The sequence below is a fragment of the Poecilia reticulata genome, chromosome 11 (assembly GCF_904066995.2).
Source record: "Poecilia reticulata chromosome 11, P_reticulata-male-v2, whole genome shotgun sequence".
Classification (NCBI taxonomy): domain Eukaryota; kingdom Metazoa; phylum Chordata; class Actinopteri; order Cyprinodontiformes; family Poeciliidae; genus Poecilia; species Poecilia reticulata.
Window position 1 is genome coordinate 16,956,563 of NC_088840.1, and position 144,179 is coordinate 17,100,741.

The following is a 144,179-nucleotide window of genomic DNA, read 5'->3' on the forward strand; positions in this document are numbered from 1 at the left end:
GCTTCAAGCCTCTTTAAAAAACCTGGAGAGGGACTCAAAACTACAGGTTGAGAAGGTTGAGGCAGAAAAATGGCAAATAGTGTCTGTAATCACAGCACACCAAGCAAAGCTTGAAATGCAACAAAATGAAGTGAAGAAACTTGAGGTTGAGGTGCTCCGAAAGATTGACGAAATTGGCATGAAGAATAATGAGCTTTCGAAAGAAAAAGACAAGTCCAGAGTTCTTGAGGCCAGGGTAAAAGCTCTGGAAAAGCTTTTGAAGGAGGCAGAGAAGGAAAATAAAGCTCTTGAGAAGAAACTTCCCAGAACCCCAATGGAGGAAGCCATAGAGAAAACTAAACAAGAGTTTAGAGCAAGGATGGGTTTATCTTCATGCACATTAACTCAGGAAAAAAAGCAAAACAGGACACTAAAAGAACGTCTGAGGAAAAAAGAACAGGAGGTGAGCAAACTCATAGAGCAGCAGGCTGAAACCTCCAAGCTCTTAGCTTTACAGCAAAAGAAAGAGGCCCTGGCTGTGAAACCAACTTTAACCCACACAGAGTATGATTGGAGAGATCTTAAGAAAGAAAATAAATCCTTAAATTTACAGATGAACGTACTAAGCGAAACCAGGGAGAGAGATCAACAGCACATTAAAGAAGTCACTAACCAACTGCATAAGATGACAGAAATGTACATGAGAGAGAAGAAGCAACATGATAACTTGAAGGAAACCATAAAGAGGAAAGGGGCTAAGGTAGAAGGTGATATTGATCAAAGCAAAGTTGAAACACAACTTTGCTTTGATCAACTCAAACCTCTACCACCAATCAAGGGAAAAAAACTAGAGCTACCCAAAACAAAATCAATTGGCAATCGAAGAATTCTGGTTCTGCGGGAAGGAAAGATAGAGCCAGAATTCATTGAAGAAAACATCAAAACACAAGCAAAGCTGAAGCCAACACCTCCCAGCAAAAGGAAACCTGAAATGCGGCCTCTTACCTCTAAAGGCAGGAAGGTTTGCCCCACAGAAACCGACCAGAGACAAATGAGCAGTAGATAAGGGTATATGAGTTAAACCTGAGACCTGATTCCCTCTTCACATGGGTTCACCACCTGTGGGAGGGACAAAGGGGTGGGTTGCAATATCAAAAGGATGGCAGCTGAAGGTGGGGGACCTTGATGATCTGATCGTGAGCTACAGACGCTCCGGAATCAGAGTCTGGTCCTCATTCCCGGCAGTATCTCGGGCTCGTTTCCGGTGAGAGTTGGACTCCACCAAGGTTGCTTTGTCACTAATTCTGTTCAATACTTTTATTGACAGAATTTTTAGGCACAGCCAAGGTGTTGAGGGGATCCGATTTGGTGGCCTTAAGATCGCATCCTCTGCTTTTTGCAGAAGATGTGGTCCTACTGCCTTCATCAGGTCATGATCTACAGCTCTCACTGGAGCGATTCGCAGCCGAGTGCGAAGTGGCCGGGATGAAGATCAGTCCCTTCAAATCCAAGGTCATGGTCTTGAGCTGAAAAATCTGGTTAGGATGCCTCCTGGACGCCTCCCTGGTGAGTGAGGTGTTTCAGGCACGTCCCACCAGGAGACAGCCAAGGGGAAGACCCAGAACACGATGGAGAGACTATGTTTCTCCGCTGATCTGGGAAATCCTGGACCAAATGGCTTGGGAGAAGGAAATCTGGGCCTCCTTACTTAGGCTGCTACCCCTGCGATACGAAGCGGATGGAGAAGCGGAAGAAAGTGGATGGATGGATGGATGGACGGACGGACGGACGGATGGATGGACGGACGGACGAACGGACGGACGGACGGACGGACGGAACGAACGAAGGATGGATGGATGGACAGTTCCAATCATTAAATAATACTCCACCAACCCAGCTCCGGCATCTCCTGCGTCCACCTGAGCTCCGTCCACATCTTCTGCATCTGCATCTGCTCCAGCTCCGACCTCGTTTTCTGCATCTGCCTTGTGTCTGGTCACATCTCTAGCTGGAGCTCCAGCCACGCCTCTGCAGCCTTCAACCTTTGCTACAGCCTTTCCGTCATCTTCAGGACCAGCACCACTTCCAGTTACTGCTGCTGCGGACTTTGCGCCCCTCACCTCAACTAGTACTCTCCCTGAGTCCCCTAGTGCTTCCTCTGAGTCCTCACCTCTTAGTGCTTCCCTGAGTTTTGTAGTGCTCCCTCTGAGTTTCCTAGTGCTCCCCTTAGTCTCCTAGTGCTCCCCCTGAGTCTACTAGTGACTGAAGCCAACACCTCCCAGCAAAAGGAAGCCTGAAATGCGACCTTTTACATCTCAAGGCAGGAAGGTTTGTCCCACAGAAACCGACCGGAGAAAATTTTGCATTAGATAAGGGTATAGGGGTTAAACCCAAGACCTGATTCCCTCTTCACATGGGTTCACCAACTGTGGGAGGGACAAAAGGGGTGGGTTGCAGTATCAAAAGGATGGCAGCTGAGCCGGAAAATCTGGTTAGGATGCCTCCTGGACGCCTCCCTGGTGAGTGAGGTGTTTCAGATACGTCCCACCAGGAGACAGCCCAGGGGAAGACCCAGAACACGATGGAGGGACTATGTTTCTCTGCTGATCTGGGAACTCCTGGACCAAATGGCTGGGGAGAGGGAAATCTGGGCCTCCTTACTTAGGCTGCTACCCCTGCGATACGAAGCGGATGGAGAAGCGGAAGAAAATGGACGGACGGACGGACGGACGGAAGGAACGAAAGAAGAAAGGAACGAAAGAAGGACGGACGGACGGACGGAAGGAAGGCGTCTCCAGCGTATACCTCAGCTCCGTCCATGTCTTCTGCATCTGCATCTGCTCCAGCTCTGGCCACGTCTTCTGCATCTGCCTTGTCTCCGGTCACATCTCTATCTGGAGCTCCAGCCACGCCTCCAGTCACCGTTGCTACAGCCTTTCCGTCATCTTTGGGACCAGCACCACTTCCAGTCACTGCTGCTGCGGACTTTGGGCCCCTCGCCTCACCTCGTGCTCTGCCTGAGTCCCCTAGTGCTCCCTCTGAGTCCTCACCTCTTAGTGCTCCCCCTGAGTCTCCTAGTGCTCCCCCTGAGTCTCCTAGTGCTCACTCTGATTCTCCGAGTTTCCTAGTGCTCCCTCCAAGTCTCCTAGTTCTCTCTCTGAATCTTCACCCCCTAGTTCTCCCTCAGATTCTGCTAGTGCTCCCTCTGAGTCTTCTAAAGCTCCCTCTAGGAGACTCGGAGTGCTCCCTCTGAGTCTCCTAGTGCTCCCTCTGAGTCTCCTAGTGCTCCCTCTAAGTCTCCTAGTGCTCCCTCTGAGTCTCCTAGTGCTCCCTCTAAGTCTCCTAGTGCTCCCTCTGAGTCTCCTAGCGCTCCCTCTGAGTTTCCTAGAGCTCTCTCTGAGTTTCCACCTCCTAATGCTCTCAGGGAAATCCATCACTCATCTCCTACCTGGGTCTGCTGCGTTCTCTCTCACCACCATCACCCGCATTTCATGACACACACCCTTTAAATTAAATGTATAGGTTTTCTCCGAGTGCTCCGGTTTTTCCTTTTCGAAAAAAACTGATTAGGTTAATTGATCTCTTAAGCTTACTTCTGTGTCTCAATCACTGACTGTTCACAAATAATATGAACTTATGTATTTCAGATTCTTAATGTGTTTCTTTTTAGCACACACTCCTTAAATGGCCTCATACAATGTCTTCCAGCCCTAGTGTTTCTTTATTTTCTGTTTTCTTAGTTGTTTTAATTTTTAACTGGTCATAGAATATGACCAGTCTCTCTAAGCTGGAGCGTCTTCTTGTTAAAAGGAAGTTGTTTAAGTGTTTAGGCTATTTTGTCTCTTAATTTTACCTCTCTCACTCATAACTATTGGACATACAAAAAATCTGAACTGAATAAAACTTTCTTTCTAGCACATGCTCATTAATGGCCTCATACATTGTGCTCCAGCCCTCCATTTCTATTTGAAATAGGCTAAACAAAAAAGTGTGATTATATCACCAAACTGAACACAGCAACTGCATTTAATCATATTTTAAATTTTACTGATATTTATTGGTGTTTTGTGTAAAATACAGTGGTGAAAATAGAAAAAAATAATGTCCAATAATACGATCAGTTTTGTGAGTGTGTGTGTGTGTGTTGGGGTGGGCGGGTTACCACCAATGACTGAAAACTATTGAGACAAAAATACTTAAATTCTTATCGTGATGCATTTTTCACAATAAATGATAAACAATATGATAAATGTCCACCCCTAGGCTTTACTCACAGTGGCACATGTCCTGTACAAACATGAGCAGAAAGGCCACTCAGTGAGGAAGAAGCCATTCCTTCAAAAGATTCATAAAAAAGTAAGATTGCAATTTGCAAATGCACACAGGCAGTGGCATATGAGGTATCAGTAACATCTTGTCTTACATTGACTTCCTCCATACACTGTAAAAAGTCCCCTTTCAAAAACAAGAAAAAAAAGTACAAAAATAGGGTATAATTTTCTTAAAATAAGAAAAATTATCTGCCAACAGAACAAGAAAATTTATCTTGTCAAGATTTTCTAAAACAAGAAAAAATATCTGACCAAGATAAACCTACAAATATCTTAAAATTAGTGTATTTTTACTTAAAACAAGCCAGTTTTACTTATACGAGTAAGATATATTATCTTATTTTAAGAAACATTATCTCAAGTAAAGAAAATGTTGACACTGAATTTCTTGATATCAGCATATATATACCTAAAACTAGTTTATTTTTATTGTTGCATAGGATTAAAATATATATTTTGTCATAGCTTTACTCAAGGATCTTATGCTAAGGCAAAAATCCAAAAATTGATCCTGTGAATACTGGAACAAGAGATGTTATTGGCTTGCTGAAATGAAGACATAAGTTCAATTACTTTTAACATCTTTATTACGTTTAAGTTTCACATAAACACAATAAAACATGACTACTGGTCAGAATTTAAAGTCTGGATGGGCATCTAATTCTGAAACAATCCTGTAAAATGACAGAACAATGACGATCTGACACATCTGCTGCATTCATACGATGCCCTAAGAGTCAAGCAAACCAAATTGTCCAAAGCAAAAAAAAAAACCTTGGGATTAGATGTCAACAATAGAAGTTTCCTCTGCAATGAACTTCTTCCAATCAGCCATAGCCTTTTATATGTGGAAGTCTTGCCTCTGTTACAGACAGCATTCTCAAGATATCTGTCAGCAGCACAGAGAGGAGTGGCCACACACACATGCTGAAAGGTGTAGTACAGGGGTCCCCAAACTTTTTCCTGTGAGGGCCACATAACGTTTTCCTTCTCTGGTGGGGGGCCGGAGTCAGTTTGTAAGAGAAAAAGTGTGACAATTGCAGGAGTGCCTAAATGTAAATATATATTGTTTTCCAGAAAGCACAATCAAATAACCCTCTTTGGGTTCTTCACAGAATAAATCCAGCCACAACCCCAAAGTTGCTTTTTTGTTTTTTAATCAGTAAACATACATCTAAGCCTCAGATATCTCTGCCGGTTTTCCACAACGATGCAACTGCAGCAGCGGGGGGCGAACACCCAAAATTTGAGTCATAACAGGTCAATTGAATATCACATTTATTAGGGTTGAAAAAGAAAAAAGTTGCCAAGATTAGATTTAACTGAACTGATTACGGTAGTTTCTGAACGGTAACTGTAACAGTAAAAGTGCTGATCCTTCGTGTTGCTACTAGCATGTGCTAAATCAGTGGTCCCCAACCTGTTTATTACCGCGGACCGGTCAAGACTTGGACATTTTGTTGCGGCCCCGGGGGAGAGGGGAAGGGGAGATGAACAGTCAGATAAGGCTTCTGCTTGTTGGTGTTCCCATTAAATACTGAATATTCCCTATTTGGGTTGTCTTGGCCCTTTTATCGCAACCTGTGGGGTTTTCCCTGACTTCGAACGAGAATACAACTTGTTGAATGTGACGGGTAGCCAATCAAAAAGCGCAGTGACGTCAGAACAGAGGGGAATCCCAAACAGCTGACATCGCGCAACTGAGAGTCCGGTGGATATCGGAGATGATATGTGGAAATGTTTATTATTAAATCTAAAGGTCGTTATTATGTTTATTCAGTTAAAAATGCTAACTATAGAAAAACATATTCACCTCCAAATCATAGTGCAGCAAATAGAGCGGCTGCTCCCGTTGTCTTTCATCCACCGCCTTTTCTTTTTGTTACATTTTTTATCTCTTAAAATGACTCCACACTACACTTCTACATCTTCATCCGTGTTTGGTTATTCTAAATTCCCGCTATGTTAGGTGTATACTGGATTATCCTCTGGAATCGGGATGTTCGTGACTGGAATCGGTTCGTGTTACTCCTGCCTTGGACACACGAACAGATCGAACCTGTTGTACTATATCAGCTGTGGTCACAGAGGTTTGGAGAATCGGCCGACAATTCTTAAATCTTGCCATCTAAACCAGACTTAAGGCTCAAGAGCTCTACTCCTCTCCTCTTGACCACTGCCCAAACGCTCGGACTCTGGTCGCTATGGTAGCATTTATATATCCCATTGAAATAAGATACAGAAGCGCCACAAAAACGAACATTTTACTTTTGTGAAAATTTAAACTCAAGATAATGACTAACGGGAGCCCTGAGCTTGTTTCTCTGTAACAAGACGGTCCCATCTGGGAGTGATGACACCCGAAGTGTTGCTTATATGCACAGCCTGCTTGGTCTCCGCGTGGCAAAGCAGCTTGAAGCTTCATTGCCTCATTAGCAGCCGGTTACGCAGAGCGGCTTGTAATGTGGGACTCACCTACCGGTCCGGGATAAATCCATTCTGCTGTCTCTTCCCTGGGCCTTTTCCCCTTTGCAAAGAAACTTTCCAAAGACATCTGATCTGTTTCTTACTCATTTTGCTGCTTGTGGGCTCAGTGTTGGCACGCAAGTAACCAGACTTCCAATGATTCACTTCCTGCTAAAGAGCCCCCTGGTGGTTGAAGAAAAATCCACATATAAAAGGATTATAGTCCGGAAAATACGGTAAATGAAAAAAAAATCTGAATATTCTCAGGTATTGTTCAGGGGGCCGGACCAAATGTGGAGGCGGGCCGGATCCGGCCCGCGGGCCGTAGTTTGGGGACCCCTGGTGTAGTAGCTATGATGTGCATCACACTATCAGTCCTCCTTTTAGAAGAACAGGCAGGCATGGTTCCAATGGCCAGTAGAAAGTTGGTTTCACGATCACCACAGAGCTGAAAAGTGGTCTTGTTTGAAGTTGTTGGGTCATCTGCTAATTGGAGCACAGACAGAAAAACAATCACAAAACAAACCACGTTTTAGGGACTAATCAGTGTAATGATGAATCAGTATCATAAATTTCTTGCCTCAAGAATGTGAAGGACGGCGTCACTTGCAATTCCCCAAGTTTCTTGTAGATGGTGCAATACGTGATTGGAGATGTGTCTGGCATAGGCTTCACCGTGGCAACAGTTTGGTTTACTTGAAAAATAAAACAAGTCTTATTTTAGTTCATGTGCTCAATTACAATATTACATGAATTCAAGCTGGCAAGAAAGTCATTTTAATTCAATCAAACTAGCACTACTTAAATTCACCAATCAAAAATAGTGTTTAAAATATCCTGGTAACAGTGTGGAATATCTAACCTAGGCTTTTAGACTCATTGCATTTAAGTTTTTAAATTACAGCACATCAAACACCCTCAGTTAGTGAAATACTAGGTGGAATTGCCCTTTAACCATTTCCCGAATCAGAAGCTACGAATGAGAAGCCACCTTAGCTATGTTAAAAAACGGAAGCTACCAAGAACTCGTGTCGATATTATTTTTAAGCCACAGCTATTGTGGTAGCTCATATTCACAAGAGCGGGTCTTTAACCGCGGATGAAAATGGGCATTTCACGACATGCTAACTAGCTTCACAGTTAGCTTATCTTAGAAAGACAGATAACTTTAAACTTACCTCTGAGTACAGCAGCTGTAGGGTCTATACACATAAAAAAGTCCTCCATCTTTATCCATGTCCAACCGAGATTAGAAAATTTGCCAAAAGAAAATCTTATAAAAGTACAGTAGATAATAGCTTAGTTAGGCTGTTACAACTGAATCAACCGTTAATCAGCGCAGTTAAATGATCTCTGGCGTTGCGGTTAGTGATGTGCGGATTGATACTAAAATATCGATTCTTCCGATACCAGAACTTAATTCTTTAAAATCTATTGTCAGATCCAAGGATCAATACTTTCAACACTTTAGTAATTTGAGATAATGTGGATTAACAAGAGCACGTTAGAAAGTAACAAAATTATTGAGATCTTGCCTAAATGAAACGTTGTTAATGGGAACTACTTTTTCTTCCGCCTGCTAAGTATGTAATGTGTAAGATGTAATGCCCAAGCGCAGCGTGCTGCTGACGCTAACTCACTCAGAAATGAACATGTTGACAGATTATAAAAGAAGTGACACGGAGCTATTTCAGCTGTCATTTCATAGTAGTTTTAATAATTAAACAAGGATGTATTTAGTAGGGTTATTACTTTACTAATTTTCCTTTTTTTAGTTTGCAACTCCATTTTCACATGTTTGGTAAATTTCTGCTGAATTAAAATAGCTTATGATAAACGAGATTGTTGTCTCAATGTACTTCTGAGTTTAAAATGAGTGCATCAGAGTACATTGTGTTCTTTTTATGAAGCCAAGATATGGATTACATTTATTTTTTATTTAATTAAGAAACAAATTAACTGTCTTTGCACAAAGTATGGGATTCTGTATTGCCAATACCAGCTTAAATTTTACTCGGTATTGGATCGGAGAGAAAATCTGTTGTATTGAACATTAATACTATCTCACTGACATTTTGGGCGCTTTCCCATTTGGATTGTATGATGTCATAAAAGGGGTTACAAACATGATGAATAAAATATTGTTCGAACTAATATTAGTAACTTATAATGTAAGAATTTGAAATATAAACCAAAAGTTAAAATATTTATCATGACATTGAGCTAATCAATTATTGTTGAATCTCATTGTGTGGAATACCAGCCATTTCAAATCGCATATCAATAGAAATTTCATGACATGTCAATAAGAGGTCCCACATCTTGAATCAAGAAGATCAGATTAAGAAGGTCCATAGCAGATGGAAACATGCCAAGATTTATCTTGATATATAAACTGATATTGTCTCTGAAATTGTTGTGTCAACCGTTTAAATATTAAATTATAATTTCCAGTACACTCTGCCAACTTATACAAGAGTATAAGTCTTTTCTCCCCCTGTAAGTTTAACTGTACAACCTAAAAGTCTCGGATGCACATAATGAGATTTATTGGTTTCTAGTTGCAGCAGTGAAACAAAGGTGAAGGAGCATGAATGCAGAACTCCAGAGATTTAGAGCTTCAGTGGCTTTATTGATATTAAAGAATGCTTTCTGGCACCTCTACAGTGTCAGCGCTCCTAAAAGAAAGAGAACGTAGTTTTATAAAAATAACTCAAAGGAGTTTATTTTCAGAACTTAATCTCATCCATTCTTTATAGAAATATGAAAACTGTATTGCCTAGTGAGTTTGTTGTAGCTATAGAATATGTTCTGTGGAGTGTCTGATTTTTTATCTTAAAAATAAGAGGTTATACACTATCAGCTTTAATTTCATAGTAATTAGTTGGGTTTTTTTGTGATTCAGCTGAACTCGTTATTTTTCACTCCTTCAGATCAGCCCGATTTTTTCATCTTCACTCCTCCATTCAGTCTTTGTGGTCGTTTTCTCAGTCTTCGTCTCGTTGAGCCTAAAAAATTGTTTCCAGAAAGTTATTTGGCTTCTCCAGCTGCAAAGTTTGGTCAAACTTAAAAACACAAACTCTACCAAGAAAATATGCCATATATCCAATCAGAAGATTATTAGTGGCTAGAAAAAGTGTGTTTTAGATGTAAAAATGGCAAAAGTACACTTAATCGAATATTAATGGAGTTATACGTGTTAACCCTTGTGCGTGCGAGGACTGAGGCAAAAACGTAGAGGACTATGGAAAATGATACACGTTTTACGTGTATGGCTTCAGTTGGACCCCATTTTGACATACAAGGGTTAACTAGCCCAAAAAGTATTAATTTCACCTTGTGTGGACTGAATACTTGGTTATTGTTTTTGAAAACACTTGCAAATGTGCTAACTAAAAGTAAAAAATGAATTACATTCATGTCCAAGATGAATACATCTAGATTTGTGACCAAACCTTTAGATGCAGAATACAGTTATTTCCTTTACCATAATTAAGTTGCTCTTGAAAGTTGGAATCAGTGGCAGCTCTTGCATGATTTGCACCCTACATAAACTCGCCTACAAACAACCAAAATATCAGATATCATGTAAGCAAGCCTCCCTGTTCTTAGCAGCCAGTTGGTGCCATTCCCCATTAAAAACATTTTCACTGTACAACTCAGAACTGAATCATATTTTGTATCTTATTCTCATATAAACTTTTGCAACCACCCGTATGGCCCCTGTCAAATATATCTAGAATATGTACAGAATAAAAAAAATAATACTCCATAAAAATATCACTCTAACTTGACAATGTATAAAACTTTGCGTGATTCGTTAAAGGTTAATGACAGATCGTACAGTGAAAATGCAAGCGATCTTCACTAACACATCAGTGTGAAGGGCACAGCATGTCCTTAGGGTTCAAAATAATTACTGTGCAAAAGTTGTTTTCCAGCTGGTTTGATTGGATTTAATGGCAGCCAAGTAATTTCACAGTTTCACACTAGGTTAAAAGTTTCTTCCCTTCCCTCTGCTGACTAATTTAAGATGTGTCATAACCAAGTTGTGATGTCTTGTAAATCTTTTAAACTTGCTCTCAGAGGACTGTGCCTACTCAGTCCCCATCCATTATATCAAGGACACATAATCTAATTTACACACGCAGTGCAGAGAAGTGGCTAACAACAGACAGCGAATGCATTTAATGCTTCAGTCGGATCCGTCTAAGTCGAGTGTGTGTGTGATGTAGGGGGCGAAAAAAAAGTTTTATGGCAGCGAAAGGATCAATCTGTCTTAATGTTCAGGGATCCATCTTGTGTCCTTCGTTTGAAAATGCTCGGCCGAAAAACGTTTAGAGCTGGGAAATGTCAACACTTGTTCACTCTGTGCTGTTGCGGGTTTACCAAGCACAGAGTGAGTGTGTGTGTGTGTGTGTGTGTGTGTGTGTGTGTGTGTGTGTGTGTGTGTGTGTGTGTGTGTGTGTGTGTGTGTGTGTGTGTGTGTGTGTGTGTGTGTGTGTGTGTGTGTGTGTATGAGAGAAATAAATTTGTTGGTAAATGTCAAGAAGCTGGCGCTCTAAATGTTGGGCTGAGAAATGATCCACAGAGCACTGACGGGATCCGTTTGCTATAACATTTTAATATATCTGTTATGTTGATGTGTGTGTGTGTGTGTGTGTTGGTTTGTGTGAGTGAGGAAAAGCAAGGTCGGTCCAATTACATAGGAGCGGTGTTTCTCAAACTTTTTCAGACTGAGGACCACTTAACACATTTAACAAACGTAATCAGTCACCTAACCTGAAACTGCCCCACATCTTAATATATGATGCAACCTGAAATGAAAATATTAGTCTCCTAACTCAAGTATTGATATTTTCTTTGTTCATCCTAATGAGCAGAGTGGTACTGTTTGGTAAATGTGGCTGGCCACACCGAAGCAGAAACACAACTAAAGAAAAATAGACTTGAGTTAACAGGGGGAAACATCCCTTTCTGCACCATTAAATATATAAAAAAATATTTCTATCAATTGTATTTATTTATTTAATTTAATTTAATATTTTTTGATAAAATAAAAATAACAGTTTACTATTGACCTATAAGCAGAGCATCATTCATTATCAAGCAAAGTCATAAAAAGCAAAAAACTATTCTGACTAACTGGAGTGATTCCTACCGCGAACCGCTCAAAGGAATCTAGTGAACGACACGTTAACACTCAGCAGCTATGACTTAGCTTCTTCTGATCACATAATATTCCTGGAGTTGTTTTCTTTCCACTGGTATCTGCAACTTTTCTTTTGAGTCACTCGGTTTTAAGCCAGTTTTCTATCATTATTTATAACAATTCTTTGGTAAGCTAACTGTAACGTCGCACTTCGAGCTAACGTCACGACAAATAACGGTCGTTTACAAGCAGTACCCCGCGGACCACAAGGGGCGCCCGCGGACCACAGTTTGAGAAAGACTGCATTAGAGCCATCGTCCTTTAAGACGTGAAGAAATTTGTTGAGAATCACTTCTAACTTGACTCAACTTTGAGATGACGATGCACAGCAGTGGAGGGTTAACTTAGCTCCTAATTGGTTGTTCACTGAAATCTAACAGATTCTCATAATTAGCTGAAAGCCATCTTCATTACTTCCTACCTCCTAAATTTTTCTGTTTAGACCAACTCAGAACGACCCACAGTGTGTTCGAAGTAGTTAAAAATAATAAGCCGGTGTTGAGCGATAAGTAATTTACATTTTACTTCCAAGGACTCAGACTTTATTGTTATTTTTTATACTTAAACTGGTTTTCTGAAGGTCTTTCAAAGTTTTTCTTCGAACCTTGGGCTTCTTTTCTACTCATTTTTGAACCTTTACTAAAATACCAATCGATAAATACAGGGCAATCCCATAAAAAAAAGGCAGAAGGCTTGGGATTTAGAGGTGAATTTCAACTAGAAGATCCAGAAGATTCTCCCTCAAGAACTGCTTTTCCTTGAACTTGAATTTACTTTGGATGTTTGGCCATTGATAGTGTGTGGATCAATGCTTCCTCAGAGTCTGTGTGTGGGAGAAAGAAACTCCCTAACTCATACTGTAAGTCCATGGAAATGTGTAACTAACACATTTTAAAGGGATTTTGCAAAGGCAGACATCCATGCTCTTTTGCTCCTGGTGCAACAGGAACAGAAATAAGAGAGACGACAGCTTTGAATAAAAACCAAGTGTTATTGTCATGAACTCGTGACCCCTCCCCACCCCCCCCCTTTTCTTTTTGCAGTATTTACAATGTGATTATATTCACTATAAATGAGCAAATAAACACACATGCAGGAGTGGCGGGGAAAGCAAAATCACATCAAATTGACGCTTTGTCTTCAGAGACAGCTGTAAACAAGATGACCGTTGTCCTCATTTTCTGTGTATAGGGAAAACACATACAAATCTCGGTCATTTTGACCCGAGGACAACAGGAGGGTTAAGAAAATATTCTGAGTGTAACGTTCAGTACAAAGTTGCATTGACGCTTTTAAGTTTTCATGTCCGCTCTGTCAACAAAACAACAAGACAGAATAATTCATATATGTGGATCATTTTGCCTCTGTAAAATTAATTTCATACCTTTGTGGTTTTGGTTGGTAAACAATGTTTTTGGGTTCAAAATGAGGCTTTCTATCATGGGACATTTGGAAATATTTATTTTACAGCGAGGTCACCCAGAGTTCCTAATCTGTCATATTGTAAAAATACAAAAAAAAAGAGAAAATAGTTTTCCACATAACATGAAGGTATACATTGTAAAGGGTAATGTATTTGGTAATTAGGGATCAAAGCACCTGAAGAGACATAAAATTACAATAAAATCAATTTATTTCACAAGCATCAGGACAGTAACCAAAATCTAAACTTGTTCTTCTCTGAGCAGAGAGGTTACTATTACACTGACATGTCAGTGTGTCTGTGAGAGAGAGATCCAAAGCATTACAGCCATATCCATGACCACAGATTAAGTTATAAATAAGTGTCTGAAGCATGGGAATGTTTGATTGAACTGTCCAAACTTTGGAAAAGACATTACTTAAAATCCAATTTGCATCTGATACCATAGCATAACTTCTCAAAGTTTAAATTGACTTTCAGCTCAAATTTCTATTTAAAAGTTTCTATTTACGGCTGATTTAGATTAACACTGACAAAATATGCTGTTGTTGTAGACATGCGTGTGTGTAGTTAATTCCCAGTCCCACATCTAACAGATGGATTTACAGTAGCTGAGAATTTATAAAGATTTGTTTTCCTCCTACATAGCTTATTTATTATGTGAGATCATATGCAAACCAAAAACTGGAATGTAGTGAAATAACTTGGAGGGAATAGTACAAATATCAGACATTTTAAGATTTAAGGTGAAGTTAAAAACTGCTCTCTGTTTGAACTTCAGAGGAATCTTTTAATTTGACTCTTTATTAATTCAGCCACAACACAGATGTATTTTTTTATTGGTTTAGATCAGTGTTTTTCAACCTTTTTTGACCCAAGGTACATTATTTTAATTGAAAAAATCTCAAGACACACCACCAACCAAAAATGGAAACAAAGATACTCTGTAGCCGCCTCTATTCCATATATAGTCATTCTTATCAAAGTCTCTTGAATAGGAATCAAATAAACACAAAAATGCATTTTTATCACATTTTACATTGAAGAAATTGAAGAAAGACAAAGCTCTTCCTCCACAGCTCTCAGTCACTCTCTGGTTTTAGTTTTTATAGTAGCCAGACTAGAGAAGCTCACTTCACACAGATATGTTGTGGGAAATGGACCCATGTTCTTTCCAACCCAACTACTGCTGAGCTTCACTGTCTTTTCCATCACTCTCTTGCTAGATTCGATGCTCTCACCGCTGCCTGTAACATTCATGCATCTCTAATTCTCTTGTTGTAATGTAAAATGCTCTGTACCTACTGCCATCTAGTGGTAAGAAAATTACATGATTACGCCGCTACTACAACAAACACTTGAAGATGGCATTATTTGCAGACAATTCATTTTCAAAAATCTTTTAAAACCAATTACCGTATTTTTCGGACTATAGAGCGCACCATACTAGCACCCTCAATTAAAAAAATAAAATAAATAAAATAAAAACTGGAAGCTGCTCCCGGTTTTCCATAAGGACTCAGCAGAGGGCTGCGACCTAATAAATCAGCTGGACGCAGCACTCCGTCTCCAAAGCCGAACCATGGTTTCCTTCACACCGAGCTTAAATGCAGCGGCTCTATTTCCCTCCTGTAGTGCCAGATCGACAGCCCTCAACTTAAAAGCTGCATGATATGAGTCTGAAAACATTTCTCTGTCGTGCCTGCTGCTAGCATGTGCTTGCTCTAAATGAAAATTAGCCGTTCTTCTTTGATTTACAATTTTGACTTCTAATGATTCACTTCCTGCTAGAGAGCCCCCTGGTGGTTGAAGAAAAATCCACAGAAAAGCCACAGCGGGCTACAATCCGCATGGTTCAAAGTTTAGGAAAAAAGTAGCAGCTTATAGTCCGGAAAATACGGTACCATAGTGAAATTGAATAATTTCCACGGCACACCTGACGATCACTCACGGCACACTAGTGTGCCGCGGAACAGTGGTTGAAAAACACTGGTTTAGATCAATACATTTTTTTAAAATGATTTTTAAAAAATCATCAACTTTGTTATTTGCAACTCATACAATATGCTTGAAATCCGATCAAGTTTTTCACAGTGCCCTGTAAAAGTATTTTCATATTTTTAAACTTGTTTCTCATTTGAACCCTTTTTTAAAGGGATTTTATAATAGACTAACATAAAATAATGCATAGTTGTGAAGTGGAAGGAAAACTTTATATCTCCAATATTCACAAAAACCTTTCAACAGTAAATGGGCTGAAACAAGATCAGGTAATCTGGACAGAGTAGTTTCCAATTCACAGGCACACCCACTAGTGTAAGGACAAGAAAAAACAAAAATATATATTTATGCTTTTATTTTTTATCATGTCAGCTTTGATCATCCATACACTAGAAGGAAACAATCACGCTCAGTGTAACATTTTCATTCTATTGGCTGAGAGGTTGCCAGGCAACGGTACTTTTTTGTTCCAAGCTCAAGCAGAAAGTTTTGACAAAAGTTTTGAGCACAAGGAGAAAGGGTTGAGAAAGCACAATGAACAAGTATTACAAGTTTTTTGAGAAGAAAGACATGAAGTCCTGCGCTCAAACTGAAAATGTAAGCACAAGTATTTGAAGTTTTGAGAACAAATGACATGAAATCCTGCTTTCAGACTGAACATGTGTGCTCTCGAATTATAGTACATAGAAAAATAAATAGCTCATGTTAGACATTATGAAGTTTCTTTTATTATCATAAAAGTGACAATGCATGTTATGTTTGCCCATGGTTAAAACATAACAGCGTTCTTGAGGAAACACCCCAAAAGGAGCAGAAACAGTACAGTATTGACCCTTTGCACGCAACGTCACGCTCTCCAGAACTCCGCCCACTCCGTCATGACGGACGTCAAAACAACAGCCTGCTCCTTTAAAGCTAGTCTAACCCAGACGACTGCAACCTAATATCGCTTTTATTAAGTTGATTTCACTTTAAAACTTGTCACAGGGTGCTGCACAGACAAGGATGTAAACCAAACTTTTTATTTTACTGTATAACTTTTAATGAGGGAAGATGGCGACTGTGGATAGCAGCTAATGACTGTCGGTCCTCCAACCGTGTAACCGCGGATTTACAGTGAACACCTTTTCCAAGGTAAGAAGACTAACGTTCATATACTTTATAAGTAAGTATGATTAGAAAAATATTAATTATGGAGAAGGTACGCGGCTCAGTAAGCACGGATACAATGCTGCACCGTCATGTATGAAAAAACTGGTTAGCATCTCGTCTTCTGTACATTTTTAATGCTGCTCCGGTGTAAAGGGAAACACTGTTTATGGCATGGAATTAAGGCAAAGTCGGTAATTTGATCAACACGTGACGGGGGAGGAGGTATGGGTCAGTTTCTAAGATAGCTGCTTCAAGCTTTTGCTAATACCGCCGTTTATGAGCCGCAACCAGGTGTTACAGGTGTTGAGTGTTACGTTCACGGACAAATGAGCTTGTCTTGAACAAGTAGAAACCATGAATAATCTGGCAAAAACAACTTTGGAAAACAATTTCAGTCACTCTGTTCAATGGTGCCTCCAATGATGAAGTGAAGTAGGGTCCATATTCTGACCATTTTCAAATCCTTTGACAAGATCCCTGTGCCTTCTCTTCTACGTTATACATAGATGCTCTCAAACTAACTCATACCTCATCTTTGTCTCCCTCCTTCATTAGTCCTCTCTTACTCCCAACTTATCCCTTCATTACTCCCCAGTAAAACCGAGTAAATCACTTTGCGCTGCCTTTTTTGAGTCTAATCAGGTAAACCAAAGAGGTCTTTGGAAACCAAAGTGTTTTTAAAAGAAGCAGACCAAATTACACGCTGCCTCCACTCCTCTTTGACTTCCACCGCCAACCGCCACACTTTTGACATTCATTCACTTGATAATATCTGCCTATGTATGGAGGGCCCGCAATTCATTTGGTGTTAGTTTAGTCCGAGGAATCGGCAAACAGCGCAGAGAGATCAATTCACTTTGAGTGTAATGACTATTGATTCTGTAGGAGCACTGAGACAGAGCGGGAGCTGAATATGTTTAGATAAAATAATGCTTTGGTTTCTCACCCTGAAATGAGCTTTTTCTGCCGTTCATAGGCGCTTCAGAAGTATCTTGTTACACAAGTAATGATGCAGATGTGCAATATTTGTATAATTTTCCCAGAATGACAAGTCACAGAGAGGCAACAGGTGTCACAAATAGGAGTTTAGGATTCAGTTTAGATTTTTCGACCTTTTAAGGTTGTTTCGATGTTTTCCAGTTCAGTGGTAAGAAACTCTTGTCCTTGAGTGCAAAAGTAATTAACATTTCATTTGTGTTCCTGCTCCAACAAACCTGATTAAAAGGAATCCCTTTTGAAGCCTTCTGAATCATCATGATTCTGATTTGAAACATATTAAAACATGCAAGTCAGCGGCTCTTCAGGACCAAAACCACTCTTTTATGTAATTGTTTTGAAATAAAACCTGCACAATTTGTGTCTCCCTGAAAAAGCACTTTGACTTAACTTTTTCCTACTGTAGGTAAGATACTGACAACATATAATTACTTCACAGAGCCCCATTTCAGAAAATCAGAACTATCCCATTTTCTTGGCATGCTTTGTCTCCCATAATTTCAAGTACTCGTCATCTCAAACTGTTCTCTTGAACATGACAATGAGTTCGAAAGACTCCATTGGACCCAATTCTCACCAGATAGGGTTAGGGCTAGGTCATTTATTCATAAAGCAAAGTGTCATCAACATAAATATAAGTCATATTTTATATTAATATTGCCATAATAGAATAAACAGAAGAAGACTTATTCTGGAACTCTGAGAGACGCAAAATTAATTCTTGTTGGGTTTCCCTCCTCACCTTATCAAAGCCATCCTATAATGTCCAGATGTCTAGAAACATGGCTGGATTGTGAGAAATTAAATGAACAATAAATGTATGAAGGCCATTCCTTGTAGCACACAGAATTTTTCTCTGTCTGCAGTGTAGAAGTGAAGTTTTTCTCCTCCGCTGTGCTCGGTTTGCTGTCCTGCACAATGATTTTAACCTGGTGCAGGTACTGTGAGGATACCTCTGTGAGTGCAAGAAGGAATCATGACACAAAATCCAAAATCAGTTTTAATTTGAGCGAGTCTGGATCCTCAAGTTGTTTCTTTTTTACCAGTCAGGCGGCAAAAGTTGCAAAGTGCTTAAACCCCATGACCCGCTGCTTGTACTATTTCCTGTTCATCACTAATGAGGGCCAATATCTTCTTCCCTCTGACAAACCGCCAAATACATGTAGCATAAACTTGACTTGGTGGCAGCTATTCCATATAGATTTAATCCAAAAGATGAGCAGAACCAAATGCCAGCAAGGTGTGTCAGAAAAGATGACAAACTTGCAGCTTAAATAATGGAGCCACAGCTTACATTTTTCTAGGTGAAAAACAAACAAAAAAACATCATTCAGAACAAACAAAACCAAACCTGGACATTGTAATTTGAAAGAAAATGCAACACCCGATGCTGGCCTCAATGTTGCCTTAAAGTCTGTGTGATCTAAAGTTGTCTAACAGAAGCAGTTGAAAAAGTGACCATGGGACGTCCCAGATGTAACCAGAAGGAAGCACACCACAGGGGCCCGAGTTGAAAGGTGAGTCGAGTCTTTTTCTGCTGGTCTCCTTCCTCTGCTTTAGTTCTTCTGATGCATCATCACAGCCAAAGATTCCCTGGTGTGTAAAATGGCTCAAAGACCTTTCTGCTCTGTGAACAACCTCCCTATCCTCTGTCTCTTCTCTCTAATCGCATCCTTGTTTCTTGTTTCTCTTTGCTTCAATTTTTTTTAATTTTTTTTTATTACCTCTTACATTTGGGTTTGACTGAAGGCAAAATCTTCAGATTCACCTGTTCTTAAAACTGAGTATGAATCTTTATATGTGGCTCTGAATGTGTGTGTGTGTGTGTGTGTGTGTGTGTGTGTGTGTGTGTGTGTGTGTGTGTGTGTGTGTGTGTGTGTGTGTGCGCGTGTTTGTGTGTGCATGTGTGTGGCCCTGACGGACTTTGTTGGGTCATGAATCTTTTACCCTTACCAGTCAGCACAAATCCCCCTTCAGACGGACAAACACGTACAAAAAACAAGGAAGAAAAACAGCCGCCGGGGAGGTTTTTTCACTTTCTGTGATTCACTGTATGTTAACTTGAAAAAAAAAAAGAAAAAAGACAAACAGAGTGAAAGTGGTGAAGAGATAAAACATTGCAAAACAAGTGACAGGAGATAGAGGCATGACAGGGATGAGATGAGAAAGTGAAAAATTAAACGCGAAAATGCTGAGAGGCAAGAAAAACCTGCAGAGGGAGGAGAAGAACAGGAGGTATGAACGAGGGAGGGAAGAGGGAAAGCTGGACAGGAGAGGAAGGTGTGGGCTTATCTTACTGGCCAGGCCTTGGTAAGGTCACTGCAGACTAACTCAGGATGGAGAATGTACAGAACTAAGAGGGGAAATCACCTTACAGTATGACTCAGAGGAGAGGATGATTTGCAGAATAAAATAGGTTTTGGACAGGTTGGACATGTAAGAAGTAAATAATATAATTAAATAAACTGCAGGATGTATAAAAGAGGCTAATTTGAAGGTTGTGCTTTCGTTAAGCGTTAACATTTAAAACATTTGCATCGTTCTCTCTTTGTTTAATTCATTTATTTATTCATTATTCAATTGTTCTTGCATTTGTTGTTCCTGTTATAACCTGTGAAGTATTTCTGAAAGGGTCGGGTTATCAACTGTCAGTGACTGAGTTACATTTACAGCCAATAAACTTCACTCAGAAGATCTAAGTCTTCAGAAGAACTATTTTTACCTGTCATAAAATCAAACAGATGGGAGATTAGATCTTAAATAAAAAGAAAAAATGGCTCGGAGTCTCTTTCGTGTGTCAGAACAACATCAGCACCTGCAGTTTGTGGGGGTTGGATTATTGGTGACTCTGGTTCAATTTCTTTATTTAATTTTACAACGAAATATTACAACGAAAATCCAAATTACAAAATAAAGACATAATTGAATAAGGAGGATTTTAGCAAAGTAAAAAATTCACTGCAAACACACAAAATCTTACCAATTAATTTTGGTCTAATTTCTAGTGCAAATATCTTCATACACTTGAAATAAGACAAACTTAAAAACGGAAGCAACTTTTCAGCAAGATATGGAAGCTTGTTCCAAATAAATAAATCCTTATTATTGATGAAAAAGTAGTAGTTCAGATAAGTAGGCAGATAAATTAATTCATAACATGGGAAAAAAGTCTTGTTATAAGTGAAATAATCTGGCAATAGAACAAGTACATTTTCATCAATAATAAGGAATTATTGACTTAAAACCAGCTCCAATATCTTGCTGAACAGTTGCTTTTAAGTTAGTTTATCTTAATTCAAGTGTAATAAGACATTTGCTGTAGAAAGTAGATCAAAAGTTCTTGGTAAGATTTTGTGTTTTTGAAGTGTTTGCTGATACCTGATAAAATATTATTCTAGACCAGAAAATCCCAAAGGAGACTCAATGATAATCACTTTGTGGCTTTACAAAAACAAAACTCCCAGCAGTAGACAACATTTTAGCAGTAAAACCACTTTTAGCCCAAATACTGGCATCCTTATTTAAACCTTTTCTTTCCTTGACTTTTTAGTTTAAGTAGATCGGGATGCTTAGAAATACTTAATTAGATTTCCCGTGTGACCAGAAACATAAGCCCATTTTTTTAAATTTGGAGGAAGGAGAGTACATGTTGGATTAAGCTCTGCTGAGCTTGTCCACTTTTTCAATCAGACCAATGATTTTAAAAGTTTGTAAAAGCTGAAACTTTGACAAACAAGGCTGGACGAGGATCCAAATCGATCCTGCCACCACGCACAATGAGGAGGACGACAAAGGAGCCAAAAAAATAAAAATAAAAAGCTGCCAATTTTTCAGAGTTAAGATTATGCTTTTGCGCTAAAGAATTATGCGTCTTTCCCAGAGGAAACCGATATTTGGCTGCTTACAGGGACACCGAGACGTCTTCTTTATGATTCAAATAGTTTTTCATGTTTTGGTTTGTGTCATCTCCGCCCCACCTCCACCGGTCCCTGCTGTCACCGCTCACTGCAAACAGTAACGACTCCCCTCCTGTTCTCCGTCTAAACAAAGCAGAGAGAGAGATTTAGAGAGGGATAAAACTTCAAAATGATCCCGCAAACCTAATGGTTTTGCTTCAGAAGAAGAAGAGAAAAGTGCAAAAACTGTTCTGACAGCTTCACATGGGGGAGTCCTGAGTAAACAAACACTGATCCAAAAAGTGCTGATCCAGACTTCCTGGGCTCCCTCGATGCATCACTTCCCTCCTCTCTTCATCTGTTCATTAAGGTCAACCTGATTTTTTTTTTTCTCTCTTCTTTTTTTTTTGGTCAGAGTGGGGGGAGACAGTGATGAAGAGGAGGAAGATGAGCGCAGCGCAGGATGTAAGAGGATTTGGAGCTAATTAGGGGAGTAGGAGACGAGGGAAGAAACATGATAGAGGAAGACAGAAGGAGGGGAGGGAGGGCGGACGCTGGAAAAAAGAGGAAGTGGGCAGGTGAATTTGCTCGCCTAGCTCCCTCGTGTTTAATATCACTCTCCCACTCTTTTACCAGATCTTGTGCATTTATCCCCCCTCTCCATCTCCTTTTTTTCCCTCCACAGCCTTCATTCCTCTGCTCTTCCCTCCCCGGACTGATTTTCTCCGTTTCACACCTCTGCTAACGGAGGGGACCGGCCAGATGGATGCAGGTGTGTGTGAGAGTGTGCGTGTGTGTGTGAAGCAGGAAGTACTGCAGAGGCAGAAGAGCATGACTAATCCTCAAGACACACACACATGCACAGTGAGGTTGGCGGTTGCATGAATCCCATTTTGCCGGTGTTGTGCTGACCTGCCAGTGTACTTAGCTGCTGCCCAGGTAATTTTTCATTCAAATTGACCAGGTGCATAAAGATGGCAGCCTCTTGAAAAGGCAGTCTCAGCCCATCACCGTGATGCAATTCCAGCATTTTAAGCCAAAAGCGCAAAGCAGATGTGAATGCTGGCACTTTGTAGTACTCCACTTTAAAGTGTCCTTAGGATCTGGAAAATCACGTTCGTGTTAAATAAAAAACAAAACCCATCTTTCATTGTCGCTAGAAGAGACACAGGATACATGTGGAAGACGGTTTTGTGGTTGGATGACGACAAGATTGAAACTTCTTGGCTGACGTACAGAACGCTACGTGTGGCAGAAAACTAACTACATGGTAGGCTGTCACCTAAGGAGCATTGTCAGGATTAGAGGATTTATGTCCCACCAAAATCTAGAGAAACTCCTCCATGCGTTTTTCTTTTATCATGTTGATTTCTGCAATGGCGTCTTCACAGATCTGCCTAAAAAAAATCAAAACACCAGCTGCAGCTGATCCAGAACGCTGCTGCTGGCGTTCTGACTAAAACCAGGAAGTTAGAGCACATCGTCCCTACACTGGCTCCATGTAACTCAGAGAATACACTTTAAAATAGTGCTGTTGGCTTATAAATCACTGAACGGCTTAGCACCATAACACATTAAAGATTTGCTGTTGTTTTATCAACCTTCCAGAACCAAACATGGAGAAGCAGCATTCAGCTTTTGCAAACTTCCAGAAAACCGGAAAACAGCCGAAACACAGAGTTCCTTTAAATCCAGACTAGAAGCACACCTGTTTACATTTCAAAATATACTCCTGTATTTAAATGGCCTAGTCAAAGTCCAAACCAAAATCCAATTAAGAACCCATGCCACACTTCAAAATTAGTGATCACAAATGCTCCCCATCCAGTCTGACTGAGCTTCATCTTTGTTACAAAGACTGAAGTTGCAGAAACTTCTTTAAATGTTAGAGACAAACACCATAGATTTGCAACCGTAGTTCAATTCGAAAGTGATTCTTTTACATTTCTATTTACCGCATATAATTTTGTTCATTCAAATGAAATTCAAGCATCAACATGACAGAATTTGAAAGATATTAAATCTGTGTGCAGTAACGAAGTAGGATCAATGTTTCTTCTGCCGCATTTACGATGCCCAGGTCTGTGCTGACCGATCCAAATTTTTTCTGTGCTCATTTATAGGTTATTTATTGATTAATATATTGCATGTGATTGCTTGTTATTTATTTATTTGTTAGCCATTTTGAACTTATCACTCTTAGGTATATTTATATTTTACAAACTTTGCTTATTTGTTGCAAGCAACTCCATCTTCAGTAATAAATACAATTTCCCCTTGGGGATCAATAAAGTCTATTCGATTCTATTCAGTTTGGACCTACCTGCAGATATCCCAGAGTCGGAGCTCATCAGCAGGAGTTTGTAGGTTTAGTCAGGGTTTTGATACGCCTGCTGGGATGATTGCAGAGGTAAACAAAAGGTTTGTAATCGGATTGTTTGTGGCTGCTATTATCCAGCCTAATAGTTTAGCCTGGCTCAGCTCAGTTTGGTTCAGTTCAGTTTGGTTCATCGGCGTGAATCAGTGTTGTTGATGTTGCTTAACTCATCTAGTTGTGAAGTGTAGCAGAATCAATTACACGGCTAGATGCTCCCAATTAGACTGGGCTGATCAATGTCAGCCAAGATCGCTGCATAATCTCACTCTTTTATAAACACACACACAAGCGCGCACACACACTCGCTGCATAGATCATTTGATAATTAAATCAATCTGAACAACTAGAGCTCCACTAATGAAGCAATGATCTCAGATGAAATTTTTCTGAAATCATCGAGGGAAGGCATATCTGTGTGTGTGTGTGTGTGTGTGTGTGTGTGTGTGTGTGTGTGTGTGTGTGTGTGTGTGTGCGCGCTTGTCAAATGTGTTGCTTCAGCGCACAGTTTTTGTTTTGATTTTAATCTGCAATTTAGATATGTTAGCACTTTTTCTCATCAATTCCCACCTTTTTCGGAGCAGCGTGGGAGTCCGATTTGTTCAGAGCACCCTGGCGGATGAAGACGGGGGCTGGGAGAAACAATCGAGACGACATTTACTCGATGCACGAGGCATCTTCTCTACATGATGGTACTTTCTCCCCATGTTGCTCAGTAATAATTCAGTAAATTCCTCGTTGGGATCCAACAGAGTGAGAATTCAGCATGTTCACCTGCTAACTAAAAAGACCTCTGATGCAATAATGTCTTTTAGCAACGGGGACAGTCCAGATGATGAGGTCGGGGGCAATTAAGAGTAAACCTCCTCACAGCAGAGGAGAGATGACTCTCCATAATGACTGCTGACATGCGAGTTTGGAAAACTCATCTGGGAAAGCCAAATAAAGCCGTCTGATTGTTTCGGAGGAGCTTGTCTTGAAACTAATTAATCTACTCAGGGTGTTTAAAGTGACTTTAGATTAACTTGAAAGCCAAGCTCTCATTTACCACCCAATAAGCTCTGCACCGGTGGTCATGAGTTCTGGACTGAGGCCATGACTGGCTGTGGACTGCCAACTTCTCCTCCTCTGGAAAGTCTATGAAATCCTTCTCATTTTGATGAGGTCCAAAAATGAAGAAAGGGCTTGAAAAGAGCTGCTGTGAATTTGTACTAAAATTAGTTTGCTTGTGTTTGACCTGACAGGGAAAATCAGGACTTCCAGGAGGAGCTAAAGCATCAAGCCACACTAATTTGGACGACAATTCTGTGAAAAAAGGAGATTTCTCCTGCTTTTTGACTTGTTTTGTAACACTTAAATGTGTCAGTTTATAAAAAATTTAAAAAATCCAAGCTAAGGTAACTCTCTGGGAGGAAGTAATTAACTACCTTGTTAAATCATCAAATTATCGATCATTTAATATTTAAAAATTACATAATCAGACTCACCAAAATATTTCATGTCTAATGCTTAATGAATTTGACTCAACTTTGTGAATTTTCTGCATCCTTTTTTGGTCAGTGGTTTCAATTGTATTTATAATTATAATCTCAGCTCACTGCTTAAGTGGACATTTTAATATTTTACAAACAAAAATGCCAATCATTCAATAAGTAACAAAAAAAAAATCAACTTTCAAATTTTTCCAAATCACTTTATTTTAGTAAAAATCTTATGAAACTAACAAAAGGTGCAGGTGTGTGTCTGGTGAGTTTTTGGTTAAAACATGCTTGTTTCTCATTCAGTAGGTAGAAAATTCAGAAATTTTACTGAAGTAAGAGTAGAAATACTTCATAATAAAACAAGTTAAAGTAAAAACCACAGTAAAAGTACTCCTATACGTACATTAAAAAAAAAAAGAAAAGTTGATGTAATTGAATAAATGTAATTAGTTACAATCTAACTTGATATGAATGTCAAAATCTTCTTTTAAACAACAACCAAACTTCTGCTTAGGCTCTTTAACATCATTATTGATGCCCTTTCTAGTCTCAGGGTCAGATTAATTGGGAAGTCATCAAAAATACAAATATAAAAAAAGTGAAAGTGGTTTAAAATTAGTCTTAGTATAGGAATAACCAAGTTGGGGAAAATACTAGTTTAGGGTTCTTGTTCGAAAGTCGTGTTTAAAATTCCAGACTTTCTTTTGTCTGATGTAAAACCTGGAACAAGACGTATATTTTGCAGCGAGAATGTTCTCCCACAGTCTGCATTTTTCATATGCATGCACAAAAGAAAACAGAAAAGTCACGAACCTGGAAATAAACCAAAATTTTATATTCAATACCAGTCTCACAAAGTGACGTGTTGTTAAACCAATATAGACTCAAAGTTTAAGTTTATTCCTTCACAAAGAAAGACGGAGAGGAGATAATATTGTTTTATATTCTCCTTTTTGTTTCCTTTTGTCATAAATTGTGAAGCAAATGTTTTTAAATCATCGTCTTGCTTGACAATCCCAGAATGAAACTGACAAAATGACATTTCATGTCTAATGTTTCATGAATTTGACTCAACTTTGTGAATTTTTTCTGCATCTTTTTTGTCACTGGTTTCTGTTATATTTATTATAATCTCAACTCACCGCTTAATTTTATTTGGAAAGTAGAGACGAACATCCCTGAGTTTCTTAAAAAAAACACCTTGTGTGTGTATGAGTGTGTGTCTTAAATTTTAATCACCATCATCTGGATTTGCTTTCTTTAACATGCCGCTGTATCGGTGGGGGAAAAAAAAAAAAAATCCTGATTAATGACATGATCCATCACCCCAGCGATAAATTAATGACATGATTCATCACCACGGTGGTTTGATGGAAATAGAGCCATTAATTTTAGTGATCAGCTGACGGAGGGGTTGTGACGTTGGGGTGAAAGAGACAAGCGGGATCTAACACTGAGAAATGGAAAGGACAAAAAGAAAAACTGCTCAAGGAATATTTAACAGTGTGACAGTAACAGAGAATGAAACTGAAACCGAGGGAGCAGCGAAATGAAGGGAGGTGAAGAGACTGAGCACCAGAAGCTCATAATTGGGGATGTCAGTTTCTTCAAGGCTGCAGTTGGGATGTCACTTTGGTATCTTTTCTGCGGACACGATGGGACAGAAAGACGAAGACAGGAGTGGAGGAAATGTCATTTTTAACACCACACAGATTGAATGGACTTTCTGAGAGACACTCAAACCCATAAAAGCCAATTAAAGTGTATGCTGGATAAGGAAACGAGTAGTTGTGACCACGATCGGTGAAAATACAATGACATTTTTGAGAGAAATTTGAAAATGGATAACTGTAGGTTAGCTAAGTTCTGCCACTTTTCAAATGTTTTGCTTATTTATTAAAATCTTTTTCTGAGTGTTAAGTTCATAGATGTTGTTCCATATTTCAAACAATTGTAATCAAATGTTTTTAGTATTAGGAAAATACAATCCCAATGTCTTAAACAGGAACAGTGATTGTTTTTACGAGAACCTCTCTGTCTGCTGACCACCAACCGAAATGCAGGAAATATTTTACATTTGGGTTAAAATCTAGAGCAATTAAACTTTTGCTTAAGTCACAAATAAAAGGGAAATTGTACTTAATTTATCTGCTTCTCTTGTTTGTTGAAAACGCAAAATCACAAAGCAGATGTTTGTAAACCACAAATAAAATGAAGCAACTTCAGAAAAGTAAACAAATTTTTTCTCTGATATATAGCAGTTTAACAACCACCAGATACAAACAAAAAAGTAGTTAAAAGACGATTACTTAGCAATATTTGCTCTCTAATGCGATTTTATGAGCAGATTTGCTTTCATAGCTCTTACAGAGAGCAAACTTGCTTAAATTTGCATGTGAGTGATTGACTGATCAACTTTACATCTGTTATGAAACCTTGTTCTGTTATGTCAGCTGACAGGTGGTTCTCAGAAAACGAGTGGCTTTTGGTCTTTGTGCTGCTTTTGTGTGCAGATTTCATAAAGTGACATGCAGCTAAAGCCAGTTTGTTTGTTTTCACATTGTGTTTATGTTCTGTATCATCCCACCTGTCTGCTCTTCATAGATGCGTCTTCTGGTGGCGTCTGATGTATTCGTTGTCACGTGTTTCCTCCTGAAGCTCTGAGGCGTGTAGTGACTTTTTGCACGCAGTCTTTGATCAGCACGCAGATGTATGCTTGTGTGAGTGTTTAGATGATGCAACGCTGGTTTTTGTGCTCCAATAAACTCCATTAGCATGCTTAAGCTTTCGCAGGCATATTTGTGATCTAATTAGAGAACGGACACATACTGCTGAAACTGCCATCAGCTCTTTTTTTTTTTAATTATGCAGCTATAAGTTAATCAAGATCGTTGTAATATTCCTTTCATATTCTTGTATACACTTTCATTAAAATAGTTAAAGTTACAATAATTCTTAAACATTTAATTGCAATGATACATTACCACTGCTACTGTCACTATACTATAAACACAAATTATATAAAATAAAAATTCAGCATCACCAAATAATTATGGTAAATATGAAATATTTGGAAATTGGCATGTTCATTAAAAAGTAATACACTCTGGATGCAACCGTTACCATGGTTAATAATGATAATATTCTATATATATTATCTGTATAAGTTTCCATATACAGAAAAAGTAAAAAAATTTTATTGGACAACCGTTTTTATTTTTGTGGGACTCCTTGCACATCTTTAAACGCTTCGTTAGGGTCTAAATAGGGTTAGAGTGCGGGTTTTGATGTCTTTGATGTTCTTAATGTTTTTATCTTTACTTTTCATCTAGTTATTAACTTCTTTTTATTTCTCTTTCACACTGTCTATGTAAAGCCCCCCCGGAAATCGTCCCAGTTAAATGAATCTATCTAGGGGTGTGAGAATCTTTGTTAAATGACATCTTAACTAATACTCTGAGGTGTGAAAATCCTTGTTAAATGGCGTTTTAACTAAAACTCTGAGGTGTGAGACGTTTAACTGAAGTCCTACAAGGGGTGCAGGTTTTAATGTTTTTATCTTTTTTAACCTTTTTTCTTTTTCTTTAAAAAAATAAATTATCTTTGTCTTTCTAACTGTTTATTCACTGCCACATGCTGTTTTTATTTGTATTATCTAAAGCACTTTGAAATGCATTGCTGCTGAAATGTGCTATACAAATAAAATTCGATTGATTGATTCGTGGTTGATATGCAACATTTCCAGTTTTCTGAAACTTGCGCATAAGTTTTGCCACAGTGTCGTGTGTGATGCTCGTTCCATGTTTTCTGTTAAAGTTTCATGCAGCCTTGCGACGGCTTCCTGATCCAGCCGTCAGTATGACTTCAATTCTTTGCTCTTTTGTCAAACGCATCTTCTTGGGTATTTGAAATATAAAAAAAAATATGCATTTTATATTCTCCTATGTATGGAAACTTATGGCCCACCCTGTATATATAAAATTGTTAAAATAAGTAGACACTTTATTTCCTCTACTACTATCAGATCAACAATAACAGCTAATAAAAATATAATCACCATCGTCAACGTATTTGCTCTCCTGCTTTGCTCTGTATCACTTCTATTGCCTCCATTTTTTTCCATGTTCTTTACCTTCATCTTCTGTCTTTCTTACCACAGGGTTCATTTGCAGGAACAATTGTTGGACAGCAAACATTTCCCCAAAGTCAGACAGAGATCCTTGTTGGTTCATTTGCACCTGTACCTGGACAAACAACATATGCAGGTGAGTTTCTTTACTTGTCCATGTTTGCTCAGGAATGTGTACCAAATGGTGATTGTGTGCTCTGACCTACTTTGTCTGCTGTGCAGCAGAGGGAGCAGCATGTGCAACTGAGCAAAATGTGTATTTCCTTTAAAAAGCAACAGTCTAAACACACAGGGGGAGTGTGCTTTGTGCACAGACCTCCAGCACAAAATCGCTACACAGATCTGCTTATGTGATGAATGTTAAAGGAAATATATCCCCACTTCATTAAAGCAGTGCCTATTTGTCAAAAATAATACAAATGGACTTCTTTTAATTCGACTTCCCAGGTGGCCAGCTCCGCAGCAAGCTAATCACAATTTAAACAGCAGCTTGTTTTTTTAAAGATTTGCTGAAATTAAATCATCCTGGTTAATCAATCATGAAAAGCCAAGAAGTGCAAACAAACAGCAGACAGAGAACCATGTTAGATGAAATTAGTAAAGTGAAAATGTAATCTCTCAGTGCTGACATCCTAATAAATAAGTTGAACGGTTTTCAGGTAAGAAACAGCCATCATAGTTTAAGAAACGCTATTGGGAAAAGAAGTCATAAATCAGTTAAATTAACCCTGTCTTTGGACACTGTTTTTTTCTGTATAAAGCTAATTAGCAATAGCAATTTTAGTTTATGCGTACATATAAAACAGGGTAGACCAGGAAAAGTGTAATAATACATTTGAAAACACCAAAAAATATTCAATCTTTTCAAAGTACAGGCATATTACTACAGCAGATGTTTGGAAAAGCAGAAAAGGCTCCATCTTCCTTCTACCATGTTAATGCTAATGCTTGTCTGTGTTTCATTTAATTTTCAATTACATCTCCAGCAAAGCAAAATATTTTAAAAAATTTTGAGAAATTAAGAAGTGAACTTACTGCACAATATTTAGAAAGATGATATTAACGCGTCACAGAAGTGATCCAATAATAACCAACCAAGTAGTGAGTGCTGTAGTGCAGCACACTTATTAATATCCTACACTATGCAGACACTTTGTCTGCGCTCCTGATTCTCTCACCTCAGCATGCTGAATGTTTCAAGTTGAGGAATAAATCTTAAAATTTAAAATAAGAGACATGCAAATGATTAATAACAGGTTCCCATATTCAGAAATATATGCATCTTATCAAGTTTCCACCACCTGGGAAAAACATTATGACACTTCAGGGAGGCCACTAATATTTTAAGGCTCCTGAATGTTTAATGTCTGCTCAACAGTAACAGTTTCAAAATCTCTATAATGTGTTCATACAAGTAAATATGTGCACAACACTTATTTGAAGTTAAACATATGTTTAAATTTAACTGAAACCATCAGAGAAACTGCTGTGTCTGACCCTAAAGTAACATAAGAATAAATCTTGTTCACTTGACTTATGGTGAAACTGTGGTATTTGATTATGCATCAGAAAGTTACTTAGGTTGGCTTCTGTTAAACATAATTTCATTTGCAACACGCTTTAAATGAAGGAAACGTTGCCACAGAACATCGACGAACAACAAATTCTGTGTAAATAACTTTCAATGTTGAACAGCTTGTACTTGTCCTGAGGACCTAAAACCGCTTTACACGACATTCAGTGATTTATGCAACACATTCACACGTTGGTGGTGAGCTACATGGTAGCCACAACTGCCCTTAGGAGAGGCTGCCCTGCACCAGCTACGAGGCGAGCTCCTACCAACATGGCCACCGCGGCCCCAGATTGAAGAATTTTGTTTAAAACAAAAAATATGTTTGTGTGACAATGGAATATGCATAAGCTGTTACTTTCAGGTGAGAATTAACGTCTTTCTCCGAAACGACGTAATAGAAATTACATCTGCCTGTTAAAAACCTACAGATATGGACAGCTCTTCAAAAAAGACAAAAAAATAAAACATTTCCGTTGAACAAAATTTGGACAAGTTTGGACAGAGGAAGAAGAAATGCCAGAGGTGTTATAATCCTCTTGGAATTGATTGCTTTATTACATTAGGCTCTAATCCGTCTTTAAAATAAGGATTTCACAGTTTTGCTGTTTCCTCCGCTGCCTCAGAAACTTTGTTGTGCATTTGTGCCGCAGTGTGAGAAAGCCACTTTTGATTAAAGCAGCTGCTTCTGGCATAATCAGCATTGTGTGGATTTGTGGCTACAGGCTTTAAAGGCATCAACAGGACCGAAGTCCAAAATAATGAATGTCTTGGAAAGAAGTTTGCATGTTCATGCAGGTTCATTTTATTCATGTTTTCAATTTTATGGACGTCTTCACTTAATATCTTACGTTGTAATAGCAGGGAGACACGAGATGGATTACAGACAGATGAAGCAGCTATTTTCTAGTTTCCTATTTTCTTTTTTTGCATTAGTTCAAAATGCGGCAACATCTTGATGTTAATTTTCCAGTGGCCTCGATGTAATTAGCAGCATAATAAAACCACATCCACTTCTGAGAGACCGCAGCGACTGATACAGAGTCGGATGCAGTGTGGTGAAGTTTTGCAAGCAAATTTTTGAGTTAATGCTGCAGGCACAGCACCATTAGATTAACGTCAGTCACAGGAAAAGCTTTGGTTTTCTTGTTAAACAACAGACGAGAGGTGAGAAGTAAAGAGAGGAATCACAAGGTTGCAGGTGTTCATCTTGCTACTTTTATTGTTGGTGTTGAAAAAATGTGGCTGTAAGGTTTTGGGAAAGGCATTTTAGGAGGCTATCCATGATAATTGTTTATACCATTTAGCCCAACAGAAACTTTAGCTAAATGAAGTGGAATAATTAAATAAAACTTAAAATTGAACCGTTTAGCGTGACCGGTTTCGTTTCAGTAAGTTTGCCTTTGTGATTGCACATTAAAAGCTGAGCTGATCTGATTTGTTGATTCGATTTGGACCTCGAGTGTCTTCAGGCCGCAGAAATAAATCAGGAAGAACCTAAACGGGCCTAGATGGTTTACTAGTCGTTGACATGAATGTTGGTGTCACTGAACTAATTGTCTCAATAAAGATATGATGGAAGAATGTTGTAGTTTAAACTCCAGCTCATTAAGTGGGCAGACACCGCCTGCAGGAATATTGCACAGTTTTTCTGGCTGACTCTGCATGAACATGTTAGTTTTTTGAGAGAAAATGACCTTGTTTAGTTTTATAAATGCATTGTAAACAAGTTAGTGTTTTGAAACCAGTATTTCCGTCTCTGTAAATATGCAGTCACACATTCATAAACCTCACAGCTGCCTCCCTGTGTGGCTTATTTTTTACTTGGCTTGGAACAAATGAATAGCATGATAATTAACACCACAGACGTAAAATGACTTGCTGTGACAAAACTCTCACAATGTGCCAAAATTATAAAGCAGAACAAAAGTGTGATGGTAAAATTATGAGTGTAGACTGAGGTGGTTGTGGTTGGTTTCATAGCACCCAATACACACTGCTTCTCATGCGGTTTAGCTTCTGGGATGTTTCTGTGCAACTGAGAAGTGCAACTACTGTCTTTAAGCTTCAAACTTATATTATTGTCTTGTACTTTGTAATCTCTGACGTTGATTCAAACTTTAATATGCTACTTTTTAACTTGTAACTTATAATAATGCGGTGGTGTGGCCACATCTTCCTCAAAATAGAGATAGTATTCCTGGTTTAACTAAGGTTAAATAAATTAATATAATTTCATCGTTCCTACAATTAAGTGTAGCTGTTCCAAGCCATCCATCCATCCATCCATCCATCCATCCATCCATCCATCCATCCATCCATCCATCCATCCATCCATCCATCCATCCATCCATCCATCCATCCATCCATCCATCCATCCATCCATCCATCCATCCATCCATCCATCCATCCATCTTCTTTACACTCTTGTCCCTTTATGGGGTCGGGAGGGTTGCTGGTGCCTATCTCCAGCTAACGTTTCGGGCGAGAGGCGGGACAGGTCGCCAGTCTGTCGCAGTGTTCCAAGCTATTTGCAGCTAAATTACTAGGAACAATTATGTCTAGGATTATCAGCAATGAACTTCCTTCAATTCAGGATATACATGGAAGCTAACGTTGCTGCAGACCCCACACATTCTGTACACAAACATTTCCCTTCAGGTCAACACTTATACAAAAGTTTAAAATTCTTTCAAACTAGGCTGCACCATATAGAAAATCTACAGTCTTTCATTAAAACACAGCTCCACAAAGCACCGCTTAGATCACAGTAAAGATTAGCTCATTTTGTAGGATGCAGGCATTCAGGCTGTTGCTTATTGCACCAGAAAATATTTTTAGCAGGGCATCAAGATGTTCCGATTCGTTAAGGAAATAAAACTAACAGCTGATGTAACTTGTCAATCTTTGCTGTTGGGGAAGAAAATATCTTCATTTTTTTTTCTTTTAACTGCACAGACTAATATCTATCTGGTGTCTATGTTTACAATTAATCCAAAGCAGAAAGATATTAAACTTGATTAGTTGCCTGTTATATCATCGTAGCAGCATTTATCATCAGCATTGCATATTGGATGTGCGCTGAATATTGTGCAGCTCTAGTTTAAAGCCTCTTAAATTTTGCATCAAACAATTCCTACGGTTCAACGTAATAAGATCCCAGAGAAAGTGCAAGACTTTTCTGTGGCTGTATGCAGGATATTTATAAAGCAGCTTATTGCAGAAAGAGCATATGACTCGACTAAATAACCAGCTGATAGCAGCTAGCCACCGTAAAGAACAACGCACCAAAAATGTATTATTCTGCACAAAAATCTTTCAAACGCTACTAATAATTTTTGCTGTGTTTATTTTCTAGATTTTTAGCCTTGGACTGAAAAAAATAAGAATTTAATAAAATTATTTTTATGATTTTGTTAGAATCCATATTTCAATAAATCACATCACCCAGGTGAGCTGTGACCTTTCACTCCTGGTTGAGACTTAAGGCAGCAAACGAAACGTTACGCAGCAGACACACAAGTTTGTTTCACATGTTGAAAGAACGTTTTATAATACATAACATTACAACACAACACCTGCCTTGGTAACCTATAACAACCCTCATTCAACTTCCAAATTATCTTGAATCCCTAAAAGCCTAAGAGTTGAGAATTTTGATGGCCAGATGATGTTTGGTATCAAAAAACCTCCGTGTTTAAATCTGTGTTTGGCTGCTGGATTCGGCTTTTTGCTCCATTTCTTGAGCCGCATCTGTTTCTTTAAGAGATTTTAACTGCTTAACGCACGAGCCAAGATATCTCCCTGAAGATCCTTGCATTGATGATGATGATCAGTCTTCTTCACTCCACCTGTCAGTAGATGTTGTGATTTATCAGTAAACTGTATGTGGAAAAGCGAAATGCAGTTTGGAAGCATCAAGTGAAGCTTTAGAGTTCAAGGCACAGCAAACTGATTCAGATCAAAGTACAACGTTGTGGGAGAATTGTTGCTGAAGATTTACAGTTGTGTCCAACCTTCAATTTGATGAGGCTTGAGCTGTTTTGCTTTAAAAGGATTGGCGAGAAATGTCAATATCTACATATGCAGAACTAATACATACCCAAAAAAGTTTGTGACTCTAGAGTGACAAAATCAAGTGGGGTGAAAACTTTGGCAAAGTACTGTCCGCATTTCTTTCTTCTTTTTTTAAATCAACTTGGGCAGTTCAGTTCAGCTTTAGCTAAAGCAACATCTGCATGAGAGCCAAGATTTCTCCTAATGGAAATTTGCACTGATGATAACGATCAATCTTGTTCATTTCACCTGACAGTGTGGTTAATCGGCGCCTCTAAACAACTGTATTGTAAATATATATTTATATATATTTATACCTCTTAAACTAAAACAGGTTTTTAAAATGAGAAAGTAACCCACATGGTGACAACCAGATGTTTATTTCTCTCCTCTTCTTGTAAAAGTAACATTTTCTATATACTATGATTGATAAAAGTAGAGCAGAGTAACAATAATCCAACTGGAGTGTCCATATATGTGTGTGTGAGAATGGAGTCAAACAGACAGCAAATGGTTTTTCTTTAATAAACCGCCAGACCTTTTCTCGGATGATTCGTCCTAACTCGCAAACAGACAGCCGTGACTAAGATTAGCCTGAGGACAAACACAACAATGCACAGAGAAGAAGAAGAAGAAACGCCGAACATAGGAGAGGAGGGAGAAGGAGAGAGTGGACAAGCCATCAGAGACCCGTCGCTGTGTATTTCTTATCGTTACATCAGACGTCTCTCATGTCCAGCAGGGAGTTGTCTATTTCTAGATTTTTTTCCCCCCCCATATTTTTTACTCAAATGTTAACGCATGTTCTTTCAAGCTTATCAGTTTCCATACCAATTCTCACAGGTGTCAGCTTCTTCAAGTCTGTTTCTCCTAGATACACTCTCACCATCCATCACAGTCTCTGCCCTCATTTTTCTCTCCTCTAATACCCCGATATTATTTTCTGCTTGGTTTAATTTTCCGCCTGCAATCATTAGTCTTCCCAAAATAAGGCGGAAAAGCAAAGCTGTCATTTCTGTTTGCACTGGAGGTTTTTACATTTGTATTATTTTCTTAAAAATAGCATCAGACCCAAGTCCAAATTGCATCTGCTTTGTATTCCAATAATTTTGCGCCTTTCCCGTGTGTCAAAAAAAAAAACAACAAAAAAACTTTCTGGCATACTGACAACCTGTTGCAATCAAATGTGGAGTTAATGAGCAGCTTTGAAGATCATCAGATAATTTGAACCTAATATGCTTCAGTTTGTTTCTTTAAAAAAATGAAAGTTTTCTACAAAAAATACTTTCCAGGAATGTACTAAAGCATGTCTACTCTATAAAAGATGGAGATAAACGCAATTACAAGAAAATATGAGAAACGTATTCCTCAACAAAAACTCTGACCTGTTTGAAACAGGATTATGGGAAGAAGACGACGAGGACAGAAGATAGTTTATGACAAACATCTGGAGGAGTCAGCAGCCAGACCACTGTGCCAAACAAAAGGCGTTTATGAGGAAGTGTGAAATTTCTCAGGTAAGGCAATTATATGATTTACTGTTATTTGACTTTTTATGCACTCCTTAATGTGGTTTGTGGCTTAAACTAAAATAAAAAGCACAGGATCCTCCTGAAAGTTTACACTTTTGTCCTTCAGAAGTTTCTAGATATTGACCTTTGTTCTATATTTTACGTCTGTATGCATTAAAACGTCTATGTCCAGAGTCTTTGTTGCCTGTCACCCGCTGGCCGCTGGACAGGTCTAAAAAAAGAAAATACATTAAAAAACAAAGACAAGTCTCTGCACCAGCGGTCTGAAACACCTGGGCCCGGACTTGCACTGGACTGCAAATTGCTCAGCACAAAAAGTGGAAAACAAAAATCTTGAATAATAAGCATATAACAGGTGCGAATTCTTCAGTAATAACTCTGATGTCTGCATAAAATGCACCTGCAGGGATGGTGAGCAGCCATCATGCTTCGCTGTTTGCAGGATTTGACTGGAACTGCTCAGAGACGTAGAACCTCATGGCGAATGTCACTGAGGACAAACATGTGAATTAAATCACACTGAATGGCTTCCCTTAAGTATTTAATATTAGAACTCAACCTGATTTTGAGGGCATGAAATTATTAAATTGATGAGAAGAAGAATTTTCAGCAACAGGTCTGTGACTAAACCTGTTATTCCAAGACTCCTAGTTATGCAGTGACTATCACATCAAAATGCTTCTCATGTCTTTATGTGGAAAAAAAACAACATAATGTGTAAATCCACATCAACAGGAAAATATTTTTCTAATTTCCCATTAGAATGAAATGCTGGAGACTTCATGTCTACAAATGAGAAGTTTATACTGACATGTGGCTGGGTAAAATTGTTTGAAATTAGTAAATATTTAAGTGAAAATAAGCACAAATCTGCCTTACTGGAATGGCCTTTTTCCATGTCTTTCCTATCTTGAGTTGCGTCAAAATTTGGTAAACTTCCTCAGAGAAACGGGAAGTCTTGGATTGCTAATTGAATTGTCTGTATTCTGTTATGACTTCCTTTAAAGATGTGACATTCTGGTGTGAAAGGGAGTTATTTTGATTCGGGGTGTGCAGAGCTGAAAGCCTTGAGGCCTGACAGGATTACAACCACAGTTTCTCTGCCATGCACCTTTCTGACAGAGAAAACTCCAGAGTTGAGTCACAAGTGAAGTTCCTGTGACTCTATCTAAAAACAAGCAGCGTTTTTTTTCTCTCATCAGTTGTTTAATTGAGACATAATCCCAGCTGAAATTAAAAAGATGCCATGTGGAAACATACATGTTTGTCTGACTTACACCTCTTTCCTTACAATAACAACTGGCTGAGCATTTTCTCAAAGGACCTGGCAGTCTTTTCTACCTACTGTCTGGAAACTGGAGATTTTTAAAGACCTGAAGGGTCGTTCTGGTTGCTATGAAGTGGAAAAGTTTTCAGTGAGATTATGCGTCAATAATTAAAACTATTATTTTAAGGTATTTTACACATCCTCACCAGGGACCATTTTAGTATCAGAAGATTTGTGGGAAATAGATCTGTTGTTCCCTTCAGTGAGGGAATCATAGTTTCACCTCTGAATTTAACAAGGGGAATAAAGAGCTGAAGAGAACTGAAACTCGACTTTAACACTAAAGATTTAACAACATCAATAAGCCGAGTTATGTTAGTGCATCATAAACTGGTCAGACAGACTACGGCTGTATAGTTGATTAAAAACTCACATAACTGTTTCTGCCCTCTGATTATGTCTCTTATGCTTTTAAGATATTTATTTTTTTCTTGATTTTATTATTTTTCTTTCATCATTTTTATTTCTATTGTTCAGGTAAACAGTCACACGGATTTGAGTTGCTGCCATTTACGGACGAGTTGATAGTCTGTCTTAAAATGATGCTTATTTCAGATGATTCAATTTCTTAAGGGGAAAATGCTTAATCTAAATCAGTCTGGTCCGATGTGAAAGCACAATTCAGGCACATTGGAGAGGTTGTTGTCTTTGCTAGACATTTTTGTCCGGATAAAGCAAAAAACGGAATATATTTCCAAGGGAACAAATACCGTATTTTCCGGATTATAGAGCGCATCTCACGATAAGCCGCACCCACAACTTTAAAAAAATACAACAAAAAACTGGTATCTCCGCCGCTCCACAAGAAAATAAATCTGCTATTAAGGACCCAGCCCTGCATCTCCAACTATGGATTCGTTCATGCCGAGCTTGTGTGCAGCGGCTGTCGATCTGTACTATCAGATCGATATCCTTCAATTTAAAAGCTGCATCATATGAACTTCTTCGTGTTGTTTCCATGATGAAGGGGTATGAGTTTGAAAACATTTCTCAGTCATGCCTGCTGCTAGCATGTGCTTGTTCTAAATTAAAATGAGCACCTTCTTCTTTGATTTCTAATTTTGACTTCCAACGATTCACTTCCTGCTAAAGCGCCCCCTGGTGGTTGAAGAAAAATCCACAGAAAAGCCACACCGGCTATGAGCCGCATGGTTCAAAGCGTAGGAAAAAAGTAGCGGCCTATAATCCGAAATACGGTACTTTTAAAAATATATATATACTTTTTTGCCATTATTTTTTCGCTCTGAGCCTCACAGCTACACACGTCTACTTTACTCTTTTCAGACTGACAGTAAAAGGTTAATTTCCAGCCGTTTTCAGACTTGCATGGTAGCTGGCAGAGATGCTATACAGCCTACAGGCTAATGGTTTTCAGGTTAATGATCATCAATGAGAGAGAGGGCAACAACTGAGCACGACAGCACAAAATGTGCATTTTAATAAGAAGCTGTAGGCTTCACAGCTGTCAAAATACTTCATTTCTATGGGAGACAGTAAGTTATGTTCAGTAGAATCGGTGTGTGGCATCGCTTTCCTTATTAAGACGAATAAGTTTGGCCTTCTAGACTAAAACACAGAGGGAAAAGAACAATACTACTTAGGTGAAATAAATGAAACGCATTCTTTAGGATTTCCAATGCTGAATTAGAAGTTGAAGTTGTTGCCTATGAATTTAACTAAACGTTTTATTGCAGTGTGATCATAATTATGCTATTATATTTATAAAAAGACGTTCAAAATGCCTTTTTTTTTGTTGTTTCTCTACATCTTGAACATTTTCGTTTTTCTATTTACAAATAGAAAGAAGGAAGGTGATATGCAAATGTATCTACCCCCATTTGCTCTGATGCTATTAAATAAAATCCAGTGCGATTGAATAATAAAATAATCCACCTGTGTGTGATTTAATCTCAGCATAAACACCAGCTGCTCTGTGAGGGCGTCAGAGGTTTGTTAGAGAATATTATGGAGTGAGAAACATCATGGAGACCAAGAAAGGGCAGAGAGAAGGTTATAGAGTAGCTTAAAGGAGGATTAGGTTATAAAACAAAATCCCCAGATTTGAACTTCTCCCAGAGAAAAGGGAGAAGACGAACCAGGAAGCGCTATATAAGTAGACAGCCACACGGAGAGTAATAACCAGAGAAGTAGTCAAGGGGAACGTTTTAACTCTGCTACAGAGATCCACAGCTCAAGTGGAAGGACTTTTCGACAAGACAATTAGTTGTGCACTTCAGAAATCTGGTACTTATAAAAGAGTAGCAGGAAGAAAGTCATAAGAAATCCTGGTTCCAGTTAACCATGAGCCAAAATGCTCTGGTCAAATTAAATCAAAAGAAAAATGTCGGAGGATGATAAAGACTTGAGAGGAAGATAAAATAGATGATTTCTAATGACTGTTTCGTTTATTTTCTCAATTTGATGAACTTTTTTTAACCCAATTTTAGGATTTTTTTGTCACTTTTCGATAAATACAAATCCTCTGCATCATTATGCAGCAACATTGTACATGAGAGTGTGTGTGCGCGTGGGTGTGTGTGTGTTTTTAGGAAGTAAACCACTCTTGAATTTTGCTGTCGAGGTAAATTACACAACCCATTCTCTGCTCTCCAGAGACACAACCAATACTGTCACAAAAGCCTACCAAGCTTATTGCAGCAATAGCTTTATTGATCTGCACACACACACACGCACACACATACCTAAACTCACCTATGCATGCGTTGGTTAGGTACTCTGGAGACACAACACCTGCATGCAGCTACGCTATTCTCTGGGGCCCGGAAGGACACACTGTATGCAACCTGTGAAAATGCAGATGTAAGAAACAGCTTGTGCATGCACAGACACAAACACACACTTTGGATCATTAAGGACTTAGGTGTGTCCTGTAAGCAGTTTAGCTCCCTGGTGTACCGGTAATATAGAGCTGTGTCTGTGTGTGCGCGAGTGTCGTTGTGTCAGCTGTTTTGTTGCCTGTTAAGCCACAGTAACGGTTTCTTAGTCGGCTTGGGAACAGTTTGTTAGCCAGCTCAGGGACGAGGATGTGCTGAAAAATCACTATGCTGAGAAATGGTTAAAGGGAGAGCTCAGGTTTTACTCACTTTGTTCATTACTTATATTAGGCTTTGTAATTAGGCTGCTGTAATGCACTAAAATAACACAAAATAGTTTTGGATTTGTTTCTTTTCGAGCGTTATCGTCTTTTTACCTGAAGAAATCACTTCATCAAACTTTGTTCATTGGATCCCTTTTCACAGATATAACACAAAATACTCTGCAGATAAACATGACAAATTTTACTGGACGATAAATTGTCCCAGAGTTATTGATAAACGATAATATTGTAGCTAACAGCTAACTCCCTGTTAGCTACTATCCTGCATCACTTTTCCAATACATCTGAATGAAATGAATGGGTTGTTCCCTGGTCTCTGCATGACATGACAAGATGGATTTAGTTACTTGATTCTTATGTTGCAGCAGGGATGCATCTGAAAGTTGTAGGACTTTGTTGCACTAGGTTGTTATAAAATTGTATTACAAAACCCATGAGCAGCCATTTAAGCTTTCATCCTCACATTCTCCCTTTTTATCAGGAAACATCAATGTAAGATTTTCTTTAACAGCCTGACAGACGCATGTTTCATTCTCCTTCAGTCTCACAACAACCAGCGCGGCCGAGCCTTGGCAAAATTTAGATTTGTGCCGCTCCACTTGGTGCTCCACTGGGCCTCCAGGGTACATGTGATTCCTCTGTGCAGGCAGAGCTGTTGGTGGTGCGCTATTTATTTGCATCAAAAGTGTGGATTGTTTTGTTGAAGTTGCTTGGACTCAGCAGTGGCCAGAGATCTTGGTGCATATCAGTGGTTTTGCTTTTTGTTTTGACTTTGGTGGAGTAAATATAAAAATCCAGAAAACAAACCGTTGCATGAGATTTTGATGGAGATCCTGCTGTAAACCTTCTATAATCTGGCTGATTTGAAACATTTAACACTTTTAATCAGGTAAGCACAGTAATGAGTATCAAGTTTGTTTATTTCTGATGCCTGCACTAACTGCTTTTTTTTCCTAAATTACAGAAGTTTACTATGATATAAATGAAGGAAAAACGCTAAATAATGGATTAATATATGACATTAAATAATACTGTAATACTGTAGACTGCTTTTGCTTCCTTTTTTTTTTTTTTACAAATCAAGGTGAAAAAGGAGGTGTGAATGCATTTTAGGTGTAAAGTGTTGTAAGATGGTGAAAGGAGGAGAGAAGCTCTGCAGCATCTGGAATGGATTTCTCAAGGGAGTAATGGAGAGAAGCTAGAATCTGCAGCTACATCCCCTCGAGCCCTACTCTTAGTCACACACACACCTGTAGCAACACACCTGCACACACACACACACACACACACACACACACACAGACACAGGCACTCTGCTGATTTCGCACATATCACACACACACGCACACACACACACACACACACATGCGTCAGCCTGTCCAGCTCTTTTCTTTTCAACCTCCACAAGTTTGAGACTCAAATCAGTGGCGATCACCACTTAAAATGTCCTTTGTTGGGTTTTTCTTCCTATCAGCGTCGCGAAATTAGCTCTCTGGTAGACTCTGTTGCTTTTCGAAAGGCAACACGGAGATGGAATAATGAAAAATACCTGCTTGTGTTTGAGTACAATTCATTACGGTGATATTGATCTGCTCAGAGGAAAAGGCTCAGAGGCTGCTGTTGCTGCTGCTGCTGCTGCTGCTGCTGCTGCTACTGTTGCTGTTGTTTCCTTAAAGAGGCTGCAGCTGTGCTTTAATTTACGACGATTCATCACAAATTATGAGACAAAGAACAACCGAATGAGTCTGTTTGTCTGTTTGTATCTGGACATGTAATCATCATTTTTAGAGTGGTAGGCAGTAAAATCTACTAGATTCTCTGATTTCAAGCTAGTGGTGATTTTCTTTGCAACTATAAAAGTTACAACTTCCCATTCATGAAAACAATTGTGGCTTTATTCTTGGCCATTGAACAGTGGGCCAGATCTTCAGCTTTGTAAAATTGCTCTCTTAATTTTTTCCAGAGCTGTATATAAGTGGTAAACACAAACAGAACCACACAGGTTTTTCTGTTGGGTCTATTTGTGTTCTGTCCCTCTGGTTTGGGTCTGGTTCCTGTGTTGGAGCTGGATGGATGTTACTTCCTGCTTCACAGACAGACTACACTGTAAACGGGGAATCTTTTTGTTTTTTGAATATAAAGTAGTTTCTCTCAGCTGTTTGAATACGTCTCAGGGGGGATTTTGCAGTTTTTCAGCTTACCCACTTTGAACCTGTATAATCAAAAAGTAATAAAAAAATATGTTTTTTTTTCCTTCAACCATTTTAACTCAGACAAACAAATGTTAATGAAAAACAACCCCCCATGCACTGAATATCCACAGGAGGCTGTAAAGCTTGAGCTCGAGCACAGAGGAGACGCACACCTTTTCCGTGTTTCTTCATAAATCGGATTAATGCGCTCGCTGAGCTACAGGAAAACCCCTCAAAGTAACTGCATAATTATGCAAAAGAAGCCGACTGCACTCTCTGCTGAAAGCGAACGAGTGATTCTTCAAAATGAATCAACAGTTGTGGAGAGTTGTCGGTTAAATGAATGGAAATATGAATATGGATCAGCGTGCCGCCTTTTCTGCCCCATCAGCTTTTCTGCCTATTTTAAAGAGCCGTTGCAGCAACACAGACCTACTTTTTCCTCTTTATACTCTGATGCCTTTTGCATTTTTAGTGTGCCTTTTCAACGCACGTTAAAACTGCTCAGAGCAGGAAAAACCGCCTTATTGAAAGTACAAAGTCGTGTTGCCGAACATTCATCTCCACCTTGCAGCTTCACATCCTAAGAGAAACTCTGACAGTTTTTAAAAGGGAGCCAAATTTCTACCAAGTAAAACCAGAAGATGAACAGAGAAAAGAGTTAATGCTGCATCCTGCTGCCCAAGCACCAGAAATATTCACATTTTGGACTCATTTGTTTTCAGAGTTTGAGGTGTTATGGTGCGATTTTAGTGCATTAATAATTACAATAATCCCTACTTGATACATTTTAAAATATCTTCTTCACCTGCAATCATCAAACTGCTTTCTATCTTGAATTTCTCATGACTTTGTGATGTTTCACAGAAAACATGATGCGTCTAATATATGATTTAGATTTGCTTATCTTTGTTTATATATATTGTATATATATATATATATATATATATATATATATATTTATTTATTTATTTATTTTTTTTCAAAAATTAAATGCATTTTATTGTTGAGATGTGTCTTTAGTTGTGTTTACTATCTTTTACTCTTTAGGTCAAATAAATTTTGTGAGTTTTAGATTTTGAACCTAAATTTGTGAGTTTGTGAAAGATAAACTTGTGTTAACTTTCTATTAATTTTGTGAAACCTCCAAGAGTTTAATAAAACAGAGTTGTTATGTTAACACTAAGAAAAACTTAGAGAAGCAAAAGACATGAGTGGGAACTATTTCCCAGAATGCTTAGCAGCATGTTTTTGTATCCTGAGATGGAAGTGCGTTACATGGATCTGACTTTTGTGTTTTATTAATAATGTTTATTTAAATGCAAGTTGAGGATGATGCCATGTTCACACTGAATGTTTTTGAGCTGAGCTGTGATTTTTAATAAAAATTCATCATCAGATCAGAAATTTTGTTTGTGCAATTTGAAACAATAATTTAAATTATTCTGAGTAAAATAAGTATTTTAACTTGGCATTGTGAGTGAAAATAATAGAGAAATGCGGCTCTTTAACTATGTGAGGAAAGGTATTTTCTTGCAAATTGTGAAATAATTATTTTGTTTAAATTACAGCATTAAGTTAAAACTGACAATTCAAGATTAATGAACTTAAAAAATGATGTTTAAACAACTTGTCTCTTGTTAAATAAACTTTGTGAACTTTAATTTCTGAGTTAAAACCAAAACAATTTTCTTGTTGACTTGCATTGCGTTTTCCAGCTAGCAGGTGGACTTTCATTTTCTACTTAAAACACTCTCAAATGTTTTACAGTGTAACCGGTAGGTTCATCAACCACATGTGGCTAACATAAATTAATTCATATTTTGCTACCACCATCATGAAGCTACTCTATGCTATGGAAATGAACCAAAACATTTGAACAAAATTGTCAACATGCTTGTTCTGGCTGAACAAGCATGTTCAGCCAGAACAACCATGAAGCTACTCTATGCTATGGAAATGAACCAAAACATTTGAACAAAATTGTCAACATGCTTGTTCTGGCTGATTTTCACACCACAGTTTGTAAAAAAATACTATTAATTTCACCAAAAACAAACAAGAAAGGAATGAAGACATAATCTTGTGATGCAACATGTTTGAACACATTTTTTTCTTTCACTCAATTTCCCACAACTTTCAGCAATATCCTTGGAAACAGTCAACTTAAGAAAAAACACGTAAGAAAAGAGTTAAATTTTCATGCAAAACATGCCAAAAATGTATGAAACAAATGAAGCTTTATTTATTCTGTACTCAATCATCTCTGTTCCTTTTTTACGTAACTAAATCTTGATTCATTTTGTTTCTGAGGTCATCTGTGACTCTTGTACTGTCTCTCAGATGTAGGTCAGTTTATTTGGCTGAAGTTTCTTCAGAGTTTTTACTTTGCTGCATAGAAACAATGAAGTCTAGCTGCAGGCTGCTCTTCACACAAAGGTCAGAAGTCTCAAAAAAAACCTTTATATTTTCAGATTTCAGCAGCAGGCAGACATGTTCAAGCAGTAGTAGGGACAGTAAAAAAATATTTTACCACATAAAACATGGAGTTTGGACTCACATTTTTGTGTGTAATTGATTTATTTCATTTAAACACTCTGTGACAACAGTCAGTTGGAGATAATTTATGAATTGCAAGCATGTTCTAATAGCAAGTAGATTCGCAGCACAGTGTGGATGATGGAACAATGGAGGTTTTATCAGCTGAATAAATTGCAACTGACAAGTATAATTTATATATTTTTTGTGCATTTATCAGGGCTATTTCAGAGGCAGTTTAGATCCTAATAAGGTCTATTTTCTCAAAGCATGCAAATGCACACACAAACAATAAATTGTGTCAGCAACATACATCTTCATTACTGTCTAGTAATTTCTCTGTTCTTCTTCTCTGTGTCTTTGTTTTCCCTCGTGAATGGCAAGAAATCTCTCAGTATCAAGGCTCTTATTTAGAGTCATTAGGTCATATTTAGTCATAATGACTCGGAGATGCTCAGAGGATTGTTTAGTGAAAATTACTGTTAATCATGCTTGCGCTTGATTAATCTCACAAAGGGAGCGTTGCAAGAGACGGAGGTAACGCGTGGAAAAATGACAAATACGACTCTATTTCAGTTTTATTGCATTAAGTGAAATTTATGGCGACAATCTTTCCTGACTGATGTTGCGTTTGAAGGCAGCTAGTTTGTCTGTGGTTGTGTTTTTCCAGATGATTTACTAATATACTGGGAGAAAACACTCTGTCTGAATATTATAATATACTGGAGTTGAGAAACAAGCCCATCATTTTAAAATAATTGATGCTGATTGTCAATAAAAACATTTATTTCTACACTATCTTGGCTATTTGCTTAACCGAGTTCTTCACAATAGGAACTAATATCCATCAGCTGAACGTAACAGTAATACACAGAATACTTATGACTTCCACAAATACCATAAAATCCCACTAAGAAGAGTCTAGACTGAACTACCTCGCCCTTTCAATCAATAATGTTAGTAGCTGTTTTATTCTTTTTTAGTATTTGGCTATTACAATAAAAATCAATCAGAATATTAAAGGTTTCCTCTGAATCTTGGACAGACATTTTGGATGGTCTCCATTACTTGCGGCAAAGCGCAACTGGCAGCACATCACCACCAGAACCATTTCTACTGTTTCTGCTTGCCAAATTTTGGTGGTTTGTTGCCACAGATGAGCCATAGAAGCAGCTCATTGTGACCCAGGCATTAAGATGAGAATCTGGAGGACGGGTTGCCATGTTGGCCATCACGGCATTATGGCTGCTGGCCGCCACGGCTGCGGTCAAAATGATGTCATTACCGTATTTTCCACACTATAAGGTACAACGGGTTATAAGGCATACTGTCGATGAATTGTCTATTTTTGATCTTTTTTTTTTATGTATAAAGCAAATGGACTAAGTCAGTCAGTCTAAGCACAGTACATATTAATCTCCTGGTACCAGTGACGTGCGGTGAGGTTCATAGCTGGTGAGGCACCAACTTAATTATAATCGGATTTGCAAATCTAGACCCCCTGCATGTTATTGTTCACATAAGGAAATTTCGCGCATGCGTACAATGCTGAAGGGCAAAAAGACTATTCTTTAACATGTGATGCTTAGCTGCGCCGCCGCCGCAGAATAATTCCATTATCTCAATCAAACTTAGACACGTAGATATTATTAATTTTGTGCTGTGCTTAACAGCAAAGGGAGAAACCGTTAAAGTACAACTCAAAAACCACGTCTTTCTCGCTCTCTGTATCAGCGCAGTTACTGTATGGCTAACTCGCTGTTACTGTCTCATACTCTGCTGTTGTGGAGTCACAATATCTGGGTTCATGAGCGCCCCCAGTGATGAGGCACGAGAACTACCTGCCTCACCTCGAATCTGTTCTCTGCCGTTTCTGATCGCTCCTTAGCACACGAAACACGTTACATACACAGTTAGTGACAATAAAAACATAGTACATTAAATACATAAGCTAAATTATGGAAAATCAGTTCATACATTAAATGTTTTTAACCATTTTATTGGCGACGTACAGACAGGAGGAGCATAGAATGGCATGCGAGTGCAGTTAGCGAGAGGTTGTGCAAACCCAGGTGAGGCTCAGCTCGCTGCTGCCTCACCGGCTTTGCTTCTAAGCATTTGAATGGGAAAATGCAAAAATTGAGCGATTTTTAAGAAAAAAAATCATCAGATTTGGTTAAATTAAATGAAAAATAGGTACTTTATAGTACAAACCACAGGGTGAAAATATCTTTATAAATGAGTTTATTATTATATATTATTTTTCCATGATGACAGGTGAGGCCCTGCCTCCCCTGACCGCACGTCACTGCCTGATACGGTAGCCGTAATGTAACGAAAACATTATGACAGAACCGTGTACCACACAAAATCTCTTGAAGGTCAGTAAGCACAACCAGAATCAATCCATATTAATCCACTAGAGGGGGCTGTTTTCCTCCAGAACAGTACTGTATTTTCCGGACCATAGAGCGCACCTCACTATAAGTTGCACCTACAAAGATTTTTTTTTAAAAACTGGAAACGTACATATATAAGCCGCGCCGGGCTATAAATCGCTGGTATATCAGCCGCTCTCGATCTATACTGCCAGATCGATTGACTTCAACTTAAAAGCGGCATCATATGAACTTCTTCTTGTTGTTTTCATGATGAGGGTATGAGTTTGATAACATTTCTCCATCATACCTGTTGCTAGCATGTGCTTGTTCTCAATGAAAATCAGCACTTTCTTCTTTGATTTCCAATTTTAATTTCCAATGATTCACTGCCTAAAGAGCCCTCCCTGGTGGTTGAAGAAAAATCCACAGAAAAGCCAGCCATTTCAAAGCGTGGGAAAAACGTACCAGCTTATAGTCTGAAAAAATACGGTATATTAGACACTCAAGTCATTTTTAAGTGCACCTTTTAGTCCAGAAAGTACTGTAATCTTTACACCTATCAGTACTGCACCTTTAAACACATAAAGACCAACATGTACTGGGTGTCCATGGAATATGACTGGGGGAAATGCACACATCTCCAAATTGCTCATATAGGCTGTTAGCTGGAAGAAGGCAAGAAGTTGTTTTTGAGTTGCACAGTTTAATAATTCCCAAAATTTTTAATAATACATGCAATCAAATCCTATATTCCAGTAAGATTTTAAAGGCTTTGTGAAAATATAATCAAATTGTAAATATCTCATGTTTAAAATCATAATTGATTGAAAGAGCAAGGTAGTTCAGTCTAGAGTTTTGTCAACATGCTTCTTCTGGCTGATTTTCATTTCACAGTTATCATCTTGTTTGACTGGGGCTTAAAAGAATATTAATTTCACCAAAAACAAACAAGAAAGGAATGAAAACATAAGCGTGTGATGCAGCATGCACAACCGTTTAACACATATTTTTCTTCCACTCAATTTCCCACGACTTTCAGCAATATCCTCAGACACAGCAGTCTGGAAACAGCCAGCTTAAAAAAAAAAGAAGAAAAAAAAAACGCGTAAAAAGTACAACTTTGAAGCAAAACATGCCAATAATGTATGAAACATATCAAATGAAGCTTTGGTTATTCTTTACACATTCTAATGTGAGATCTCTGTTCCTTCTTGATCCATTCAGTTGCTGATGTCATCTGTAATGTCACAAATAACAAATATTAAAGAAGGAGGTATTAAGTGCCCTGCAGGCTGCATGATTGGAGTTTAGAGTTTGAATCCAGCTCTTGGATTTTGAATGTTCTCCTTTTTATGCATGAGTTCTCTCTGGGTACTCACAGACTGTTGGATTACTTGAAGGCTCTAAATTGTTCCTGGGTGTGTGTGAGCATGGCTGTGTGTTGCTTTGTGATGGCGACGTGTCCAGGATGCACCCTGCGTCTCATTTAGTGACTGCTAAAGATAGGCCACAGTTCCCCTGTGACCCCGCAAGGAAAAGCCGGTATGGAAGACGGATGGATGGTGTCTTTTTTCCGCAGTAGCAGATTTTATAGCAAAGCATGTTGATGTTAGGCCAACATATTCACATTTAGCTATGAGTATATGGAAACATTTTAAGATCAAATTTTATCATTGGCCAACGAAGAGATTCCAGTCACCAAGTCATTTCTGACATCTCCATTCAAAACATTGGATCTTTAAATACTCATTATGAAAAACATTTTGATAAATGTATCCAGACGTTTACATGCTATAAACATTGTTTAATTTTCAGCTGAACGCTAATGCTAGTATCACAACGGAAAAGTTGCTAAAATGCACAACTGCTACCTGGCTCCTTCAATTACTGAAACTTCAGCGACCGACTGCGGTAAAGTAATTATGCCGAAAATCCAAATCTCTAAATTGAGTTGCAGAGAGACAGAAATGCAGAACATGCCTGTCAGTCACTGGTTCTGATGAACAACTCAATCAGCCTCTCTGAGTTATTTATAGTCGCAGTTGTTGCTGGTGGGGCAGTAAAAAATGCATTTGCCTTTTTAAATATTCAGCTCACGCTGCGCTGAATGTTTTGACATCCAACTCCGAGTTGTTTAGCCTTCGAGACACATTAGAAAGACAGTTATTTGAAAGAAATCCCTGCATCCTCAGTTTATTAGTTTAATAAGTTAATTTAATGAAATTAAAAATTCTTTGGTTTTAGGGATGCCCCTAATTCACAGCCACAAATATTTTCATTTCATTAAAGTGAAATCTTGCATGTATTTTTCAGGGGCTCTTTACTTAGAGCACGATGATTATCTACCGGTTTGTTCTTGAGGGCAACATGGTAGATTATTTATTGGCAGTGCAGCTTCATGGCAGGAAGATTCTGGGTTTAAATTCCTGCTGCAGCCTTTTTCTGTGGAGTTTGGATGTTTTTCCAAGTGCATACTTGAACCTTATATGTTACCTGTAAATGTAAAGCACAGTCACCTGTCTGCGTGATGGATTGCTGCTTTTTTTTTTTTTTTTTGAAAGAGGTCCAACATGACCAAGAGTAGTTTCTCAGTCATTTAAAGAGAACATAGTATTTTAAATCCTGTCTTTTCACATTTAAGTAATTCATTTGGGGTTTATGTAAAGTGGAACTGAAATGCTTTAGTATGAATTTCTTGTTAAATGCCCCTCTTCTACCCCTAATCTTACCCTCCAGGTCACATACCACTCCCGTCCCATTCAGCCACTTTTGTAGTTTGATGGCAGAGATTCGATTGGCAGCACAAAAATGTTTTATTCCCAAATTTATTAACAGATGTCAACAGTGGAAAACGTGTCCACCCAGCCTGACATACAGTTCAAACTAGAATATAGTACAATTATATGAACGAATACAGCTTGTAAACAAGGCCTCAACATAGTTAACATCTTAGCTGGCGCTGCCATCATAGTTACTGAGTGCATTCGGATCATGTATTCCCCAAGACAAAAATTGCAAAAGCAATGCCAATTCAAAACATGCAGTACAGTTATGTCCCTTAGGAGCTAAAATGCTATGAAAACAAAGGCCAGGACATCATATCAACACAATAAATTAATGTTTAAAATAAAGTCTGCTACTGCTAATATAACTTTGGAGGAGGTGTACTTTTAGCTGGGCATAAAAAAAATGTTTCTAAATCATCTCCTTATCAATAAGATACAACGGTTATCAATAAAACATTGTTAGAAACTTGGACCCCAGAACCAATTAGATGTGTAATAAGCTTTGGTAGAATATTTACTGTTAACAAGCCCCACATGAAAGAGTAAAAGGTTTACAAGATCATTTTGTAAATGAGGGAAGAAAAGACAGCAGCATGAGGGTTGCTGTGTATAATCAGCAACAAAATAAAGTAATAAAGTAAGTAATTCACAGCAAATCAGACAATATATGTTTTACTCACCTGAATTAATTTAAAATTATAGAATTATTTACCCAAGCAACCCTGGATGAAAAAATACTCATGCTTTTCAAAAATGTTAAAATTGATGAGTGAAAATGCCAGATATGGCAGTAAATTGGAAGCCGTTCTGGAGCCCAACGAGGTTAACGCTGAGCTGCAAGAGGAAAAAGAGCCAGAATCCCCGTCACACTGACAACTGGAGGAGGACAGCTGGGGGCTGGCAGTGCAGACCCAACGAGACCCAACAATTCAAGAAATAATTAGGGAGGTGGCACTGACAGGTGTCCTCTTAGACACCCTACTTGACAGCGGTGCCCCTCCAGGCACATCAGTTTCTGAAGCCCCCGACACCGACAGTCAGCCCATACCGGGAGCATGGGGGACGAAAGCCCCCACCAGTAACCCAGGCACAGACTCACCAGTCGGTGAGGGGACATTTAGCATGCTGATAAGGGAGAATATTGCTTAATATGAACTGTATGTGAGCGTTTTCTACTTGTGGAGGTCAGTTTAGACTGTATAATGACATAGAAGATGAGGATTATCCAAACCAGGTTGGCTAACTTATTTTGGATCAAATCTAGATCAGGAATGCTCTTAAAGGGCCGGTTGTGCCAGAATGTATTGATAAAACCTGTTCACAAACTTAAAATATTCAATAAATTCTTAAAAATAAATAATACTTAACATCTTTTCAATCCCTCCAGGATTTTGTGATTTTTTGTGTGTGATTTTTTGCAATAAAAATCAAAGTGTTTGTGGTACTCATTTGAAAATATTTGTGCTTATTTATGGCAGTAAATGCGACTTTTTATTACTCGCTATATAGATCATGTACTAAAATCTGACATCAATGAAAGCTGAGGCAGTTGTTTAGTACAAGTAAGAAAGCTGTTGACCATTTTTGAGAAAAATCTGCAATAAACTTCAGATTTTTAGCACAATTTGTTGATTTCCATAATAATTCTCAAGAAACTGGAGAGACTAATTGATACAATTTGGCAGCAAGCAGATAAAAACCTGCATTGATTTGGTAACATTTTATTCAAGCAGACTTAATGTTTAGTCTTGAATCTGGACGGCCACATAAACAGCTATGGCTTTGGCACGTGATCTAAACAAAGAATCTTACTTGAATATAAATTTATGTCAGCAATGAAATTCAAATACTTAAATTCATGCACTCAGAGTGACACATTAGAACGCCAATTCGGCTTTGATGTAGCATCTAAACTAACTCTTGATTGGTTAAACTGCACAGCCGACCAATCAATGGATTTGACACACGGGAGGCGACGTTCTTCCTGCTGCGTTAATTTCCTGTAAAATTTCCTCAATGAGGCGACAGTCGCTTGTTCTCCTCCAATCAAGAAGCCAGCAAAATTTGTGCATGTGAAATTTGGAGCTGTAACACGCAGGCTAGAGACGCAACACACAAAAGTTGAAACTTGTTAAACTTTTGTCGTAGTTGACGTCGCTATCGTGTCCCGTGTGTTGGGTTTCACTTGAAGTGAAGGGAAACTTTTCCTCTTTCTTGCGTGTCGAACCTCCAACTCTAGTAGAGTTGAAATAAATTGGGAAAGAATTAGACTTACATTGTATAAATTAAGTACATACATATTTAATAAAACTGTATTATTTGTTTTAAATGACATTCGTTCCTGAAGAACTTCATTGTGATTTTTTATGTAGTTGTTTAGTGAATAGTGGACCATTTAGACCTCCTGGCAGAAGTTCTTGAATTAGAAAAAACAAGTTGGCAAATAAATTAGAGTAAGCCTCACAAACTGGTCTGTTTCTCAAGCAGCTATTGATCCAGGTGAGTCTGAAAGCCTCCTGTGTCTTTTAGAGTTTCTGACAAACTAATTCAGGCTGAATTGTGTGAAATGCACTGGAGAAATTAAAGAACATGATCCTCAAAGTGCTGCCTGCTCTGCTCAGTAAGATGGCTGAAGCTGGAGTATGATGGCGTCTTCAACTTCATCTCCACAGAGAGAAACGACCTGCAGAGGGTTCTAGGAGTTCATTTTGGCTTAATCAAAGTAACAGATCTGGTGTCACTCAGGACTCCTGATCTGGCTTTATTTGGTGCTGGAAAAAAGGGCAGAATATCTTCCAAAGTACTGGAATGTTCTCCTGGGTAGGGTTATTTAAAAAATGCAATTCAAGTGTCTTCCAAAAATACTCATAGCTTTAAGCTCATTTCACATTTTGTTGAATAGTAGCCAACTTTTATTGTGAATAAAAATTTGAAAAGTATGTTATGCATTTGCATTCAACTCCTTTGAATCAATAAGTCTTCATGTTTGTCTTTGCTGATGTTTATTCACATTTGCATTATTTGTACTAATTCATGGTCAAAATCTGGTCACTTTTTTACTACAAGTAGGGTAACTCTCCCTTAGACATGGGGTGAGAAGCTCGGTCATCTGGGAGGGACTCAGAGTGGAGCCGCTGCTCCTCCACGTCGAGAGGAGCCAGTTGAGGTGACTTGGGCATCTGGTCAGGAGGCCTCCTGGACGCCTCCCTGGTGAGGTGTTCATGTCCCACCGGGAGGAAGCCCTGGGCAGACCCAGGACACGCTGGAGGGATGATGTTTCTCGGCTGGCCTGGGAACGCCTTGGGATTTCCCTGGAAGAGCTGGAAGAAGTGGCTGGGGAGAGGGAAGTCTGGGCCTCCCTTCTTAGGCTGCGACGGAAGAAGATGGATGGATGGATAAATGGTTTGTTTTCAGTTTCTTTTTGCTCTGTTGAACTTTTCCCAACATGGTGAAAATCATAACATTTATTCTAAATATTTTTATTACAGTTATTTGCTCTACTTTCCCCTCTACGATCCGTTCCGACCAAAAGGTTTTTGGCACATCGTGTATATTCGCTGAAATGATGCTGCTTACTCTCGGTTGAACTTCCACCAACTCTCTCGGTGCCTCTAAGTCTAGTGTGCATGAATGTCATGAAGAAGCTGATAATCTGAGCACATCTGAACTTCTCTGTTCTTCTGCTTCTTCCTCAAGGGTCCAACGAGTCTGAGCATCTGCATCAGAGTCTTGAGGTACGAGATGCTGCTGTGCAAGGCCTGCTGCTGCATGTTGCAGCGCGTGGAGGAGATCGCTTTGTGTGCCGAGTTCCTGCAGCTCCCTGCGGAGGAGCGTGGTGATGTTATGGAAAAAGACGAGCTTGTATGAAAGAAGAGAAAGGTATATAAGATTATTCGGAGGTCGATTTCCTTTGCTCCTCAAGAGCAAGAGACGCACTTGGCAGCACTCTGTAGAGCAGCTCAGGTGGCACGCAAACTGTGTTGTACCTCAAGATGCTGATGCAGTTGTTTGAGCTCGAGTGCAGTAACTGGATTTAGATATTCATATATTAAGTATTTTTGGAAGGATGTTTCTCTGGCTGTGCTGTAAAGCCCCAGTTATAAAATAGGAAGAAGTCTGCTGAGTTTAAGGCTGCTTTAGTATCTGAAGTTTCAAGGTTGTGTTGCACTTTCCCCCATATGGATTTATCTGTGCACTCTCGTGTCACCAGGAGATAAGTGAAGCAACTGGACCTTATCTATCATAAACAGCAACAGGTGCAGGAGCAAGAATGCAGAGGGATATTTGTATCGGATTTTCATGAGGTTTATTTTCTTGAAAGCAGATAAAAGCGTGATTTTTATGCAGGAATCTTAGATTAGCTCAGTGGTCTGACGGTTTACAACTCCCCACAGGCAAACAAAACAAAGTCAGAGCTTATTTACCTGACTTCAAATACGCTGTGAAGCAAAACAACATCGTTTACACGGAAATATGATTTTGAAATGAGTTTATATTCGATTAGGTTCCACAAAACTGGTTCCATGCCTGGTTTTTTTTGGTGATGATCAACCCTTATCATATCACCCAGCTTCCTAATGTAACTTACATTTTCTTTGAATTGCACTTTGGTCAAACAACACAAGTCACGTCTGTCGTCCTCACAGGCTAACGTTAGTAGCTTCTGATTTGACAGCTGGAATCTTTGGATCAGATGTAAACTTCACTGGCTTTACGAACACCTGAAGGAGGTGTGAACTTATTTTACTTAAACCTATTTAGGAGTTTGCAAAGTGAGAAGCTGTTGAACAATATTTCCTCCAACAATGCAAAAGGGAGAAATTAAGCCAAGATGAAAACGTAAATGTATTTTACATTTGTATTATCTGATCTTTTCCTGGCCACATACAACTAGTAATTTAATAGATTAGTGGGGCTGTGGCTTCAGTTAGCTTCTCAAATGATTTCTGAGGCCCAACAAAACTAATTATCTGGCTTCTTATTTATTTAATAGATGACTCTCCTATTCATTTCTGTAAACAGTAACGTCACGGTTAACAGCATGCTGTCATCTGGTAGCTAATGTTTGGATAAAATAATGTTCCAATAGACAATTGGAAACGTATGTAATGCTACAACTATACCACCACACTTTGATTGTTTAAGTCTGTGATGGCAGAACCAAAACAACTTCCTGCAAAATGTAAGGCTTACACAGTAACCCAAATAAGGATGCAGGAAGATTTGAGAAGACAAACCAAGAACTGGACAAAATATTAAAAAGTATATATATATATATATATACACTGCTCAAAAAAATAAAGGGAACACTTAAACAACACAATATAACTCCAAGTAAATCAAACTTCTGTGAAATCAAACTGTCCACTTAGGAAGCAACACTGATTGATAACGGGGACCCTCGTCGGAGTTATATTGTGTTGTTTAAGTGTTCCCTTTATTTTTTTGAGCAGTATATATATATATATATATATATATATATATATATATATATATATATATATATATATATATATATAGTGTGCAATGGTGCAAAAGTAAAACTTCTTGTGAGGAAACGTCTCCTAAGACTATCTAATTCATGCATCCTGTCCACTGCCACAACTGCAACATTGCATAATTAATAAACAAAAGTTCCAGTTTTGTCCTGTCAGTCAAAATATTTTTACAAAAATCTGCGGCATCAGTAAAGTTAATTTCTGACAAATGTGGAGCAGGCCTTTCACTCTTGTGCCTTTTTGGTCAGCAGTGGTTTCATGTTTTTCCTGCCAGTCCTTTTGTTATGGTTGAGTCATGAATCCTGATCTTAACTGGAAAGTGACGCCTGCATGTTGTTCTGTTGTCACCTCCAGTGCTGATGCTCTCTGGGAGGAGTTGTGGCAGAAAAGTTATCATTTTCTTATTCATACTTCAAGTTCTTTCCATTGGGAAATCTTGTGTACTTTCTACAATATTCTAGCTACATATCATATCAATAGATAATTTCTATTGAATAGATTTTTGAATGCACAGGTCTGTGTGTAATTGCTTTTTCACATACAGTAGGGCCAGGTAGGCTTGGAAGGCACTTTTCATTAATAAAATTGTAATTGGAAACAGCTTTTACATTAACTCATGTTATCTTTGTCTGATAATATAATCTGGTTGATATAAAAAAAATAATTAAGTGTGATAAAAACGCTAAATAAAAATTTGCTGATTTTCTTTTGCAAATCATTAAATTTTGTGGCAGAAAAAAGCCTAAATAAATAATCGACTCAGCATTTTGATGCAGAATCAGTTACGATATTCAAGATTGCCCATCCATACTGATGCATCTTAAAAACATTTGTGCTTCTCCCACAAGGGAAAGTAATCAGCCATCGGCCTCAGAGATACATTTACTGGGAAGCTAGACATGTAAAAAAAACTAATAGAAAGAAACGGCGTTGTCAAATATAGAAACCTGCGCAGAAATGTGCTTTTAGTTGCTGCTGTCTCTTGACTTTCATGCTAATGTCAAGGACTGAATGTTCCACAATCTCCTTAAACTAAATTTGGACAAAACTTGGATTATTCAGGCAGAAGAAAAAGCCTAAATGACTTCAGTCTGTCCTTTTCTTTTATGCTGCTGCCTGCACTGCTTCCTTCTCTCTCCCCTTCTCTCTGGCTGTCTCTTAATCTCTCGTTTCCTCCATTTTCATCCCTCTTTTTGTCCTTTTTCTTTATCTCAAAGACAAAGCAGTGCTTGTTCATTTTTTGGAAAGAGTGACCTTGAGGCAACCGGTGGAGATTGGTCCCCATGTTAATCATTTTGTAGGGGAGTGTGTGGAGTATGACTGAGCACAAATGGAAGATGAATATTTGTTTTGGTAAACTGTAAAACACACGCTGTGAGGGATGCTTACCTTTTACTGAGACCACAGTTAAAACTCTACAGAAGTGAAAAGAAGAGGTAAAATTTTTTTTTTATATAATCAGTGTTTATTGCAGTTATTTTGCACCACTATATAAAAAAGACACTTAGATATTTCCATTTACACACTATCTCAGTCCAACTAAATGTTTTCTGATTTAGGTCAGGTACAGAAATCAATCCTCTTTGCTAAATACCAGAATAAGAGGAGATAGTCATTTAAATTTAGTTAGTATTTGATATAATACTAACTACTCAGCGTTTTGTGTTTCCTTCCTTCTCACAATAGTTTGCTGGAGTTTTGGCCCATTCCCCCTGACAGAAACTGAGTGTTACAATGCATTAAAATATAGACATTACACCTTGTGTCTCCTTCAAATCGCATAACTGTGACATTCTTCTAAATAGTTTTTAATTAATTAAAACTCTGAAAACTTATTCTAAGAGAAGTTTAGCAAATGTAAGAGCTAAGGAAGTTAATTTCTTCAAAAATGTCTTGAGTTAAGTTTCTCTTCTTGCTTGTAGCAGCTTCCAGGCGGAGCAGAGAGGAACATGTAGCAGCATTTCCCTGCAGATCCACAGTCACTACAACCTTCTTGTTCTGAAAGTTATTAATTTGTGAACAGCAGTGCAGGAGGAAGTCCGAATTCAGGAGCTCACCATTTCCTCTAATTTAATGTGAGGAGTTTTATCTGCTACCAAAAATGTCTATAACAACCGGAGGCTCATTTAATAAAGAAACAGATGCATATTTCTACAGCTGAAATGTGCATAAGTATTAATTTTTAATTCCTTTTCGAAAAAGAAAAGCAGCAGCCAAACAAGTCATCATACTTACTTAGCACTTTTCTAATTATACTCCCATGCCCTGTAGTGTTGACTTGAAGACTGGAGCACGGTTAGATGTAGGCAACTAAAAGCAGACTGTGGTTTGAGTTAATAAAAAAGCTTTAAAAGCTCCTGGACAACCTCATGTTCTTGTGAGTGAGTGTGTAGGTGAAATTATTCTAGAGGGAGAAGAGGGAGCCACTAACACAGCCCTCTTAGTCGTATAATGCCTTTCAAACTTTTAATGCATCGCCGTAGACAAAGCCATCGTCTAAGCAGTTACAACAACCGAATGACTAAATAGCATAATATAGTAATAGTGATGACTGAGGATTATCTTTCCTGGGAGGGGAAACTTTAAGGTTTTTAAACTTTTTCTGAGGAAAACAGAGCAGACAAAACGCTGATTTGTCCAGCCCCTTCAGGTCAAAGACTTCCCTAATTAGTATGACAGATACAGAACTACTTTAATCAGCCGCATGGACTTAATGAGCAAAACAATGCTTGAAAACACAATGCCTCGAAAATTAAAACCTTAATCAAGTGTTGGTATAGTGGAAAGTAGGGGGAAAAAAAGAGAGTTTAATCAGATCTTATTATGCAAATTGAACTCTTGGTGGGTTTTCTACTTTTGTTGGCAGTGAGACTTAATACGTCTGAATGTTTGAGCTCTACCTGACAGGAAGTCCAAGAGAAAGAAAGAAACCTCTAAACATGAAGAAAATTAAGCTTCGTAGCCTCAAATGTAATGCATTTTCACATGTGCATCGTTGGAGATTTTATTATACAAATACAGGCTGACAATCCCCAACCATGACCACACATAACTCTCAGCACACGCCGGGAACCCCCCCTGTGCACAAAGCACTGAGGTTTTAAAAAAATTATTAGCTAAAGTTACTTGGCTGATGGTCGATGCTCTAAAAGCCCTGTGCAATACAACTTTAATAGCATTGGCAACAGGGTATACACGCACTCTATCACTCACTCCCAGCCATTTTCTCCTCCCTTATTTGCAACGTCTGGTTTCTCTGTCTCTTCCACTTTATGTCTGTGCTGCTGCTTTGTCTGCATGCCTGCTCTGTAGCCGACGGCTAGCAGGAAGATATAGCTTCCTGCTCATAAAACCAGTTTAAAACACTCAACCAGTTATTGTTTTGTGTGAGCGACTGTCAGCGAAGTGATGAACGACGCAGAGTTAGTTCTTCTCTGACAGCTACATCATGACATTATCCTTGTTTGCCTTGTTCACGCTTGCGCTTGATAGTAGGTGTATATACATATTGTTTGATCTCTTCAGATTAAGTCAGACATACTGCGCCGTGTTTCCATAATTCCCATGTGCTTGCTTTCTGTGTGTGTGTGTGTGTGTGTGTGTGTGCGCGCGCGTGTGTGTGTGTGTGTGTGTGTGTGTGTGTGTGTGTGTGTGTGTGTGTGTGTGTGTGTGTGTGTGTGTGTGTGTGTGTGTGTGTGTGTGTGTGTGTGTGTGTGTGTGTGTGTGTGTGTGTGTGATTGTACCAAGAAAAGAGAATAGTGTTTGTGTGTAAGCAGCGCCTGGGGGCTTTGTTCTGTACTGGTGCAATAAAAGACACATTAAAGAAAGAGAGAGATTACAGAAAAAAACATTATCACACATAAATGTGTTTTTTTTTCCCTCTCGCTGATGGAAAAAATATATAAATCTGTGTGGGAGTAAGAAGCAACAGAGCAAGATTTCACATGATGCATCTGCCTGGAAGTCCAGCAAATGCAACGTATAGGAATCTGACATTTATTGTAAAGGCACTGAGGTGAACACGCGTTTTATATCGGGGTGAGGAGAAGAGGCTTTAAAGAGTTGTGATGCTATCCATAGAAACAGAAAAGGCCTGACGAAACCTGAGCTTTCTTCAGATGAAATGAACCAAGACCTCTGATTTATACAACAATTATTAACGAGTTTGAATGAATGCAACAATACACCTTATGGGGCGGCACTGGATCTTAACAAGACATGGACATGTTGAGGTTTTAGCCATTTTAGAAAACTGAGTCCCTTTGTTTTATTTTCAAAAATGGTTTCAAAAATCTGCCTGGATTGTTGGAGATGTTCAACTTATCCATCTTACTCAATTATTCATCCTTAAAGAACCAAGAAAAAAAAAATCCTGCTACCTTCAGTTCAGCTGCTTTGGAAACAAAAGTATATTTCTGGGAACAAAGCAGTGAGTTTATATATACACATTTTATATATATATATATATATATATATATATATATATATATATATATATATATATATATATATATATATATAAGCTGGGTAGCTTTTATATATTTTGACGCTCTTGAATTGCTACAAAATAAAGCTGTATTTCCTTCAGCCCACTGGCTGCAATGTTGACACGTTGAGATGCCATGAGACCTAAATTCTGAATATCATGGCATAGAGTGCATCCCAGTTTTCCATGTCTAGCATATAACCATTCATTTTAGTTTTTAAACTGGTTATATTGACCCTGTGTCCAGACAGAGGGATAATCTGTAGCCCAGCATCATGACATGTTTGTTCTGAAGATCCTGCAGCTTCCACTTCTCTTCCTAACATGGCGCCTCCTCACCCTAACTCTCATACTGATAGGAGGAACCACTGATAGGAGGAACCACAGGTTAAAGCTCATCTTCTGAAGTTGGGATATTTTTCTTACAACAGGTTCCAGAGGAATCACCTCAAACCAGATGTTGGACTGGATTATATTTCACTGTCATTTGTGAATGTTAGAGCCTCATTTTCAACAGTGGAGCAATAAAGGTTGAAAATGGTTATTATTTTGGAGAAAGTCTCATCAACATCATTATTTCCACTAAATAAGAGCCAAAAAAATTGTTTGATAAAGGAAAAGCCTCTCAGACTCTGAGCCCGACAGCACCAAACTATTTTTTTATACTAGACAATTCATTTAATTTCACACAATTATTGCGGTAGAAGCCATTTGTTTAAATACTTAATCAAACATATTTACCGTGTTTGATGTTTGTTATAAATGACGTAAACTCACAAAGAACGAGATAATTAGTCCAAGTTTGTTGTTTATTGAATGTTCAGAAACTACAGCGGCTGTAAAGCGCCAAGACAAAGGAAAACAAAGATGTCATTTAAACACACCCGTTACCATGGCAACCTTCTGCGCTCCACATGTCATTTAAACACACCCGTTACCATGGCAACCTCCTGCGCTCCACAAGCCGACCAGAGATTATGTTAAAAACATAACATTCAGTCCGTTACAATATTAGGTTTGCACGCTTGATATTTATTTTGTGATCATTAATAAGCCTCCCTGAACAAAGCAGTGGTTGATTAGTTAATTTTAAACTCCTGCTCTGCTCGTTATTTTAATAATGGAACCGAACGCACAGAATTGCGCAACACCTTGTTGAAACAATAATCACCGAGATTATTATTGTAGTTGGGTCATTAATTTGAACACGTTTTGTTGATTTTTGTTGTTGTTGTTCTTTAATAAAGTTACGAACGTTTTAAGCGAGTCAGAGGAGGGCGGGCGGGTCTCAGCTTCCTGGCTGCGTTCAGTTTATCACCTCATGCCGAGATCGACTCAAAACCTTCCACGATCGACATATTGCACCGCTGCTCTAGTAAAGCACGAACAGTTCAGAAACAATATGAAATGGGGAAAAAAGCTGTTTACTAACTGATTAAGTCGTGTTTTATATTGTTCTTGAAAAACCAATCAGCGACGGCTGATTAGTTGATGCACTAACGGCTCACAGTGAACCCATTGATTCTTTACAGCAGACAGCCACTCCCCTCTCTTGCAGGTACTGCGTACCCACGCTAAATCTTTTAGGGGTACGCAGTACCCTGCCGTACCCCCTTACTTTCACCCCTGCTGATAAGGGTAAGTACATGTAAATTGAACATCACGTCTTCATTGTGCTAAATTCTCCGTTGCATCAATCATTGACAAAAGATTATCAGGAAACCGATCCAGATGTGAGAACAAGTCATGCGTTTTGATGCTCATGTTGCTCCATAGTTCAGAAAGTTGATCTGATTGAGCAAAAACAATGAGATTTTTGGATTCAGCACATCAACATTACCCTAAAACTGTTGAAAAACCCCAGACAAAGTTAACTCATCAACAGATCAGCAAGTCTGAAAGAAAATACTCACTGACTATTAACTGTAAGCGACATAACTCTGACCAAAATTACACGTTTACATGGATTCAAGGGCCTGTATTTGTACAGCATTAGATAGATAGACAGATGATTGTTCAGTTGTTTTAGGAAAAATATGTGCAGCTCTGGAAAAAATGAAGAGCCCACTGCACTGAACCCCATTAAAAACCTCCTGGTTGTTCCACTGAATATTGATTTCTGAGCTGAGTTAAAACATTAGTATTGTTGTTTCTAAATTAATGTGAACTTGTTTGCTTTGCATCATTTGACATCTTTTTCATTTTTTTGACCATTTCTCTTTTACTGCAAATGAATACAAAATGTTTGCTTGTAACTTCAGAGACATCTTGTCAGTAGTTCATAGAATAAAAGAGCGATGTTCATTTTACTCAAACATAAACCTATAAGGAGTAAAATCAGAGAAACTGATCATTTTAAGTGGTCTCTTTGTTTGTTTTTTTCCAGAGCTGTATATTTCAGTTTTCTTGGCCCGTTCCTTAAAATCTCTGAGATTTAACTTTTGGTCGTGAGTAACCAGGATGAAGACAGACAGGTGAGATTGAACAGAGGAAGCTGGTGGGTTGAAGATGTGTGAGCTCAAAAAGGAAGAGCGCCGTGTTTGTGGTGAGAGCTGGAATCAATCCGCCTGTCATCCGTCTCAGCCTTACAGTGTGAGCCTTTAGATGTGATGAGCAGACAGTAGTCACCACTTAGGAAGGAGATTAAATCTATCCTCAGTGCATTTTGTTTTCCTCTTATACATGCAGGACTCCCTCTGTGCTGGTGTGTGAACTTTGCCTCCTCTTACTCAGGCTGTCAGTTCTACGGCTCCGGACTGACGCTTCTGATCTGCTACTGGACAAAAGTTACAGGAGGAGAGTTTTATTACTAACAAGGCCAAGGTTTTCACTAGAGCTGGGCGGATTGATCCAAAAAATGGATAATATTGATACCAAATGGATAAAAATCAATACTTTAGTTTCAGATTCTCCCTTGACAGAGTTTCTCAACTCTACCAAAAAAGATTCTGTTTTGATTCCTCGTTTGTCTTTGCATTTTGTTTATACAAGAAAAAAAAGCACAAAAATAGATTATTATGTTGTTATGCTATTAAAATATTTTTGCAGATGTTGCACCCTTAAAAACGCTCATAGATTTTAAACTTTATTAAACAAAATCCACGGTTCGAGCAGGCAGCGGGTGTAGCTTTCTCTTTACAGTACACAATCACGGGTCATGAACTTTCTACTCCCATCATGCATTGCGTCGCTCTTAAAGTGGCATTGTTATGACCGAAATCTGTGAAATAAAAAAACGAAATGATTCATAAATTCATAAACTAAATGAATTGTTCCAACCAAATACTAAATTAAATAGATGCTTAGCCACTCAGATCAATAATATACCAATTAATTGAACGTTATCATCTTCCTAACATATTTTCAGGGCTCTAAACAGACAACTCCAAACTTTGTCCAAATTCTGTCCTAGATTTTAACAAAAGATGTTCAAGGAAAAATCACAAAAAAACTTAAAGGTCAGAAGTTTGGTTTTATGTTAAACTTCAATAAAAAGTATCAGAATCGGTATCGGCGATACAGTTTCTATATTAACTTGGCATTGGAGCAATACCAAAATATGCAATATTGCACAATATTCCTTTCGTGATCACTGAATGGTTTTCCCCAAATTTATGAAAATGAACACCAAGTGAACAAAAGGGATTAAGACTGAGACAGTCGTAGTTAGTAAATAGTTTATTTACAGTTAAAAGCATATGTTTACAAACATTGCAAAACAATTAGAACCTTTTTTTGTCTCATTAAATCTAACTCAATCCTTCATGTTTCAGGTTTAATTGTGGTTTTCTACCAGGTGGTTTATCCTTGGTTACAATTTCCAGATGTCTGAAGGAGCCAGATGTGCAAATCAAACCCAAAATGCAAAGAAAAGCTAAATGTCCTGTCAAATTATTCATCCTTACCAACCACAAGTTGGCAGTGATGAGATAAAAATGCAAATAGTGATCATTCTTTTATGTTGAGGAGAAATCTCACATGCCTAACTGAGGCACGAGGGTGGCAGCATCATGCCGCAGGAGTGTTTTGCTGGCGCGCTTCATGAATAGACAGCATCATGTGGAAATATCAAAGCAACATCTCAAGATCTGAGCTGGAGGAGTTGAGGTGTACAACATATATGCTGTAACGTGGAACAAATTAGGTGGAAAGTAAGAATCAGTTTCACACAAATCAGAGCGAGAGGCTGATTTAATTACACGGCTTAGGAAAATCAAAGCAAACTATTGTGAGAAGCTCTTAAAAGGATCCTGTAAATGTTTGACTCAAATCGTTCTCTGAAAGAGAAACACTGAGGCAGCGTGAGTAAACTACTGAATTCAAAGAAAAGTAAGAAGAATAAAAGGATATGATGAGGTAAGACCCGAGTGGAAGAGTAACTAGTTACATTTACTCAATTACTTTCACTTGAGCAACTTTTTGGAAAAAATGTACTTTTAGGAGTATTTTTACTACGCTGTACTTTTTACTTGAGTAATTTTATAATGAAGTATTTCTACTCTTACTTGAGTAAAATTGTTGGATTTTCTACCCACTGAACGTAACACAAACATGTTTTAACCAAAAAGTTCAAAAGACACAGACACACCTGCAGTTTTTGTTGAAGTTTCATAAGTTTTTTATTGAAAGAATCTGATTTGGGAAACATTATCATGTTTTTCTGACATGAATTAGACATTTTTGACCTTAAAACAACAAAACTTCCACTTAACTTTATACTTTGGTCCATCTGATGATGTAATTTTTAAAAATGAAAAGATTGATCATTTGATCAGCTACTCGACTTTTTCCCAAATACTTTTTTACTCTTACTTGAGCAATTTATTGGACGTCTAGTAGTGCTACTCCTACTTGATTAAAACTTCTGTGTACTTTGCCCACCTCTGGTTAAGACTGATTTAATTTCAGTTACGACAAAGTGTATACAAAAATCCACTGACTGTTTTCATGGAAGCTGAAAATGTTTTGTTTTTGAGAAAAACAATTATTCAGTCACATTTTCTCACACATTTACGTTAGAAATTCCTTAAGATTCAAGCGTTTCACAGCTATGACTGGAGATGCACTGGGAACAATCTGCCCATAAAGTTTCATTGTCGACAATGTGTATCAGAGCAGAAACCAAACAGTGAAATGACAGAAATTGTCTGCAGACCTCTGAGACCAAAGAGTGACGAGGCAAAAATACAAGAATACAACAAAATGTAGCAGCACTGAACCGAAAAGCCCTCTGGTCTCCATTGTTCCTAAACAGAAGGAAACAAAGAGAGAAGTCAGGGAACAATGGCCAACAGCTTTTATCATCATCAACCAATAATTGATACTATCAGTAACAGTGGAATAAATAAAAATAAAAATGAGATGCAACTCCTGTCATTTCCATTATTTCTGTTTTTACTTCAGTTCCTTATTAGTTATGTTTATTTCTTGTGTCTTAGCTACTCTAGTTTTTATTATGTTTCTTATCACTTGTTATTTAGTTAGATTCATTTCCTGGTCCCCAGTGCGCTCTCCCTCGCCCCCTATGTCACTTCCTGTTTCTCCCTCTCCACACACCTGCAACCTGTCCGCTCATCAGCCCAGGTCTTTTGTTTAGCATTCAGCCTCCCAGTCCTTAAGCACCTCATTCTCAGTTACTCCTTGCTGGTTCCTCCAGTCTAATCCTGTTATCTCCTCCAAAACGCTGTTATATCCCAGTTGTCTTCAGTTCCTGGATTCCTGTTTTGGCTTGTATGTTTTGATCTTCATTTTTATTAAGCTATTTATCATCTAGGCCAATTGGGTCTTAATCAACACAACATGACAAACACACTGCTTGTACCTCAGAGATTGAGGAAGTTTCTGGGTTCATGAATTGAACCGTTTGGCCAACACATGCAAAAAAAAAGTGTTACAGATTTTTTAAAAGAAAACCTTCTCTATAATACTCTGGGTTATGAGAAACATTTTTTATTGACGCTTTGAACAAAATGATGAGGGCCTTCAGCCACTTGCCTTGATTTAAATCCAGCTGAACATCTCTTGAAAGACCAAAACGTGTCTGTCTATCAACACCCCAACGATCTCAGTTTGAAAGAATCAACAGAGAAAAAAGGCAGAAAAATATCCCAAGACAAGTTTGTAAGGCTGCAACAAAACAAAAATGAAGTAAATACTTTCCGAGTGCACTGTAAACTTCCCGTTTTTCCTTCTCTCAGCCGACTTGCTTGCAGGAAAAACGGGCTCCCATTCTGGCCGCTGTGCAACAGTCTCCCCTGACTACCAGGGAGGTCAAACCACTGTCACTCACACTGATGTGGAGAGAAAGATGGACAGGAGGATGGAAAAAGGAGAGTGAATATACACTAGGAGGTAAGCAGAGGAAGAGTGAAAAGAAAGGGCACACACGGACGGGAAGAGATGAGAATCCAAATGAATCTTCTTCACCCAACGGACAGCCTGTCAGGCTCTGTGTGCATGTATGTATGTGTGTGAGTGAGGGTGTGTGTCCCACCTTCTAATTGAAATGCGATGAGGTGTGAAACACCCCTTTAAAAGACCTATCACTATGTGTGAAGTGTGTGTGTGCTTTGTGTGTGTGTGTGTGTCGGGCATACCAACTCCTTTTCACTGCCGAAGAAATGTAAAGTGTGTGTGTGCGTGCGTGTGTGTGTGTGTGTGTGTGTTAAATGCAAATGTTTGAGCGTTTGAGCACGTCTGAAGGGGACATGTTTGTAGTAATTAAACTCATGCATGAGGGCAAAGTGAGCACACACATAAATATAAGAGTTTACATGTTTGTACACACAACGGTACAGACAGGAGTTACGTCCAGAGTGCAAGACTGAGTGCATGTTTGTGTGGAGGGAGTATAATTTCATTTTGCCGTCTCAGCCTCTTGTTAGGGAGCCATTTAGGGCTCAGGTTGAGTTTCCTCTGCATTTCCTGACACTTCTTTCCTCCTCTCTGACTTCCACCGTCCTTCTTCCGTCTCTGTCTCATTATTTCTCCTCCTTCTTCTTTGTCTTCAGTGAGTCTTTTCTCATTGTCTCCTCTTTGACCTTCTGCTCTGTTCGGTCTCAGCACAACACAATCTTGTACAAGCTAACCATCCAGCTGCCTTAGTGGATCAGAGTCCTTCGTAGATGCTCGTATGAACAGGTTGCTGCTCTAAAGCTCACTGCCTGTGGACAGAAAACAGCACAGGTTTCCACTCAAAAAGAAAACATCTTGGCTTTTTACTAAAGTTGTCTTGCAGCAGACACTGATATTTAGTTAGCAGATGGTTTTCTTTTGATAGATATACACTCACGGGCCACCTTGCTAGTACCGGGTTGGACCCTATTTTGCCTTCAGAACTGCCTTAATCCTTCATGGCAGAGATTCAACAAGATACTGGAGACTTTCCTCAGAGAGTTTGGTTCATATTGACATGATAGCATCAGTTGCTGCCGATTTGTCAGCTGCACATGATGCGAATCTCCCGTTTCACCACATCCCAAAGGTTTTCTATTGGACTGAGATCTGGTGACTTGTGGAGGCCAGTCGAGTTCAGTGGACTCAATAAATCAGTCTGAGATGATTGGCTCTTTATGACATGGTGCGTTTTTCTGCTGGAAGTAGCCATCAGAAGATGGTACCCTGTGGTCATGAAGGGAAGGACATGGTCAGCAACAATACTCAGATAGCGTTGACACGATGCTCAATTGGGACTAATGGACCCAAAGTGTGCCAGGAGAATATCCTCCACACCATTGGACCACCACCAGCCGGAAGTATAAATACAAGGCAGGATGAATCCATGCATTCATGTCGTTGATACCAAATTATGATCCTACCATCCGAACGTCGCAGCAAAAATCGAGACTCATCAGACCAGGCAACAATTTTCCAATCTTCTTTTGGTCAATTTTGGTGAGCCTGTGTGAATAGTAGCCTCAGTTTCCTGTTCTTACCTGACAGACGTGGCACCCGGTGTGGTCTTCTGCTGCTGTAGCCCAGCCGCCTCAAGGTTAGATGTGTTGTGCGTTCAGAGATGCTCTTCTACAAACCTCGGTCGTAACGTTTGGTCATCTGAGTTACTGTTGCCGTTCTATCAACTCAAACCAGTCTGGCCTCTGACCACTGGCATCAACAAGGCCTTTGCCCCCACAGAACTGCCGCTCACTGGATGTTTTCTCTTTTTCGGACCATTCTCTGGTTCTCTGGTGAAATTAAAAACCTGGTTATGGCTAAATCTGAGGGCTTTAATTTAAAAATGAAAATGAATTATTAAACACTAATTAACTAACTGGCCAATAACTCCAGCAAGGCCAGGTAGCAATTCTTTAAAAAGTAGACATTAAGCGTTTTTGCAGGGGCAGCTGCCCTTCTTCTGCTTTTGGCGACTGCAGTGCTTGAAACATGATTAGACGTGCATGTTTTCCAAGTGAATCCATGCACATCTAAGTACTTTAATGCTGCAGATGTTTGCATATAGGTGCTCACATGACCGAGTGTATAGGTGCTTATAAAAAGCACTCCATACACTGTGTTCTCTATCAGTTTGGTGATCCGTGATATTACACTCTAAGCTGATATACATATTCATCCTTTTGCACTCACACACAAACGCAGCCACACTGAAAGTCGCTTGCCCTCGAAGGTCCTATTAAAGTGGCACTGTGATACCATCAGGCATAAATATCCATATTTTTTATAAAGCACATTTATGTCGTGGTGTCTGTGAGGTAAACATGTCCAAAGGCAGGAGAACCAGACACAAATGACAGCAGGCTCGGCTGAAATGTTTTACATTAGAGGCTCTTAATGTCTACTGTTTAAAAACAAAGAATTATTGATGGTTTTAGACACAAAGTCAAAGCTGTTTGACTGCTCTAAAGTGCTGCGGTTTTATTATTATTATTCGTCCAGTTTATTATTGTAACAAATTAAAAGATTGATGTCTGATGTTTGTTTTGAAAATCATTCCTCTTCATTATTTGACCATTATTTTATCCCACAGTTTCAGTCTTTCATGAAAACTTAGCTGGAACTGTCATATCTACGTCCTTTCCCAGATCGTAGGTCTGAACCGAAGCTGTGGCTGGCTCGTTCAGTGCGTAGTAAAGTTCCAGTGTATCGTAGATTCATGAATAATTTAGTTTGGTAGGTATACAGGGACCGTATATGAACTATTTAAGCCTCCACCTACTTGAGGCTGGAAGGTCAGTCACCTCAGGAAAAGGAAATTAGCATATCTAAATACTTTTGGGCAATAAATAAAATATTTCTGAGAGTGGTATGCTCTACTTCTTTACATTATTTCCTATCTTTTGTCCTCCAACCATCAAAGATGAAAAATGAAGCCAAATAACATTAAATAATCATCTTGAATTCATACATATCTTGTGAGGAAATTACATGTCTCTTTTTTTTATTTTAAGTCTTGTTACTAACACCGAATATCATCCCTGTATGTTTCAACAAACTGTGAGCTGTTTGCAAAAGAGCAACTTTGACAGCACTTGCAAACTGTTACAGAAAATATTCCTTCTTGCTAAGACAGAAAAAATCCATCCATCCATTTTCTTACACCCTTGTCCCTTAGTGGGGTCAGGAGGTGCTGGTGCCTATTTCCAGCTAATGTTCCGGGCGAGAGGCGGGGTCACCCTGGACAGGTCGCCAGTCTGTCGCAGGGCAACCCAGAGACACACAACCATGCACACACACACTCACACCTAAGGGCAATTTGAAGAGGCCAATTAACCTAACAGTCATGTTTTTGGACTGTGGGAGGAAACCGGAGTACCCGGAGAAAACCCACGCATGCACAGGGAGAACATGCAAACTCCATGCAGAACGACCGGGGCCGGGAATCAAACCCAGAACCTTCTTGCTGCAAGGCAGCAGCTCTACCAACTGCGCCACTGTGCAGCCCAGCAGAAAAAATTATTATTAAAATTGAATATGTGGCTGTGAGGAAAGACCATATTCACACAGCTCACTGAGAGGAAGCAGATCAGGTTATAGCCTGCAACATCAGAAAAGAGTAGAGTAAGAAGCGTGGCTCATCTCTGAAATATTAATGTCTTAATGACCTTAAAATTCCTGACATATCAGATTCTGTTCAACAGCAATTCAGAAACCTTTGAAACAATCAATGAAAAGCCTTAACTTTAAATATTGGTTAACGTGTAAAACGCTGTAACCTTGAATCTCAAAATAAACCAAATACATGATGTAGTGTTGCATCCAAACTATTTCTGGTAGCTTTCCAATCTAAAACATTTAGTTTTGCAGGAGCGATTTTCTGATCGGTTAGTGTTGCAAAGAACAGGACTAAATCCAGAAATGCTGAATAACTCAAACTGATAACCCTCTGAGATGTGACTGTTTTTCTGCATCCTACAAATTGTTCCCACAAAGTTTTGGGCTTGTTTACAACCTCAATTTTTTAAAGTATCCCTGAAAGAAAACAAGGACTCTTTGTAAAGTTTTTACAGTTGTGGTCTAAAATCTCCATTTTAACCATCATGTATTATTACAACACACACACACGCACACACACACACACACACACGCACACGCACACACACACACACACACACACACACACACACATTGACAGTGGCTATTATTCCTGGAAAGCCTTTTTCAGGTCCACTGAATATTAGAATTAGTATCATTAAAGGGCCAGGCCAGCACATATAAAATCAATACTTTTAGCAGCAATAGGAGAAAATCAATCACCCTTTAATAGAAGACCATTTGTCTTTTGAGTTAAAGTAGTGGCAGATGGTAGCCATTAAGTATCAGGGATCTTCTGTGGCTCACGGTGAGCCGAGTGTTGAATCGCTGGAATCGAGAGAGGAAGCAACGTTGCACCCGAAGATCTAAACTTTTTCAGAAAACCAGCAAATTTACAGATTGTGATTCTGTCCAAAAGCAGAAAATATTACTGCTTCTGTTGTTAAAATAACTTCAGCAATTGTTTTTAACTATCATGATGATGTTAAAATAATTTCTAGTATGTTTTTAAATTCATTTGTATTTGCACAGACACTCAGAAAGTGAGTGAGAATGAAAGTTTAGTGTTTCTTTCTTTAGCCCAGACTTAGTGTCACATCAATGAATCTTCCAGATGAAAGTTCAAATCTCAAGTCATCAACACTCTTAAAGCCTTATTTAAGATATTTAATTTAAAAAAACAAAATAATATATGTTTAAAGCAGTTAAAAAAGAATATCGATTAAACGGTAACACTTAATTTGAAGTGTTAAGACTGACATGCCACTGTCATAAACATGGCGTAACATCTGTTATGAAGATTTAAAGACACTTTTAACGCAAAGTTTACACTTTTAATTGACCTTTTATGCAAATTTTGGGAGAACTTTGAATTAAAAGGGTCATTATTGACCAAATAATGCAAAATTTGCACTTTTAATGCAACTTTTAGTTCAACTTTGCATTAAAAGTGTCATTATTTACTGAATGGCACTTCATGACAACATTACAAACATTCATAAAGACTCGTTGAAGATATTCATGACAGATGTGACATCAGTCTTACGCACAGCCCTTCAAATTAAGTGTTTCTGAATAAACACCAAGTCAGAGTCATCATATATCATCACATATGGATGGAAAATCTCCATAAAGTTGGTTGCATTTGTATCTTTGGTTAGTGTACAGCACTTACAAGGCAGCATTAGGCAGAGGAGTTGGTTATTTTTAGAATGAAACATTAATAGTTAGACATGAATAATTTCTATCACCAGCAAATTAAAGCGCTGAGTTGTAAATGAAGCCAAAATGTTTGCATAATTTCAATTTATTACTTACATTTATTCAGAAATCTTTAACCTGTATCAGAAATTACTTGCATCTCTGTCCTAAATGTGATACCAGCTACATTTTTTCATTTGTTTGGCAAAGAGATAAGGATGCAAACTACACTACATGAACTGCAACAGATGTAAAAATGTTCCTGAATAAGAAATTAACTGAGACTTTGTCCTTAGTCGAGCTGCAAGAAAAAAGTTTTGTAAATGCGTTTCTCCAACAGAAGGTTATTTATCGTAATGAATGTTTCATTAAAGCTCAAATTAATAAATAGTTACGAAAACGCAAAAGTCCAAAACCAAAGTTTAAATGCTGGTTTTACTTCTTGTTTTGTGAAATATCTTTTGAACAAATCAAACCAGTAAGACGAGAAACAGACGGACGATCCAAACAAAGACTCAAACTAACACAAAAAGTAGATCCCAGATCTAAATCCTGTAAGAAAATATTTCAGGTGAACGACCAGGCGATAAGGAAGGGAACATGAAAACACCCAACACTCCAATTCTTTAAAGTAGCTTTTATTTAGGAAGTGAAACCAATTTTGAGTGTTTTCATTGTGCTTTACATCGCCACCGACCCAACTGGAGGTCCAAACGGACCTCAGAGGAAGAGCTTATAACAGGAAGCTTCAGTAAAAATAATCATCATCGTCTTCGTCGTCATCCTAACTGTACAGATCTGTAGAAATAGTCAGACTCCAAAGTCACATCAGTTCGTATGTACAAGGCCGTTAGCTGCAAAATAGATGCATTCTTGTTTGCTCTTACAAAAGGTGTTGTGTTGATGCTTTCAGAAATATTCCCAAAAATGGCACAGCATTCTGCAAACTGGAGGTGTCACTTTTCTTTTTTTTGTTGTTGAATGTTTTCTCGTGTTATTAAAGGACAGTACAGCCTGCGCGTTGCCACCATTATTTTGTTTTGTTTTTGTCTGTTTTTTTTTACATTTTCTTCATCACACTAGAAAAGGGAGGAGGAGGTTATTTCTACATACAAGGCATTTTCTACCTGAATCTAAACTCCTTCACTGTGCTACTACTTCTGACTCGAAAAGAGTCGTGAGATATAATTTGTAAGAGGAAGTGCTTTTATATAAGAATAGTTTAACTACCTTGTGGCTATAGTAGGCTACAGTAATTCATAGTAGAGTCTAAGTGTTCAGAGATGCTCTCTGGTGCTGAAATATTGACCGTGTTTGCTCTTTCTGTTGTTAAATTCAAACAGAAAGACACTAGCAAAGACATATTTCTGTCTACGGAGTCGCACACTTAAACGTTTAGACCTGAAAAAAGTCCAATCTCGAATCTGTTCAAAGACTCAGAGACCCTCAATCAGCACAAACCGACTGCGAAGCTGCTCTTTGTTGAACTCTTAACACAGCATCATGTTACAGTCACAAACTTTAATACACTTTACGGGAATTTTATCTTGTAAACAAACATTAGATTGGGCTTAACTGGAAGATAACTGGAGTCGAAAGAAAGATACATGCACTGTTTGTTTTTTTTAAAATAAAGAAACCTTGATAATTAGTGTAGGGATTTGTATTTTCTCGTCTTAAATCCAATACCACTAAATAAAGTGGGAAGTCACTTCATTAGCATACAGAATCCACCTATTTGTAATTTAATCTCAGTATAAATTACAGCTGCAAATTGATTAAAAAAGTACCAGATTAATCACAGTCTGGGATTAATGATTAATCACTATAACTTTGTAATCTTGAAATATAAACATGCACAAAGTTGCACAAGCCCAACTAGCCACAGTCTAACCTGTTAAAATGTAAGAAGTTATCTGATTGGTTTTTTAGCTGCAGAAAGCTGGTAATGTCTCCCACTACTTTACAGCAACTAAGGGAAACGTACGTCACTGCACACGTATACGAGGAGTAGAAACCTTGTTCAGGGGAAAACTGACAGAAAGAATCAGTGATGTCACCCTGGATAAATGCTCATATCACAAAACCTCCCCTGTCTGCACATTTTCAAAAAATCTTTTATTGTCTCAAACCAAACACGTCTGAAGATTCTCAGTTTTTATGTTCAAGAAAGTTTGCAGGAAGCCATTTTGTTTTTAATATCCTGTGGAACTTGTGCGCGGAGGCGACGGTCGCTTGTCCTCCTCCAGGCAAACCACTGGCGTAATTTGTTGTGCATGTGAAATGTGTAGCATGTGCACAGATGTGTGGGCTAGCGACACAACAAAAGAACCTTGAAAAATGTTTAAACTTTTGTTAAGCTTTCATCTTTCGTTGTCGTTTTTCACAACCCATGTGTAATGCTCTGCTGGAGAGAGGCTTCTAGGTCAAAATATCACTGATTAATCTTAAGTTTTGTATAATATGTGCTTTAACATTTTTATATTAATTTCAGTATGAATACAGTTGCTCTGTGAAGACCTCAGAGACTTTGCTTGAGGAGGCCGGTGAGCAGACAACAGTAGCACAGCAGTCAGGCCAGGGAGGATGTGATGGAGAAGCTTCATTCATGCAAAAATGGAAAGATGCCGGTACGTCCACAAACCTATCCAGACAAGGTCGAGCGCTAAAGCTAACGGACTGGAGGGAGACTTTTAGTCAGAGAAGCAGCCAAGAGGCCCACGGTGAGTCTGGAAGAGCTTCAGAGATCCACAGAGAATCTGTGGACAGGATATGTTTTAGTCGTAAACTTTATCTACCTTTAGAAAACCTGAAGAACTCCTGATGGTTTACCATGAGCAGCACAGGGTGACATCACACGTATAAAACAAGATAACCTGTTCATTTGACACTAAATTGGTCTTTTCTTAGCCTACTTGTCAACTATTATGTGTGACAGAAAACAAATAGTGCATCTCATGCCAATATCACAATAAACAGAGTGGATGTTAAGCATTTAAAGCAAACTGGTTATAGTTGGAAGACAGATCAGGGCAGCTCTTTAAGTAAACTTAATTACTAAGACTGCAAAAACAAAAACATCTTACCAAGTATTTTTTTTGTCTAGTTTCTAGTTCAAATATCTCAGTACAAATGAAATGAGACAAACGAGCTTGCATGACTTTTCAGTAAGATATGGCAGCTTATTTTAAGTCAATAATTCCTTAATATTGATGCAAAAGTTCCAGTTAAATTGGTTGATTATTTCACTTATGACAAGATATTTTCCCCATAAGTGAAATAATCTGCAATTGCAACAAATACTTTTTACCGACTTTAAAAAAGCTCTTATTTCTTGCTGAAAAATTACTCATAAGTTACTTTTGTCTTTTTCCAAGTGTGATAAGGTAACTAGAAACTGGACCAAAAAATACTTTGTAATATTTTTACTTCAGCAGATCAACAACCCTAAACACACAAAGTTTAGATCAAGGCTTATACCCATGTTACAATTACCCAAATCAAAATCGATCCACACAAAAAACAAGAATCTGTGGCAATACTTGAAAGTTGATGTTCATTTATATTCTCAGTTCGGTCAGATGAAGCTCCAGCTACTTTGCAAAGAAGAATTAAACGATATTTCAACATCTAGAAGTGTAAATGTGGTACAGATACGCCAAAAAGCAACTCTTTGGGGGGGGTTTCTAGCAAAATGTTTTTCGGTAACACTTTATTTCACGGGGTGAGCATAAGACTGACATGACGCTGTCATAAACATGAGATAACACCTGATGTGAAGATGAACGAGTCTTTATGAATGTTTATGACTGTTGTCATGAAGTGTCATTTGGTAAATAATGACACTTTTAATGCAAAGTTGCTTTAAAAGTTGCATTAAAAGTCCATTAAAAGTGCCAAATAATGACAATATAATGCAACGTTGGCACTTTTAATTGACTTTCAATTTAGAGCAACTTTGCATTAAAAGTGTCATTATTTACCGAATACCACTTCATGACAATAGTTATAGACATTTATAAAGACTCCTTCATGCTTATGACGGGGTCATGTCAGTCTTATTCACACCCCGTCAAATAAAGTTTTTCTACAAGCCATGTATTGAGTTCCTTCCACTTCATAACTTTGCATAAAATCCCAATAAAACACCAAAAAGCTGTGGTTGTAACCAGATACAGTGTGACAGAAGTTCAAGTTCATCCATGTTTCAGCACCAGAGATCTACCTTCTACTTTCTACAATATTTTAGAATATTAATACAAGGCAGGCAGTGCAAAAACCCAAGTAAAAAAAGACCCGGCTCAACTCAACCCAACCCAGAGCTCTCCAAATACAGGAGCTGAATCATTTCTGTGAATCCCAGCAGCATCTAGCAGCTTGTAGGAACACTAATGTAATCAAAAAGCTAGTGATCCCATCATCTAATTTTGACAAGCAGGCTTCGTAATGGAGAGTAAATACTTTTCGTTGCTGAGGTCTTATTGTAAATATTTAAAGAATCCCCAATTAGGAAAAAGTCCAGGAAAATTTCCCTGGAGTCACAACAGAAGCACAGTTCCTGTAAATTTAGAGCTCTTATCCCAACCCATCTATTATTCAACGCTTTGTTCGCTAACTCCCTGAAATTTAATTTCTTGCAACTATGTAGAATAAAAGTAGTTGAAGGTTTTAAAAAAAATTACAAGCAGTTATGACCAGCGCTTCTTTGAACATATCATGCATTATTGCTCAGTCGGATGTGAACGGAATATTGCCCGTGTCAGAAAAGCTGCTTCGTTTGCCTCTTATCTAAGCAGTTTGGCAAAAAATATATTTAAAAAAAATACTCATAAAATTGGCATAGTTTCTGTTATTTAGACAGCTTTTTTTTTGTTTTTGTTTTTTGTTTTTTTGCATGCAAAGGTTTTGGATACTTAAAGTGGCAAACATAAAAAAGATACTCAAAGTTTACAAAGTGTCAAATGCTTTGGCATATTTGTAACAAAGGCAAAATACTGCAATAAAGTGCAAAATAATACAAGATAAATAAATAAATAATTAAATAAATAAATAAACATGAAAAAAAAATTATTTTATAACACTGGAAAAGGTTTAACCTTATTAAAGGAATGACAGGCATTTTTAACGCCCACATTCCTTTTTAACAAAGACAAATAAATAATGAAAAAACATAAATATTAGATCATTTTGGAGCAGCCTGATGGCTCTGTTTGTGTTTTGTGCTAATATTTAACTAGTGGATCATTATACTATTATTCAGAAGCCAATTGGTGTTGAACATTAAAAAGAACTTCACGTTTTTTTCTGTCACTTCTATATTTTTCAATGCATTTTTAGGAAAAGTGGGTCTTACTTGTTTTCACAAGTCATTGTGGTTCAACGATTCACCATGGATGAAATCATGTTGAGGTGTAAGAGAACATTATAGATGCTGTGGCTCAATTAATGGACTTAAAGTTGTTCCTAGCAATTCACTTTAAAAAGTGAAACTCATATAATGTGTAGATGTATTACACAGAGAACAGTATACACTAATTTGTTTGTACATTTTGACTCCATACACCTCTGGCCATGGAAGCTACTGGAACACCTGAATACAAATGTTTTTTCTGAATATAGTGAATTTCAAATTCTCATTACTGCTCATTATGATGAGCCCGATTCGTCTCAAATTAAATCATTGTGCACAATTTTCTGCTAAATGTTTTCCTTCCACTCAGTTTTGGATGCTTGCAATATTCTGTGAACAATCGGCTTCTTGTGCAGTAACTTTTTCTGGCTTTTTCTCCATATGGAAGATGCCAATGATTGTCTGAAGTGTAATTATAAAGTCTGCCAGGATTTTTAAGGACAGAACTTACATTTCCCCATTAAAAATCACTTTTAGTTAATTATATGAGAAAGTGAAGTTTGGGTTTTCTTTCGCTTCATGTTATGATCATCAAAATGCTTCACATATATCACTCCATGTGTAATTAATCTACGTAATGTATGAGTTTCATTTTTGTTCGTATTTTCCACCGTAAAAAGCAGAACACTGGTTATTCTTCTGATTCCTTTGCGTTTTCTTGTAAGCTTCAGTTTCACTGAAGAGAAGACACGAGAATTATCCTTAGATTATGAATGTTTGTGTCTGAAAAAGCTGAAAATAATTTGCTCAGACGGTGGATTCTGTGCTTGATCACATAAACTCTGAGAAAAGACAGAGACGTGGAGGAGCAATTGTGCTTTTGTGTCGTTTCCTTGTTGGTAGAAAAACATCTGACGTGGATTGATAAGGACACAAATAGATCTCAAAGTATGATGCACTAGATGTGCTGTGCTTTAGTTTACCTCACTGGGGGATAAACCCTATCAGGTTCTCTCAAACTTTGTAATAAACCTTCAAATAAAAATAACTGAGAGGTTTGCGAAACGAGAAAAAAAAAACAACTCCTCCTTTGTTGGTTAATCTTTTGGAGTAAAGGAGAAGAAATCGGATGTAAATGAAGTAAATAAACCCTAGATGTGCTTTCAGAGAGTCTTATTCACTCAGTGAGCTCATTGGGGAAAAAGCCCCCTTAAAGCACGCAGACTCGTAGTGCTTGTTCAGGTAACTCTTGAGCGCAAACGTCTTGTTGCACCGCTTGCACTTGTAATGCTTGAAGGCTGAGTGAGTCTGCATGTGGGCACGCAGGTTCGACCGGTCGGCAAAGGCTTTCCCACAGTGCGCGCAGCCGAAGGGCTTCTCTCCGGTGTGCGAGCGCATGTGACCCTGCAGCAGCCACGGTCGGCTGAACGCTTTCCCGCACACGTCGCACTTGTGCTTGAGGTCGTGGGTGAGCAGGTGCATGGCCATGGCGGGCATGGAGACGTACACTTTCCCACACGTCGGGCACTTCTTGGCCATCTTGCTGTCGATGCTTCTGTGCGTCTGCTTGTGTCGGCTCAGGTTGGAGGACGTGGCGTAGGTTTTGCCGCACTCGCTGCATGTGTGCCTCTGGGTGGCCCCTCGTGGGTTTGCCGCTGCTTTTCTTCGTGACCGTCCATCCATGATGAAAAAGGCGTCTACTGAGTATCCTTCGCTCACGGCGGCATCTCCGTTAATGTACCCGCCGGCTGAGGACGAGACCTCAGACCTCGGACTGTCCGGCTGGTCCGAGTCCCCATGGATATCGCTGTGGATACCTGAATAGGTGTTGTTAATGTGGCCGTAGATGATTGACGAGTGGCTGGGAGAGGGCACTTTAGAGATGACTGAGGAATCACTTCCCACCACGTCTTCATAGGGATTCGGACTTAGATAATCACTGACGTAACCTAAGGAAACAACAAAACACATTAGTCATCATGGAGGGAGGGACGATCAGACATTAAAATCTGGGTTGTAATTCTTGTCAGGTATCCAACTCTTGTGCGTTTGGGTGTGAGAATCTGCTTTAGATGACCAAAAAATCCAACTGTAGAGCACCAAAACAAGATGTAGACTGCAAAAACACAAAATTATGAAGGGTTCTTTGGTCTAGTGTACACTTGAAATAAGACAAACTGGTTTTGATAACTAGGATCAGTTGAAATGGATGATTAGATTAAAATGACTTAAGATGACGTGCTCTGAATTGGTGCCACATAAATAAAAGGAATCAAATTAAAACTCAACTTTGCTGCTAATGACTGTTTACTTCTCCCTCAGTTTAAAATACTTGACTCAAACCTGGAGATGTTGCTTCAATATGTTCATATAATTTCCATTATGCTGTTTAATTTCTGAGGTGTATCAATCAGCAAAACAAACATGATACAACCAATTCCATAATTTACAGTTCCTACAGTGTTCTCAGGTTTTTAAGCCTCTATCATTTTTATCCAAATGTACCAAAGGTATGATCAAACATTCCACCTTTAGATTAATCAAACCAGAGCATACAACTCTGGAAAAACTTAAGAGCCCACTGCACCAAACCCCATTGAAAACATCCTGGTTATTCCACCAAATATTGATTTCTGAACTCTTTTTGAATTAAAACATTAGTATTGTTGTTTCTAAATGAATGACCATTTTTTATTTTCTGCAAATACTAAAGTTTTGCTTGGAATTTTGGAGACACCTTGTCAGTAGCTCATAGAATAAAAGAACAATGTTCATTTTACTCAAACATAAACCTATAAAGAGTAAAATCAGAGAAACTGATCATTTTAATTGTTCTCTTATTTTTTCCAGAGGTGTATATCCCCAAATATTCAGGTATTGTCACTAAATGTACTGACACTATAATCTAGATTTATGACAGTGATCTTTCAGCTTATATGCAAGTAAGGATTGATTTCACTGTGGATATTAATGCCTTAGCCAGTTTATTGATGATGTCTTTCAGTTTCGTTCTGGTGCTAATATGAACATTTTGCACACAAACCATGCTGTTTAAACTTTTGTGTAATTGTTTAAAACAATGGATGTGGCAAACCCGACTTTCCCTTCCAGATTGTTTGGCTTATTTCCACATCGAAGAAGTGTTTGACATGTTGGCTTTAACTTTGGCTACATTCACACTGCAGCCTGATGTGACACAATTCCGATTTGATATTTTTTTGCCGTGGTCGTTCACACTTCGTATTCTCCAGTGTGACCTGAAAGTGTCCCGCATGCGCAGTAGGGGGCGCATTAACGTCACCGTGCTCAGTGTTCTGCCAACAGTCATAAAAAGAAGAAGAGCTCAGTGTTTGCGGAAGTAAACATGGAAGCTAACGGTGGAGCTTAGCTTACACATTTGAAGTTGTTCTCCGACCGGAGCAGCACTTTAACAACTTAATAATCGTTATCATCCGTCATGGTTGTTATTTTTCTTCCCGCCTGGGCGTATCAGGACGCAGAATAGTGACGTTTGTCGAGTATCTGTGACGCGCACGATCGGATTCAGGTCACATTTGAAAAGATCGGATACGTATCGGGTATCCAAGCGGCCTGGGTCATATTCCAAAAAAATCTGATCTGTGTTGTTCAGACTGTTATAAAAACATCAGATACGAGTCGCATAAAGGCAAAAAATAAAATAAATCAGAATTTGGTCACTTCATGCTGCTTACGTTTATGTCCGGAAAAATCAGTTGACTGATTGTTTCCATTGATGTAAAAAATGCAACTCTGAATCTTCCAGGCAAAAAGTTTTATCTTTTCAAAGAAAAGTTTCACCAGCGATAAAAATAACTTCAGAAAAATGGCCTCACTTTATTGTAAGCTATATAGAAATAAGGATGAATTAAAACTTGTGCATAGACATGTGTGAGAGTGAACCACACTCAAATTAAACTCAGATCACTTCATTTATTATTAACAAAACACTGAGTTACAGCCTGGCATCTCTGCTACCTGATTTTAAACTGCGATCAGATGAGTTGTGCTTCAAGACCACATTTTGTCTTTTCTTTGTGCCTTTTCCTTTTGGGAAAGGACCAGGAGATGGAGAACCATGGAGTATTTATAGAGGGACTAAAATGCTTTTATGCCTTTTGCAGCACTGAGTAGACACTTTCCGACCTTCTGTAGGAAATCTTTATTTTTCATAGAAGGGTTCAGTGAGCACACTTGCTCCTCATCAGCTGCACCTTTCCTGACAGGTCCACCGCCACACACCGTCACACCCTGGGGCTGTCAGAGCTTCGGCTGTTGTAACGTAGACCATCTCTATTACAGCAGCTGGGAGGTCTAACGCTCAGTGGGCACGCCGATACTGACAGTCCTCCTCTTGAGCTAAACTGTAAGTACATCTGCCTGGAGATCCACGGATTCCTCCGGCCTTGCCCCGCATTTTTCTGCACAGCTCTTGACAAATCGGATCAATTATTTCTTAGTGAGTTTTGATGTCGGCTGCTTCATTATTTCTATTATTGGCTTCAGCTCAACAGGCTGAACTCGAACAGACGCAAAGAGAGAGACTGGTCGCTAATAACCCACAGCCACAACTCCTGTGGATCTGCCGATCAATAGCTCTCCATTTCAATTAGCACTCTGTGGGCATTAAGACACAGACAGCAGAGGAGATACTGTTGCTGGTAATATAATTTCATGATGCAGTTCTGAGAAAAGCTCAGATGTTGATCGATAACACGACCTGGAGAAGGGAGACGAATGGGAGAGAGAAAGAAATAAAAAAGAAATAAAGAAAGGATTTTACACTTTTTATGGTAATTGTGGTTGTGTGTTTTGGCAGGGTTGCACTCTGCTCTTTCTAATTTAACATTTTAAATGTAATTAAGTAACAACAGAAAGATGGAGGAAAGAATGGTGAGGTGTGGTGGAAAGACTGAAAATCATGAATCATAAATATTCTATCACTGCACTCACAGCATGTGTGTGTGTGTGTTTCCTGTTTTATAGAGCATGAGTAAAGTTTTTGAAACGTGATCATGTGTTTCTTTTTGAGCTTTATTTAATTAGGTATGTCATCTAAGAAAAGCTCCTGGCTTGAACTGACATCCTTTTAGCATCTCCTCTACAGGGAAATTGGCCTTAAGCCTATTTTGTTTGTTTTGTTTCATTTATTCATCTATTTATTTTCATTTTTACTTTGTAGCTTAGGCATATAGTGTGATGCATCTGGTTACCCTAAAGTGTTGAAACAGAAAAAACTTTTAATAAATATGTAAAAAAAAAAATAAAAAGAAATTGTGAACAAACACTACATATTAGCAAGTCAATGCTAATGCCTAAAGCTAATTTATTTGACTTTCTCATTTTGCTTGCCAGCTGTTGCTAAAATTAACAGCTAACCAGCAAGTAAGACTATTCAGAATTGTTCAATATGCTAATGCAAACATTAGCATATTGATGCTACTAAACCAAATTAGTGTAATGCGGGCTAATTCTAGCATTAGCATGCTAGCGGGCTAATTCTAGCATTAGCATGCTAATGTTAGCAAACTGATAATACTACACTAAACTAATGTAATGTATCCTAATGCTAATATTAGCACCCATTACCATGTGTGCTAATGCTAATATTCACATTAGCACACATTACATTAGTGTAGTATTAAATTTGTTTAGTGTAAGTAATTTAATTTATTTTACTGTAGCATTAAATTTCCTAACATTAGCATACTAATTCTAATGTTAGCAAATTAGTGTAGCATTAAATTTGCTAACATTAGCATACTAATGCTAATGTTAGCAAATTGATAATTCTACACTAAACTAATGTAATGTGGGCTAATTCTAATGTCAAAACCCATTTAGCTTAAAAGGTGGTATTGTTAAATATGTTAAGGTTTACATTTCTATGCTAATTCTTAGGTCCACAACTGATTAGTGTCATGTTCATAACAGATGTTTATTCTAAGTTAATGTTTGCAGGCTAATGCTCATGCTAACAGCTTTCTAAGTTAGAAATATTTCAGTGTTGTTGAGCATACAAAGGCTTAGTATGCTAATACTCCACAACTATAGTGTGATTTTTATAGTCTTTAAAAGAGACTTGTAACACTTTTCACAAACAGAAATATGTCTTTTTCTGCCAACAGAGCTTCTCTTTAATGTATATTACAGATTTCCTATGAGTGTTACAGAAGAGAAGATCAAGTGTGGGTTCACAGAGAAATGTTTAATCATCATGTACTCCAGTGCAGATGCCAGCAATGAGCATAAAAATGACTCATTTTGGCAGCAGCTGGCGCATCCAGGATAGACCACAAGAGACCCAAATGATGGCAGTCAGTGAAAATGGTACAATGATGTCACCAGAGGATGGCTCATAGATATACTGGACAGTATTAACACCGCTTGGTAGTTTGTTAGACGTTACATTTTGTTTGGCTTTTATGTCAAACTCTTTGTAACACATGGCGGTTCTGTATGTTTACCAAACTGTTTGCATTTGACCTGTTTAACATGTTTTCACAACCAGAGTAGATACGGCTACAGTCCATGCTCGTGTGTCTAATAACTGTATTTGACTATTACAATTATTAGCCACTGTAATAAGTGTAAAGTAACACTTATTACAGTGTAATAAGCTACTAGGATAACTACTTTATCCAAGTAGTTCAGTGTCTGAACTGCTAGGATAAAAAGGTTGGCTATTTACCTAGAAAATGTTAAGTTATGCTGTTTTTCCACACTGCAGAATGCCTGAGAAAATGTGCTGTCATCAAGAGAAATTATGACAAACGTAAAACTTGACTTCTCCCTGTTACTCAGTTTTTATGTAAAAGATTATGCAACCGCTGCTTTTGTTTCCTCCGTATCAAAACCCTGTCTCTTTCTGTTTGTCTTTATCTCCAACCGTGTCTCCTCTGTATTCATTTCAAAGTACCTTAGCAGCATTAGAGCTGAAAGCAATTTTAAATGCTTATTAAAGATTAAATACCCATCCCAAAGATGAGTGTTTCCTCTTATATGTGTGCTTAAAGTGCAAAGAATTAGAAAGGGAAAGAAAATAAAAGGATGACATAGAAAATGAGAAAAAAGGGAGGGGAAAAAAAAAAAGCTGCAAGCCACAATTTATTTTTTGATCCAAACCAACAGCGACTGATGCACACTTGTGTGCTTTGGACACTTGTAGGTCACTGTGTGTGTGTGTGTGCACATGTGTGTGAGTTTGATGCTGTGCACTCAGCTGTGCAAGCTGGCTGGGAAATGTGCCGAGTTGACAGAAACACAGTGATGCGAGTGTGTGCTTCTGTGCGAGCAACAAGCTGCAGTTGCTTCTTCGCTCGACATCTTGTTATATTTATAACGGTGGATAATTTCTGGAGTCTTTACGCGTTCGCCTTAAAGCCTCTGTTGCCGTCGCAGGTTTCTGCTCTCCGCCTCGCCGTCTGAGCGCCTGAGATCTCTTCATCTTACATTTGACCTTGCTACAATGTGAACCTAACCAGGCTGCACGAACACAATTACATGCCGGTGGTGGAACAAAACTCAGTCAGCCCTTTCAAACTGCGGTTATTTCCCCACTAGAGGGCAGAAAAGAGCTGACGGAGACGAAACCAAAGCACAAAATAGCCCCATAAAGGGATTTAACAAACGATTGGCTGTTATTTTCATCCCAGTAAAGACTCATTTGTTCACTCACCGATGTTCGCTTCCTATCTGGCCTATTCTTTCTCAGTTTGACATATGGTGCTGCTTATCAGACCTTGTGTGCTGGAAACAGCTGCCTGCTCAGTGGCATAATAAATCAGCAGAGGGCTCCGCCACAAAAGATGGTCCAAGTCATTTCTATGTATCACAATGCCTCAAAACATTCTTCTAACTACTTCTTTTTGGTGTTTGCTAAGCAGTTTTACTCTTGTGCTTTTTTTTACAAGTTTCCTACCACGAATCAACCTTAAATAATGGCTTTTAAACATATTTGGACCCAACATCAGGAAAGGAATCAGTGTGAAACCCATATTTTTTGTTTCTTACAACATTATTCATTTAAAATTAACAAATATATATATATATTTTTTTACTTTCTAAGGGATGATTTCTTGATTTTGACAAATGTTTGCACTTTCATTTCATACAACTGGCACTGATGTGGTTTCACTGGACAGGTTTGACTCATTTCTCTCTTCATATTTCCCATTTTCCCTGATATTTTTGCTCGGCGTTGAAGAGATTTGTCAGTCTTTCCTCCTGCATTGCATTTAGCCTGCAGAGTATCCAGGATTATGCAGCGTGTGGGAACCATTCGCAGTCAAAGGGGATGTGGAAAATAAAACCGAAATCTTGGGAAAACACTTCCAGGGGTCTGGATGACCATTATGTGAGGAAGATAATAGGTAGCAGAACAACAATGCCTGCACACTGGTGACATAATCTATTAACAGAATCATTTTAATACAGTTTACTGCAAATATCTCGCTGTGATTATGTTTTTCTACTTAGCTAAACATAATATACACTCTTTTGTCTACACAATTTGCACTTGCAGTCTTAAATATACTATAGAGGCTTAATGAGAGAGAATCAGAAACACGTTTAAGTCTTTACAAGTGGCTCATTTTTCAGCCTGTTCTGTAAAAATATTTAAATCTGCACACATTGCTTATGCCTCTGGCTGACTCCGCAAACAGGGACACTTTTTTTCCCCACAAAGACTCTGTGAGTACACCAAAGTGTGAAATGTGTGAATTTTCCCATAAAAAGGCAAATCAGTCCGCAGCTCACAGGAGGAGGGATTGTTACGAAGTCGATCACTAGATGCAATCGCCTGAGCTCGGTTAGATAGTTCAGCTCTCAATGCACTTTGCAGGAAAACCAGGCCCAATTTATTTCAAATTACACAGCAACGTTGAATAAATCAACCAAATACAAAAACAATCCATTAGATTGAATAAGATGCAGTCCAATCTGATCCTAAAGATACTCTAATTCAGATTATAATCTCAAACATTAGTCAGTTGCATGAAGTTATTGTCAAAACTTCTTATCTGTTAGCATTTGACTTTGTCTTGTGTTGGATTGATTAGTTTAAATATTTCTGGATCTGTGCTTTGAGCTGAAATAACGTGTTTCGTATCGAACTGAGTTTGAATATTACAAATTGAAGCCATGCTGGCGCAGCAACGACCCAGAAATGATCCACAGCAGAGACCAACCACCTGGAATGCACTTAGTTTTGCTTGCATGTAACTTTTCTCCCCCCCCTCATCTGCAGATGTTAGGCATGCATTTCTCTGTGCACGTCTAAAAATACATACAAGGGGGGAAAAAAATCTCCATGGGAAGTGGGGGGATTTTTTTTCCCCCATTTATGTTTACCCTGAGGACATACCTTTGAGAATTGTGACCTCAACAAGGTCAACTTGATTTATTTACCCGATAGCCTTAAAATGCATACCTTAACCTCCAACAGCAAACAGTGATCTATAAATACTTTACGTTTCACTGACTTGAATTTCATGTATATTTTGTGCTTAGACCCAGGTTTCCTACTCCCTCCATGACTAACGCTTTAGATCTGGGAGTGAAAAGTGGCTGTTGTGTGTGTGTGTGCGTGTGCGCGTGCGTGTGTGTGTGTGTGTGTGTGTGTGTGTGCGTGTGCGCGTGCGTGTGTGTGTGTGTGTGTGTGTGAGACTAACCTTTGTCATGATTGTGGAACCGCAGCCTGAGCTCCTCTCTCCGGCTGTAGGAGGTCTCCAGTTCAGCAGCGGAGAAGTCGTCCAGTTTGACTTTCTTCACTAGGAAAGACCGAGGCATGGTGGGACAGTCGCTGCTCCTGCGCTCATACGATTAACACACACTTTTCTTCTCTTCCCTAATCCTCTTAAGTCTGCACCCAGTGATGGGAATCAGCTGATTTTTTCGCATATAATTTAATCTCTTGGCTTCCTATAGCGTCGAATTCAAAAGTAGAGACATGATCTTTAGTGTTTCTCCTGTGCTTATTTGTTTTCAGCAACAACAACAACAACAACAACAAAAAAAGCTGTTTTATAGTTACAACTTAGCTCTGGAAGAGCAGTGGAGCTTTAGTAGGTCGTAAAGGAAAATATAAATGTCCGTTTTCTCCAGTTTGTTTGCTTTATGTTGCAGATTTAACTCCGTGCAGGTTTCAGCACCGGACAGCTCCTCTCCTCCTGTCCGATCCGCTCCGGCTGAGTCAGAGTCACAGACTGGCGAGGAAAAGCAAGCTGAAGATCCAAAGCGTGTGTCAGCCAGTGAGGTTTATGTCTCTCAAAACCAAAAATGAACAAAAGCAGAGCGCGAGCGGCGAGTTGTGACTGTTTGCAGAGTGACGGAAAAAAAATTAGATTAAAAGGTTTCACAAAGAAAGCGGCCGAGTCCACAAAAATGTCTCAAAACCTTCGTGGGGTTTTAACTTCTCAGATGGCATCGCAGCTCCTTGTGAAATATTGCTTTTTACTGCTGGAAGAGCAGAAACAGAACAGAGTATCGGATCGCTCCTCTCTCTCTGCCTTCCTTCCTTTCTCGTTACGTTTTTCTCCTTGTCGGAGCTGCAGCTCTCTCTGACGCCTGAGACCAGCTGTTGCGGCTTTAAAGGACGAGAGAGAGAGAGAGAGAGAGAGAGAGAGAGAGAGAGAGAGAGAGAGAGAGAGAGAGAGAGAGAGAGAGAGAGAGAGAGAGAGAGAGAGAGAGAGAGAGAGAGAGAGAGAGAGAGAGAGAGAGAGAGAGAGAGAGAGAGAGAGAGAGAGAGAGAGAGAGAGAGAGAGAGAGAGAGAGAGAGAGAGAGAGAGAGAGAGAGAGAGAGAGAGATAGAGAGAGATTATTTCTCTCCATCAAAGAAAAATAAGAGCATCTTGTCTTCTGGGACCAGCAGCGGTGGAAGTCGAGGAGTTGGTTTAATTAGACACCTTTAGTTTCTCACTCGCGCTGGTTTTTTATTAAAGCCAAACTAAAAAGTGGAGGTACATCTTTTGGTCAAACAAGCATTTTTTTTTAAAAAGTGTCGAGTGTTTTACATATTAAGTGTAAGTTAATAGCGATGGAGTCGGTGTGATGTGATCATAAATAGCTTTGCTAGCTTCATAAACACTGCGCTAATTCCTGCAATATCTCCCCTTAACAGTAGAGGGCGCTACTAAGCATGTAACGCCGTTAAGCTAATATCTATTTGGGGATCTGTTCTTTTTTATAAATGTTTTTTTTTTTTTTTTCGCAAAATGAATAATCTGTGTTAGGACTGAAGTGGAAGGTGAATCTTTAGGCAATATTCCCAAAACTTCCCAAAATGCAATTGTTAAACAGAAAAAGTAGCTGCAAGAGAATCCTTTCTTGCACAAAAAATGTTAGTGTTTCACTTTTTAAAAATAGTTTTTGAAGCTCTTATACAGCTGCAAAAACCTTGAAGCCTTATATATATATACTGCTCAAAAAATAAAGGGAACACTTAAGTGTTCACTTAAGTGTTCCTTGAAACTTTGAAACTTTTTTTTATGGTCCAAATCCAAAGTCAGGCCTTAGTTTTATATTATTCACATAAAAGATCATCACAACCTCCAACAAACATCTCTAGAAAACAAAGGTTGGTGTTATTGGCAGAAACAGACATATTTATTGGTGTATAAATGGAAGAATATACTGTGAATCCATAAAGTGATGAACCAACCAGAAGAGGACCGACAACTGAGCCTTGAGGAACTCCATGAATAGTGCTGATTTCTCTCACTTTAGCTATATTTACATGTTTGACATTTAATTTAGACCAAAAATGAAGGTAAGTGCTGTATAAGTAAGCAAGTGAACTGATGCGTAGATAAATGAATTTGCCACACTACTACTGCTTTTTTGTTCAAACCCAAGACTTTCTTACTACAACGCCACAAAGCTAACAACCTCGCCAGTATGCAACCCACTGTCACAAATTGAACTTCTTGTGAGACAAAACGTAGGTCAACCAATAACTCCCTTCTTCACAAGTCGAATCCCCTGCAGCTCTGCAGTGAGAATAATCCAATAAGTGGTCACTGTAACTCGGATGAAGGTGTTTTATCAAATGATCTTTATCGGATATACACAGGCGATGTGAGCAGACTCTGCGGGGCACGATGTTCATTCGTGAGTGTGCTGTAGGGAAGGGAAGCAGTGCAGTGACGAAGCACTAATTTGGAGTTTAAACTCACACACGCACGCACACACACACACACACACACACACAGAGTCACACAAAGCCGGCAGTGCAGATGATGAGGTGTGATGTAATTCAGTGACGTCTGTATTTATGTAAGTCTTGTTCAGAGAGGTCTTTGTGTTATGAGTTAATTGATAGATGCTTGGGAATTTATCTGTTTTGTAACTTACAAGTGTAACTTCATTTGTATGTTAATGCTTTGCAGTGAGGATGCTTCCTGTTAGCTCTCTGGAGGATGGTGTTTAATTTAATTCATACTCACAGCACAGTATGTGTCTGAACATGTAATCTGATGCTGTAAAACGCTCCGAACGTGAACAGAATTTGATCAATCGGATTCCGTGTTTCCAGGGCAATCCAGTTAAACTGGGCCTTATTATTTGATTGAACTGGTTATTTTGAGAACTAAACAGTTTGAGGGTTAATATTTATCGTCCTAAAAAGCTTTGAGACAAATAAAAAAATGATAATTATGTTCGTAATGTTTTAATATTCGAGCTGTCTGTTTTAACAAGCCTTTGTTTGTTTTAGCAAATGTGCAAAAATGCAACATTTTTACTATTCAAACAACAAAGCCCTCTGGTGGCCAAAAAACTGATGGCTTTTCAGTGAGGAACAGAATAAAAACATAAAATTGCTGTAGCGATAGAAACAGTGAAAGAGTAATTGGTCACAGATTAAAAAAATACTGTTACATGTGAATTTAAATCATCCAATTTGGCTTAAAACAATTCTGGAAAATGATGCTTAATTTCACTTAAAACTATCGCTTCAAGTTAAATGCACTCTTGTAAAACAGAGCTGGATTAAGATGAACTATGTTAAACTCAATTGAACTGTTCTGTTCTGATCTAAACTAAAGTGAACTGAACTCAACGGAAATGAACTAAAACTGACATTAACTTGATTGAAATAAAAATGAACTGAAATCAGTTTAATTCAATTGAATTGAACTTAGCTGATCCGAACACTGATTGAATCAAACCGAATGAAATTATGAACTCAACTAGACTGGGTTAGTTTGTGCTAAGTTGAATGAAACTGATTCAACTTATTGAAACAAAACAAGACTGAACACGTAAATTGAATTCAACTAACCTGAATTAATTAAAGAGCAGTGAGCTGAAGTCATCTAAACTGAAGTGAAGTTTGTTGAAAGGAGACCGAGATGGTAAAAGTGTAAAGCTTCAGCATTTTTGATTTTACCTTAGATAGAGTGAACTGTTAAAAGTGACACTTTTATCCCTGTAAACGAATAATTACTGCAGTGGAAAGAGTGACTGAATTTGTTGAACCTTTATAACTCATAATAAGGTAACAATTAGACATTTAATTTCACAAATAAATCATAAAGGTCAAATACTGTACAAACTGACACATGTGGTGCTTATCAGAAAGTCTTAAAAACAGAAATATAGATGTTTTTCCTTCCTTCCTCTTTCCTGTTTTGGTGGAAACCAAATAAACATTACTGAGTCAGGTTCATGTTGCCACTTAGTTTACTGGATTGTATAACAGGAGGATGTGCCACCAAGATCTGCCACAAACGACATTTAAAATGGGCCACTGCAATGTCAAATCCACAGAAAATACACATCATTATGTGCAGTGAAACTTTAAGCTCTGGGGCTAATGCAGCAATGTCAGGACACTGAATTTACAGTGAAATAATGATGAATTTAGGATGCAATTTAGGCAACAAATGACATTTGAAATCTAAAGGTGACATAATTGATAGTAAGATCTAGTTACTTAATATGTTTTCTAAGATATTGCTGTGTTTGTTTTGCTTCCAATTTGTCCAAAATCAGATTCAGCACAGCTTAGAGTCCACTTGTGCATCATGTTTAGTGTTTTACTTTCAAGGAAGGATGTCAAACCAATGACAAAAAATACAATAAAATACCTTAGTGGCGTTTTTGTGTCCATCAACGACCGTTCTGTTTGAAAGCTGCTGAAATGTCTGATTATTTTCCATGCTAGCCACGAGCGCCGCCACACTGCTGAGCTCAGCGAAATAAAAAAACGCTCGTGCGTGCGTGTGAACGTGCAGACTGTGGAGACATGTGGAGACTGGAGACTCATTAGCATAATAATAGACTTGGATGCATGTAGACAGGCAGGCGGTGTGCGAGCATGTGTCGGTGTGTGTGTGTGTGTGTGTGTGCGCGCGAGTCCTGTCAAGAAAACACAATTGGAGGGTTCTTGTTGACTTTTCATTGCTCTGTCATCTAAAGACCTATTTAAATGACAGGGTTTAAAATAAAACCCCTTTCAAATAGACGGGTTTTACATTTAAAGCAATATCCAGATGAAAGGGTTTGTAAACAAAAAGTGACAAACAGAGAGATACTGGCCAGGGGGAAGGAGAGAAAGCAGAAGGAGGGAACAAAGCAGAGAGAGGAAATGTACAGAAAACCTCTGATGGAGGACAAATGGAAGGTCAGATGGGTTTAGGTGTGCAAAGAGATGGAGAGAGACGGCTCAGATAAGTGGTTAAACGCTGTGATGGATCGCCCTCACTATCACTTCACCCACTTCAGAAATGTGTCGTTATTGTTTTGGTAGCTACAGATGTACTGCTCTTTATTTTAAAACTTAATGGTAGCATGCAAAAGCTAACAAACAGTGTAAGGCTCTATATATTAGAGTAACTGGTTGTTTTATTCCCCTTCCATCAATCTTGTGCACACAAATCTGATTAGCTCTTATCACTTGTCTACAATACGAATGCCACCAAACTCAAAAACATTTTGGGAATAGTTATTTGCAAGTCCATCCATTTTCTTACACCCTTGTCCCTTAGTGGGGTCAGGAGGGTTGCTGGTGCCCATCTCCAGCTAACATTCTGGGCGAGAGGCAGGGTCATCCTGGACAGGTCGCCAGTCTGTCGCAGGGCAACACAGAGACACACAGGACAAACAACCATGAACATACACACATTCACACCTATGGAGAATTTGGAGAGACGTGACAGTCATGTTTTTGGGGGGAAACCCATGCATGCACAGGGAGAACTTGCAAACTCCATACAGAGAGACCGGGGCCAGGAATTGAACCCAGAACCTTCTTGCTGCAAGGCAACAGCTCTACCAACTGCACCACTGTGCAGCCCTATTTGCAAGTCAAATTCAAAATATTTGCTCTGATCTTGAGCAGTGTTTCCTCAGCAAGTGTGTAGCCTGAGTCTTCAGACTGTGTTCACATTGCAGCCTGAAGTGACCCAATTCCGATTTTTTTTTTTTTTTTTGCCAAATCAGAACTTTTTATTTATTTATTTTTGGTTTTGTTTTGTTTTTTGCCGTGACCGTTCACACTTCCAAATATATGCGTCTTGTATGTGATCTGTATGTGAAAGTGTCCCGCATGCGCAGTAGAGGGCGCAACAACGTCAGCGTTCTCAGTGTTTTGCCAACCGCCATAAAAAGAAGAGCTCAGTGTTTGCGGACGTAAACATGGAAGCTAACGGTGGAGCTTAGCTTACATACATTTGAAGCTGTTGTCCGACCGGAGCAGCATATTTACAACTTAGTCCTCGTTATTGTCCGCCATGGTTGTTGTTATTCTCCCGCTTGCGCGTATCAGGACGCAGAATAGTGACGTTTGTCGAGTATCAATGACGTTCAGGTTGGATGAATACAACATGGCCGTTAGGTCACATTTGAATTGGATGCGTAGTGACCTGGGTCTCATTCAAAAAGAATCCGACCTGTGTTATTCAGACTGTCATAAAAATATCAAATCAAGTCGCATTATATTACAAAAATCGGAATTGGGTCACTTCAGGCTGCTGCATTGTGAACGCAGCCTTAGATTTACCTTTCCAAGATTTTGGAAAATTTCTTACCTAAGTGTTAATGATTAATATATTTGCTTCTCTGTTTTTATCCATTTGAACACAATCTATATAAACGTCACAATCTAAATATATCAGTTTACGTTTCAGACAGTTCAAGAAAAAGTCTTTGTTAGTTACCACTGCCTTTCTTGATGCAACCACAGAGATGCTCCCTTTAATCGTCGGGGAATATTCTCAAGGGGCCAAAAGAAAAGATAGTCATGGTAGCAAAATGAAAAAGGAACAACAAACAAGAATAAACTATGTTTCTTTTTTTTGTCCTTGAAATAATATTTCAAGCTTTCAAAAAATCTGCAAATTACACAACATGTAAGTGGAAAGATAACTGGCGAAACCACTCACCAAAGTAAAGCAATTCAGTGTAATATTAGTGTAACAACATGCAACACAATTATAGTTTATTACTGTTACAGTGTTGGGATGACACGCCTCTTTAGTGTCACTTGTGGAGTGGCGGATTTGGGTGGTGGGAGGCTTTTTGAGGAACGGGTCCAGAAATTGATGTTCTCATTATCAAGGAACACTTTTCTCAGTCTCAAAAAGAAACCTTACTGGATGGTGTGGGGCTTTCATCCTGACCTCTGAACAACGTCTCAGGGCCTTGTGGGAGTTTTATTCTGTGTTTAATGGATCTGAAGACACGTTCGGTCTCTTTAGTTGGAGTGTTTTGTGAATCTGGATTATCTGGGTTGTTTTAAGGCGATTCAGATCTTGTATACTCAAACCGAGCTGTATTTCGTCAGCACTACCCCTGCTCTGAGCCTGGGTGCAGCGTTCATTGGCAGCATCGTGGAGAGGAGAGTGTCTGGTTTGGGTTTTTGCAGATTATGTGGTTCTATTGGTGTCTTCAGCGTGCAATGAATCAGTTCACAGCTTAATGTGAACTAGCAGAGATGAGAGTCAGCTCTTCTAACACTGAGGTCCAGGAAAAAGTGATTTTATACGAAATACCTACATAAAATAAACAGTAAACCAGAACAGGCTGCACAGTTGGTAGAGCTGTTGCCTTGCAGCATGAAGGTTCTGTGTTCGATTCCCAGCCCCGGTCTTTCTGCATGGAGTTTGCATGTTCTCCCTGTGCATGCGTGTGTTTTCTCCGGGTACTCCGGTTTCCTCCCACAGTTCAAAAACATGACTGTCAGGTTAACTGGCGTCTCCAAATTGTCCCTAGGTGTGAGTGTGTGTGTGCATGGTTGTTTGTCCCGTGTGTCTCTGTGTTGCCCTGCAACAGACTGGCGACCTGTCCAGGGTGACCCCGCCTCTCGCCCGGAACGTTAGTTGGAGATGGACACCAGCACCTCCTGACCCCACTGAGGGACAAGAGTGTAAAGAAAATAAATGGATGGATGGATGGATGGATGGATGGATGGATGGATGGATGGATGGATGGATGGATGGATGGATGGATGGATGGATGGATGGATGGATGGATGGATGGATGGATGGATGGATGGATGTTCTGCAGCTCTTATATGATTTATTTAGAGTAAAATTAACAACAACATGAAAACTGAACAGTGTCTTGGGAGAGAATCTGAAAAAAATATTGAAACAGGGTGCGGTAAGTGTCTGTATCAGGTTTTCTGTCTGGGTTGACTAGACTTGGTTTCAGAGGAAGCTTTGCTCCATCGACAGTAGAAGATTGTTGAAGAGCAAAAATGAGGCACTTCAGGAAGCTCACATATCTTGAAATGCCACCTCTTGCCTCTACTAATTTCCGCCATCAGTAGTTGTATTTCCATTAACCTTAAAATAGTGCAATTTTAAAATAAATACGCTTAATGTAAACACAACAATTTCCCAAAAACTTTTTTTCTTTTTTTTTTTTTATTAAAAAAAGTTTAATAAATGAGGTTTTTTTTGGTCATATTGAAATTGGTTTCTTTTGCAAAGCTGCAATGGAAAAACATTTTTTCACATCGTACAACTCATGGTCAACAACCGAATGCTGCCACTGGCGCAAACCAAGAAGAAGACAGGAAGTAGTTAGAGCATGATGGTGCTGCATTTTTTATTTTTTTTATTTTTTTATTTATCGTGTGAACACACTTATCCACATGACTTTAATTGCATTTCTTTGTTTTTAGAAACGCTGCTATTGCAAAATTGTTGTTTGTTTTTTTTGACATCAGTGAAATATTGACAAAGTTTTGCACACATTTGTAAAAGAAATACAACAAACGCAAAACCTGCAGGAGGGACAATATCCCTTCTTAGCTTGGGATTGTATTCATGGCTTTAAATAAACCGAAGCTGAATTTGGATCAACCAGAATGAGATGTTTGTATTTATCCACTGGTAAATCTGAGATACACAGAAGACAATGTATGGATTACCAAAGGTTTAGGTGTCCTCTGTTGTCTTTGCATTTTTTTTTCCAACGATATTTTTTAATGGAGAGCTGCAAGATGTTACTAGGGATTTTGCTAAATTTATCAAAATGTTCTTCCTGTAATGTGGAGTTGTTCTCTTGGTTACGCTTGAGGTTCAAGCATTGAAACAGCCAAAGTTCAGGAAATCTGGAGACCCAATTTAGAAAATCACAATAAATATATCATTGGTGTTTCATGCCCTGCAAAAAGCATTGGACTGTAAACAATAGGAGGCTTGATAATTACTGTAAAAGCGACCTGCATGTGGTCAGACGCAATAAAACCAAAACACAGATGAAAAGACCTGAACACCTCTGGTAAAGCCATCATGTCCGTGTCATCAGGACACATATACGGCTCTGCGTGTGTGCTATGAATATGTATGTTGTATGTATAAGATGTGACCCTGGGCATTAATATGTATTGGGTGGTAATGAGGCGAATTGACAGATCAGATGGTCCCTTCTTTAACTGGTCACATGTGGCTCATTAGGGTAGGGCCACACGGAGCACCTGATACCCCCAAAATGACTGCTGCACCCCGAGAATTATTATAGGTGATTTATGGTTAGTTTCTGCAAATCAAACAATTTAACAGGAAATAGATGAATTGACAGAAGATCAATATACAAACTATTCATGTCTCATTAGGTGGTAAAAACAGCTGATACCCTCATGAGAAAAGCCTGTCTGTCCCGGTTGGAAAACAGTAAATAACATAACAAAACAGAAGTTAAAACCAGGTTAAGATCGACTCTGAACACAAGAGTTATAAAAAAAAATGTACACCTGTGCCTCCTGAATCGTTTTAAGTACAGAGCTGCCTCTAAACCATCACATACGGAGAAATTAAATTACCTTTATTTAAAAAATAATGTGATAGAGTTGCGGATTCCACACATCCAATAAAACTGCAATTTCTCGACGATAAAACCCCAATCCAATCCAAATCCCAGAAATATTCCTCTGCTAGTATTAAACTGGAAATCACATTAGTCATGATGAATCTCAATGCTTGATTTGAAAACTAATCCAGGGGAGATCTCTAACTCGATGGGCTTCGTTGGAGGAATATTTCATTTTTCATTGAAACTTTTAAAGAAATGTTTACCTGCCTCTCTAAATAACAGCATGAGGAAAATACAGATAGAGCTCATATTTGGTAAATTATGTCGTCCCTTTAAAAAGTCCATCCAAATCAAAAACAAACTATTTTATAGACATTATAAATTGCCTTGAAAAGTATTCATACCCCTTGACCTTTTTCAAGTGCAGACACAATTTTCTGTAGGTATTTTATTGAAATTTCTTGCATAATTAAGTGGAAGTTAAATCATACACAGTGCTCAAACATTTATACAAATGAAATCTGGAAAGTGTGGCATGCATTTGTTTTCAGCTCCCCTGAGTAAACAGTTTGATACTTTGTATTTTCACCTTTCAAAGCCTCTTCACCAGCTTTACACATCTGGAAATGTTTTTGGCTCAAGCTCAATCAGATTGGATGGACAGCATCTGTGAACATGAATAATTGAATTCTGTGACAAATTCTCTCTTGGATTTAGGACTTTGACTGAGCCACTCTAAGCTTCTATCTGATTGGACATAACCATTCAGGTGTTCCTGTGGCTGTAGGTTTAGTTTTTTCTAAGGTTGTTCTTTAATTAACTCCATACGTCATCCTCTCAACTCTGATCAGTTTCCCTCTGTTTATTAATCACTAAATGTGCTTAAATATTATGTTATCTATCAAATCAATGCAGTTTTTGTCTTTTTACTGCCATGTTATATCAGTCAGTCCCTCCAGTTTCTTGAGAATTATTATGGAAATTCATGTAAAATCAACAAATCCCCACACTTTTTTACACTAATACATAATTGAGAGCTTATTCCAGATCTTTCTCAAAAATTCTTGAAAACTTTTTTAATCGTACTAAACCGCTGCCTCAACTTTGACTGATGTCAGATTATAGTCCATAATCTACACAGCGAGTAATAAAAAGTCACGTTTACCGACATAAATAAGCGCAAATATTTCCAAATTAGTACCGCATTTTTTCCAAATTAGTATCAAAGTAACACTTTGACTTTTTATTGCAAAAATCACAAAAAGAATCACAGAATCCTGGAGGGACTGAAGAGATGCTCAATAATATTATTTAATTTTAAGAATTCATTTACATTTTAACAGTTTGTGATCGTATTTTATCAATACATTCTGGCACAACCAGCCCTTTAAGAGCATTCATGATCATGATTTGGCCCAAAACGAAAATGAGTTTGACACCCCTGGATTAGATGTATATATTTTTTTGAAGAGCATTATAAATGTTGTACGAGTGAATCTCCTTAATGGGAAATACTGTAATAATAACAGTCATAGAAAGAAAATAAACCGCCTCTAAAACAAAATTTTAAACTTTATTGGGACTTTAAAGGAAGCTTTGGGTTTTTCTACAGTTTCTTTTTGTACTGATTAGATTTTCTGATGTCGTTTTTTTCTCAATGATCATTAAGCATGAAGACATTTGCTGATCCTGAAACTCTTTCAAGATGGAATTAAACTTTATATAGACAATAAGAAACAGCTAAAATTGCTTTTAACGTTTAAGCTCAGCTCGTATTTAAAAAACCAAGGCTGTGCCAACACATGTACAATGTAGGCCGACATATATCCAGGCAGGTTTATGAGTCATTAATTCAAACACAGAGGGCTTATTAACCCGTCTGCGCTCACAGCTGTGGCACACCTGATACCCTCAATGGGCCCCAGACACCTTTTACCACACGTTCAATTTCCTGTTTATGCTCCCAACCTGTGATAAAATGCTTAAGAAATGCTTTTACGTCTTTCAACTCTGGTACGTTCGCCAGATAAATGTCACCTCACATTACGAAAGCATTCAGATGTGTTTTCATATGTAGATAAATGTCTATTACGTTCATTATTAGCAATATTTCAAATGAGAGCTTGAGTTTTAAATGCTCGTACTGCCTTTTTTTATATAGTGCTTCAACATCATTGCCGCTTTTGCTGAACAGTGGGGAGCACTTAATTACAAACCATTACTTACAGAGACCCTAAAACTGTACATCTGAAAAGGGATTTTGCAGTATGTAAACACAAAATCAGCTTCATTTCAGCTTCCATTCACATCTCAGTGAGAATTAAGGCTTTTTCCATCGCATTGAATTAGTTTCCAACTGATTGATGCCAATTTCATGCTAGTATTGATGCATAAATTTAATGCAGTTTCAAATTGTGTTTGTTTATTCGCTAATTGGATCTAACACAACCGGCAGGAGCACCGGTGATCCATTTACCCTCCCCACTGTGCGAATTAAAACGTCTTCAAAGTGAGTCCGTCAGGTTCAGTCTGCTTCTTTACTTCAGATTTCAAAGGAAATAAGACGATAGGTGAAAATGTGCTCAAATTAAAGTTGATCAGTGTTTTTCATGAAAATTCGTCTAACCTTGATACTAATAACCAATAAATTTGTAATTTTCTTAGAATGAGATGTTTCCTGTTATATTTGGCAAAGTTTCTTTATTTATTTTAAAGGAACAAAGCCAACATACACATTCAACACATGTGCTTCAGTACATCATGTAAATATGCCTCATTTAGCCATACAGGCTAATTTCCATCTTCAGTCGCTGGCAGGTTGATGGGGTAAAGCAAGATTAAAACTATAACTCACAGCAATTCTTTAATCACAAAATAATGAATGAAAAGTTGCATAAGCAAAAATTAGAAACACACATTTCACATGTGACAGAGGCTGATCTACATATCATCACAGATTTGATTAGTTGCCAATCAAAGTTTGGTGGATTAACTCCAAACTTTGTTATATTTCCTAATCCAGTTGGCACATTAATCCAAGCATAAACATCTAACAACCCAAATGCACCTTTTCTGTGTCGTTTCATCTGTTTGCAACACTCACGGACAAATTGCCACTTTGGTTGATAAATGTATTAAACCACCAAGGAGACAAGTAAATTATTTCCTCATTATGAACCATCTTGCTTAGTTAAAACTCTGCAGTGATTTTTTTACCCAACATTTTTAGAGCTTGTATTTCTTTATGTGATTCCTGTCATTGATTCCTGTCATTCATGTAAATTTCTTAAGCTTCTGCGTCTAAAACATGGATGATGTGTTTGAAATTCATCGAGTTTAATTTACATCTGTAATGTTAAAACATGTGTTTTAAAAATTGTGAGATATTTTTTGTATAATCCCAAAGACTTTGGGATTGGTTTTTCAGTTATTTTGTCTATGATTATTTGGTAATCCAGTGTTTCCACTTTGTGGTTTCTTTTATTCATATTACAAATGTTCATGTGTTGAACGTTTACAAAACTACTGATTGATTTATGACTACTAAAAGCTGTAGGTTCACCAGTAATAACTTCAATATTCGAAGCACTTCACCAGATAATAATCTGGAAAACAGACTTCCAAGTGCCTCCTTGTGGGAAGTGCTGTAACCATGCCATGAACGTCTTTGAATCTGTCACTTCTCTAAAATGCTAAACAGGAGAATTGCTCTGTAATGTTTGCAAAAACCTGAATTGAAGTTTCATGCAGTTGTCTTGCAGACCAGGTCTCAGCTGTGTTTGTGTGATGAAGAGCAGAAATCCGACACAGTTCAGGTCGTCTTTAACAATTTGGCCACCCCTTCGGAAGGATGAAAACATCGCACACAAAGCTGTTATTAAGAACATCTCCTATTTTGTGCAACAACTCAGCTGAGAGAAGAGATTCATGGGGGTTAATTGGGTCTAGGGACACACACACACACATTGGTGTAACCACACACAAGCAGAGACAGCACCAAATCCTCTTAGCTTTATAATGAAGGAAGTGAAGATGGGTAGAGAAGAAGAGATGAAGAGGAAAACATGCTGAAAGAGGAGACTGGGAATGAGGAGGAAAGAAACTAACAGATGCAGGTCAAGATAAAAGGATAAACACTGGAAGAGAAAAAGGGAGCATTGCAGAGAAATCAGACGCAAAGGAAAAGTTGAGGGCGGTGACAGTCAGGAGTGGACTGTAAAATAACAATGCCTTGTTGCCATGGAAAGGAAATTTTTTTCAGCTAGGAAGTAACCTGCTTCTTAAACCTCGTGCACTCTCTTGTTAAGCTGTTTTTGTGTTTGTGAGAGCAGCAGTTGTGGCATTCCCTTAATGAAACACTCCAGGCACACGTCTCGTTTTGTGCCATTTCAGGCTCTTCCCTTCAGATTGTAATATTTATTAGTGTTTTCACTCCTTGATGGGAGGAGATTCTGTCTATGTTTTCTAGAATAGTTTACATTCTCAGCTTTGCATGTATGTTGGATTGAAATTTATTCATTTACTATTCAGAGGTACAGTCACTGTTTTTGGTTGTAATGATTTTCCAGCAGTTTGGGCTAAAGATGCTAACGTCTGGTCTGATTTGGCTGATGTGGTCAGATGCAACCACCAGGGGGAGACTAGCGTTTTCGCTATAGTGAAAAGCACCGGAACCGGAACTTCTTCCTCTGATAATAATACACGAGCTCCCTTTACACAAAACAAGAAAAGTGGAAGACTTAGCCAAGCCAAGCCAAGTTTATTTATATAGCACTTTAAAACAGTTCCACTGACCAAAGTGCTGTACAGCCACAGAATTAAAACAAGTGAAATAAAAATTAAAAGCACACTAACACCAAAAATACAATCACTTAAAATGAAGACACACAATGCAATACAAGAACATACCCAAATATGCAGTCATAATAAATATCACAATAATCTAAAAAAAGCAATAAAAGTAACTAAAAGTAACAGCAGCTCAAACTGAATCAAAGGCCAGCCGAAAAAGGTGAGTCTTAAGAGCAGATTTAAAAGTTGCCAGAGAAGTGGCCTGTTTTACCGACATTGGCAAAGAGTTCCAAAGTTTAGGAGCTGCCACAGCAAACGCCCTATCCCCTCTGAGCTTCCTCAAAGTCCTCGGCACCTCCAGGTACAGTTGACTCGCTGATCTGAGAGCTCGGGAAGGGCAGTGTACATGTAGCAGCTCAGAAAGGTAGGAGGGGGCAAGGCCATTTAAAGATTTAAAAACAAATAAAAGAATTTTAAAATGGACTCTAAAATGGACAGGTAACCAGTGCAGAGAGGATAAAATAGGGGTAACATGTTCTCTCTTCCGCGATCCAGTTAAAAGCCGTGCAGCAGCATTCTGGACCAGCTGAAGACGAGACAGAGAGGACTGGCTTACACCAACGTATAAGGAATTGCAATAATCCAAACTTAGGCCTTTGTGAATGAGTGAATACCATGACTGAAAAATTATTTGCTGCTGCAGTTGACAGGCTCAGAAAATCTCCAAGAAGCGGAGAAGGTATATTTCCAGTAGCAAAAGTGTAGAGCTACCGTGTAAAAGCACTAATTTCATAAGTAACTACTGTGAAAACCTACCTTTCCAAACATCGGGCTTCCTGAAAACAGTTGTTCTTTGCAATTATTACCATTTAAATTTTTTGTTATTTGGTGTATCAGTAAAAATACATTAGACAAAAAAGCAGAGACAAGTATTAAATTGAATAGAGCAGGTTAGATACCCAGAAGTGTGAAGCTAAGTTATATAAATCCTAAATACTGGAGCATGAAATGAAACCAGATAGTGACATGCTTGTTTCTGTTTTGCAGTGTAAACCCAACAGCTTATTGAATAGTAGAGGTAAAAAAAAATTGAAGTTTGTTGAGATTTTCTCACAAACCTTGAATCTTAATATGTAAAATATGTGCTTTTGTGGCCTTAGGGGATCTGAGGCAAAATGCTTAAATCAGGTCAGGTCATATCATCAGCTCATGCACATACAGCCATGCATGCTAATTCAGAATATCATTAATTTATTTTAGCAGAAACGTTTGTCAACAAAAAGATCCAATCTAAGCCATACACCAGATGTGAAAATATGATTTGAAAAGCACCAAATCACAGCAGTGCATACAGCCAGCTATTTTCATTATGAGTTCTTTCAATAAAGATGAAAAAACAACTTTTATTTTTAACACGCTGGTGTTCAAATGATGCTTAAAGCTTATTTAAAAGTTCATAACTAGATTTATATATTCTTTTGGACCATTCAGCCTCAACCACAGTGCAGATTTTCCTTAAATGTTGCCATTGTTACTATTTGCTATAGCTTGTTAGTGATATGAATATTATTGTTTACCTTCTATGTTGTATTTATATCATTTAAGTTGGGCTATGTATATTTAGGGATGATAAATGTTAATTCCTTGAAGGAAATGTATTGCTACTCCTTATTGTTGCTGACAAATGCAAACATAAAGCAAGAAAAAAAATGTAATTAAAAGGCATTAAAATGGTGGGTGTGGCCAGCATCTATCTTCCACACTTTCCAATATGATAAGCTATGAAATCTTATTTTATTCATTTTATTTATAATGGAATAGAATTACATTTTATTGTCATTGCACATGTCAAATACAAAGTAAAGTAAGTATACTGTAAGTATACTTAAGTATACTGAATAGTCTGTATATTTATAGTCTATGAAATTAAAGTTGGTCTGTATATTTATATTCTATGAACAGCAGTAAATTATCTATACAGTGTATTTCATTCACTCAATAATAAATACTAATAGTATTATTCATTTATTTCAAACAAATGATAAAAAGAAAAAAAGAAAAACAAATTATCATGTTCAATTGACATGCAATTTTACATTATGTGTTTGAAAAGGAACAGACACAAGATACAAGAATTCAGGGTTTCCCCCAGTGTATCATAAGCCTGGCGGGCCACCAGGCTTTATTTGAGCCTCCACCAGGCTAAGCATTGCTTTTTCTTTTTTAAGTTTTTGTTAAATGTTTGCATGTTTTAAGACTTTTAGTTGGTGTTCAGGTGTTAGTCTTCCAATCTTTCGCTAACACATAATTATCTGGTAATATTTTTAAATTTCCTGTCAACATTAAACATTTTTTAACTCAAAAACATGACGGGCTGCCCTCTTTTCTGGGAAAACCTTGAAAACCTTATGACTTCCTGCCCCTCTCACACTCATCAACCTACAAACATTAAATCTCCAGACACCAGATAAACTTAATTTATTTCTACACTGTATCACACTTAAATCTCACATTCTCATCCTTAAATGTACAATTACTTATAGATTTTAATATCATCAATAGCATATTTGGTCTTACAACATATTTCCCAGTAACCTCCTTTTAAACAGTTTTGTATGTAACAACTGAAAGAAATCCTGGATAAAAAGGATCAGAAAGAAGTGTAAATTTATAATGTCTGCCCACTAAAAGGAAATATTTGCATATACATCTAAGGCTGACCAACTCGGGCTGTACTCATTAAATTAATGAAAACATTCCTTACAAGGACAAATCCACAAAAGTATCGTGTCATATTTTAAAAGTTATTCGTTGTTTAATGTGATTACAGTTCATCTAAAAAACATTGCAATGCAGCATTTTTCATGCAAATGCTGGGAAAGTAGCTAACCTTCCTACAGAGAGAGATTTAGCGCGGATGATGGAGCTGTGTTATATTCTGTCGTTGTCAATGTCAATTTATTTACAGAGAGCTTTAATCTGATACGAAACACACTGGGAGGGTTATTGCACAGGAATTTCTTGGTCAGCTAAGACACTAAACGAATCAGAGGAGAATATTATATATAGAAGTTCGGCTCTGATGCCTTCGCGCGGGCTATTCCCTCTCGCTCGCTCCTTCCCTCGTGTCCTGTGAGCCTCTCTCTGCCTCTGAGTAATACTGCTGATTTCTTTGTCACAGAGTTGCAGAGTCACGCAGTTATTCTATTGAGTTATGCTGCTTCCACTTTCAGCTGCAACAACTTTCAGTTTGCAGAAACGACGATAGGCAGAAAAATCAAAAAGTCCAAATCAACTTTTTTCCACTCACAAAAAAAAAGCCACCGATAAAAACATAAAAAGGACAATATCAGTTCGCTTTCATCGCTATTTTTATCATCTTTTATTTAATTTAGAGCTATATGATGATTATTTCTCCTTAAAAAGTATTTCATTAACCTCATGTCAAACTATAATCACGTTAGTGATGTTTTTCACCGAGATACTGTGTGTTTTGCTCATTTCTCCTCCTATTATTCACCATATCACTGTTTGATGGAGGAATAGACTCCCTAAATAGACAGACTCACTCCATCTGTGTTCATGTGCTTGAGTTATAGGACGCAGGGGGAACAAAGGATTTCCATGACACAAGGGGCCCAGGATGGCACTAAAGACGGGGGTGTTGAGGGTGGACGAGGATAAATTAGAAAAACGTTAGCCCAGCGGAGCCATCGACAGCTAGAGAGGAGTCAAAAACAAAAGAAAAAAGGAGGGTTTAGAGGATAAACGGGGAAGAAATGAGAGAGAAGTTTCAGAAAGACATGCTTTAATGGTTTTAGAGTTGAGTACTTTTTTTTTTAGATTTAGTTTCGGTTCTTTTTTAGCTCCAGACTCATTCGACTTCGTCTGAAAGCTCACAGGGAGTCTGGTTCAGTCAGCTTAGCTGTGCCCAGTTAATGGGAGGCTTTGCTGAAGTTGGTGAGGACCAGTTAACTGAATTATGGGCTTAAAAAGTGAACCCAAGCAACCAAAGTCATTCTGACCTTTTGATCCATGACAGTTCCCAACTCTCGCCTAATTTTGTGAAGCACGTATGGTTTCAGTACAGCGACTCAGCACTGATATTCAGCTCTGGAAAAACTGTAGAGCCCACTGCATGAACTCCATTGAAAACCTCCTGGTTATTCCACCAAATACTGATTTTTGAACGCGAGTTAAAACATTAGTTTTGTTGTTTCTAAATGAATAAGAACTTGTTTTCTGTGCATTATTTAATGTCTGAAAGCAATGCATCTTTTTTCATTTTCTGTAAATAAATACATTTTTGCTTGTATTTTCAGAGACATGTTGTTCATAGAATAAAAGAGCAATGTTCATTTTACTCAAACATAAACCTATAAAAAGTAAAATCAGAGAAACTGATCATTTTAAGTGGTCTCTTCATTTTTTCAAGAGCTGAGAGTTTTGCTTACATATTCCAGCCTTTTCTTCACTTTAATGTGAAATCGGTTAAACTTAAACTTTAAGATAAACCAAACAAGAACTGGCTTAGTAGTGGATGAGAAAAATGTTTTTTTTTAAATGTCATTTGTTGACTCTTTATTTAGTTAAAGGTTTTTTTTACTGTCAGCTGTAAGTATAATATGTGGAGCGTTTCCATGCTGTCACGCTTTTCTACAAAATGCTTTATAAAATCTGGTTTGATGGCTGATTATCAGTGCACTCCCAGACGTCTGTTGTTCCTCCAACAATAGACTACTACCACCAGCACGTCTCCATTGTGTGTGTGTGTGTGTGTGTGTGTGTGTGTGTGTGTGTGTGTGTGTGTGTGTGTGTGTGTGTGTGTGTGTGTTAATCATGCCTCTCTTATCAGCGACCGTCAGACCTAGAGAGACGCTGATGTGCTCCCTGCTGATAGCTGCACACACAGAGGTCTCTCCCTTCCCCCCCTCAGGGTTATTCAATAGAGAACTAATAGACCTCATCCCAGAAAATAAAAGCAGAAGATCATTACCAGGCAAGAACGACTGCTCGGTGAAACAATAACTAGCAAGCATCTGATGAGACACCAGCCTCTTGACGGACAGTTGCTAGGAGAAAAAAACTCAAAATGAAAACGGTCCCTTTACAAAAAACGTCACGAATTTGACAATTACTGCACTGAGAGTATTTAAAAGAACATATAAAAAAATAGAACATAAGATTTTAATCTTTGACAAACTTTCTAACATTTCTTCTAATCCTTTATTTTTCTTCTTTCATATTGTCCAGATTATTACGAAAATATGGAATCAAGTCCTCCAGTAATCATACCCATTGAACCTTTCTACTCTTTATCACATGTACAGATGTACTAACTGGTATGTTTTAGTCTGAGTGGATGAATTATAACTCACATTTTCTTTCAGAATAACAATCTGAAACATGTTGCAAACATTTGTATATATCCACTAAGTTAATATTTTGCAGATCCAGTGGATGTAGTTAAAGCTTTGAGTCTTTTTAAGGAATGTCTCAACCAGCCTGGCGCATCTAGAGACATTAATATTTATGCATTCTTTCATTCAAATTATTTTAAGACTACAATAATACTTGAATATATTTTGGTCCATGTTGTTCTGGCTTTGTGGTAACATTTTAAATCCACCTCACTCCAGTGTTTTGCTGACTTTAACTTTGAGTCCTAAGTTTCAAATCTCCACCTGGATATTTCTGCTTATTTTAATTGTACGCAGTTCTTTAAATGTCCTATGAGTAAATATATTTGCCCTTTTATGCATAACAACTAAAACTTTCAATATCTAGCAGTTATTTTCGCAACTTGTGTCTATTAAAAGAGCGCCCTTCAGATTAATTTCACTATGACGGGAGTGAAATTACCATAGTAATCTGAGATTGGCTGGAAAGCGCAACGTCTTTCAGAAACCATTGGAAATTTTCAAATGGAGCAAAATGTGGCGGAGTCACGGTACTGCAAATGTGGCTGGATCGTCACTGACACGTTCAGCCCAGAAGGGTTAAAATTATTTCCTCCAGGCTTGTTCTGTATTTTACATCATTCATTTTCCATCAACCAACCAGCTTCTTTGAAATCCCCACAGAATGATGCTGCCACCACCATGCTTCCGAGTGTGGAAGGTGGGTTAAAGGGAATGTGCAATGCTTTGTGTTCTCATCCGACCTGAATAGCCTGTCTCCTGCATAACCTGTAGCAAATGTTGTTTCTTATTACATCCTTTCTACAATTGAACAATTCTATCACTCTTCCAGAGAGGTCATATTTTTTAGATACTCTCACCTGAGCTGTGGATATCTGCAGCTCCTCCAGAGTCAGGCTAATAAGCTGCCTCTCTAATTATTCCTTATCTTGTCCTGTCTGAAGGTTTAGATGGATCTGTGTTCCTACAGTTGTGCTCTTTCCATTTTTCAAATGATGGATTGAACAAAGTTCAAAGCTTTAGAAATTGTTTGCAACCTAAGCGATATTTAAAGTTTGCCTACATTGAGTTTAGGAATATTATGAGAGTTAAAAATATCAAAAAAAGGTCCAGATGTTTTGAAAAATCTGGAAAACAGTTCCTCCAGATCACTTTGAAAGCTTACCAGTGACTAGTTGATCACTCAAGCCCTTTGCACAGAAAGTATTTAGAAAAGATTTGTAGCATCATGTGATTTTTTTTTTCACCTATTAGAGGTCAGACATGGCCTCCATCCCATGTTTGAAACATGTCACTGTTTGGAATGACTCTAATTTCAGCTTTGACGTTGAGAGGAAGACACACAGAGATGAGGTGAAAGGATAAAATCAATCATTAGAGACTATTCAGACGGTCTCTGTGGTGGCAATGGAAAGGCTCTTAACCTGCTGACACACACACACTCCAACACTCATGGAAAAGAGAAAGGGAGCTGTAATGAACAGTCAAGGGAGTCCATAGCCCCTTCTGTTCACATTTTGACTCTTGATTGGGCGAGACCTTTGACCACAGAGGTCAAAAGGTCCAAATTATGACCTCAAGACAGCCCAGTGCGCCTGTGTGTGTGTGTGTGTGTGTGTGTGTGTGTGTGTGTGTGTGTGTGTGTGTGTGTGTGTGTGTGTGTGTGTGTGTGTGTGTGTGTGTGTGTGTGTGTGTGTGTGTGTGTGTGTTTATGTGGAACAATGAACTGACATGAAAAGGTAATTCCAGATGCTGTCTTAAATATTTTGATTGATAATTTTAATAGCCACACACTGATGGGAGTTCACTTTAAATTTTTATGAATGAAGATCTTTCCAAATCGCAGGTCGGCGGCGGATGAACTCGGAGTGTTTGAATGTGTGGGAACTCCAGTCTGCAGATGACAGCTCATTAACAGAGGGAGATTTGACCGCCAACACCAATCACTCTCCTTCTTCCTCTCTTTCTTTCTCTCCCATCCCCCCTTCAAGCTCTGCAGCAACAAGGTCAAACACAGAGGTGGAGCAGGAAGGTATGACACAGAACATACATTACACAGATAGAGCTGGGATGGAAAGCGTTTTCTCTTTTAGTTTAAGACACGGTAAAAACGTTTTTGTCTTTTCGAGGTTCTAAAGTTATTTAAATCTGTGCAAAACCCACAAGAGAAAACTCAAAACTTAACGCACTTTTCTCACTTCTTTGGAGTCAAACGTTCCAGACTAAAGTCATCAGGTGTGACTTTACTATACACATGTATAGCAACGCAATGCCAAGGCAACAAGACATCACTAACACCCATAGAGAAGCAATTGTGACAGCCCATAAATCTGGGAAGGGTTATAAGGTAATTCCCAAACAAGTTAAAGTCCATCATCATTCTACAGAGAGAGAGAACGTCCACAAGGGGAAGCATTTATGGGGGCAGCTTGTCTTCCCAGCAGTGGATGTCCTGGAAAATTCAGCCCAAGGTCAGATTATACAATAAACACACAGAAACTACAAAGAAAGGAAATCCAAAATCCTCAGTTATCATGTTGAAAGTTGAAGTTTATGACAATGCACAAAGAAAAAGATAGAAAAAGTGTGTTTTGTTTGGAAGGGTCCCCAATAGAAAGACACCTCTGTACAAAGCTAACGTAGCAACTCAAGTTGGCTTTGCAAAGTTGCATCTGATTAAAGCAGGTGATTTCTAGAACAAAGACCTTTACACAACACCATGTTTGATGAAAATGCAACAGCATATCAGCTGTTAAGCATGATGATGGTCTGTAATTATTGTAACTTTCTTGGCAGCCACAGGACCGATGCACCTTGTAGTCATTGAGCGGACCAAAAGCTTTTTTTGTCAAATGTGAGTTTCTGTTTGACTTCCATTGTTTCATACAAACTGGGTCAACAACTGGAACAATGTTCCCCAAAAATATCAGCAAATCTATCTACCACAGTATGGCTGATAAAGGAAATAATCAAAGGGCTCTGAAGGGGCGATCAGAGTCTAAAATGTTTCAGCTGGACCTGAAACATTCAGTTTTGTCAACAACAAAACACTTTTCCTTTCCACCAGCCATTGTACAGCGCATACAGCTGCAAAACCAACAGACCAAACATCCTGGAACTCGACTTGGGTTGCTAGGTAACAGGCTGGGGTTTCCTGGGGTTGCCAGGCAACGGCAGTGCCTGCTGATTTCTGACATAACAATACGGAGGTTTTTGAAACGGCTCATTTTCCAGACACCAAAAAAAACATTAACATTTGATGCTTGGGTTGTTTTTAGAAGATGTAGAAGCCCAAATGGAAGTATAAAAGAGTGCAAAATTATAATTTTTTTTAATGTATATAAAAATAAAGTTTGAAATGTGTGTAGAACACACAATTGATGTTCAAATAAAATAATTTTATCCTGACACATAAACCCTAGAAAGAATTTTTTGTTTGTTTTATAGTGACTGTATTGCACCTGCCCACCACTACAGTGACTAGAAAGCCTATAAATTCTCAGAGTTTTGGTCCCTATAGTTAGATTTAAGAAGTTCATACTGAGATTGTATTTATTTTGTTGACTCTCTTGTTTTTCCCAAGCCTCATCAGCAGTTTTTGGGACTTGACAGAGAAAAGTACAAAAAGGGAAAATAATTTTAAATACTCCAGCTGAAGGAGAAAGAAAAATGCATTATTGCTATGTTTTATCTCTATTCATTATGGGTTTTTTAAAGGATTTTCTTGCCTCTAGTTGCCTTCATTTGACAGTTAGTGGACAGGAAAATAGATTACATTGAGATAAATTCTCTTTTATTTCAAAATCAGATTGTGGCCGTATAATGAGTTGGACTGAACCAACAGAGGAATGAAGTAATGTATGACTAAAATTCTGCATTAAATTTGAGATTTATTTTTACCTGCAAGTTAAGGAAACTGAAAAAGAGACTTTGAAAACTTGTGAAACTGCAAATAATACAGAAACAAATTTTTTCTTATCTCACCTTGCTCTTACAAAAACATCCAGTGTTGTTCAGCTTTTAATAATCTAGTTAAAGGTCTTATTGGTAGCCATTATTCCATCTCTTTTGTTCCCTGTACCAGAACAGCCCCACAGCATGATGCTACCACCATCATGCTTACCAACTGGTGTAGTAATCTTCACACCAGTTGACAAGTGGTTAGGTTTCACTCTGAGGTTTGAAAGTCTTACATTGACTTATCCGGCTAATCATTGCGGCCAAATAGCTAAATCTTTGTCTCATCAGGTCGTAGTTTCTTTCTTCTATTATCCTCGTTTGTTCTTGCAAGCCAACCAGCTTTCTTCTGAGAGTGGCACTTGTAAATACTGAGTTTCACCATTTCAATATATTTCTGGCCATGTCATTTAACTACAACACAAAACTTTAATATGTTTGACCAATTTTTATGTGCTATAAAGGATTGTATGCGTTTTGTGGATGTTGTCGAAGGAGATTGAACTTTTTCATCTCTTCTAATATTTTTGCTTACACTGGAACATTTACATTAATGCTTAGCATGCAGCATCCTGTTGGAGTTATTGTTCAAAATGTCACTAAAATTGGAGCAAATGGTCATTTCTACATCGAAAAACAGCCTCGTTTCTCTCAGTTGTATGTGATGCATGTAATTGGGCTCACTGCTTGTTTAGGTTTTCATGAGTTTGCTTAAAACCACACAAAAATCATTCAAATCTGTTTGCTCTGTGGAGAGCAAACGGAGGTCAGATGATGCTCTGATATAAAAATCACGCCTGTTGGTGAGGATTTTATTATCTGACACACACCTGAGACAATGTGGGGGGAAAAATTCAAAGCAATCAGATAAAAACAGCTTATCACCCTTCCTTCCATTACTTTTTGCAAACGTGACAGTAATTGTGGGGTGCAGAGGCACATGTCACTGCTGGGATCACTACCTGCTGAGAGAATAAAAAAAGATGACAAAGGAGAGAGATAAAGCAGGAGAAATGACAGACCAAACTGCATTCAAGCACCAAATAAATTCTTTAAGATCTAGTAGTCTAGTAAAAACTAAATCAAATGAGGTAGGAATGTTTATTAATTGAAAGAATAGACAGATGGGAATATGATGGGAAGTTAGATTGATGGAAAGAGGTAAAGAAATGGGCCAAGCAGGGATCAGCCTCACACTGAGATCACAGACATGCAGCGCTGTCATCCAATCTCTTATTTCTTACCTCCGTCTGTTTACCTTCATCTCTCTATCTTAACCCCAATTTCTGTCTGATTTTCTTTAACCAATCTGCATTTCTGTCTCTGCTTGTATGTGAGGCAGATATGAAAGGGAAAAACAGAGAGATTGGGTTACAAAAGTCAGACAGTTGGAGCAGAAAGACGGGAGGGGAAATCCAAGCCAACAGGTTTTGGTTTGGGTCAGTGTAGACTCTACACTGTAGAGTCTTTTTCTCTCAAATTTTATGCAACCTTTTGACAAACTCTTATGACATCCTGCTTAATCAAATACTTTCAATATATTGGATTTGACCTTTGAGATACAAAGGTAGACATGGTAAACTAACGTTAGTGAGATAATTTTTTGAAAAATCGGTTTTCACAACCAAGCTCGTTGTTTAGGTTTTGTCTGTTTACATAAAAACTGCCAGAAGCTTTTTTGCAAGACCCTCAAAGATTTTGTCAATAATCTTTTTTTTTTTTTACCTAAGAATCCAGAAAGCTTAAACATAAACTTTGAAAAAACGAATTTTTGTATGGATTGGTAATGTGCTTATCTGTAAACAAGATGTTGGCTTTTATTCAGTGGAATGATTACATTATATGGACATTTAGCAATGAGATAGATAGTCATCATTATGGCTAAACTGATAGACTGTTGACAGGTTTGGAAATTAAATTGGTGTCTCTGAGATCTCAAGAATATGCTTTTGGAAACAATTGTTGGTTGGCCAGTATATAACACTGGTCAACAACCTAAACATTGTCTGTTTTAGGGTAATTTTGATGTACTATTTCAAAAAATCACATTGTTTTTGCTCAATCAGGTCAACTTTCTGAACTATGGAGCAACATGAGCATCAAAATGCATGACTTGTTCTCACATGTGGATCGGTTTCCTGAGGATCTGGGATCAATGATTGATGAGGCGGAGAATTTAGCACAATGAAGATGTAAATTCAATTTACATGTACTTACCCTTATCAGTGTCTATTATTCAATTTATAAAAAATCCAAGTTTGGAACATTTAATTAATACACTCTGTTGGAAAACATTTTTTTTTTTCCTAAAACCTTTTTTGGATAGAAATATTAACTGAAATGAACTGACAATGTCACCAAAATGTAATCGATTTAGTCAGAAGATCGGATTTCTCCAAGTCAAATTAGAATAGAAACTTGACCTGATTGAGAAAAATGGATGTCGGTTTTGGATTCAGTGGTGCAAAATAGTTGGAAAAACAGACAACTTCCAAAAAAATACTCCCAGAAACTTTAATTTCAATAAACTGAAATTGAAAACTTAGAAATGTAGGTCAAAGAGAGGACAGAATAAAGTCAAAATGTAGTTGCATTATTTATTTTTTGTTCCATCATCAGATACGTTGTAGTTACTTATTTTGGTGTAAAGTTCTTGCAGACAGTGGAGGCCTTGTCAACTTAAACCAGTAAAGTTTTCAAGAGGAAACCCTTGAATCTTATAAATTTGATTCCCTTTTGACTCAAAACTGGGAAACTGGAGCATTAAAATATTAGTATGTATGTAATTAATCAATTTAATGTGTTTCACTTAAAGTACTGAGTTACTGAAATAAATTATTAATACTGTAATCTATTACAGTAAGGAAGGAGAGACACAGCCACCTAAACAATACACAGTGAAAAAGCAGACAATTCGATCACAAGGATGGTGAAAATTAGTCTTTTCCTTCTTCTTTTTTAAGATAGTATTAAACTCTTGCGTTATTTATTACACCGGAGTGTAAAACAAATCAAACACTGTTGTGAATTTGACCTAAAAAAATCATAATACAAATATTATTCGGCAAGATACCAACAGCTTGCACCTGTGAACACAGAAAATCATTTCAGGGCCTTATTGCAGCAGTTTTAAGCTTCAGTCCAACAGATGGCTTTATGGGCTGGTTTGCCAACTGTCTACTTGAAAGAAAATGGAAGGAGTTAATCTAATTTCCCTGCAGGAATTAAACACTATTTCCATCCTGGTGGTCCCCCTGAGTGATAAATTGTCCAAATTTAGATTACAGCAAATCTCCTGACACAGGACCTCCTCAAAAAACCAAAGCATCCTTTTTGTTTTTTTCTGTGATGTAGTTTGGTTTAAGGTTTGTCTCTTTTCTTCTGCACCGCTTTTTAAATGAGAGTTTTCTGTTTGTACATGGATTAGTGGATTTAATAAGGTGTGTATAAGACTGACATGACACTGTCATAACCATGATACAACACATGAAGTCTTTTTAAATGTTGTCATGAAGTGTCATTCTGAAAATAATGACAGTTTGAATACAAAACTGCACTAAATGTTGCATTAAAAAGCAATTAAAAGTGTCAACTTTGCATTATTCTGTAAATAATGACATTTTAATGCAAAGTTCCATTAAAACTTACATTACAAGTCAAAAGGGAGATTATTTACAGCAGGGTGTCAAACTCATTTTTGTTTTGGGCCAGATCAAGATCATTAATGCTCTTAAAGGGCCAGTTGTGCCAGAATGTATTGATAAAACCTGCTCACAAACTTAAAATATCAACAAATTCTTAGAATAAAATATTGTTGAACATCTTTTCAGTCCCTTCAGGATTTTGTGATACTTTTTGTTGTTTTTTGTTGTTGTTTTTTTTGGCAATAAGTGTTGGTGGTACTAATTTAGATATATTTACAATATTTGCACTTATTTGTGACAGTAACTGCGACTTTTTATTACACTCTGTATAGATTATCTACTGTAATCTGACACCATTTTGACAATTTTTGAGAAAAATCTTCAATAAGCTCCCAATTATATCTTGGCGCAAAAAAAAGTGGGAATTTGTTGATTTTGCGTGAATTTCCATAATAATTCTCAAGAAATTACAGGGACTGATTGATATAATTTGGCAGTAAACAGATAAAAACTGCATTGATTTGATTGATAACATATTTAAGCACATTTAGTGTTTAGTCTAGAATCTAGATGCATATAAAGATATGGCGGGCCGTATTTAGCCCACGGGCCTCGAGTTTGACGCATGTGATTTACAGAATGATACTCATTTATGAAGACTCCTTCATATTCATGACAGGTTTTATGTCATGTTTATTATATCTTCAAATAAAGTGTTACCAAAATGCTTTACAATACTTGTGTTGTGGTGGATGATGTTTATGCCATCAGTCTAGTAGATTTATTGTTAATGACTCTGCTTCTAAGCAGAAGTCATCAGAAAAACATGAAATTTAAGCCTCTATATTGGTGATGGGGTGAACTCAGATATGCTCTGGAGAGCATAGTTTGGTCTGCTTGCAAAATCTGGAGCAAAAAGGCGCCACAAATCAATACAAAATAGTTCTGCCTTGTGATCATTTTTCTCATGTGATGGAACATTTCTATCAAGAAACGAATGGCCGCTTATGGCCTCATCAACGGAGTACAAAAGGTCATTTGATGGTTTGGTGATTAGGAAAATTGTCTACATCATGTGTTTTGGGTTGGGGGTTTTTAGAACGTATATCTTATTTTCAACAAGAAAAGGTTTTGAACTAAAAGATTGCTCTCCATAATCATAGCCATAAATGGGGGAATAAGTGAATGTCTGTGTGAAAAATGGTTTTCTGTCTTTTTACAGGAGTTTCACAGAGTTGTAGAAAGAGTAACTCCACTGGTACTCCATGTATAAAAGCTGCAGAGTTCTGCTGGCCCTTATTAAAGTCCAAGTGTACAGTTCCTTACATGGGTTTGCTCTTTATCCTGCCAAACTGTTGTGAAAACCCAACTACCCTGCAAAATCTTAAAATAAAAGCAGTTAGTTGTGACAGAATAGACATTAGAAATAATTACACCCCACCCATTTTCTTATTTAAATTGAAGACTTCTGTTTGACTGTATAAATTATTTTTAAGCTGTACTTCTCTTATTCGGCTGTAGTTACAGCAGTTCGCCACCAGTAGGCGCATAGAACGGCTATTGAGCGGAGGAGCTAATGGTCGCTCTTCTCCGTGTTGCTAACAGATAAATATAAATTAGACCTGCTATCTATATTAACTGTCTTGTGTAGAAGAAATGAGCTAAGGTGAAATAACCTAATATTTGAGCAAACATTATGAATGAGTAATTGTTTGAGCCAGAGTGTATTTACTCAGCAAGCCGATGGCAATTCAACGGCAGTAACGGCTGATCGGCGGAGGAGCTAACTGTCGCTCTTGGCTGTGTTAGCAGTTGTCAACAACAACAAAAAAACCTGCTAAATTACACTGATTAGTTATTAACTGGGCAACATGGTCCTTAATGTAGCATCCAAAGAAAAAGTTTCTAGGTACGTAGTAACATCCAATTATTGATTACATGACTTGTGTGATGCGTGAAGCGCTACCATTGCAATTTTGCGAAATACACAAATTTATTTACAACTGAAAAACCATCTAAAAAAAACATTTATGATTTTTTTTTTTCTTCAAAATTGACCTATTTCTATTAAGCAAATTTACATTTGTAATTCCAATTTGTGCAACTCTATTGTCAATGGAAAAGCAGCTACAGTTAAGATGAATGAGCTGCTCCTTCTCAGAAAAGCACATTTTTAATGTCACTTGTATTACCCGCTTTAAGTTTGGGGTGCAATTTACTGTTTATCAGGTAATCTGCAGATATTGCTTTGGTAAATCGCTTCAATATTCACGTCAATCAGTGCAATTTCCTCCGACATGATGGAAACTGCTTCTTTTTGTGTGATTGAGCAAATTCTGAGGGGCAGAAAAGACAACTAGAAATCATGATAACAGGAAAGAACAAACGCACACTCAGACATATACATAAAGAGAGAGGGAATGAGAAGTATAATCATCTCCAATCAAGATGTTTTTGATTTACTGCTTGATTTGTCTCTCCCATCAGCACCTGGCTCTTGTCACAGTGGGACACTGAGGCTCAGAGGTAGCAGAGGCAGACGTTGATGCATCATTATCTTTTCAGCATCTACACACACAAACATTTCCTCTTTTGAAGTAATAGTACTGGCACACAGACACAAGGTTCCTCTCGATGTTTCCTGGTCACTGGCTCTAAAGTCAAACAAATTGCTTCTGTTGTAATTCTGCAGCCGCAATAGAAGTTTTATTTTCAGGGATATTTTAGTTTTTTCAGGTAGATTTTTAGTGTTTAAAAACACATACAGAATTATTTTTTGTTGAAATGCTCTCCTAAGTATAAACCTTCAAATAAAATATTCATCAATGCATTGATTGTCTTCTGCTTGTCAGATATCTGGAAGCAAAACTAACAAAACTGATTTGAAATCCAGAGTTTTCTCTTTCTGGTATCCCAAACTATTCCCAGGCCAGAAGGTGACACGATCTCTCCAGTGACTTTGTTGGTCATTTCTGGGTCTCTTCCCAGTAGTATTTAACCAGAAAATAATGTAAAACGAAGCCACCAGAAGACTCACTGATCAGATGCTGAAACGCTTCAGCAGACAGACGTAAAATAAGAACTTTACTCGTTGGCTCAGCTCTTTCCAGGACCAAATTAATATCCAACTTACAGAACATTTTCAGGAACCAAGGTCTTTAATTTGCTACTCTCTATGTTTTCACTCCTGGAACTAAAGCTAAATCAGAGTAAAGGGGTTTCTACCTGCAACATTTCCCTAGTAAGGAGGTCGATGTTTTTGGATGGACCCAGATATAAAGGTGGAGAGTTTTAGTGAAATGAAGGAAAGAGTATTTCCTACTGATTAAATGTCCACGTTTGTACTCCACAATTGACGTTTTCTGTTCATTTTAAGCTACATGATTGGAGGTCTGTATTTTCGTTTGCAAATAAACTTAGCAACCCATGCTGAATAACAGCTATACAAAGATTGTGTTCATAAACTTGATAAAACCTGCATAGAATCAAATTAATAAAAAAGCGAAATACACAAATTTTGATACAACCAGAAAACCACTTCATGCTTTTTTAATTGAAAAACAAGAGTTTTTAATTGTTTCCATTAGGCTAATTTATTTATGTAATTCCAATTTTAAGCTATTTAAAGGTCAATCGAAACAACAACAAATAGTAAAGCGCTAGTCAGAGACTTTTTAAGAACTTTTAGCTGGAAAGGTAGAAATACTTGACCGTATTCCTATTCTGAGAGACAAGCTTGAAGAAATGTCAAGTCCTTGGCTTTAATTAGTAAAAATATGTGAAGTATTTTTTATTAGGAATATCTTCGGCTAAAGCTGATTTTAATTCCATTTCAGAGCTAAAACCTATGAAGTTGTCACCATTTATGTCATGAATTGTTTTCCTAAAGAATCACTTCCAAGACAAATATAATGTAAAAAGATTGTTTAATGAAATTTGAATAATTTTACCTTTATGTTAGGTCACCTGTGTTAAACTCAAGGCCCTGGGGCCAAATCTGGCACACCGTAGCTTTGTATGTGGCCCTCTAGTCTCCAAATTACGTCAATAAGTTTATCCAGTTTGTCAACAAATCCACAAAAATCACACAAAATCAACACATTCCCACAGTTGTTCTGATATTTAATGCAAATTTTTCTAAAAATTGGCCAAAAAGATTTGGTTTAAGTAACTGCTGCCTCAGCCTTATTTGATGTCAAGTTATAGTCCATGACCTATATGGCGAGCGATAAAAAGCCATGTTTAGCATCATACATTAGCACAAATATCATAAAAATTCCTTACAAATATTGATTTATATATATATTTTTTTACTTAAGTGAAGGATTTAAGCGCAAGTTCCACAACTAAAAAATTCATGCATATTGTTTTTATGAACATTTTTATCAAATTTGGCTGCAAAATGTAGCTAAAATAAAATTTTGACCAGAGTTGCCCTAAAAGCAGCAACCAACTCAACCTGGTGGCAGCAACCAGCTAAAGGCATCAGAAGGGATTCCCCCAATATGTGTGATCGTGTCTGCAGCCTTATGTTAATCAATGCCGTTAATGTAGCAATGAATTAGTAGTTTAGATGTCACGGGATGCTTAACACAGCTGATCCTTACCAGACATCCACGCACACACACTCAGCCCACAGGACCCCTGGGGACCACAAGCAGACATTGTATAGGAGGCTAATTATCGCAAATTGCTAAAGTAGTGGAGAGGGTGTGCGTGTGCGCACGAAGTCACAGCTGCTCCCGGTGTCAAGCCATTGATAGATGAGAGATAGAGAGAGTGTTCATTTACTGCTCGGGGACACACACACCCACGCACACACACACACCTGACTGCTCATTTATTGGTCTAACAGATTGGTCTTTTGTTGCACGGTCGCCGGCTCACGCTGGCGGTTCTGCAGAAGTTCAGAATACAACGCTCTGGGGAAAATGCACCCTGTTGTCAAGCGTAAATGCGGTAAACGCGACCGCCAGGACTCCTATGAAATTTGTGGTCATAATTAGGAAATAACAGTCATAATAAGACGGCGGCATGACAATGAACAGACGCAGGGCAGAGTGCGGGGAAGTGTGATGGATGGGATGATATGATTGCCTTCAGCTCTGACAGCAAGAACTCCCTTTGCAGTCACAGCAGCTCTGTGTTTATGAGGAAATTCTCACATTGTGCAAAAGTTTCTTTGGGTAACAGTGGCCAAACTTTTAATCTCTCTGCATCTTTTAAGGTATAACAATAGGGATAGTTTGAATGCAGTCTTCAAAGATTTTGTACTCAGAAGCTACACAAGGGAATATTCTCCCATTTCCATGTTGATGAGTGCAAAGTTAAAGGGTGAATACATTTAGCACAAACAAATATTCACAAATACATCTCCATTCTTTCTAAATCCCATTAGGGATCAGGGTTATTTGTTGGAAAAATGTTGGACTCGTCTCATCAGGCTGGGACTCGAACCTGTGACAAGGACTAAGGCCTCCCTGCATGGGTTGTGTTTTACCCCTTTGCCACCACTGCAGCCCATTCGCCAACTTCACAGAATTACTAATTACATCAAATATTTGAAATGCATAATATATACAAAAACATTTTGTTTAATGAAATATAAAATAAAGATAAATTCATTCTCAACCTTCACCGTCGTTTGCTGGTGTCGCTTGTGCATCAGATTTAAAGAAAAAAGAAAACATTGTTAGTTGACTGTAGCTTAGCTTAAGATAAAATGATACATGGAGGCTTGTTCTGATGTTCTGCTATGTGGATGCACTCCTGTTCATGAAAACGCCAGGATTATCTCTTTATCGTGAGTTAGATTAGATCGCGTCAAACTTGAGGCGCGGGGGCCAAATCCGGCCCAACACAGCTTTTTACATGGCCCTCTAGACTCTAAAGGTATACATAAATAGAACCGTCACAATAATGGTGTACTTAAATATTATTTTATCAATCAATTCAACACAGTTTGTATCTTTTTACTATCAAATTGCGTCAATTAGTCCCTCCAATTTCTTGCGAATTATCATGGAAATTCACTCAAAATCAACAAATTTGCACTTTTTCACATTGATGCATAATTGTGAGTTTATTGCAGATTTTTTGCAAAAATGGTGAAAAACATTGGATCAAAGTGATGGTTTACTACCACCTGCAGGTGGCAGTATTTCTTATTTCTACTAAATGTTACAATCCATAAGGATATGGCGAGCAATAAAAAGTTGCTTTTATTATAATGCATAGAAACACATGATGGGTATTTTTCTCGAACCTTCATTAAAAGAACCACAGACAACGTATATGAATTTTATGACGAAGCTTTTGCAAAAGGAGAAGACTCAGCAAATTGCTCCTCCAAGCCGTTCACTGAGCGTTCTGAAGACCTTTGGTTACAGCTCGTCTTTTATTATCAAGCAGAGACAGGGAGGACAGCTAAAGAAGACAACAGAGATAATTTATGACTGCACACAGGCAGTTTCTAAAATAGGGAGTATTCCGGTTGATAAGAAGGCACCTGTGGAAACGTAATTTAAGGTCTGAGAAACACACAGTTAACTGTTTCACATGAAGACACAGGCAGATGGGGCCTCCAGATCACACAGAAGAAAGAGAACACTTTAAACTGAACATTAGACTGAATATGAACTAAAGTAATAACAAAATGATAATACCAAAAAATCTCTAACAACACATATTTCTAAGTTACCACCATAAACACTGTTTTATTGCTAAAAACCACAAAAACAAACAAAAATCATGGAGGGACTGAACAGATGTTCAGTATTGTTTAATCTTAAGAACTTAATATTTTAACAGTTTAACGGGTTTCATCAATACTTTCTGGCACAAGCGGTCCTTTAAAGAACATTCATGATCTTGATTTGGCCCAAAAGGAAAATGAATTTGACACCCATAAAGAAATCAGAAAAGGAAAAAGAAAAATACATGCAGTAAAAACAAACAACGATCAAAAACTTACTTTTTCTAAATTAATTCAGCTCGAGTAGAATGAACTGTAGAGACTTTTCATACACAAATTTGAAGTAACTTACTAAAAGTGAGCTGATGGACACCAATGTGATGAAGACTGATTTCAGATCCACCAAGCCTTTGTTCTCCAGTGGAACAATGCAGTTCACCCGACGTCCATCCATCCTCCTCATTCCAGCGTCCCTCCATCTTCTGATATTGATGACAGGGCCACAGCCTGAAAGGCACCAGCTCATCTGCTTTAAATTACCTCTGATCCGCACACACACCTGCACCGGCTCCACGGCAGCTGTTTGCGTGGGCGAAAGCCGAAGTAGGGGTGAGGGCCTCTGGGATCGGTGTCGGGGGAACGCCCCTGACCCCGGCCGTACAGAAAAACGCCACATACACACACACCGTAGCAGGGTGAGAGCAACAGAGGTGTGAAATGAGCTGTAAGGCAGAGGGGATATTAAGCTGCCACATGTGTTCTGTTTACCATTCTCTAATTAACCCCCAGGCTGTCTTATAGACTCCACACTCACACACGCGCGCTGATGCTATCTTGCCAGGAATAAACTGGCACTGAACATCATCAAAGCTGATGTTGTTGCACTTGTTTAAACTGGAAACACAGGAGAATCTGAATGCACACAGAGAGCCATCAAGGATGGGTTTGAACCTCCGGGTTTGATTTCTTTACCAGTCAGATGCTGCTCAAGTGGAACGCTTCACATCGATTCCCACTTTCTGAATCAGAGTCGGACTTTGGTTCAGAAGGTGGGAATCGATGTGAAGCAGTCCACTGTCTCTCCACAACCATACTGGGTTTGTTCTTGGTGGCCAGGACCAAGACTAAAAGGCTTTTCACATCTAAAAGGTTTTTTTTTTTTTACATTAAAATGTGTAAAAAACCTTAAAATACATTACTACAACTCAATATTCTCACACTTAAAAATGGAGAAATGTGCAGAGGGGAAAAAAACTCAAATTACTGTAAAAACACAAAATTTTACCAAGTATTTTTGGTCTAGTTTGTAGTAGAAATATCTTGCAATAAACTAAACTAACTTAAAAGTTACTTTTCAGCAAGATATAGATACTTGTTTTAAGTAAATAATCCCTTAATATTGATGAAAAAGTTTGTTTTATTGGCAGATAAATTGACTTATAAGATGGGAAAAATGTCTTGTTATAAGTGAAATAATCTGCCAGTGAAACTAGTATGTTTTCATCAATATTGAGGAATTATTGACTTAAAACGAGCCTCTATATCTTGCTGAAAGGTTACTTTTAAGTTGGTACACCTGAAATGAGATGAACTAAAATATTTCCACTAGAAACTAGACCAGAAATACTTGGTAAGATGTGTTTTTACAGTGATAATATATTTTAAAAAGGCTACAATGAAGTAGCTACTTTTCCGAACTTTCCAAAAAGTATCAAAATTGGTTTAGTTCGCAAAACCGCAATGAAAACAGTTTTTTGCATCATTCAAGTCACATGATCAACAACCAAATGTTGCCACTGGTGCAAACCACGAAGAAAACGACAGGAAGTAGTTGGAGGACGACGACGCAGCATGTGTTTTTAATGACTCACCACGCAAACAAACTTATTTACATGTGATTTTAAGTGAGTTTCTTATTTAATAGAAACACCACAACTGAGATTTTTTTTTCCCTATATTAGCAGAATACTGACAAGGTTTTGTGCACAATTGTAATGAAAACACAGATTTCTGGTATTTCTACACTGTTAGTGAGGCAAACTTAAGAGTTTTCTTTCAAATTAAGAGCTAAAAACAAAGGTAAAAACATCTAGCAACTGTAAAAATTGAAACTTTGATATTCTGAAAGTTGATTCGAGATCATTTAAAACCCAAAAACAATGACAAAGCAAGTTTTACCCACATCCGGTCTGAGTTACTGTCGTATCAGCTGTTAGATGAGATGTCTGCGTGTGTGAGTGTTAATACAATCAACTGCCAAGAGAAATGCACTGACCTTCTAACAGAGTAAATGAAGAGAAAAGAAGAGGGCAGACGCTCATTGTGTTGTGTTTGGAAAATGCCTGTTAATAGAATGGTTAGTGTCACACAAACCAGCGCAGAGAGAAGAGAGCAAGTCTAATTAAAAAGAGCCCAGCAGAGAGGAATCTGATAGCTGTAGTTCGGCCCGAAGGAGGGGAAAAACGAGATCATTCAGCGGAACAGAGATGAAAAGACAAAGAAAAGTTGAGAAAAGACAGAATACCTAAGAGATGAACTTGTATCACAGAAACAGATGATCAGGAGTTGATGGTTGGAATTTTATCTGCGATATTTTTTGCCATTTTTGACATGTCACAATCTCCAAATGTGTCAGTTTTCAAAATGTTTTAACCCTGATTGTAACGTCTAAACTATGCGTATACAGCCAGAAGAAAGTTTTCAAAAGCCTGGATACATACAATTATTTATGTTTCAAGTTGGGATGAAAGAAGCATTAAATGTCTATCGACTATTTTAAGTAATTAGACCATAACAATGCCATCGCTAACAACAAGCTAGCCCATGTTATTTCTATGTGCTTGGATCTACTTGTAAATAATTAATTTAGCTTCTGTAAACCCAAATTCATGCTGGCATTGCACATTAATGTTGAGTCATACTGCATTACTACAATGTAGGTCAACCATTCACAGCGATTTACAGAAACCCCATTAATGACATGGTGTCTTATGTCATATTTTACTTAACATATGAATGCTTGTCTTTCTAAGTAGCTGTCTAATAAAATATCTGAAAATACTATTTAAACGATGCGATCCTCGCGGCCGCTGCAAACTCTGGCATTGTTAGTTTCCACACTTCCTGTATTTTAGCCGTAGATTGTTGATCCACTTTTCTCCTCTTTTTTTCTGTACATTTTTTTTTTTTTCTTTTCTCAAAATTAACTCCCTTGTGACCAGCTACCTTCGAAATACAAAAATTTCGTTTGTCTTTCTCTCTATTAGAACGGTAGGAGCAACCGTACATGACTCAGACTTTAGGCATTTTGAAGCTGGATAAACAGAAGTAAACAGGCTGCATTTACTTCCTGCCCTCCATCTGCATTGCGTGACGTCGGTACCACGTCATCTGCAACCCAACAATTGTCTCCAGAAACTTTCTTGCTCAGCTATTTAAAGTTGGGACAGTTGGGTTTTGCAGCACCTTTTTGTCAACAGTGTTATGATAAAATAGACAGAGCAATAAGAGATAGTCCAGAATGTCTCCTTTGTTTTGACCACACACAAATACCATTAAATGGACTCTCAAAGTTTAGCCAGCAACACAGATAACTGACAGGAAAGAGTAATTTGTGTTACTGTGATAACTAACAGTAAAGGACACAAAGTGAATTATATTATAAGCCCAACAAAGGCCAAGTACACACACTCACACACACACACTGACGCGGTCTTTGTCTAGTTTCCACCGTCTTAACTCTCACATGTAATTAGCCTCACTCTCTCTGTCCGTCGCAGATACCGATAGCACACAGGAAGGGGTCAGTGTGTGTGTGTGTGTTGGTACGTGTGTGGGGGGGGTCAGAGTGTCTCAAGGGACAGGTTATGACAAATAAGATTAATGTGTCGCCTATTTCCAGACTGGTGCACTGGCCTTACACACACACACACACACTCACACACGCGTCACATAAAACACATACATGCCTCCCTGATAGCTTTTTCTCTCAGGAGAGGGTCCATATGGGGACTGGAGCAGGGTGGGAGGGTGTGTGTGTGTTCATGTCTGCGCACCACACCAGGACGTCACCTCAGTGTCCTTTTCTTTGTTGTCGTCTCAGCGGCTCCGTGTTTCAGGATGTAGATCAGAATCCTGTTTCTGCTCCATCGTGGCTTTGAAGAATTTGACACTTTTCTGTCTTAATTTACACTTTTCTTCTTTAAACAAAGAAATATCATCTTTAATACGTCACATGTGGAGGCCAGATAGAGGTCATATGTCCTTATTCCATCCATACATTCAAAAACGGTCGATAAAAAACGGTCAATATGCGTTCTGATTTTACACACAAAAACGATTTAACCATTTTTTCTTTCAACTTTCTACTGATGTGTGGGGGTTTTTTTCCAAATGATGAGACTGGAAACCAAGAATTTGGACGACCAGTTAGAGAAACCGACTGGCTGTCAAGCCCATGGGAAAGTGGATGAGATGAAAACCAAACTGAGGGACGGTTGCCTAGAAATGCAGAAATGAACACTGAAGAAGGAAAACGGGACACGAAAAGGATTTTACTAACCAAAACCTAAAACTTTCCAGTAGGAGATCAACCTAAGAAATACAGCCAGAGCTACAATAAAATGGTTTAGAGTCAAATAAATGTTCGTTTATGCTGCCCATCCAATTTAACTGAGTTTGAGCTGTAGACAAATGTAAAAATGTATCCGTCCTTTAATTGTAACAAAAAATGCAATAGGTTTGAATATGAACACATTTCAGAATCCAGATATTTTGTAAATAGTTTTGAAGACCATTACTTTCTACTCTGCGTTGGTCTAGTAGACAAAAACTTGCTTTTAGTTTGTGTGTTTTAAGGTTGCAAAGTGAGCACTGGACCTTTCTGCTACACCAAAACAATTAGAATTAAATAAACACTGCATGCAGTCGCACAGTTGACTCCAGAGACGGAGTGTTAAGCTTTTAAACCCTTTTTCTTGCAGACACATTTTAAATTGCCAGCCACACGACTCTCACTGCCTACAGACTGCTGGGGAATTATTTAAACTGCTGGCAGATGTAGATGTATGGGACGCCAGCAACGCGCCTCTTGGTTATTGAAACATTAGACTCAGCGTGAGGCTAATAGAGGAGGAATCTGGGCTGAGCTGTTGATTTGTTTAAGCATTTCTCCCGCTGAAAAATCTGCTGCTAAAGTTTTTTCAGTGTTTCTCCACACAGAGACAGATTCCCGGCGAGTTCCAGAGCCGCATTAATGCTTCCACTCAGTGAAGATGAGAGCGATCGTTCATCAGCATTATGTTGGCGTTTGATCCACCTCGTGTCAAATGCTGCAATCCACTGTAACAGTTTGAGGGGAAGAAACTCGCATGCAAGGTTTTCTTTTTCTGGAAGAAATAAACACCCGGTTCTCCGGACACAAAGTGTTAAAACGGATCCAAAATGCAGAATAGTAAGAATTATGTAGTGCTGTTTGCGATGCTTACATTTTAATATCAAGCAGACTCATCCTCCAGTAAGGTGTGTGCATCTGTTTAATTGTTATTGTTTGTTAAAAACACATTTACACAAAATAAAAAAGCAAGGTTATTCAGTTAAAACGGATGGTTGGAATTACCATAGCAAAACTTATTTGTATTTAAAATTGTAAGTTAAATACTCACCAGGATTAGTCTGATTTAGATGTAATTTATTTCACATTTATTTGTAATAAGAAATTAGTTGAACTAACTTAATTGAATTGCTTCAATTGGTAGCAAGTAATTTAATTAAGTTTATCCAACTTAATTTATTAAGTTGACTAACTCAATATATTATGATCATCTAACTCACATGCGTCAAACTTGAGGCCCGTGGGCCAAATACGGCCCACCAAATCTTTATATGTGGCCTTAGTGTAGACTAAACACTAAATGTGCTTAAATGTCATGTTATCTATCAAATTGATGCGGTTTTTATCCGTTTACTGCCAAATTAAATCAATCAGTGCCTGCAGTTTCTTGGGAATTATTATGGCAATTCACGCAAAATCAACAAATCCCCGCACTTTTTTTTGCAGATTTTTCTCAAAAATTGTCAAAATGATGTCAGATTACAGTAGATAATCTATACAGAGAGTAATAAAAAGTCATTTACTGTCAAAAATAAGTGCAAATATTGTTAATATTTCCAAATTAGCACCACAAACGCTTTTATTGCAAAAAAAAAAACACAAAAAGTATCACAAAATCCTGGAGGGACTGAAAAGATGTTCAATAATATTCTTTACTTCTAAGAATTTGTTGGTATTTTAGCAGTTTGTTAGCAAGTTTTATCAATATATTCTGGCACAACTGGTCCTTCAAGAGCATTAATGATCTTGATCTGGCCCAAAACGAAAATGAGTTTGACACCCCTGATCTAACTCAATTCATTAAGTTTTTATCTTTTTTTTTTTTTTTTAACTGAATTCAAGTTGGTTTAATTTGACAAATTTAAGTCAATCTTATTCAAATCATTTAGTTTATTTCAAATAAAGGAGGAAATTAATGAAGGATCTCCTTTTTTACCAGGGTTTTTAGGCTCTGGCAGCTTTTATTTGTGAGTTAGACAGGAAAGTGAGTGATGACAGAGGGGACGACATGCAGTAAAGGTCATCAGGCCGGAATCGAACTCAGGTCTCCTGAGTTGTGCTCTACCGCTACGCCACCACGGCACATCGGATGAGGCAGGATCTGTCCCTGATGAGGCTTCTCGGCACCACGTCAGACATGGCGTTGAGCTTAATTGTTTCATGTTTGAGCGTGCACTCAGAGGTTTACTCTAAAAATACACTTTTTAGAGCGCAGCTTTAGCTTTTTCTGGGAAATCCGTAACATCCGGTTTAGCTTGTGATGTCCCTCAGGGATCACTTCTCGGATTCTCCCTTTTATCGATGTGCAGCTCTCACACAAGTTTACGGTCTATCAAAGCAGAGCATGGTGCCAGGATTCCCTTGGATGCGGAGAAGATGTTAATGGGACTAAATGTTTAAATTGTAACTTTGAAGACTTTTGTCCTTTTTCAGAAACGTTGGAGTTGTCATAAACAACACTTTAACCTTTAACAAAGAGATAAATGCTGTTTATATGAAATTATTGAGCTGCACATCATGGGTTTGATTTCAAAGTTGCACATGCAGAGTAAACCTCTAGTGACTTGAGTCTGGGTTTAATTTTTAAAATCAGTTTCTTGTATTTTGTGTGTTAAAGTGGTTTCAGTTCTTGCATGTGTGTGCAAGCTTTTGTTCCTGCCTGTATGTGAACAACTTTGTCAGGCCCAGGGGTAAAATGTTTTCCCCTAATCACCCGCTGTGTATTTTTCTCCCCAAGATCTGAGCCTGTGCCCCCTGCTGGGGCCACGACTTCAACTTGTGTCCTCCCAGCATGTGGAAGCTGCAGAAATTCAGAGAGGCACACCAAGTGGGAGCTAAGAAACGCCCCAAAGGGATTGAAAAGAGTTGCAATAGGGCTGAAAAGCGTATATTTTAGATATTGTTGTAACTTTGTTTAGTATTAACTTGTTAGCAGCTTAAGTTTTGAGAGTTGACCTGCTGGAAGAGAAGAAGAACAGGAAAAAGTAGTTGGGGAAAATAACTAAAAATGGCTGAGAAAAGAGGAATAAGGGCAGATAACACGCTTAGAGCTAAATGAAAATAATTCTGTGAGCTAATTGGATTAATAAGAAGCAAAATTAATGCTCTGTAATAAGGAATATGTGCGTTTGTGTGCGCCTCTGCAAGACCAGCTGATGCAAAGAATAAGCAGCGATATTTGAAGGAGCAGGGAAGGAAAGAAAGAGAAACCCTCAGGGGGAGCAGAGAAAAGACGTCCCTCTTCTATCCCGGTCTGAAAGTAATTGGTCCAGGATTAGAAGAGATTATAAATAAAAAACAAGAGAAAAATATACAAAGCTCACCACAGGTCTGGTTTCCATAGCAATGTTGTGCTGTGCAACAGTGCAAAAGCAACAGGGAGAGAAAATAAAACCAGTTGCTGCCGTGATCAGCAGAAGGTCACAGTAACAAAACAATCGTACACTCGGGGGGACGATGAAGCTCGTTTCAGAAAATTAACCTGTGGCATTCACAGCTTTTGTTACAGCTTGTTGACAACAAGCAGCAAGATGTTTGGACAGCTTGATGTAACAGTGGCTGTGTTTGTATCACAAATGTGCACAAATTGTTGTCTATGTTCTGTTAGCGTCAGAAAAAACACAATTTCGCATTTGCGGTGTTTCCAGTAAATGGGAAATTAAGTTAAAATCACGCGTTAATAAACGTAGCATCATTAAAAACAATGACAGCGATGGGCGTAAACAGTTACATGAGGTTATATCCATAATTCAGCCGTGGCTCTAGCGCTCATCAGACGTCAGAGGAAACGTTGGTGTTTCAACATGTTTTCTGAACTCTCATGGAGCCAGCTGCACTTTGTTCCAAAAACACAAAACCAAACCATCATCATCCTCCTACTTCCTGTCATCTTCTTCGTCATCTTCAGCAGTAGTAACATTCAGCTGCTGATCACGTGACTTACGATGTGTAAAATGTGTTTGCATTACAGTTTTGCAAAATATGTTTATTTTGATACGACTGAAAAAAAAATCCTAGCTCAAAAACTGTTTGTACGAAAATATGATTTTAGTTTAATTTGGTTTCAATTAATCAAATTTAGCTTTTTAATTTCAATTTGCACAGTTCTATGGTTAATGGAAACACAGCTAATGAGAACTAAATCAGCCAGGCCAGATATATTAGATCATTTTTAAACCAGAAAATGAAGACGGTGTGGCTGCTCTGCCACATTCACATCCATTTACATCCCTTTTACTATTCACTCCGATGCTCCATTTGGATTCAGGAAGCCGACTTTAACCAGTCTAGACGCCTAAATACTGACACAGTATTTAGGAAAGTCTCCAGACTCGCATTTTCAGATATATATGAAAACAGAACTTTTCAAAATGCCTTGCAGCTTTCAGAGTAGGAATCGGATTTAATTGGTTTGCCTTAATTACAAAAAACAGTCAGCAGTGGGGAAAACTTATTGTGCACAGCAGCATACAGAAAAATGTCTGCAAGATTTTATTTGAACTAAGAAAAACAAAAAAAGAGAGACTGGTTAGGACAGACATAAAACACCCTGAAGTCATCACACAAGATGGAAAAGGAAAGAAAACTGTAAAGCCTCAATCATTGCAGAGACGTCTTCTTGTTTCAACATCTGCTGTTAATTAAAAACAGGTTTTCTTCTTACAAAAGCAGCTGATGCTCTGATCATAGTTTCGCTTACGGCTTCCCTTCCAGCTCAGTTTATACATTACAGCACTTGTACAAAAGCTCTAACTTTTCAGATGTTTTCTTTTTTTACTTTTCCCCTTTCGGTGTCATTCAGCTGCCTTATCTTTGAGCTCGACTTCAACGCTTCAAGCTTTCCTTTCCATCAGTCTTCATTGATCAAACTGAGATATCTCTGTTTCCCCCCTGTTTCATATCTTGACAGCAAGCATTAGATGTTTAAATTTTCTGAACTTTTTGATAAGTGGATGTTTTTTTTTTCACGATCCGAGTCAAAGGGAATCTTTGGTTGATAGGTTGAGTTATAATTTTATGCTGTTCAGTTCATTAGGGGCCACTTTCTGGTTTGAGGATCTTTTCTTGTGGCCCAACTGGTGGAAGCTTAATGGCTCCGGACTGCTAATGATCTTTGTGAGCTTTAATGAGCGAATCCTCGTTGAAATTAGACGCATGCATCCCTGTGGTCACTCTCAGCCCATCCAGATGATAATCACACCGCGTTTAAACGCCAGAAAAACACGGAAGCAGATAAATATCCCTGTTGCTCTGAAATTAAAGCTCCTTCACACCTTAGAAGGCTTTTTGCTTTTAAACAATTTGATTCATAATGGATCAATAATGAAGGCATTTCAGCGAAGGCCTCTGCTTCTCTGCAGAGCGAGGTAAAATATTGAAGAACCTGCTTTTAGGAAGATTTGTCTGGGTGAAGGAATTGTTTTTAACCCATTTATTAACTCTCAAGGATGTGCATATTTTTCCAAAAGCGCCGTCGTCACGACAATGAAATGCAGCTTACAGGAAGAACAGCAGCTGTGGTGTTTGGCAAAGCGTGGCATTTTGGTGATTTTAATTTAAAAAAAAACTAAAAACATTTTCTGTACTGGAATGAGGTGCAGGACGAGGAGCATGAACGTAGACAAAGGTAACGAAATAAAACAAAAGTCAAAGCGTCAAATGAAAGGATTTGAGAAGGAACCAAAAAAATCTGGAGCGCCAATACTGAGACAGAGAAACCAGATAAACCAACCAGGAGAAACGTGATTCAGCTGTGGCAAGAAGAACTAAGGGAGGAGACTAATTACCAGGAACTGAAACTAAACTAAAACGATCTGAACTAAACTAAATTATCTAAATTAAACTAAACTAAAATGAACTAAACTAAAACAAACTAAACTAAAATGATCTGCAGCCAAAGTTTAAAACTTGACAATAATCAAAAGAATATAATTCAGTTCAAAGATGCTTTATTTATCCCAGAGGGAAACTAAACGTCATTTTGTATTTTTATTTTTCAGAGTTGTGGACGCTTTTGCCTGTTTGCAAGAAGAAAATCCTGCAGCAGTCTGTATTACAGGGCATCTAACGGCGCCTCTGACTGAAGACAGCATAATGTATAACAGTCTCATGAAGAGGTTAACCTTAAACAAGCTGCTGGATATTGGACCTCTATTCACAAAAGAACTATAAATAAATTCATAATTAAAATGATCAGACGTCTAGGATGTAAACTTCTGATGAATATTTTTGTTTAATTTTTGATTATTTTATACAAACTTCACACTATGAACTAAACTGATGCTGGCAGATTTTGTACACAGTCTTAACAATAATACCGCTGTTCATCCTCACAAATTACGCTGCTTATTCCAGTTTTATATTTGTGAATTTGGCACCATTAGACTTTTTTTTAATATTATTTATACAGAGAAAATATAATAAATGGCCTTGACTTTTTCAAAGTAAACATACGTGGTACCAGGTTGTATTAAAAACATTTTTACTAGTGAAATTAAATATTGTTCATATGAACTCATCATTTAACACCTTAATACATTGTTACATTCATTTCTGCTATAGTTCAGTGTAGCATTAAAATACAAGGAAAATAAAACTAAAATATATTAAATATTAAGATTGAACTGATTTAATGTTCATGTTTTCATTTAACAAATATTTTTGTGTTTTCTAAAGTTGTAGTGATTTTTGTTACTGCAGGTTTACTTTATTTAATTGTCTGTCTGTGTTATATTATGATTACATAACCAAAGGATTGTTGGTTGAGATCATTCACTGAGAGAAGCACACGCACACACACACACACACACACACACACACACACACACACACACACACACACACACACACACACACACACACACACGCACACGTCTGTTCTTTCTCCCCTTTATTCAGCCAGATGTTCATGCTAACATCTCAGTGTAAAATCAAGAAAGGAAAATGTTCTTAATTATCCAGCCACCTGGATTGGGTGAGCAGACACACATTTACGTACTATCACTTATTTTATCCCTGCAGAATGTCTTGTAAAGAATATTTATTAGCTTTATTTCCTAAGTTCAATCGTGCAGTTATGTCACAATGACCATTCTTACTCTAATTGTGCAATTTGTAAGGATGTAATGAGGAGAAAAGGGCCCATTCACACTTCCATGCATGATTTTCAGGTAACAGATGTTGTCCTTCTTTTTAATTATAAACAGCAAATTAAGACTTTGTCATCAGTGATGGGAAAACAGGCCAAAAGCTGCACACACTCTCACACAGACGCAGTTTTTCTGTTATCGCCTGTAAGGGAACGTTGCAGCTTGTTTGGAGAAGCTCTTCAGTATCAGATTGAATTCAAGGGTTGCTGCAGATTCGGGTTTTAAGCCGTTTTGGTTGTGCATAAAAGATTTTGGTTCCCCTACACTGAGCATTTTTAAATGACAATTTGTGACACTTTCTTGCATAAACCATACATTTCCATTTAGTTCAAGGTCAGAGCTGTGGAAAACGCATTCCCAAAGCTTCCAGAAACTTCTTTAAATGTCTTCTAGGGGAAAGTTTTATGAGTGGAGCAGACGACGACTGAGCTGTCTGGCTACAGTGACGGTTTGAAACTGCCAAGCATGGTGGTGGTAGAATCATGATGTGGGACTGTTTCCCTAAAGAATGACTCCTCCAAATTCTTTCAAAGCATGAAATGGTTGAAACTTGGAAGCAAGTGGATCCTCTAACAGGACGATTATCCCAAACGAGCATCAATCTGGTTCTGAAATTGTTAAATCCATTTCTGTAATGGCTCTGACCTAAAAACTTTTGAACATTTACGCACTAAAAAGCCAAAACTAACCAGTTAAAATAAGGTCTGCCATTCCTGACAAGAACAGTAAACGATGCACGATGTTGGATTTTTGGTCGATATCCGATATACTTCAACTCATCTCCCCGATAACCGATAAGAATACCGATATTTTTTTCCTATACCTATCTCTAATGTGGAGTTAAAATGCTGCATTATCTTTGTCAATCTAGCCCGCTACCAAATGCTAAAAAGGAGGCTGAAAATGTTGAAACCTATTATGTTTAATGTCAGATTTACTCATGACCTTTGCCCTCTCTACGACACTCAAACTGTGAAACTTTGACGTTGTGCTGAGCTGCAGGCATCATCGTCACTGGTTTGTCAAATAAAAACGACTTTTATATCATTAAATTATTTTGAATAAATGGCTGATGCCCGATATTAAATTTTGCAGCTAATATCGGCCGATACCAAACCGATAATATATTAAATATCAAAAATTACAAGTAGAATGAAAGTAGCAACAACAACGTTGATTAAATTCAAGAGTTTCCCACTTAAAGTTAAATGAACTTTTATGTTCTTCCACACCAAAAATAATAAATCAATAAAATCTTAATTTATTACATATTTATTCTCATGAGCAGCATATTTAAACTTCTGACCAGCAATAACATTCAGTGCAGTTTTTCCACATTTCACCATTAAATCTTAATAGTTCAAAATCATTTTAAGATAAAGACTGCAACAGTGCAACACAAAAAAGCAATAAAGATTCATTGTGATGTATTTTCGTAGCTGTGACCTTATTAGTGTGCAATTTTGTACTTTTAAGCCTTTGCCTTTTAAAAAAAAAAACCTCATGATTGGTAATTTCAGTTTCTTGTTTTTCCAGAAATAATTAGATCGCCCTAATGTGACGTGTAAAGAAATTAGATAGATAACAACCTAAGAAGACACTAATGCCAGTTTGAGAATTGAAACTATAGCAAGACAAAAGAGAAGAAAAAGACAGAGCGGAGGAAATGGGATAAAAGAAGGAAAGACAACAAGAAAATGGGGAGAGTTAATCATTGAACTTTGTTTACAGCGGCTGCAGCATGCAGGGAATATCATCTAGTCTTGTAACAAGTAAATATTGCAGCTCCTGAAGAATGGAGCTGTGAGCTGGGAAACTGTTATTGCTGCAAGATTTGCCCCAAAAGTCAGGAGGCCTAATATCTCTGTCTATCAATGGGCAGAAGGAGTCAGCAGATTTCAGCTTTCAGAAAATGAACTTCACCAGGTTTACAGCAAACGCCTTCTGGAGAGAGAAAACTGAAACAGAGACTGACGGCAAACTTTTAATGGAAAAAAGATGCACAAACAGAGGTTCTGCTTTATTAACGCGCTGCTGTGGAACAAATCAGGTCTGCGTCGCTTTTGTCTTCTTGGTCGTTCATAAATTATTAAAATGACTCAGCTGTTTAAAGTGTCTTTTGTACGTAGCACCTTTAAGGCAGTTTCAAAGACATAAACAAAACTCAAAAGGACGCAGAAAATAAAACCAGAATAAAAGATTAAAAGCATAAAATCAATTTGAAAATATGAATAAAACGATAAAGCAAAACCTAATAAAACAGCAGAAGAAACATTTACATAAATGATACACAACAGCATTGAAGGACCTTTAGTGCATGGATTATTTTAGTCAGGAAGTTGACTATCACAAATAAGACAGATTTTTTCAAATCTTTTTTTTTTTTTAACTAAAGACTAACAAAAAAGTCATTCCTGACTCATTTTTAGCCAAAATGTTGCAGATTTTAGTTGGAATTACCTGTTTAAATATTGTTCGTACATTTAAACCACTTAAATTCCATTGATTTCCCATTTAGACATGGAAAACGATCAAACTGGGTGTCACAGATGTTCCAGCAAGTTTCCACTTTTGAGATTAATGAAATTAAATGTCTTCAGTAAAGCAATCACAATGTTGTTGTTTTTTTATCAAGAACTAAAGAAAATGGAGCCTGTTAATGTTGGATTTTAGCTTTTGGAAAGGATTTTAAGTCTTTCGTTGGGATTTTATGTGTTGGATAAACTGAGAAAGAAACACAGCAGGCGGGTCATGGAGGAAGTTGTGCAGAAGTTTAAAGCAGAAATTAATCAGACAACCAGCTAAATGGTGACCATTATGAAACTGGTCAGAGCTGATGGTTTGATGAAAAGAGCAGGAAAACCTGATGGAGGCTCCAAAAGGCTTTAGATTCACCATTGATTAATCAGAGTGATAACCACCAATGAGAATCTGTGGCAAGACTCGTCATGTTGCCATGGAGACCAGATTACGCTTCAACATGGTCACTCCTTTTGTGTGTGTAAAACTTTGTGTGTTGTTAAGTGGCAAACCTTTAAAGGTTACAATACAGCATCTTCTTGAACTATGAGATTTCTGAAGGTCATACAGGTTTGACCTCCAACCTCAGTGACCTTCATTATGAAAGTGTTTCCCTGATTCTCTAAACTTAAACTGTTGTCTGCTGCAGGTAAAAGACAGATAATAAACCAACTTGTGGTGTTAGATGCGGGGGCGTTTGTCGTCCAGTCTGCGTCTTCTTATTTTTCAAAATCTTATTTTATACAAACATTTCCCTGAGCTCCATTTGCTATTTACTCCAATCTGATAACTGATTGAACATGAGGGCTTTAAAATGTCCATACATTAGTGTTTTCAAATACACATATTCATAGCATCCAAATCTGTAGTATCTTGTACCACAATCTCTCCAGTAGAGCTTTAATATCAATGAAACATTGAATATATATTAAATTAGAATACTATGCTGACATAGTGTAAATTACAGTAGAATCAGACTAAATTGTAATGTTTAAGGACTTCAGCACTTAAGTCTTGGTTTTACTTTCACTCTGGGAATAAACAAAATAATCAGCAAACCTTAAAAATGAACATGTTTCGCAAAATACTTTTCCTTAACACTTATTTATTTGCGATCAGTTATCACACTGAATAAAACTCATCACATTTCTTCACAAACTTCTGCAAGCCTGGCGCCTTGCCTTAAAGACAATACACAGGGCAAATCTGACCCACCTCTACCGGCGACCGCCTATCAGACACTGAGAAGGGCAAATTAACCTACGAGTATGCAGTTGCTTTGTAACATAAAAACTCGTGATCACGTGATTTGGCGAAACTTGACTCAAATGTACAAAATCGCGACAAAATCTGATTCGAAACAAAACTCGGGTACGTTAAACTTTAGTTTACCTGAAACAAATGCCGTTTCTCTTTTGACAATAAAAAGTGCTTTGGGAGCAGATTTTTATTATAAAATCTTCAATCCTTAAAATGACTTGGACTGCCAGCGCTGCCAACTCTCGCATAGTGTTTATGTCAATACACATTTAATCAGGAATGAAGCCTTCCTTCACATTTTATGAGTTTTTTATTCCCCATTCACATCAAGTCTCCCCCCTTTTCCTATTGTGCTTCACAGACCGGCTCTGGATATAGATAGACAGATGACACCATTGTATCGAGGTTTATCACATTCAAACCTTTACCAGCCTTTAGAGAATAACAATCAGGTAAAAGAAGTTCTTCCCTTTTATATGCTGCTCAGACCATGTTTAACCCCGATGACTGAAAATTATCATTAAGAAACAAAAATCCTTCGTGAAGGCAAAGATTTTCTCTCAGATATTCAAACAGCACCTTCTGAAGCCAACTCTGCTTTCCTTTGCAATTTCATCTGTAAAAGGTTAATGACTGGCTATCGAGCTGCTCATTACTTCTTGTCTGAGGCTGAGCTGAAGGCCGGCGTAATGAGCCGAACCATTTGTAGCTGCCGCTGACCCAGGCTGCTCTGAGAGCTCCAACCTCGTTTTGCATTGAAGTTCTGCAGAAAGTGCACAAGGGATTTTACTTTCACTTTAAATGGATAGTTGAAAATCAGTTGAATGTTACTCTTAATTGTGTCGTAGTTTTAAAGGTTAAGAGACAGATTCAATCAAAAACTGCTTAATTACTTTTTTCTATTTCTTCTTTTGTTGTGTATTTATTGGGTTTAGATTCCGTCCTGCTGACTGAGTCCAAGCTTCAGCTGCCAAACAGATGCAGTAATTCATGGTTTTAAAATACTTTTGGTGTACATAGGAGGACAGTACTTTGCCCGCCTGCAATTAGCTGTGTTTGCACAAATTGAAGTTACAAAAGTAATTTTTTCTGAATGGAAGCATTTTTATGCTAGAATGGGGTGGGGTTTTTAAGCTGCATCAAAATTAGACCATTTCGCAAAATTAAAATGGAAACGGTTTTATGGCATCACACGAGTCACGTGATCAACAACCGGATGTTCCTAAAAGACGAGAAGACGGCAGAAAGTGAAAAGAGGATGATGGCGCCTCGTGTTTTTTAATGACAATCTTGTGTTTCTGACTTTCGCAATTGCAAAATTGTGTGTTCCCACATTTGTAATGGAAACGCAGCTACTGTCCTACAACTTTTGGATGCAATCCTGCTCCACCTGAATCAAACAAATGCTTAAAACGACCAGGTCTTTACAAAACCTTCAACTGTTTTGATTGTAGCAGAGGGATGCATCAGTGGCGCAAAAAGTGGGCATGCAGCGCATGCAACGCATAGAGGCGCTGCACCAGAGGGGGCGTCAAAACCCCGTCTGGAGGGGGCGGCACGCCGATTATGTGTTCGCATCCACCTGAATAATATGTAGTTGCGACCCTGGGATGCATCCAAATGTTTCAACACAGAGGAACTTGGAGACTGAAGAAAGTGCTGGCTCTGATTTGCAGCGTTTTGCGTCATGGCCAACAAACATTTCTATTTTGTCCCCAACTTTCCAAGTGATGCTACTCTAAAAGTCTTGTGGATTATTCACATTATTGCACACTTAAGTAGTCTTGTTATATTTTTTTATGAGAAAAGACATTCGCCTGTGACTCCTCCAGACAAGCCACACTCTGTGAATCTTTTTTAATTTTACTGTCATTAAACATTCCACTCCACCCATCCTGCTCTTTGGGTTTTTGCAATTTCTACCTCTGGGATATTGTTTGGTCAACGGTTTATTTTTTAGGACCTTCCACTTGTTTAAATGTTTTGTCGTCTTGTGCAAACTCGCTATTGAATGACACACTTCAAATTAATTGGAAATATACCTTTAATTCCTCCCTGATTGCTGAAAACCAACAGTTGCTTCTCTAAAAGCAGTTCTGATGTCTATCCACCCCAACGTTGTGTCCTGATTATGTCCTGAGATGATTGAAAAACCCTAAAATATGGGATTCTTGTAAGTTATTCCAGTGTTATACATTTAGTCTGTTTTTCTGAGAGTATAAGACGCTCTCGTACGCAGGAGAGCAACACGTTTTAGAGATTACAGCATTATTAAAGTTTAATTAAAATGTTGGTCAGATATGTGTCTTGGTAATTGCTTCACTCTTTTGTCTGAAGATTTTATCTTGCAGTGGGATTTTTAAAGAAATCCATCCTTTATAATGTAAATAATATGAGCTGCATTAAAACATGAATATTGTGATTTTATTTCGTAATATAATTGATAGTTTTAACTTTATTGCAATAGCCACATTTTCCAATTCAATGTTGTACAGCATGTATTTCCTTCTTTTTCAGTCCCTTTTATCCATCTGTTGTTTCATTGTTCTCCTTCCCTCTTCGGCCTGCTGCCACTACTTTGTCTTTCTCTCATTTCTCAGTCCGCTGATTTAAATATTGGAAAACCAAGCCTATCAGGCCATGACATGATTATTATTTTTAAGTCCTTCCTTCACTCCTTCTCTCGCTCCGTCTCTCAGTCAGAATTTCTCATTACTATTCCACTGCTTCTTCCATCTCTCCATTACTCTCTTTCATTCAGTCTTTTTTTCCTTCTGCCAGTTTGAAGAATTTCAGTACCATGAAATTTAGGAAATCATTAACACTTGACCAGCATATGTAAGTGTGTTTGATAGCTAATTTTTCCTCCATCTTGCAGGGATGTACCGGTTTTACATTGTAGGCAGATTTCACTTACTTTATCATTTATGAATGCTTAATTTTAAAATCTCAACAAATAGTGTGCTGATAAAACCCACCTTCTGTTTCTCAATGTGCAGTTCTATTCATACAGTAAAAATCAGGTACTTATGTTCACTAAAAAGAATTAGAGGAATTAGTATTCAATGATTCGCTAATAGTTTTCTGTTGAATTTTACTCCAAATTAATCTCTTGATTTTTTTCGTACCGCATATCTAAAACATTAGAAAGAAAATGCAGCTTGAGAAGCCAAAACGCAGACCGAGAACGCTACTTGACACGCTATTGGTTGGCGTTTGCACAACAGCCAATCCGGGAGCGGCATTCATTTTCCTTTGTGTTGATTGGCTGAACACCCATACGATAAGGAAGGCTGTAAATGTTCGCTTGTAGCTTCTGTTGTCATGCTAATACATTTCCATTCTCTGTTATTATTTATAGCTACATATATTGGCGTGTGAACTACTAAAACAGTTTGTTTTAAGAGTTTTTAGATGGGCTCTCAAGTTTTCACTGATTATAGCTAACTTACCCGGATACCGGAGGTCCGCTTTTTGCCCAAAACATTGTACCCACGTCATACAGTTTACGGTAAAAGTCATCCAGTGGGAAACTAAGGACATTTACTTCTACATTTGGATCCCATAGGATAGTAGTTTTAAGCTTATCCGGTCATTTTCAGGACACTCACAATTAAGTGGTGTAACTAACCTTTAATTAGGCAACGGAATAATTTGTGCCCTCATTAAGAACATAATTAACTCAATCGATGACCGTTGAAGACCACCGAAATACCAATTAAACTCCACACGCTCCGTATGAACAGAAACATAAGTGGCCATGAGTGAGTGTCGGTTTAAATGTCCACTAGACAAACACGCAGATGTGATAGGTAATTAATAAATATTTGAGTGAGGACATAATGTAACAAGCTTTCAGTGGCTTGGTTGTAAAAATATCTAGAAATGCACCTCAAGTTGTTTGTCTTACTTTAAATGCAAAATTGCCTCCCGTTTAGTCTTAGTAAGGAGAAGCTTCAGCTCACCAAGGTTAAAAAAATAACATCAAAAAAGTTTGGGGGAAAAAGCGATCAGCTGTTTATAATAACAGCTGGAGCAATAATTGCTGTCATAAATCCTCAAGGTTAGCATAAATATTAACTTTTTTGTTTTCATACATTCAGTTTAAGAAATACATGGTTTTAGCATTTTGGAAGACTTTTTAATAAAAAAAATAAATAATAGGATGTGCGGTATTCCAACATAAAAGACATAGTACTGCCATGGTAACTGAAGAGTTGTTTTGAAGGGGGTTTGTTGCTTTTTAAATATTTTTTTGCACAAATTTGGACCTTTCTGCAAGGAATAAGCATGTTTTATGAAGTCAGATTCACTTTAACATGCTGCTGTGCAGTCATGCACATTCTTGTTCCAACCTTATGCATAATTTTCAGATTGCTTTATCTTAAAACATGTCGGTGAAATTATCAGGAATCAAACATTTATTTAAAGCATATTTTAAAGAAAGAAATTACATGCATGCGGGCTAACTTTGGGCCAAATAGGGGCTGGTGTAGCATGTGGTAATAGAGTGGGACCCAAACTGACTTACCCAAAAGGTGGGTTGAGCTTAGATCATCCTCCCAGTGAGGCCAGTGTTGGGCTTTCAGATATAATGGGTTTAAATATGTGGTTTGAGGTACATAGACAAAAGAAAATGGTCTACAGGAGGAAGACATTTGGACATCTCATCCAAACAACTTCATCCTGAAAACAGGCCAAAAACAAAAAGGTAGCCAGAGAGAAGGTAGTCAAAGACCAAGACTTCTGGAATAATGTTGTTCCAATTGATTGATCTAAAATGAAGTTATTGGAACACAGGACATATATTTATGCTAACAACTGTAAAGCATGGATATGGAAAACGCTTTCCTGGACCAAAAGCTTTCCATTCTAAACTCTGCTGTGTGAGGCTGATGTCAGAAACTGGCAAGACTCTGAAAGAAACTGAGGTTATTTCAGCGAAAGAGGGTAATGGCATTGATTTTAAGGGAGAGGGTATTCTAACTTTTCCCTTCTCAGCTAGAATTTTATGTTGATATTCTCTGTTTGATGTGTGTAACAAAGGTAGTTTTCACAGTTCAAGTGAAACTGAATCGCTTTCTTTTCCACCAATAAATAGATGAATGTAAAGATTACAAATCTATATAAGGAAATTAACCTTACTTTGTCACATGTATCATGTATGACTGTTACTGGGGTGTGACTGGTTGCTATAATGGATGTTTTTATCACTGATAAAAGTGTCTATTTCTATAAGATTGTATCCCTTTGACAGTGCATCAACACGTCACATCTAAAACAACCAAGGTTAGCTGAAAAAGTGGAGGATCTCCGTTGTTTCTGCTTTTACCTTGTTGCTTCCTCTGTTGTCGCTCCATGGGAAGGACGTGGAAAATTCTCTTGGGAGATTACAGAGATGTGTGTGTGGATTAGCTAATCTCAGTGTTTATTGCTCTGTTTGACTTTTACACAACAGGAGGCATTCCTCCAATCACATGCCCCCTGTGTGTACGCGTGCCTCTCTGAGCTTGCTCAAATTTGTCCACTTAGGGCATTTGTAAATGTAAAAACTTGCCATGTTATTGTTTTTTAAGCAGATTTGTGCATATATTTACGTTAGTATGTCTATGCGTGGGTGGCTGTGTGCTTGTGCTTGCGAGCTTTACATACCAGTGTGTGTTCGGGTCTGTGTGTGGGTGTGTGTGTTGTCCAGGGAACGTGTAACTGGATTAGCCGTCATGCTTTTATTTCTGTAATGGAAACATCAGCATCGTCGAGAAAGTAGGGCTGAAGCCAGGCAGAGCGAGCGTCTCAAGAGGAAGGGGACAGGGCGATGTGGTGAGAGGAAAGCATTTGAACAAAACAGACATGTGAAATATTAAATAAGTTAAGAATTTGTTTGTAGAGGTGCAGCAGGTCTTCATGATGCTTGAGACCGCTTAGACTACATGTGTCAAACACGAGGCCCGTGGGCCAAATTCGGCCCGATATATCCTTTACTGTGGCCCTCTAGATTCTAGACTAAACGCTAAATGTGCTTGAATATTATGTTTTCAATCAAATCAATGCCGATTTCACCTGTTTACTGCCAAATGATATCAATCAGTCCCTCCAGTTTTTTGGGAATTATCGTGGAAATTCAGACAAAATCCACAAATCTCTACATTTTTGGGAGCTTATTGCAGATTTTTCTCAAATTGTCAAAAAAAAAGAAATGTTTTACTTGTACTAAACAGCTGCTTCAGCCTTAATTGATGTCAGATTACTGACATAAATAAGCGCAGATATTGCAAATATTTCCAAATATTTCCAAATTGGTACCACAAACACTTTGATTTTTATTGCAAAAATCCAAAAAGTTTCATAAAATTCTTGGGTGGCACTGAAAAGATGTTCAACATTATTTAATTTTAATAATCTATTGATATTTTAACAGTTTGTGAACGAGTTTTATCAACACATTCTGGCACAACAGGCTCTTCAAGAGCATTCATGATCTTGATTTGGCCCAAAACAAAAAGAAATTTGTTTTGGGCCAATTTTTTTGTTTTCTTTTTCAGAAATTTGTGAATCCCCGAATCTTCTTGCTGAAAGCCAATACTGTACAACCTCTCTTTCCATCATATCTAGAATATAAAATCCTTCTTTGATGTTGTTGCAACATTGACCACTAGATGGCAGCTCAATGCTTCCAAATACATCTTTTGTTCGTGTCAAAAAATGCATCAACAGTCACTTCAGCTGCTTTATACTGAAGAAGTTAGACTGAAAGAGGTTAATTTATTGCTATTTTCATCATTTTTTTTATTATCATGTTGTTTCTTTTCCATTTAAATTTTAACTAGCTAATCTTGTGCAATCCCCATCAAATAAGCCTGAATAAATGAATAATTGTTATTGTTATG

General features: G+C 38.1%; 1 protein-coding gene and 1 long non-coding RNA gene across 4 annotated transcripts; one reads left to right on the forward strand and one right to left on the reverse strand.

Moving 5' to 3' along the window:
- The first annotated feature begins 15,887 nt into the window (after positions 1-15,887).
- On the forward strand, positions 15,888-88,247 carry LOC145553759 (uncharacterized). 2 transcript variants are annotated; one of them, XR_014089798.1, is made up of 8 exons: positions 15,888-16,009; positions 16,466-16,546; positions 18,990-19,077; positions 21,872-22,034; positions 22,142-22,228; positions 29,471-29,576; positions 36,468-36,586; positions 88,112-88,247. It is a non-coding gene; the product is annotated as an uncharacterized LOC145553759 (long non-coding RNA). The 2 variants fall into 2 exon arrangements; XR_014089797.1 differs by lacking the exon at positions 15,888-16,009 and having other exon boundaries at positions 16,024-16,546.
- Positions 73,233-88,118, reverse strand: LOC103472479 (transcriptional repressor scratch 1-like). Of its 2 annotated transcripts, none has more exons than XM_008422151.3 (2): positions 87,658-88,118; positions 73,233-79,914 (listed from the first exon to the last, which is right to left on the reverse strand). In XM_008422151.3, the coding sequence occupies exons 1-2, from the start codon at positions 87,773-87,775 to the stop codon at positions 79,139-79,141; spliced, it is 894 nt and encodes a 297-aa protein (XP_008420373.1). In that variant the 5' UTR covers positions 87,776-88,118; the 3' UTR covers positions 73,233-79,138. The 2 variants fall into 2 exon arrangements, with proteins under 2 accessions (XP_008420373.1, XP_081468769.1); XM_081612643.1 differs by lacking the exon at positions 87,658-88,118 and adding an exon at positions 81,359-82,070.
- Positions 88,248-144,179: the final 55,932 nt, after the last annotated feature.

Coding starts and splice junctions, on each gene's coding strand:
- LOC103472479 (XM_008422151.3), bottom strand. CDS start 87,775: ATGCCTCGGTCTTTCCTAGTGAAGAAAGTCAAACTGGACGACTTCTCC. Junction 79,915..87,657: donor GTTCCACAATCATGACAAAG/GTTAGTCTCACA, acceptor TTGTTTCCTTAG/GTTACGTCAGTGATTATCTA.